At 44.6% G+C, this 140,455-nt stretch overlaps 1 protein-coding gene and 1 pseudogene across 1 annotated transcript; both read right to left on the bottom strand.

Annotated features, from left to right (window-relative positions):
* Window positions 1-19,951: 19,951 nt before the first annotated feature.
* LOC147748304 (coagulation factor XI-like) lies at window positions 19,952-105,115 on the bottom strand. The gene is made up of 11 exons (XM_086960083.1): window positions 105,079-105,115; window positions 83,026-83,088; window positions 60,689-60,836; window positions 53,887-53,996; window positions 47,615-47,777; window positions 45,310-45,419; window positions 42,847-43,015; window positions 40,394-40,497; window positions 36,077-36,236; window positions 24,290-24,402; window positions 19,952-20,146 (listed from the first exon to the last, which is right to left on the bottom strand). Exons 2-10 carry the CDS (start codon window positions 83,078-83,080, stop codon window positions 24,306-24,308), a joined length of 1,116 nt encoding a protein of 371 aa, XP_086816209.1. The 5' UTR covers window positions 83,081-83,088; window positions 105,079-105,115; the 3' UTR covers window positions 19,952-20,146; window positions 24,290-24,305.
* On the bottom strand, window positions 41,260-42,536 carry LOC147748305 (large ribosomal subunit protein eL19 pseudogene; annotated as a pseudogene).
* Window positions 105,116-140,455: the final 35,340 nt, after the last annotated feature.

The following is a 140,455-nucleotide window of genomic DNA, read 5'->3' as shown; positions in this document are numbered from 1 at the left end:
GATACCATTGTCATAGGGGCACCCCAACGGTTGTTGCAACAGGATCAGGTTGTAACAGACTCAACAATCACTGAGGGTGCTGCCCCCTCTAAAACGTCTTTTTCCGCCCAGGACGCGGAAACCACCCAACCACCTGGAAAAGCCAAAGAAAACCAGGAGAGGTAAAGGAAGTAACAAAACCCAACCTGAGGAGTACCCGACTAACTTAGTGATTAACATTTCGACCTATAACCTGACAGCTCAACAAACTAAAGTTCTCAACAAAGGATTGAATTTCGTACCAACTTACCAGACAAACCCACTGGAAATTGAAATAGATTTTTCAATTCATGAGAATTTACGTTTGAGATACTTTTTTTCTAATCTTCCAGATCAAGCCACAGAGTCAGATCCACCAGAATAGTTGGAGTTTAGACCAAATCCACCTTTCAGGCACCCACATCTCACAAGATATTGGATGCATTTGAAAATCTAGTACTAAATGACCTGAAACAGATCAACACTAACAAAAAATGTCACTGGAACTTTTCCAAATATGAGAGACATATATTGAAAGAACTAGCAGAAAATCCCAGTATACATATTCAACAAGCTGACAAGGGTGGTGCCATTGTTGTTATGGACCGGACATTCTATGAGTCCAAAGTAGTTGAACACATATCTGACATCCACACTTATCTAAAATTGGAGCACGATCCCATTAAGGAATTAAAGGAAACACTAGACAAGATACTAGATCTGGCTGAAAACATGAAATGGATAAACACAAAAACTCGACAATTTCTTACAGTTTCATTTCCAAAGCAGCCAGGACTATATATGCTGCCAAAAGTCCACAAAAATCTTTCCAATCCACCATTTCGTCCAATAGTCACCGGGTGCAGCACTATCTTCGAGCCTCTGGGCCAATTCATCGACCAATTTTTGCAACCTTTTGTTCAGTCATGGTATTCTTATACCAAAGATACAACACACTTCCTACAAAAACTCATGAAAGTTGCAGTGAAACCAGGCATGTTGTTGTGCACTTTAGACATCAAAGCCCTATACACCTCTATCCCGCACAACGCAGGAATAGAGGCAGTGGAATGGGCCCTGCTGAAACAAGAGAATTTACCTGTCAACAAAATTTTTGTATTGGAACTTTTACACTTCAGTCTTCACCATAGTTATTTTAAGTGGGAGAATGCTTATTATTTACAGAACAAGGGTACCTCAATGGGCTTTTCTGGGGCCCCAGCCTATGCTAATACCTATATGGCAAGGTTTGAAGACACATATTTGACAACAGATAAAGATTGGATTGATAACACAGTTCTTTACTGCCGCTATATTGATGACATTTTTCTAATATGGCAGAACTCTAGAATGATGTTGGAACAAAAGATATCCCAGTTCAACTCGTATGATGAGAATATCCAATTCACGCACAACATTGATGAGAAAGTTATTCTATTTTTGGATGTACTAGTGAAACTGGGGGATGACACTCTTGACACTGAAGTATATCACAAGGCCACAGATAAAAATTACAGCTCTCTCTTACAACAGTTTCCATTCCAAGAATCTCATTGACAATCTGCCATATTCCCTGATGTTAAGAGCTAAAAGAATTTGTTCACAAGAGGAAACTTTACAAACCAATCTCAACACCATCATCAATAAATATGTGTCAAAAAAGTACCCATCTACAGTATTGGAAACAGCCAAAGAAAAGACTGAAAAACTACCCAGGGAAACTTTGCTGATCAAAAAAACTAAACCGCAACGTCAACGCCAGGTATTTGTCTCAAAATACTCCACTAGTTCTCAAGAGATAAAAAAGAGTATCAATCGCCATTGGGAACTGCTCAGCAATGAGACTGACTTTAAAGATTTGTTTGCCAACAAACCGATTTTTGCTTACAGAAGGTCTCGCAATATCAAAGAGCTATTGAAATCCAATCCAGTGAAAACAACAGGGAACTACAAAGGAATGAAAAAGTGTCAGTATTGTGTACACTGTAACAATGTGATAGTGTCTGATACAGTGAAATATCCACATACAGGAGAAACCATTCCTACTAGGATTAGCGCGGATTGTAACACCATGAACATAATATACGCTATCAAGTGCCCCTGCGGATTGTTGTATGTGGGCAAAACTGAAAGAAAAATTAAGATACGTATATCCGAGCACAAAAGTACCATTCGCAACAAAAACATCAATAGTAGCTTGGCGATACACTGGGATAAAAACAGACACACAATAGCCCAGATGAAATTCCAGATCCTTGAAGTGGTTGCCCCATTACCCGGAAGGAGCCTCACCAAAACTCAGTTGCAGAGAGAGATATTTTGGATAAGAAAATTACAGACACAAGATTCCAAAGGGATCAATGATCGAGTCGATTTAATTTGTTTTCTTTGATTTTTGCACAGATGAGCACGCTGGAGGACTGTACTTATATTCAGGTTGCTCACAACATTATCTGATGGACTTCATCTCATTACGATGTATTGTAATTGTTTATTTTCAAGTCAAGCTTTGCAGTCATATTGCATAATGCACCTCTTTTATGTACCTCTATCGTGTACACTACACCACGCAGGCATGGCGCCTTAGTTTCATTTGAATTCTTGCTACTTTTCCTTGCAAAAGTCTGTTTTCTATTTCCTTACACACTTCCACGTCATTTAAATAAGCCGTCGCACTAAGCCCGGCGTTCGTATCTACACGTGCACCGGACGTTCGTGATCGGGAGTAGAGAGAGAGGGAGAATTTTGGAGCATTTGAGTCACCGCCACGAGTGGCACAAGGTATTAGTGATGTATACATGGTTGAGCAGTCTTTTGTAGGACACCATTCAGATAGAATAACGTCGGTGTTGTTGTTGTTTTTTAGTTAATTTGGACAGTATTCAACGCAAGTTACCATGAGCATACGTCGATCATTACCGCATCTCGCAATGTAAACAAGGTGTGTTTTACGTGTGTTATTTGTGTGCACATAAGCTTAGGAGCATTTTGATATGTGTGAGAGTTATTACTATACAAGTTCTCGTCCTGCACATAATTGTTCACTAAGGTTTGGGTTCTATTTTCTATTTTTAAAGGATCACTACAGGCGAGTTTCTGTAACTTACGGTAGAGGCGAGTGTGTGTCTGAGGTTACCAGCTTTGGATCTGTTACATTTTAACTGCAAGGATCGTACCACGCAGCAGTTCCACTTTCTTCTAGTGAGTTGTGGCCTCCGTCACCGCCTTTTACCCGCCGTATTATTATTATTTTTCCATTATCAATTTTCTACCATATGACTGAGGGTGTATGTTTTTTTCCCCAGAGCGACTGATCAAGTCTTTCACGTCGGCACAGTCCAACCCGGTCTTTTCCTTGCGCCATTTCTCTCTCATTCATACAAGTGAGTGTACAGCACAGAATCAGTCCATTTCAGAGGTTGCAATTGACTCAATAGGAATTCTCTAGCAAATTTATTCTTGTATTCATTACTGTGGCAATCTATGAAATCTAGAAAACAGATCAGATAACGCTGCTGTATCATTTAGGGAGACCATGGAAGTCCTTGGCTTAGTGATCAATGGTAACCAGTCCACTCACGATGCAGGCCACATGCTTGACTGTATCGCGACTAACATAAGTACCTTAAGATGCGAACAACCTAAACCTCCGGTATGGACAGATCACACGCTTATACCGTTCACTCTAACGCTTGAACATAACAAGAAATGTAAAAATCATAATCAGCAATTTCAGTCCACCCATGAAGAATGGAAGGAACTAATAGCACACCCAGACCTCACTAGATGGGCAATGGAATGTAGACCTAATAAGATAGGATCTCTGAATACGGACCCTAATACGTTCAAGGAATGGATGAACGTACTAAAAAGAATGGGGGGGCAGGGACACATGAGGAAGACCAAAGGCAAAAAAAAGAAGCAGTCAGCCCCATGGTTTAATCAAGACCTTAAAACAAGACAAGGAGAACTACGCAGAGCAGAGCGCAGATGGCGTAAGAACTACTGCATGTTAGAACGCACTAAATATAACGCTACCAGGAAAAAGTACCATGAACATATTAAGTTGGCAAAAAAAACCTATTACTGTAAGGCAGTCGAGGCTGCAAATAATAAACAGAAAACCATCTTCAACATCGTTAGGGGTTTTAATAAACCTGACTTCCTAACACAAGAAATCCCGCCCTCAGAGACTCTGTGCGAGGCCATTGCCGACTACTTTGAAGCTAAAGTACAAGGCCTGACCAGGGACTTCGTAATCCCTAGCCAGACTAGTGATGAAGCTAATGGAAAGAAGAGACTGGTAGAGAAACAATTGACGAGCTTCCAACCTGTCAGCTTAGAGGAATCTCGACAGACCATTCTCCGAACCAAATCGGGTTCTCCATTTGATCCCTGCCCTATTAAACTTCTGCACCTTATTGTGGAGGTCGCTAACCCTGTCATTAATGACATTGTAAACAGCTCCCTGGCCACAGCCAATGTCCCCTCAGAGTGGAAAATAGCTGCAGTGAGACCGCTTCAAAAGAAACAGCTCCCTGACCCTTCCACATTATCTAATTTGCGTCCCATTTCTTTACTTCCTGCTCTTTGCAAAATCACTGAATCTATGGTCAATCAACAACTGACCAGATTCTTAGAAGAGAGTGAAGCATGGCATCCTAACCAGGCAGGTTTTAGAGCACAGCATTCAACGGAGTCTGCCCTTTTGTATACTGCAGATACCATCCGCACAGCCCTAGACCAAGGGAAGAAGGCCGTCCTGATTTTACTAGACCTATCGGCGGCCTTCGATACGGTCTCACATATCATTCTGATAGACCGTCTGAAATCCTTTGGCATCACTGGCGTGGCGCTTGAATGGCTCAAGAACTTCCTGAGTGGAAGGAGACAAGTAGTGACGTTAGGAGAATTTCAATCTAGGGAGAGAAGACTCACGACAGGAGTACCTCAGGGCTCTAGTCTTAGCCCGACATTGTTTAATGTCTACACCGCACCCCTAATTAGCCTGATTGCTTCGTTTGGCATAGAAGCCATAGCCTATGCCGACGACACGCAATTGATCCTGACCATGGACAAAGACAACCAAGACTGGGAAGAGAAGCTCAAAGGCTGCCTTACGGCGACCTTTGATTGGATGCGAACTAATCATTTGAAATGTAACACCGGGAAGACGGAGATAATACCGATGGGCTCAAACAACGAATTCATACCCAGACTGTGGTGGCCTGAGAAAGCAGAAATTCCACCTAATACTGCCACCACGGCCCGCAACCTGGGAGTGACTTTTGATAGTAATCTGTCCTTTAAACAGCAAGCACTGAAAGTGGCAGGTACATGCTTTGGCGTTATAAAGAGTCTGAGAAAGTTCTTCGATCTTCTTCCCTTGGAAGCCAGGAAAACAGTGGTGGTCGCACTGGTTACATCTCATCTAGATTACTGTAACGGACTATATGCAGGCACCAATAAGGAGGTCACCCACAGGCTCCAAATGGTCCAGAATTCGGCGGCTAAACTCATATTAAAGTGGCCCAGAAGATCATCAGCGACAGAAGCCCTTAAAACTCTACACTGGCTACCTATCATTAAAAGAATTCTATTCAAAATATTGCTCATCACCTTCAGAGCATTTCACCAACGTGGACCACTGTATCTGAGGAAAAAATTCACCAGATATCATCCAACTCGAATTCTCCGCTCGTCCAATGCCAATCTTCTGGCAGTTCAACCATTCAGGCTTAAGACTCGTGGAGGCAAGTCCTTTGCGATATTAGGTGCAAAAGCATGGAACACCCTCCCTCCCTGCATAAGAGCGCTGGACAAAGAAACTGAATTCAGGAAGCAACTAAAAACCTGGATCTTCACTCTTCCAGACACTATTGCCAGATCCCTAGTGTAAGATTTCTATCTTATCAGCTACACAAGTGGGCGCCAAGATGCTCTTTGGAGCGATAGTTGCGCGGTACAAATAATTCCTTACATTACATTACATTACAGAGTGCAGATTCAGAGTGCAGATTCAGAGTGCAGATTCAGAGTGCAGAGTGCAGAGTGCAGATTCAGAGTGCAGAGTGCAGAGTGCAGATTCAGAGTGCAGAGTGCAGATTGAGTGCAGATTGTGAGTGCAGATTCAGAGTGCAGAGTGCAGATTGTGTGCAGATTGTGAGTGCAGACTGCAGATTATGAGTGCAGAGTGCAGATTGTGAGTGCAGAGTGCAGATTGTGGGTGCAGATTGTGAGTGCAGAGTGCAGATTGTGAGTGCAGATTGTGAGTGCAGAGTGCAGATTCAGAGTGCAGAGTGCAGATTCAGAGTGCAGATTCAGAGTGCAGCGTGCAGAGTGCAGATTCAGAGTGCAGCGTGCAAAGTGCAGATTCAGAGTGCAGCGTGCAGAGTGCAGATTATGAGTGCAGATTGTGAGTGCAAAGTGCAGAGTGCAGAGTGCAGAGTGCAGAGTGCAGAGTGCAAAGTGCAGAGTGCAAAGTGCAGAGTGCAGAGTGCAGATTCAGAGTGCAGATTCAGAGTGCAGATTCAGGGTGCAGAGTGCAGATTCAGAGGGCAGAGTCAGAGGGCAGATTCAGAGGGCAGATTCAGAGGGCATAGGGCAGAGGGCAGAGTGCAGATTCAGAGTGCAGATTCAGAATGCAGAGTGCAGATTCAGAGTGCAGAGTGCAGATTCAGAGTGCTGAGTGCATATTCAGAGTGCTGAGTGCAGATTCAGAGTGCTGAGTGCAGATTCAGAGTGCAGATTGTGAGTCCAGAGTGCAGATTGTGAGTCCAGAGTGCAGATTGGGAGTCCAGAGTGCGAGTGTAGATTCAGAGTGCAGATTCAGAGTGCAGAGTGCAGATTGTGAGTGCAGAGTGCAGATTCAGAGGGCAGAGTGCAGATTCAGAGTGCAGATTCAGAATGCAGAGTGCAGATTCAGAGTGCAGAGTGCAGATTCAGAGTGCTGAGTGCATATTCAGAGTGCTGAGTGCAGATTCAGAGTGCTGAGTGCAGATTCAGAGTGCAGATTGTGAGTCCAGAGTGCAGATTGTGAGTCCAGAGTGCAGATTGGGAGTCCAGAGTGCGAGTGTAGATTCAGAGTGCAGATTCAGAGTGCAGAGTGCAGATTGTGAGTGCAGAGTGCGAGTGCAGATTCAGAGTGCAGAGTGCAGATTCAGAGTGCAGAGTGCGAGTGCAGATTCAGAGTGCAGCGTGCAGATTCAGAGTGCAGCGTGCAGAGTGCAGATTGTGAGTGCAGAGTACAGATTGTGAGTGCAGAGTGCAGATTCAGAGTGCAGAGTGCAGATTCAGAGTGCAGAGTGCAGATTCAGAGTGCAGAGTGCAGATTCAGAGTGCAGAGTGCAGATTCAGAGTGCAGAGTGCAGAGTGCAGATTCAGAGTGCAGATTCAGAGTGCAGAGTGCAGACTGTGAGTGCAGAGTGCAGATTGTAAGTGCAGAGTGCAGATTGTGAGTGCAGAGTGCGAGTGCAGATTCAGAGTGCAGAGTGTGAGTGCAGAGTGCGAGTGCAGAGTGTGAGTGCAGAGTGCGAGTGCAGAGTGCGAGTGCAGAGTGCGAGTGCAGATTCAGAGTGCAGAGTGTGAGTGCGAGTGCAGAGTGCGAGTGCAGAGTGCAGATTGCGAGTGCAGAGTGCAGATTGCGAGTGCAGAGTGCAGATTGTGAGTGCAGAGTGCAGATTGTGAGTGCAGAGTGCAGATTGTGAGTGCAGAGTGCAGATTGTGAGTGCAGAGTGCAGATTGTGAATGCAGAGTGCAGAGTGCGAGTGTAGATTCAGAGTGCAGAGTGCGAGTGCAGATTCAGAGTGCAGAGTGCGAGTGCAGAGTGCGAGTGCAGAGTGCAGATTGCGAGTGCAGAGTGCAGATTGCGAGTGCAGAGTGCAGATTGTGAGTGCAGAGTGCAGATTGTGAGTGCAGAGTGCAGATTGTGAGTGCAGAGTGCAGATTGTGAGTGCAGAGTGCAGATTCAGAGTGCAGATTCAGAGTGCAGATTCAGAGTGCAGATTCAGAGTGCAGATTCAGAGGGCAGATTCAGAGGGCAGATTCAGAGGGCAGATTCAGAATGCAGAATCAGAATGCAGAATCAGAATGCAGAGTGCAGATTCAGAGTGTAGAGTGCAGATTCAGAGGGTAGAGTGCAGATTCAGAGGGCAGAGTGCAGATTCAGAGGGCAGAGTGCAGATTCAGAGAGCAGAGTCAGAGTGCAGAGTGCAGATTCAGAGTGCAGAGTGCAGATTCATAGTGCAGAGTGCAGATTCAGAGTGCAGATTCAGAGTGCAGAGTGCAGATTCAGAGGGTAGAGGGCAGAGTGCAGATTCAGAATGCAGAGTGCATATTCAGAGTGTAGAGTGCAAATTCAGAGTGCTGAGTGCAGAGTCAGAGTGCAGAGTGCAGATTTGGTGGGTGGCTCTGTATGTGTGTGTGGGTGGCTTTGTGTGTGTGGCTCTGTGTGGGTGTAAATGCAATAGGTCATGCTTTTGCGAGCGATTAAGCTATTGGCATTGTAAATGACAATGCTATTTATTTATGATTTAACCCCTTGCATGCTGGTGACGGAAGCCTTCCGTCACGATCCTCGGGTGGGCTATGCTGGTGACGGAACGGCCCTGCACGGCGCGAATTCCATGCCTGCGCTGAAGGTTCTATTAGGCGGGCGGGGCCGTGACGGAACCGTTCCGTCATACACACAGCCCACCCGAGGCTTGTGACGGAGCGGTTCCATCACGAGCACGGGAGCGCCGCGTGGCCCCCCTCCCACTTAGTACGGTGGTGGAATAGCCACCGCAGCTAAGGGGTTAAAAAAAAAACACCAAAAAAATAATGTCATGAGCAATGCCAATAGCTCTACCTTTAATAATGCTGAGACCATTGCATTGTAAATGCTTGTTATACATATGCGGTATAGTACTTGTAGGCGATGAACCATGTCTTTTATAATTTATTTAAACCCGTTTTTTTTGCCTTGGCAACTTTAATCTATGTACTCACGAGCAGTGTAATCGGCCCCTTTAAACACACCACGGTGATCTGACACATGACATCGTCACGTTGCATATCACGCTGAGTGAAGCGTAGACAGGAAGTGTGTTTGAATGTTTCCGAGAGGGCGGATTCCGTTACGGATCCCTAGTCCATTAAATGCATTAATTTACATGTTCTCTCGAGTTTAAACACCGCTGTAGCAGCGGAGGTAGAAATTATGACTAACTCTTGACATAGAGTTCACTCTTTAAACCGCGTTGAATGCGAGCGTAAAAAAGACGTTAATATTTAAACGTGTAATCGGAACAGACTGTTTCGCAGTGGCGGTTTTCTTATTAGGGCGGCAGGGCTCCGCCCTGCTTAAATTTCTGCTTCTTAGTGTTTCCTTTTTATTTCGAAGAATTCTGAGTCCATTACACCTGCGACCCTCGCTCTGCGCAATGATCAGGCAAAACCAGGCACATGTGGTGTTAGAGCGCATGTGCCGGGCGTCGCAGGATTTTAAGAGCTGGCCTTATTTCAGCCCCGTCCCGGTGGCTTCCAACAATCGAAGTCGCTGCCCTCTGATGACGTAATGCAGCCTCGCTGATTGCAAGCAGCCTGGGCGCTTTAAGCAGAAGCCCTGGGTTTCAAAGTCTGCTTGTCAATCAGCGAGGGTGCACTACGTACGTCACTGCACCCTACCCATTTTCTATCATGACGTCAGCATGGGGTGGGAGCAAGACTCCATGGCCCCACCCCCTGGGAAGAGCTGGGAAAGGCCTGTGGTGCTCAGGACACGAGGCTGTCTGAGGCGAACTGATCTGCTGCTGCACTCGTGCTCTTCTTAAAAGCAAGCAGCAAAGTTGCTCGGACCAGAGAGGCTGGCAGTTAGTATCCCAGGCAAGTGCGGGTGGGGGCTTAGAGAGGGTTTTCATGGGATGTATGATTTAGGTTCTAAGAAAAGCGGGCCTTGAAATGTGTCCTTACCAGGCCCATATTTATTTATAATATCCAAAGGGGACCAACCTATTATATCACGCCAGGTTTTGTTGCTCGGCAGGCAGTGTGTGAATCATCAGTTCTTTGACTGAACGTTATTTCTTGAAGTCTGTTATTTGGAAAACGTCACATTGTGCTCATTTGGGTAATAAAAGGTCACGGGCTACTCATCATGGGGAATATGGAAATGTAACGTAAAAGTAAAACTGACAGTATTCAGTAAATAATTGTGCATCTTTCATTAAAAGGCCTAAGCATCTGATGGTTTATTAAACGTTTGCAGTGAGTACCTTGCTCCTAGATGAGCAAAGACAGAAGCCCGTCATAAATCAGCAGCTTGTGATGATGGGGCAGGTTTTAAGGAACTTGATTAGTATTGTGGATGGTTTGTGAGGATTATTTCCTTATCCGGGGGTCTAGATTGAGGGGTGTAGTTAGAAGATAGAAACATTTCATTGTTTAGTGGTGGTGACCTTCATTTCCTGCGATTTCACTTTAGATGATGTTTTTTTCTGTAAAGATAAGACACATCTAGCACGTAAAAAAAGGACTTAATACACCTTTCTGAATTCAACACACTTGGTAACTGCATCACTGTGAAAAATGTATTTAGTGTCATTCAACTACAGCAAATGTATGAGTATACATTTAAGTTGGGGGAAGAATTGCCTTTTTCTTAAGTGAATCCCACCAATTCATTAACATGTAGTGGTTTCGCTGCAGTCTTCAACAGTTCATTAATTTACAAACTGTTGAAGACTGCAGCAAAACCACTACAGATGATGCCATCAAGCTGTCTTTTCAGTTTTCCACTGTTCTCTTCATAGATCACTGAGCTGAATGTCTGAGCTCTAGATTTTAGTAATACAAATAAATCTGCAAGTCCTTTTTCTATGAATAGACCTTTGGTTGCTATCATTTTAAATGATTCACTGTTCACTGGTTTCTTCTCTTTGCTAAACCTCATCTTGACTTGGGGTTCACTGTTTCTCCCAACTTAACTACAATGTACATTTCAAAGAATCAAAACTAAAGGTTTCATCTTCCTAATGTGAGGTAAACGCAAGCCTAATGCCAGCAGGGCTGTACAGAAGGGCCTTGCTACTCACTTTTAGGCATGCTTTGTAGCTTGAGATCACATACTAGTTTGCACACTTTATGGTAAATATTGACAGACCTCATTCACTTACTTATTAATAGTACTTAATTTAAGCCAGTGGTTGTAGGTGGGGCCCGCCATTCAGTAGCACCAGTCGCTAGGTTCTTAGCAAAACGTTGTGCCTGCCACTTATTCTTTTACAAATTAATCACTGCTAGTTAGCCAAAAGTTTAGCACAAGACATTCATAGAGTAGGTGTGTTGATACGAAAAATACTCATTCTGAGGTGCTGTGTGTTTGACCATTTTGTGTTCACACCCTAAACATAGTCTCTTTGCCAGAAACTATTTTTTAAAGGTGCTTAATAAGATTTTTTTAATTGAAGCAAACCCTTGGATGATATTCTAATAGTATATCTGCTAAGCTTTGATGACACAAGAATTACTCTTTGTCACAGTGAACAATGGAGGTTGGTAGATGATGTTGCTTCTGTTTGTGCAGGGCTGATGCTGTAGACCATATGAACCCCAAAGAGGAGGAAGTTGGATCATATTAATTATATGAGCTCCAGTGGCGGTTTCTCCCCACGGGCGTCGGGGCTCCGCCCCGGTTCCAAAATGCATCTCAGTCATATTTATTTCATTTGTGACGAGTTGGGAAACGGGTGTGGTAGGGGGGAAGCCGAGGATGTGAGTCTGCGCAGACTTGACCTCAGGCTCAGACTGTTTCCCGCGTGTCTGTCTGCACTGGTGAAAGTTTCTGGAAGGCGCTGCGTCACACAGGACATGGACTCCATCACTGGCTGCAGAGACGACCCTCTCCAACTCGAGTGCCCCCAGAGGAGACAGTCCATCATCTTTATTGCCAGTTGCTGCTTGCTGGCCTTTGCGCCATGACTGACTCGAGTCGACTGCAGGAGGTTAGTAGGACATGATTCGTAATTCCAATTTTGTATGTTATTATTGGTGGCTTGGCTGCCTTATTTATTATTGGTGTTGGCTGCCTTGGTTATCTTTGTTTTTTTTGGTTATTGGTGTTGTAGTCGACTTGTGTACAATACTGGCTTGGCTGCCTTGTGATTAAGGGCATGTGTCTGTAATTATGCCACCCCGGGTGTGAGACAGTGGACATTGCTCGTCCGCGATGTGGCCTCCCCCACGGACAGGTTTCCCAAATTGTTTTCCTCCATTGGGAATCTGTATATTGCTTCAGACTGGATTGGTAGAAAATCCTTTCATGAGAATAAACGTTTAATAGCTTGCAGATCTTTAGTTCTTTCACATGCTCTCACTCAGCTCCTGGCCAGGCACAGTACCGAAATTAGGCATAATTAAAAACCCACCATCCACCTGCAGTATTATGTTGCGCTTTCTGCTCTGCAAGTCGGCAGGCTCAGGAATCATATTTTATGTGCGCACTCACTCAGCTCCTGGACAGGCACCTGCTCAATGTGGCCTGGGTTTTACCGAAATCGGGCCTAAAATTAAGGCCTAAAACCCCACCATCCACGTGCAGCATTAATTTGCGTTTTTTTCTTGGCAGGCTCACAAATCATATTTTATGTACGCAGGTGAAGCAAGATGACACTGGCAGGCCATTCAAATGTTTATTTTGGATAATGCATTCTCAGAAGGGAGACGGGGTACTCTATCTGCTTGGGTTGTGGGTTGAGAACCAAATCTTGCCTTTAAAATTTACTGGGGCCAACATAATTAGACTTTTCTTAAATTGACCCATAGCAACATCATTCGACTTTGCTTGTAAAGTCTAGCATTTAAATACAGTTTAAGACCAACTCACGCAGTGCTATTTGACAGCCGCCTGCCAGCATAAAGGTGCCTGTGTTTGTGTCTACATTGATTGAATATAAAAGAATAAAGGGGGTTTTCGAATGCCGTGGCAATTGGCAGCATGTTTCCGTTTTGGCGCCTGGTGGAGTGGAGGCCTGCCACAGGGGAAAGTGGGCCTCTGCTCCCCGAAGCTCTCATTGTCCTCAGCCACCCCCTGCCAGGCCTCCATGCTGGGTCGTTGGCTGCCAGGGGCACAGTGATGTGTGCAGCATGAATGTGTGGGAGGGAAGAGAGCCTGCATAGGTTAATGTGTAATTAAACGATTGGCCTCCCACTGAGGCCTGACTCTCTTGCACCAGTTGTTGCACCCCCATCCCTGTCCCCCTGTCTAGAGGGTATTTACTTAGGAGGTAGCTGGGCTGCTCCAGATAAGACTGCCCCCCTATGGCCCCCGCCCCGACCTCATAGGTTTAACCCTTTAATACCTAAAATGGAAGAATACACAAGTCTAGCAATTTAAAAATGGCATGAACCTTTATTTGCTTCTTTTTTATTTTTTACATGTAAATAGCAATTTTTAGCTTGATATCATCACTGCAATTACTTACATTTTCAGCCATGTGCTTGGGTTTGCTCAACTGACATCAAAAGCAAGGCACTAGGTCAGTTTTATCTAATTGTGCAGCACAGTTTTTTCCCCTGTGTACGTTTGTAAATTCATCATTTAAAATATGCCGGAGTGATAGCATGAGAAACAGAGTGAGTCCGATACACTGAGGGATAGATAATTCATATGAGAAATAGGAGATGCGAAAAAGAAGTAGAGATGCAGGAAAGAGAGAAGGAAGAGTTTGAGAAAAGTTATGGCCTCAAAGATTCAGGAGGAAGAGGTTTCTGATAAGGATTAATGAGAGAAAGTTGGATTTATGAGAGGGTGTCTGTAGGCAAAGTTTTGTGAGTTGCTGATGTGAAACAGTCAGTGTGAGTGTGTGTGAGACAGACAGCAAGTTGATAAGAGAAGATGTGGTTACAGTCGAACCTTAGAAGGGGGTGAAAAGCAGTAAAAAAATATGTGGAAAATTAATTTTAAGAAAGTTTTGAGAAAAGTCTGAAGGTGACGATAGTGAGGAAGGGAGTCAGTAAATTTGTATGCCGTAAAGTGGAGGAAGGAAAATAGAGGATGTCAAAGGAAATCGTAAGACTCCCTTTTATGTGCCAACTGGAAGACAATTCATTCTGGGGCTTCTGGGACAGAGGCTGGAAAGCAGGGAAATGAGGGAATTTTCTTACAGGGGCTGAATAGGAGATCTGGAAATCGGGCAACTTCCTCACACTGTCCAATTAAGCTTTAGGGAAATCTGTAGACTCTCCGAGGGATGTGGACTAGGAAACAGGGAAATCAGGAGACTTCTTGACAGATGGCAATAAAGAAATCAGAAATCTTCCCGACAGCTGGGCTGTAGGGAAACCAGGTGACTCCCCAACAAATGCTGAATGTCCAAATTTGTCGGATTTGTAATGCGCTTAGCTGCCCCAGCGACGAGGAGTCCCAGCGCAACCACAGACTCCTCAGTGAGAACCAGAGAAAGCTAAAGATTACACAGGGAGAAGCCAGGTCTGTATTGCCTCTTCGAAAGGCAAGGTGGTTCTGAATGGCTCGGATGGACACAGGGAGCGAATTCCAGAGTTGCGCAGGACCGACGTGGTCACGAATTGCGTATATGTCTGTGGTTTAGTGTTATAGATACATGCCACAGCATTGGTGTTTTCATTTAAGCTGACCCGGTTTGCTTCAGTTATTAACATACGAGACACATGTGCTTAGCTGATGCCTGCTGGGGACATGTGATTTGTGCATTCCTCTGGCTCCTCTTTGGTGTAGTCAGGTGCACTATACTTCTTTGTGATACTTCTTTGTGTCCAAGTATTAAAACAGTTGAATAGGCCTTACATGACCACAAAGAAAGATCTTTGGGCCTCACAAGAGTTAGGTTACAGAGATATCAGTAAAACACAATTCCCACTTGGCATCTCTTATATAGGGTCTCATATTACATGACGCAATGGCATTTAATGCTGTTCTAGCAGAGACATTCAGATCACAAAAACTTTCCCGCGCAAAAGTTGCTCAGTGCTAGCTCTGCAAGATCTTTGATTATAATCCCACTGAGTGTGCGCTGCTGTAAGCAGTTTGCATCATGTTCATGCGAAAACATAACGCTTATAGTGATCATATTTGTGATGATTTTTATTTTATGAAGGGATTAAAAACATTAGCAGCCTCATTGCAGGAGCTATTGCAGGCACATTAAGTGAAAAGATCCGCTTGGGCATGGCCATGGCATAACCTACATTTTTGACGTCATCTACCTGAAAGCCCCACAGCACATGAAAGACGCGTGTTGCTTTTAGTGACTTTATGGCCCTCATTTAGTAAAGTTGGCGCACGTGCTTTACTGAGTGGGCATGAAATGGCTAACCTTCGGCCACCCACCGCTCCTAGGTGTCTGCCGCCGTTTTATGCACGCCGTCGCCGGGTAATGTCTTCACTTGAAGTGTTGTTTATTCATCTACACAACACCTGCTTATTTATCTCCCTGCATTTGGCAGACACATGCATCGATCAATGTTAAACTGTCACACAAGGTTATTTTTCTTTTACATAACAGTGCAGGCCTACGGTAGTCGTGGCATATTAAATATAATAACTAATACCTTATGTGGCAATTTTAAGTGTGTATTTAAAGCATGTTGATTCGAAATGAAAATGCCTGTGAAATCAGAGGATATATTTTCATATGTTGCTACATTTTTCCTTGTAATATTTGAAGGGGCTGGTGAGAATGGAAGTTTGTGAGACTGATTTGTATCGCTTCTGATCCTAGGAATAAGCCTTTTGATGAGTTTATTGCAATATATATTGTCAGATTCATAACGTTTAGATTTTATGTTTGCACATTAAGTGCAACCCTCCTGATCTGTAAATAGTCATCTATTAATGTGCCAGTGGTGAAATGTCTATTTAATTATTACAATAAGTTATTTTCGCAAATTGAATGGCGATATTAATCAGGTTAAGCTGACTCTTTGCATTTTTCAAATTATTAACAGCTCATGGGTTATGTCTGTGCTTTGAGAATGTAATAAAGCAACTGATAAACCGTTCTTCTCGATCCCTTTTGGAAAAAATCCTATTACTCTGTTTTAGAAATGTAAGTGGATGGGTAAGGAGCTAACTAGAGCTGCACCTGTAGACCGACTGCATTTTAGGAATAAAATAATGGCATTGGTTAAATGGCAGGGACAGTTTGAGCTTCTGGAGATATGTTTACTTTCATTCCCCACCATGCCCCAATTTTGAGGATATCACCCTGAGGCTCGTATAATTTTCACTGATGTTATACCCGAGAGCTGACTTTAGGGGGTGTTTGGGCTGGTGCAGTTTACTATACAGGCTCAGCTTTGCACATTAGTTGTATCTCCCTGGTGACAGGTAATGCCATGCTAGTGCCCATATTACTCCTCTATGAAATGCCAACTTATGCCGAGTTTGCACGACGCAAGTACCCTGCAACTTATAATCAGAGCCCTGGTGTCACCTGTTCAAGTAACGAGAAAAAGAGAGCTGCCCCGGACAAATGTAAACACTTGCTGGCTGCATTTGTGTGTTTCATGCTCTGAGACTCTATTATCCCACCATTACCCATTATCCAGCTGTCATTTTACAGTAATCAACCCGAGATGCAGCTTCTCGGAGCCCCATACCGAGCTGTCTCTTCTCAGAGTCTAGTCTACCACCTTTTTGTATAAACCTCCCATTGGCTAGCTGTCAGATAAAATACATCAAGCCCACCTGTTGCTTCTCTGTGCCCCATACCCAGCTGTCTCTTCTCGGCATCTATTCTACTACCTTCTGGTCAAATACTCCCATTGGCTAGCTGTCACTTTAGAGATATCGGGCCCAGCTGTTGCTTGTCTGAGACTGAGCCCCTCACCCAGCTGTCTCTTCTCAGAGTCTATCATCCCACCTAAAAGAGACAGACTTTCCATTCGTCCCTAGTGCAGATATACTGACAAAGAGGCCAAGAACCAGTGGGCACAGAGGCTAATCTCCGACTTTCCCCTAAACCGATCTGTGTACAGAGAAGCCAATTAGTGAATGGTCATGAAAGAAGACTTCCCTCTCAACTTTAGCGGTGATCTGTTGAAAAAGAGGTAACGGGAAAGCCAAAGGACTGTTTTTTTAAACCACAGAGTAGGGCATTTAATAAAGATGATAACTAAACTCAGTTTGATAAGTCTTGAGGCTCCGCAAAAAGTGTTATGGCGCTTTACATGAGCACCAGTTACAAAAGGAAACATTCATTTTTGTTAGGCATGGAGTGATTAAGTGATTTGCCCAGAATCGCAGGATGTTTAGCGTCATTACCGGGGCAAGGGTAGATTGCTGATAGCAGCCTCCTTCTGTGTTTAAATCCACCTCTGTCAAGGCTGACAATTGGTCAAAGGTCAATTTCGTTCTGAGGTTGCCATGCAGTACGCCTATCAAGGGCACTGCCAGTGCCAGGGCATACAGGGGTGCCCTTGTTTTTTTGTCCACGCAGTGTATCCAGCACTGCAAGGTGGTGAATTGTAGCAGGGATTGGTGCGTCCTGTTTATTTGTTTGTTATTAAAGTACATCTGTGAGGTACTCAGCAATGCATTGTTTCAAAGTCTGTTATGAAGCTCTGTGGTTATGATGAAGATGAATAAGCAGATGCCTATGTTATATGACACCACTTTATTAATGTAATAACTGCACTTTCACAATTAGTTTATTAACCTTCCTGCTTTCACAAATTTGCTTGAAAATGCACCATTTGTCCACTCTTTTTTCAAAATTTTCTCGGGGGGAATTCCACCCGAACCCTCCTTAGGGGGTTCGGGCTCGCTCGCTACGCTCGCTCGCTACGGTGCAGTGTGATTAGCTTTTTACGCCTCACCACTTTCAAATGTCACCAGCCCCCACTGCTGTTTCGGCAGGCTGGAGTAGTGTGTTTTTTTCAAAAGCAAGTCAGTCCCGCTTTAACCATCTTAAAACAGACAAACACTGTTCATTGGGGTTAAGAGTAAGCGGATGTGCATGTATACTAGCGTTTTTGAGAAAGGGAAATCTTCGGAATATCAAGAACAGAGATTGTGATATGCATGATTTTCTATACTTATGAGCATGATGATATAGTTAAAGTTTTAATTTCACATCTTTACTTAGTATAGATTGGATATTGATTATGTATGACCATATGCAAGTTAACCTTGAAAGTGACATGACAGCATCACATGTAATATATGTATACTATTTATTTAGAAATTTGGGTTGAGTAGCTTCTTGTTTATCATTTTTAGACCCCTGAGGACGGGTCCTTGGAACGACCCGAAATGCATTGGGTGGTTGAATTTATAGATTGCAATTACAATATGATGTCCACATAACGTTCAGTGGATTGGAGTTTACTGAAGCAATTGAATAATTCTGAAAATAAAGAAGAGATGAATCATTGATAAGATGGTCTATGATCGTTATTGAAGTAAACAGTGTTTAAGTACAGATAAGGAACCGTAGTAGTTCCCTGAAACAAGTGCGCACATTCTCCAGGGAAGGGCCTACCTGACCAGATCATCACTTTATTCATAGCTCTGGTAACAGCCACAAACAACCTGTGTTGTTGCTGGGGCCTCATACCTGCGTTTCTGCCGGTTTTCAGAGAGCCTTCGAGAAATGCACTTCCTGGAGATAAGCAAAAGTTTTATGGGTTCCTTTTGTTCGACCTGAAGAATTCCTTGTGTCCGCTTTTGAAGTGGAGTGTGGGGCGGGGGTTTTGACCCTTCCGTTTGTGCCCAGATATTTACTGTTTGCGATGAACACAAGGTGTCGTGAATCCTAATAATATCTGATCGCTTATTGCATGTTTTCTATGTTGATATGGGAAAACTTTTTGGGGGAGTTAACCCTCCAGTGTAGGCCTGAATATTGTTCAGCATCTCAAATAAAGGAAAACACAGTTTCTTTGTTTTGTTTACCCCCTGTAAGCCTAGTGCACATATTTGAGCCCTAGACAGTTTAGTAACAGAACAGATTTGGGAATAATTTGTTCCTACAATTGTTGTGCGCTGTGCTTTTTGGAAGAGACACTGTTGTGCATTTCAAATTTAGTACAACAACTATGAAAGTAGGTTTAGAATAACTGAAAAAACACACAAGTAGTGTATACATAGTACATGCATACATTGCCAGAGGCACAGCATGGTAGAGGTTTTGTGCGTACTTCACGTAGTACAAAACTTTGAAAATACTTTTAAAATAACTTAAAGAACGTGCACGCAGTATATGAACAGCACATTGATAAATTGCCTTAGGCGCCGCATGGAAAATGTGTTGTATTCTTCCGACCTTGTAATGAAAAAAAGAGGCAACAGTGCTGCTTTATTTCCAGATTTCCTGCTAGCATCTGGAGCAATACATCTGTACTTTGCTCATATATTAAATATAAAGGAGCACATTCTTACTTTGTTTTCTAATGAAGATCAGCTCCTCACATACCCCCCCACCCACCCCCCTCAGCCACCCCCACCCCCTAAATACCTGGAGACTGTATTCTGCATAGGAAAAAAATACTTGCTATGTTGCATGAGGAACCAAGTGAGCAGTGCCAAAAGGCTTTTTTGCTCAAAGATTTCTCCCCTTATGCAACCTTCCTTGGTACCACCTCTCTCTCTGGAGTTTCTGGTGGGTTTTCCTTCTTGCCTCTGTTTGCTACTGTGTTTTCCCAGACGGAAAAAATAATCCGAGAGTTTACACACACAAAGGGGGCTGTTGCCTGACCACGGGGCGGGAGGATTCAGGTTCCAACTCCAACCACCAGATGGCGGAATATGCCCAGTATATGAATCTAAACAACGTCCATGCTGCAAAACATTTGTATCTAGAGCACTCTACTAATACAATAGTACCTAGAAGCAATCAGGTTCTGCAACTCATGCTTTAGACAAACTAAACATACCCAAGAAGCAACGAAAAAATAAAAAATGTCCAGCCAATTCAAAGCTTTGCATTTTACTGGGTTTATTTTTTTTTACGTAAAATATATTGATTTGTACAGAAAAAAGGATTCAACTATCGACATTCAGGAGACCTCAAAATATCAGATGTGGAGTGTGATCACGTTATTGGCTGGAACAATCCGCAGCCTTTCCTCCTGACCCCAGCAGGAGCTCTCAGGGACGGGGTTCATCAACCTGTCAAATGAAGATTAGAACAAGTCAGCTTTGTAAGTTGAAGAAGACGTGTGTAATTCTCGAAAGAACGTCGGCTCAGAAACCTTGTCACCATTTTACTAAGTCAGATAAGATGTAAATGTAAATGTGCTTCGATTTATATAGCGCGCTTTAACCCAGGGGCCTCAAGGCGCTTGCTTAGGGAACCCGTCCTGGTATTCCCCTGTGAGATACCCTGGCCGGGTATCCACAAGGTGAAAGCCAGGCATCCCGCCACGAGGGGCCGTAGTGGAGATTAAGCAAGCTATTGCCCAGAGTCGCAGAGTGTGACCCCGTGAGTCGAGTAGGCACCAGAGCGAGAATTGTCGACTCCGTGGAATTTTTGAGCCCGAGACCCGCCGAGGCGGGGAATCGAACCCTGGTCCACGGCCAATCTCAGCTTCTGGGTCTGCCGCCTCTAACCACTGAGCCACGCTTCTCCACATGGGTTATTCACCTAAAAATGTGGATATTAAAGCTCTGTGCCCGCCAAATATGCACAACGTCTTAAATCACAGTTGCCTAACGAAGGCCAGATCCAAGTCCAGTTTTCAGAAGATCTGCATAGCATGCATCTACATATACAAAATAGTAACTTAACTAAGTTCAGATACACAACCAGTGGAAACTCTGAAAACCTGGCACTAGTTAGGTCTATGGTAGCTAGTATTATCCAGGACTCGGTAGAAAGACCTGACCAGGCTGATGCAGACAACTACTAGACTAGGCTGGTGCTAAGACTGCTGGTCCAACAAACTCAATACTGGCTTTCAGCGAAAATCACACACTGGACAATTGGCCACCATTATTTACCAATTGGCACTGATTGGCTGCTTGGAGATGAATGGGAAGCAGATAAAGAGGGAAAGCGTGCACTGTCCTTTCACTTTAAATATGGAAATGAATTACATTCGACTCAGTATGCAGGACCCTCTTGGAAATCTAGATCATTGAAGAAGTTGTGCGGGGAGGTCTGTGGTTAAAAATGATTTTATTTTATATGTTATAATTGTAATGTTTCAAATTTAGGAAGACTATTGATCTTGATATAAGGCCCTATGCACTCCAAAGTAATTATCTGGTCCCAGATAACATTTTGCATGAAAACAATCTTGATTGACCGGGGCGTTGCCTACAACAATTCCTTTAGGGAAATATTTTTTAAATGATATTAAATTGCATGCATGTGGTAGACATAATATAGAAAAAATGTATTGTTCACATATGTAAACAATTCGACATGTGTTCAAAAAACACTTTCACACTTTTCATTCATAAAGAGAAATTATAGCTCACATTTAATATAAAAACTAAATTTTCAAACCAGAAGCTACAGCCATAAATCATAATAGAAATAATTGTAAGTGTTAAGTGAAACTAAATATGAGTGAAATGAGACCTTTGTTAGGCATGTCCAGTGACACTTGGTTAGGCATCATTGATACCACCACACACAAGGGGTGTGAGTGATGAGCAGGGACAAGAGAAAGGAGATGGAAGTGGTGTCACTCATTCCCCCCATCATGTACCACAAAGACAAACACTGAAAAATGTGTTGAATTTTAAACTGATAGATTTTACAATCCTGGTTTAAGATGCTCGACTCCTTATTTCTTATTATATAGTTAAGTACTGTATCAGTTTTCACATTTCATTGTGGAAAAAAAGCATCAGAGAAGGTAAAGGCCAGGTTGAAGCAGAACTCTTCTTCAAAACGGGCAGTGGAATCAACTGTGATTTTCAAAACTGACACTAAAATTGGGGCAAACCTCTCTGCAATATTTCCCACCCATACCACAAAAGAAACAGCTGTGTCAATGATATTGTTAATGTCTACTGCCACGACCCTAGAAATCCTTCTGGGTCTTATTGTGATAATCTGTGGCCCACCTGTTCTAAACTCACATCCTTACATAGAAGACACCTAGAAACAGATACACATCCTGGTATGGGTAATCTCCTCCTGTCATTCAACTGTGACGTGTTTGCTTTTTCAACCCACTCTTCCACATTTTGAGGAATAGATCTTTGGCCCCTGTGGCTTGCCTTCCTGCTGGAAGTGTGCCAGGCCTCCTCTGACTCCTTACTTCATACACCTGCTATTTAGCCTCAAGAAGTCTCACTTGGACCACTGTGGGGCCTTGAGGAGAGGGACAAGTGGTTCTCGGATGTGTTTGTTGTCAGTCCATGCATGTTTCCCCCAAGTCATCTGTTCTGAGCTTACATTCATCTATGTAAAACACCAAGCAGCTGGTACACATCTCTTAATGGGTTATCTTATCTGGTCACTCAAGGTTGAACTTTTCCCATCACAATCTGCTCTTTCAAATGTTGTGGGATGGCTGGTTGGACTCCTATGGGTGGTGTACATGCTAGCAGTCTAATAGGCCTCCTGGAGTGTCTGTCTTCTTTAGCCTCGTGCAGTCTCACTTTGACTGTTGAGAGTCGCAGTGACTTGGGGAGGGGACAAGTGGCTCACTGTTAGGTTTCCATGGCTGGTAGACTGCTTCAATATTTCACTCACTGGCAAGTATAAGATTAGATAATTGATGCCCACTATCCAACACAACTACACCAGAAAACATTTGTGACGTATTTTCTCTGGAGCCATATTTCTCTTCTCCTCGTGCTCTTGTATTACTCAGCTCCTCGTTGGTCTACCTACGGGGTAGGGGCTTTTATGGAGGCCTCAAGATCTCCATTCTTCAGCCTGCAGCTTCCGATTGTGATGTTTGTATTTTGTCTTCTTGTTGTGTTTTGAAACCTTTTTTTTATTCTAGCCACAGAGTTTCATGTTCTGCTCACATCCAATGACTACTTTATGTTAAAGTACCTGGAAAGGGAGATGCAGTTCATTCTCTAGAGTTAGTATTTTTAATATTTTTCAACTAACCCTGAAGAGGAAAAGCCTTTGGTAAAACGTGCAATAGAAGCTTCTAAAGTGCCAGTTGTTCCCCCAGAGGAGAGTTTGGTGGAAGGACCTTGGATGCAAATGATTTGACTTAAATTAAAGAGAAAACTTTGTAGTATCATGTTAGCCTGAGAGAATTCAGTAATGTGGCGTCTTACTGATTAATGTATATTCCTGACCCATCTCTTGGTGCTTTTGGGTGTATTCCTAGAAGTTTTTATCCAAAGAGAATTACTAAGCGTCCAATAGAGGAGGTCTGCAATTGCACTTGAATGACCCTTAATCAACCATGTCATATCCTCCTTATTGGTCCAAAGTGTTTTCAAATACGTGAAATATATATGTCTTCTGCTGAGTGAAATGTTATTCTCTGCTTCCATTGCTACTATGGTCCGTTTATAAAGTGGGTTTATTTTAGGCTTTTCTTTCATTAATAGACTAAATTAAAAGTATTCCTCTCGAACTGTTGACTGAAATTTACCGTTTATATGCACTTATTTATCTTAATTTGATTACAAAATAGCCTCTAGACCTCAATTCCTCCCTCTGCGTTGCCCTCTTTTGATGTTCAGTTTTTTCCTTCTTCGTCTCTCATTTAAACTAGATTTTTTTTGCTCACAGCCAAGGTCCACATCTGGTTGCCTTGGTCCCAGGTCTGCTCTCAAGGAAAGAGAATCCTTCATCTAGCTGTGCCTTGGGTCTCCGCACATTTCATTAAGATCTTCATTTAAGGAAAACAACGCAAACCCACCTTATCACCAGTTACCCAATTGTCTAACTGTTTGGCTCCCACTGTCCTCACCGGTTGTCTTCCACCCCGTCTCCACTCTCTCATTAATTAATATTTCCTCTTGCCCCTCACTGCCGCCTGTTGCTTTTCCTAATCGGTCTCTCCCTTCCTACTGTACTCAAAATTAATTCCACATGATATACTGACATTTGTTCTATCAACTATTTAATTCACTTTCTTCCCTACAATGTGTTAACTTTTGAGATATTTGTAAATAGATTGCAGTCTCTGTAGGTATTTATTGTGTTGCCCTCTAGTACCCAATCTACAAGTAGAGTGGTATTATTAACAATAAAAAAATAAAGAAATCAATTAAATCTCATGACAGCTAACCCTGCTACCCTTTGGGCCAGAACCATAGCAAGTGAGTTTACATCCTGATGGCCCAGGTGTGTCTTGTCATACCATGTCATGTCTGGTTTACCTGTAATGGAATCCTCCTATGGTATTCTCGAAAATCCAGACACCACGTCTTTTATGATTCTTATCTGAGAAGGCTGCGGGAGCGCGATCACACTCTTTGTGTAACAGTCCTTCCTGCGGTGGAAAAAAAACACGTTGATTAGATTTACAATTTACTCAATAATGTCCATTTTGGAGCAGGGGTATAACGGGCTCCAAGCTTCCTTGATATAATTATGTATTGCACTGGATTGTCACTAGGTTTTAGCAGATAATTTGCCATATTTGTACATACATAGCTTCATTATTTGACTACTATGTTGCTCTATTTGCACACAACGCAAAATAATTACAACTGCTAAAACAAGACCAAACATTTTTCATACTCAATTTATTGAGTGAAATGAGGCCTTGATTGCGTTATTTACGGGTGTTATTGCTAAAACAGGCGCAGAGTATTTGCGTTCATTTTAGGACTTGCACCAATTTAGGACAAAGACGTTTGAGCTTCAAATTAAAGTCATAAAAGACACAACTAATAAGCAAAACACACAAATGACCAAAAATAAATGTTGAGAAACTGATATTGAAAAATGTACTGCTGCAAACTATCAATCAATCAAAGTACTTTATTCGGTTAAAAAATATAACCATAAAAGCATAGAACATAATATTACATTCACATGAAAAAATAGGCCAGGAGTCGTTTTGTTCTGTCTAGTTCACTGGCAATGGGGGAAGTTGCCTTCTTTATGTAGTAGTCCATCGTTCCCTGAAACAAGTCACTCTGGGAGGAAATGTTTTTGGGGACCCCCTTGCAGGTCATGGTGTAACTAGCTTATATGGACTAACACGGGAACAGCATCAACCTCCAGGATTGTTCGAGTGTCACGATATGGTGATACTTAGGAAGGCCCTGTATAACACTGGGGGTTATCGTTGGTTCTCTTTACCCCCTTATTTTTTATTTGTTTGAGTGCCAAGGGGGGTGTCCCATAATTCTCAAATTTGTAATCAGACCTTCAGTGAATTATTTTAAAGAGATATGCCAGTTGAATATAGCTACTTTGATCAGATTTTTCTCTGTGAAGCTTTGTTTTTCTCTTATCCAGCAGGAAGTGCAATTTCTTTCCTTGGAAGTTTTAATGTGTTGCTGGCATAATGGATTACAAGGGGAAGACAATTAGAAATTCTGCCAAATTTTCAATTATGTGGTATGTGGTATTTTCCCTGTGAAAGGCTGCTTGGGTTCAATTTGCATGCGATGTTTCATGACAGGAACTGATTTTTGCCTGATCCTATTTTTAGGCCTGGCGTTAGCCAAGACCTTTTGATGTTTCTTAAATATGTGTACAATACTTACATATTGGGGCTTTTAGCCACCAATCTTCCTTCCATTGGTCAGTTGTTTTTGCTTCTGCCCAATACAGAATTTAGCATAGAGCAGTGGAACAGTCTACTTAAACCACATGTTCACTTTACTTGTAGTGACTGCATTTTGCTCTTACAACGAGCACATACGCACACAAGCTAGTCCCCTTCAGGGCCAGTGCTTTTGTTTTTACCATATAATTTCTTTAGTTTTGCCTTTGTATTTAGAACGTGATTTAATCGCAGGGTGCTTCTGGTGCACTTTCCAGTTTTATCAGATCCCATCTCCTTCCAATGCCGTTGTAAATTTCTTTTGGAGTGCTTTGTGTTTTTGACTACTGCTGTTTCACAGCATACCAGAATGTGTCCATTTGACACTGTTATTGTATATTGGAACCTCTTTTTTCTTTGTTTATTTCCTTCCTTTCCTTCTTTTTCATCCTTCTCTTGACTTATTTCCTTCTTTCTTTTTCTTTCCCCCTCTTGACATTTAATTCTTACTTTCTTTCTTTATTCTTTACTGCTTTCTTTCCTTCTCATTCTTGACTTCTTTCATACTTTCTTTCCCTCTCTCCTCTTTCCTTTGCTCTTTCCTACTTTTTCCCTTACCTTGTTTTGCCTTTCATTCTTGCCTTCTTTTACTCTCACCTTCTTTCCCTTCTCTTTTCTTTGCTGTCTTTCCTTCACTCTTTCCTTTCCTCTTGCTTCTTTTCCTTTTCCCCCTTTCTTTTTTTCTTCTCTTCCATTCCTCCTTTCTTTCCCTCTTGCCTTCCTTCATTCCCTTTTTTCTTACCTATTATTTTTTGCCTTCTTTCTTGCCCTTTCCTTCTTTTACTTTCCTAAACACCCTTACCTTCTTTTTTCTCTTTCTTCTCTATAGCTTTACTTCCTTCTATTTCTTCCTGTCTTTACTTCATGCTTAACTTCTTTATTGCCCTCTTTTCTGTTTTCTTCTCTTGCCTTGCCTTCTTCTCTCTTACTTGCCTTCTCTCTTTCTTGCCTTCTCTCATCTTTCCTTCTTTCCATCTTTTTTTTCTATTCTTTCCTGCTCTTACCTTCCATTTCCTTTTCTCTATCATTCCATATTTCCTTGTTTTTGTTCCCTCTTTATTTCTTGCCTTCCTTCTTGCACATTTGTTATCTTCCTTCTTGCCATCTTTCTTTCCTGCCCTCTTACTCCTTCTTGCCACCTGTGCTGCTTTCTTTTAAGCCATCATAATTTCTCCTTACCCTTTCTCTTCCCCTCTCTCACCCTCTTTCCCTCTTCTTTTTCCTTTTTCCTTTCTTGACCTCTTGCCCTCATTCTCTTGCCTTCTTGCCCTCCCTCTTTCCTTCTTCCCTCTTTCGTTACCTGGGTCTTTCTTGATGTCTTTCTTCAGCCAATACCAGCGATCGATAGTACTATGATAATTTGTGTTTTTGAGATCCAAAACGTTTTTTTGCCTGTCACAAATTAATTTTTTATTTTTTACATTGACAAGAGCTGTGCATATTCCAAAATAAAGTGTTGCGAAACCCATAACAAAACAAGAATTGCTAGAAGACTGATGGCCAATGTCTGACCTATTGGCTTTGCCAATGCTTGTTAGACAATGGTCATTCATCTGAAGTAAATACTAATTGCTTTTGTATAGTTTAGTGGAAGTGCTATTTTTCCCTGCTCTGTAGGTGGCAATAGACACAATATTGTCCACCATCATATTTAGAGAGTCCACTTTTATGCCGTTTCTGGTTTTTACATATAACTAAAGACAGAAAAATATTGTATCTTCCTTTGTGAGTCTCTCCAATCTCTGTCTGGAGGGGCAGGCCACCTCCATTTCCAGAAGCAATAAAAACCTGGCATTTCCCTTCAATATAAACACAAGTTATTAACTATGATGAATTCAAACTAATAAGTATTCCCAGCTGTGACTCCTCTAACACTCTCCAAACATTTCACCCATATGCGGCGTAACGTAACCAACATCTCCCACTCTCTACATCCAAAATCGCACCAACCACACACCTCTAAAAAGGGTGCCCAGAAACCTCCCAGTTTGCTGTGTACATGTGCAGCGCAGATGATTACAAAAATATGGATTCCAAAAGAAGTTCAGTTAGCTGTGCGCATGTGCTATTACAACAATTCTCATATTTTCAGATGAGTGTATTTTTTTGCTGTACATGGCATTAATACCCTACACAACTTTTGAACAGTCATTTATCTGTCAAGTTCATGTGGAAATTTACTAGATGCAACTTCGTTCTCATACCAAACACAAAACAAACATGAAAAATACCTTGATTATGAGAACAATTCAATATAGATAAATATTGCTGGAGACGTCAACCTATTATATATATATGTGTATATATATATATATTCACTGAAAAAACCATAGGTTATAGACCATATATAGTTAGGAATTAGCATTTACAAAACCTTGAAAATTCACTGAAAAAACCATAGGTTATAGACCATATATAGTTAGGAATTCGCATTTACAAAACCTTATTTTACTCACACAAAACCATTGAAATTCCATATATAGTTAGTTGCACTAACTATATATCGCGCACCCGCAATCCACTGCTGATGATGTCACATATTACATCATTCATGACATGGTCAGTGACATCACTGATGACATCACTGATGACATCTCAAATGGCATCACTGATGACATCTCAAATGACATCACTGATGACATCACTGATGACATCTCATTTGACATTACTGATCACATCACTGATGATATCATTCATGTGATAATACGATGAACCTCTTCAGACTCTAATATAACCTTAGATACAATCAGTGTAAACAGACACTCACAGACTGTCACTCATCCATGGAGTTACTCACACACCTAGTCAGTCATGCAAAGAATCAATCACACCTCCATTTCCTCAACTATACAGTTATACAAACTTTACTTATTCAAACATATACTAACACATATTTACTCTCTTATACAATCCCTGATACAAGTTCACAATGATCCATACAGCCACTCACACATTCACTGGCTCTCATGCACAGTTATTTATATATGTCAACTCTCACATGTACTGTGTTTTACATATGTACTTACTTTGACATGTAGCACTGAGATATCCATTCACTCACCAATACACTCATGCACACAGTCAACCACCCATACAGCTGTTTCCACATGCACTTTTGAAACCATACATCTAGTGAATCAACTGCTCACACATCTATGCACAGAGTCATACACCTCCCAGCCACCCACACACACACTCAGTCTCCCATACAAATACTTGGGCAACCAATCAATAACCCATATAGTTACTCATATAGCTACTTATCAACACATGCAACAGTTTACAGAACAACAGACATAATGACGCACAAATTAAGACAGTTTAGTCACTAACCCATGCACTCAGTGAGACACATTTAATCACTCACTCATACAGTCAGTCATGCACCTACTAAATCCTTCATCCAGACACTTATACATCCACTCATTCTTCAATATGTAAGACATATTTTAACTTTACAGAAACATACAGTCACTGGATGTTGTCATCAGTGATGTCATCAGTGATGTCATTTGAGATGTCATCAGTGATGTCATCAGTGATGTCACTGACCATGTCATGAATGATGTAATATGTGACATCATCAGCAGTGGATTGCGGGTGCGCGATATATAGTTAGTGCAACTAACTATATATGGAATTTCAATGGTTTTGTGTGAGTAAAATAAGGTTTTGTAAATGCGAATTCCTAACTATATATGGTCTATAACCTATGGTTTTTTCAGTGAATTTTCAAGGTTTTGTAAATGCTAATTCCTAACTATATATGGTCTATAACCTATGGTTTTTTCAGTGAATTTTCAAGGTTTTGTAAATGCTAATTCCTAACTATATATGGTCTATAGCCTATGGTTTTTCAGTGAATATATATATATACATACATATATAAACATATATCATCTGTATATCTATATAAATACAAACATAAATGCATGCATACATATACTTATATGCATACAGATGCATGTTATTTACATGAAAGTTGAAAAAACACTAATAAAAGCAGAGCTAAAAAGCCACCTCATTACAAACAGAATGGCTTTAACTTAAACGAGGGCGAGATCTATTGCATTTTCAATGCTTGTTTACTTTGGTTCCATCAAGAAGTCATTCAGATGTGTCACACATTTGCCATAAATTCTGAATGTTAGCACTCTAGTTGCACATTAGATCACTGTAGTAAAGCTACTGCTCACCAGGGACGTCTGCTGCTGGTATTCAAAGTGCATGTTTCAGTCTGCATGTCAGAATTTTTTTAATGAAATAGAGGAGGATTTGAGAAGTCACTCAAAATGATCCCTAATTTTTCTTTCTGAAGCACTAATCATACTTTCTATGGCAAAATTAACCCCCTCATGTTGTTCCTTTTTAAATTGAGTGTTTTCAGACTTACCACTTCATTCCAATCAAGATGGCTTCTGGTGTGCCATACTTTTGTCATAAGTAAGACTGTTAGCGCTCTAGTTGTTCTTTAGAACACTCTGGGACATTCTGTCATTGGGCTATACTTGGGGTACATCTGGGTGATATTTGGGCTACATTTAGGCTCTTTTGTCTCTTGTGGCCATCTTGGGAGACTGTATGTCAGAATTTTTTAATGAAATTGAAGAGGGTTTGAGAAGTCACTCAAAATGTGCCCTAATTTTTCTTTCTGCAACACTAATAATACCTTCTATTGCATAATATACCCCCTCATTTTGTTCCTTTTTAAATTAAATGTTTTAAGAGTTACCACTTTATTCCCATCACGATGGCTCCAGGTGTGCTATACCTTTGTAATACGTAGGACTGTTAGCACTCTAGTTGTTCTTTAGAACACTTTAGGAGGCTGCAGTAGAGCACAAAGGAATCAACTGACAGTCTCTGTCCTTGTTGAATGTACATGTTTTACTGAGAATGTCAGACTTCATTTTCACATGACTGAGAAAGATAATGTGAATTTACAGAAAATATGCTTTCAGTTTAGCTTATAGATCCCCTTCCAAACCACTGTGGGAAAATCATGAGATATTAGTTTTCTTTCAAACAATATTCATGATAACACAGCAGAAGGCTTTTTCACATGGTAAAATCACCTTAGAACCCACCACAATTCCTAAAACGAGTATGGTACCATCAACAAATGATTTATAATGTAACTAAAGTCCTAAAACCCTCTATTAACTAAAATGCTTTTTAATGAGGTGCTATCATGTATATTGGTCCCAAGATGGCTGCCAACACTTCTTGGATGAAGTGCTGACAGCCAATCAGATCAGATGTGTGGTTAGGCTCCGCCCAGATATATATATTTTTTTGAACCTAAATTACTCAAAATCCACTGGAGCACATATATTGAGACCTAGCAAAGGCACATCGGGCTAACAGTCCCTACAATTTTGCCAAGTTTCGTGCAAATCCATTCAGCCGTTCGAGCTAAAAGTGAGGCCAACCGCCCTATGGAAATTAACATGGGAAAAACGCGTTTTGGGACCCCCCTTTTTTCTCGGCCCCCCCCCTTGATGAAACCCCCCCAAATTGTCAGGGGCTGCTCAGAAACAAAATGTTCCATTTTCCTGAAAATTTCAGCCAATTCCGTCCACAAACGCCAAAGTTATTAGACATAGAATTTTCAAAAATCCCATAGAGAAAAAAATCCTAACTATATATACCTACTGGCGACCGCCAGTAGGTAATATATATATATATATATATATATATATATATATATATATATATATATATATATATATATACACACTTGAAGATGAAGGATCACAAGAAAACAACAGTCAGCCAGGGCAAAAATCTGGATCCCAAAGGATACGGGTCACAAAGAAATAAAATATCCAAGAAAGTGACACACACACAACAACAAAAAAATCAGGAGCAATCATAACCAGTTATTATTATTTTTTTTTGTGTGGGTTTGTACCACGCTTGAATCGACTCCCAAAAGAGTATCTCTGCGCTCAACGCCCGTGACAGATGGAAATAAAGAGCTAGAACCTAAGTGAGATGCTAATATTGGAACAGAAAAGTTTTCAGCCTTTTCCTGAATGTTAAGTGGTCTGTGAATACAATACAATAGGGAGGTTGTTCCATAGTCCTGGGCCTACGGAGGACAGGGCTCTGCCCCCCTGTCTTACCTTTTTTACCAAGGGGACTTGCAAAAGAACTGGTTGCTGGAGCGGAGGGTGCGCGCTGGGTTATAGGTCACACATTTTTCGGCCAGATACGGTTTGTTTACGTGCTTTACTTTTTCCGAATTTGTTTATTTTGTATTGTTCAATATGAATTATTTATATATGTGCTTGATATCCAGCATTCGATTTTTAATATAAATACATAAAGGTATGTTTTTAAATGTATTATGATCTACTTCCTTATCACACAATTTAACTGGTCATAAAAAATATCGTTCAAATTCCATTTGTTTATGTTTTTTTCAGGTTGTGCTTTGGTTTTAGCTGGGAGGTGGGTTTCCTGCTTTTCCACCAGCTGTAAACCACTGCTTAGTCATGGAAAACTCCAAATAAACATCAGGCTAACTTGAATGGGTGAAGGCGGTGCTGGAGGCACAGCAAGCTCATGCACACACAGCACCCTGCTTTCTTCCTCTCACTCCTATCATCCTCAGTGCATTGAACAGGTTGAAGGAGCAGCTTGCACCAAACTTAGCTTTGAGAACTGTTCGCAGAAGGAAACGTCACTTTACTACTGTGATACTTCACACTGGTAACACATTTATCCTATTATTACACAGCACTCATATCAGTGATTGGCAACGTGCTGGGCTGCTTCAACACTGTAGTGCATGAAATGGCAGAATAGAAACAGTGAAAGAGATTCACTCTAGGCAGGAGTTCCAGTGACATAATCCGTTGCAGCAGGCCCCCGCAGTGATAGATCTACACTGTACACAGGTGCACTGACAGACATATGCCGTGGGCTGTCTGCACCAGTGACAGCGATACTCTGTAGGCTGGTGCGCTGAAAGTGATGCACTGTGCACTGGTGCATCAGTAGTGACAAAAGTGCACTGCGAAGTGAAGCACGAAAGTGAGAGATACATTGGAAACAGGTGCAGTGACCGAGATACACTGTAGGCTGGAGCACATCAACGACAGTAACTGTAGACAGGAGATAAGCAGAGCCAGTGCATCACTGTAGGCACAGGTCAGAGTAGAAAGAGAGATACTCTGTAAATTGTAACCTCAGCAGTGACAGCGATTGGGTATAATCAGGAGCACAGACATAACAGAGAATCACTGTACACAAGTACAGTGACAGTGATGCACTGCAGGGAGGAGCTCACTACTAAGATACATTATAAGCAGGCGCAACCGCAGTGATATCTAGTAGACTGGAGCTCAGCAGTGACAGACACACTGTAGATGCCTCAGTCCCAGCAGTGGAAGAGGTGCACCGTAGACCGGTGCTCAGTGGTAAAACAGATACATTGCATCTATGTGTATAGTGACAGCGATACACTGCAAAAACAACAGTTGATGGACAGAATACAGAACAATGTCATACATTCACCCGAGTACAGAGATCTGGGCCTAAATCCATTGTTTGTTTTCTCACCATGCCATTCCAGTTTGAACCCAGCCATATGCAAATCAGTTTGACCCTGTTCCCCCGATAGGAACAATCCAGCCTGAACTGCCAAGCCAGGTCCTCCCTAGACTGGAAACAAGCATCCTGGGACCGGTTTCGGGCTTTCAGCCCTAATCAGCCATGATAGCTTGATTCCAGGGGCATGAAGAGCAAGGGACTCACGTCTGAGCATACCCGTCCCACTCAGGGTTACAATGCAAAAACAACAGTTGATAGACAGAATGCAGAACAATGTCATACATTCACCCCAGTACAGAGATCTGAGCCTAAATATATTGTTTTTTTGCTCACCATGCCATTCCAGTTTGAACCCAGACATATGCAAATCAGTCTTGACCCTGTGCCTCATTGGAACAGTCCAGCCCGAACTGCCAACTGCCGGTCCCAGGATGCTTGTTTTCGGTCCTGGAAAGACATGGCTTGGCAGTTGGGGCTGGACTGTTCCCATGAGGCACAGGGCCAGACTGATTTGCATATGGCCATGTCTGAACTAGGGTGGTGGAGTGAGCTAAAGAATGATGATGGATTAAACCCAGATCAGTTGACTGGGGGTGAGTGTTTGATTTGCTCAAGCGCTCCGTCCATCATCCCCTTTTGTATCGCTTTGTTTGCCCTAAGTTGGCAGGGTATGCCCAGACGTGGGTCCCTTGCTCACTTTGCCACTGGATTCAAGATAGCCTAGCCGATGAGGGTTATGAACCAGACACCGGTCCCAGGATGCTTGTTTCCGGTCCAGGGAAGACATGGCTTGGCAGTTCGGGCTGGACTGTTCCCATGAGGCACAAGGTCAGACTGATTTTGCATATGGCCATGTCTGAACTGGGGTGGTGGAGTGAGCTAAAGAATGATGATGGATTAAACCCAGATCAGTTGACTGGGGGTGAGTGTTTGATTTGCTCAAGCGCTCCGTCCATCATCCCCTTTGGTATCGCTGTGATACACTGTAGGCAGGAGCTCAGTGGTGACAAACATACATTCTACACACATGCAGTGACAATGATACACTGTAAACAGGAGCTCTATGGTAACAGACATACATTGTACACACATGCAATGACAATGATAGACTGTAGGCAGTAGTTCAGTGGTGACAGGTGCACTGTAGAGAGGATCATAGCGGTGACACAGATTTACTGTAGACACATGTCTGTCCAAGCGGTGACAGCTGTACACTGTACAGAGATGAAGAGATAGGGATACATTATAGACTGGGGCACAACAGTAAGCAAGACACACTGGAGACAAGCAGAGAGATCCTCTTTGGGCAGTAGTGCAGCAGTGGCAGAGATTCAGCATATACACAAGTTCTAGCAGTGACAGAGAACACCCATGCCCAGGTGCGCAGCAGTGACAGAGACCACTCGTGCACAGGTGTTCAGCAGTGACAGAGACAACCCGTGCACAGGTGCTCAGCAGTGAGAGATCACCCGTGCACAGCAGTGACATATCACCCGTTTACAGCAGTGACAGAGATCACCCGTGCACAGGTGCTCAGCAGGGACAGAGATCGCCCATGCACAGGTGCTCAGCCGTGAGATATTTCACGCACAGGTGCTCAGCAGTGACAGAGACCACCCATGCACAGGTGCTCAGCAGTAACAGATATTCCATGCACAGGTGCTCAGCAGTGCGATATTCCATGCACAGGTGCTCAGCACTGACAGAGACCACCCATGCATAGGTGCTCTGCAATGACAGAGACCACCAGTGCACAGATGCTCAGCAGTGAGATATTCCATGCACAAGTACTCTTCCAACTTCTCAGGGAGCGCAGCAGCAGAACAGAGCAAGATCGACTAGTGTGATCCCATCTTGCCCAAAGAGGAGGAAGAACGCTGTATTCACACTCCAATTGACAAAACAAAGACAATTAACATGAGACCCTTAAAATGGAGGAGACCTTGCTCTGAACAAGAAATCAATTTAAGGTGGATGGCATGTCATTTTCTCAATGGCGGCAACAGATTTCTATCCCAAGCACTTCCTGTCCTGAGGGCCATTGGAGGAAGTGGCGTTCAATGTCCTGCACTTTGCTCCCAGTACACCAGGATGTTCAATAGCTCTCACGGGTTTAAGTAGGTAGGCCAACTCACTTGTAAATAAATGTAATCAAGCCATTGGCTGCCATGAATAGCATCATTGAGGAATCCATGGCCCAGCAATGACATCATGTATAGAGACAGAGGCTACAGGGGAAAACAGAAACTTTGAATCTGCTAACATAACTTCCTGGTGAGCCTCCCAGACTTCTGAATGGCACGAGGCCTTTGAAGTTCAGAAGAACCTTCCTGTCACACTTGCTTATAGGTATCTGACTGTTGTATCTCTAACATTAATATGAAGCAAGGAGTTGGTTGAAGCTGTTGTCCGATCGAGTCATCAAGCAGGAATCCCTACGGGACAAAAGCTGCACCATGGAGACAGAACATAACATCGCTAGGCATTCCAATTCCAAGCAATAGTTAAAGGAATACAACACTGACCCACCACATGTACACATCTCCTGGTCCCTGTAACACATTACTGTTTTTAAGTGCACAGAACCAGTTAACTGCGATCTGAGCACTATTTGAAACACTACCAATAGCACAATACATCAGAACCATCTAATGCTGATAATCTGAGTACCAATACATTGCAAATAAAAAAACATTAGCCACCTAGAGCTCCTTGATGCTCATCTCAAGAAGCAATACAAATATTCATGTATCATTTCATTCTAGTTCTTGTTACATAAAAGTGTGATAAGACATTTATTCAAACTTGACTTAAAGAAAGAATTTACCGTTGGGCTACGTTAGAGAAGTCGCCATCCACAAAGGTGAAAAACTGGCATAAAGGATCTTCTTTGCACAACTGTTGACATTGTTGGTCCGAGTCAACCTTGACCACCCCACGGTCATTTCCTAGAAAGTCCAATCCTTTAAAAATGTGGTCACTGCATCCTGCAAGAGAAGAGATGACAGCTGATGAAAGGACTGCACACTTCCACTCCTAGAGAACCAATTAAATAGAGTCTGATGGATTCTTGTTTACTGTGCTGTCAGCTCCTCTAAGAGTTTCCTTTACAAGCTGAATTGAGATGACCCCCTCTGTTTCCCCCAGTGATGCTTGTGGGACCCTTTACAAGAGCAGTGAATTGTACCAATGTACATATACTTTAAAAAAAAGATTCAACATTGGACATTTCGGGTCTGACTAGGTAGGCAAAAATCAATCTCTCTTCTACATTAGTATCCACCGGTCAGCTATACGAATTACAGATCCTGACAGCACTTAGACAAACAGTGTTACATGTTTGTTTTTCTATTCAGTATTTAAGTTTACAGCAAATTAGAAATTTGGATTTTACACGTGGCATGAAGAAGGCAACCTGTACATGTGTTTGCTATTAGAGACATATTCTAGTAGTGCAACTGCCAGGCTGTGATCGTGGGCCATGGGGCAAGCATGGGCTACTAGGGTCTCAACCTTGTGGGTTGTGATTGTATGCCTGTGTGGACCTGCAGTCCTGCCAACTATGGCTCTGCAAGCAGGACCAAGTAAAACCCCTTCAGCAGTGGACTTCCAGTGAGGTCACAGACTTCTCAGGGCGATATTGTGGGCTGCTCGAGCTCTGAACTCAAACACACATTATTATAATAAATGATGGTCCAACCAACTGCTTATGGACGCCAATTCACTAAAATTGCAGGGGTAGCGGAAATGACATCACACACCTTTGACATAAATACCACATCAAAGTAAGCAATCTAATATGACCTATGACCCTTAATCTACTGAGGATGTGAAGTCACTTGACCTTAACATGGATGAGATAACATCAATTGGCATAGCTGAAGTTCCAAAATAAAAGATTTATACACAGCGCAAATATCTATCTTAGATACACCTATATTAGTGTCCTGATCTTTGAAAGTGGTATGGCGTAGTGGCGTAGTACAATACTGAACAAAATTGTAGCATATAAGCCAAAAAAGTGGGTTAGATCTCTTCTAGGGGAACTGGAGGGGGAGGATGGTATCCCCCCCCCAAAAATGATTAAAAAAACCTGAATCAAATTGTGCATTTTTTTTCCACGTTCACATAAATTTGCTGACGCCATGGATTATGAAAGGGCACTGATGGACCAGGGCCCCTCAGTATGGTCACTTGCAAATTTGTTGCCTACTTACCTCCAATTATTGCCTTGTTGACCTCAGGACTGCACTTTACCACTTCAAGCCAGTGCTAAAGTGCTTGCGCTCACTCCCCTAACCATGGTTTGATTGGCAAGTACCAAATTGGCATATTTAATTTACTTACAAATCCCTTGTAGCGTGGATTACCATCCACCCAGGGCCTGTAAATTAAATGCACATGTGGGCCTGCAGCACTTACTGTGCCTCCCACTTAGTTAGCATCTTAACCCTTTCGATGCTGATGACGAGCTCAGCTCGTCATGAGGCACGGTTGAGCTGTGCTGATGACGAGCTGAGCTCGTCATGAATAAAGGGATTTATGGAATGGCAGCACTCTGGGGGAAAACACCTAGCAGCCAAGGTGTTAATACATCTTCCAAGCCTGTCATTGCAGCCTGAATCAGGGTCACATTGCCATGTTGACTTGGTATTTAAACATAATTGACAAGACTTAAAGTCCCCTTTTATGACATGTGTCGCACAGAAAGTAGGGCCTAGGTAGTTCATACGGCAGGGCTTTATATAAATAAAAGTTTTTACATGTATTTTTACGTTATACATGTCCTGGTAGTGAAAAACACCTAACATTTATTTTTCACTACTGTGAGACCTACCCCCTCCCATAGGATAATATTGGGGATTCCTAATTACATTTAATAGGCTGTAATTCCTACCTGAGGAGAGGTAGATATGTCATGTTTGGTACCTATGAAATTGTAATGATAAATCCTCTTAAATTACTCCCTTTATCCGAGCAAAAACATAATATATTAACCCATACTAAATGTATCCACCACCCCCGGAGTGAGGATGAAAGTGGAGGTATCCATTTCAACGATAAAACAATTGTCTGCAGCTCCAAAAACACAGTAGGCCATGACCCCAAAGTATTATCTTAATTTTAAAGTGATAATGTATGTTTTGTTTTTAGTCTTACAAATGATCAGGTTAAACCCTTGGTATTACCATATTTTTGGTACACACCTGAAAGCCAAGTATTCGTATCAGGCAGGAAGAGGGTTAGATCTCCTAAATAGGTCACTCACAAATGACTACCTTTGCTATTTACCTCTATTTATTTCCTTTCAATTCCATACCTGACCAATTTTGCTCCTAATCTCTACTCCCTTTACGGTCCTACTGGCTCCAAATGTTTTCTAGGTAGGTCGCCATAATCACAATCAAGTGTAAAATTGATGATGCGTGTTCTTTTCTTTTTTCGAGAGGGAGCAATACATAATTTTAACAATACCATGTTCAATGTTTTAGGCATACTATTCTACTCTGCACAATCAAATGTGTTCATTATATTTACAGAGGCATGATCTTGCATATTACTCCTAGCTAAAATACAGTCTGCGAATGATTAATGAAGCCAAGAAATGTTTTACCAAAGTTCCAAAACCAGACTTTCTCCTCTCCATTAATTTAGGAAGAGAGAATCTAGAACCTCCAATTTGGCTTTTTAGTCTCTGGAATGGAGAGCAAACAGTCCCTGCTATTAGTGATCATTAGTGTTACACTTTTTCAGAAAAATTCGCTTGCAGCCGATTTTCACCAAATGCCTTTCTCTCTCAGCGGCAGCTCCTCTGCTAAAGTGACGAAGCATTGCCCCCCTGCTCTGTGAGCAGGTCACAAAGTTAAAATAAAATGATAATATCAATGGGTTATCACTTTATTTGTCCGTGGCTAAGCTGGTTAGGGGCGAGCAGGCTGGACTGGGCTGTTAGAGGAGCAGGGGAGGGGAGTGGTGAGCAGTCTCTTAAGTGCACATGAATGTTTTGGCTGGATGTCTTGGGCCGGCCAGACATGCACACTTTGCATGTTCTCCACCGAGAACATGCACAGGCGCCCAGTCTCTCTCTCTGAGTGCCGAACCACAGCTCTCAGACCAATCACAATGCTGCTGTAACAGCATCTGATTAGCAAGGGGAGCCTGGGAGCATGTGTGCTTCCTGCTACTTTAGTCAACTGAAGAGCCGAAGAGGACCGAGAGGTGGTAACTGGCCTACAGGTAAGAGATTTAAAAAAACATATATATATATATATATATGGAAGCATCCCACCCTGCCCAAACTTGCCCCCCACCGCGGTTAAGCAGCAGACGCCACTGCTCTCTTTTCTGGAGGGTATAATTGTAACCAGAAATTGATGGGCTAATTTATAAAGGTAAACTTTCACTTTTGTGTAAGTTTACGATTGTTTGCTATTCACAAAGGGATTTACGAGAAATAACTCTACAAGTGCGCAGTCTCTTCACATGAAAAGACTTATCTATTCATGTGCGGAGACCCTGCACTCGTAAAGAGACTTCTCATAAATCCCCTTTTGGATAGCAAATACTCGTAAACTTACACAAAAGTGTAAGTTTACCATTGTGAATCAGGCCCAAAGAGACCGTTATGTATCAAACTAAGGATCAAAATGTTAACTGTTTTGTCTGGTGTTTTTTTAGGATACCAGATAACAATATTTTTATCCTTTATTTGGCAATACATAAATTATGAGGTGGGTCCATTTGAGAGTCATGGATTGAAGGCAGTCAAAAGTTAGCTAGAATCCATGTACATAAACCATGCAATGCATGGGCTCAACTAAAATAAGTAGTCAGAAATACACAAAAGTGTTGAAAGAAAGAAAGGCAGATTATCAACACTACACATAATGACCATATTTGCCTAAAAACGGTTCTCCTAAAACTGTAGCTCCTGATTTATAGTGTTATCCTTGAGGTACATCTGCAGACAAATAAACATTGCACTGAGAAACCAGGATCTATCATCAATTAACCTGGCAGATTGTCTTGCCATACAATTTGATGTTTCAACCTCAGGGCACTTACTCACAGACACCCCAAATGTGAAGCCTGTTTTAGAATTCACCCTAAACATAAGCCATGCAGGAGAATATATTTAACTTACTTCTTTTAATCCCAAAGCTTCTTAGCGAGAAGCCTGAAACGACGTTGTTTAACCGAATGAATGAAGGAGTCATCGTGGCAGAGCTCTTCAGATAGCAAAAGAACCTATTGGAAAACAGATTAACAACTAATCAGAAATTAAATATTGAAATCTGCCCTATCATGGGCTACAGGCATAATGTGCATTTGTTCACAGTTTAACCATCTTAGCCATCTGAAAAGACTAAGTTGCTGCTCCTTTGATGAATGTAGACAACCCACAGAAGAAACTGCAGGGCATTTAAAAGGGAAGAGGACATTGTCAAAGCCTCCACAGGATGTTCTGGAGTATAAAACATCCACTCTAATCCTACATTAAATTGTGAATGCTCTGACTAGATCCTCATATTGCCTCCTCTTCTCTCAGGTTTCTGTCTCCAATACCAACTCCTCTCTCAGCTCTCAGTTTAACAAATAGTTTCAGCACCTTTTGGAGTCTGGGGACCTAGAAAAGGCTGCCCCGTGGGCAAAAGTCTTCCTTTGCTCCCATTGGACAGATTTCAGTCACGGAGGACACAAAAGTAGCTCCTATGTGCCAGTACTTTTGTGGTTACCAGTAATAAGCATGTTTTTAATATGTCATTTATGACCCATGTTTTGATGGCCCCATAGAAGACCCAGAATAGACAGCAAGCCCATGGACAGTGCACAAGCAAATAGTAGACACTTAAGCTGCTTGCCTTCAAACCAATTATGAATATGGTCTATATGGGCAGTACACACCTGCAGGAATGAAGAGAAATAGGAATTTTAACAATAACGTTTGTTAATGCATATCTGAAGTTGATGCTTCAACAATGAAACTGCAAAGTGAGTGGTATCTTGCCTTGCATAGCTTCAGTGTTTCTAAGTTCACACAGGTTGTCTGTGAGCCATGTCAGGCTGGGTGTGATAACAGATTGTTCCAGTGGGAGGAGTTCTATTGGTGAAAAGTTGAGAATCATTAGTATTGGATGTTTTATGGCACTGATTGATGCTCACTATTTACACACTGGAAGAACTGACTACTTTCTGTTCTCGCCCTCCTCTGAGAGTGTCCTTATGATCTCTTCCTTCTTTTCTTGCAGGTGTTCTTCGCGTCTCTTGCGAACCTCCTTAGTCTTCGACCTGCGAACTTCAGCCTGGCAATACAGGAGCTGCATGCAGGTTTTGTCTGCCTTCAGTTTGTGAATGTGCTACATTAGATGCAATTGTTTTTGAACACATTACCCTTGACTTTCAGGTAAAGGCTGTGGTACTTGTGTCGGTCAGTCTTCTGGGACTCACGGTACCCTCAGGGAAGAAAGCACAGGATTCTTACTCATCATCCATGAGAGTTTCTTCTGGCATACGTACATTGGCAGTACTCTCTCTTACTAATGCCCATGTGCCTTCTCTTACTGCGAATGAGCATGTTCCTTCTGCAGCAGGCACAGGGTGAACAAGTGCAGGCTTGTGGATAATCAGACCATATTTCACCAGCTTTCTGATTTGCTGGTTAGATTGCATTGGCAATCATATTTGTTTCACTAGGATACAGCCATACTTTTTCTTGCCACAGTGCAATATGCTGGAGGCAAGCTTCTTCTGAAGCCCAAGAATACTTAAGGCAGCAGCCCGGCCAAAGACCGAAAATTGAGAATCGGCTGAGGTAGCATCTATGTTTGTGGTGGTATGTCTGTGAACGTGCCTTGTATATCTGGTGAACGTGTAAAGAAACCTACATACAAGTCTACAGAGTCTATGTACAGCTGCAGCCTCTGCTACCTGCAACAGAACTCAGCTTGGATTCCAGACAGCCAGATCGACCATGTATCCCATTCAGCATCCCACTGGGAGCTGGAGGCTTCGGAGGCCGGCTTTTGAAGGCCATAGCCATTGCATGCACTTGTGTGACTTTCTCCAACTCTGATGTGAAATGAAGCAGACTGAGCAAGAAAGATGGAAAGAGTAGATTAAAAGAGGAGGTAATGGGGAGGAAGGCGCAGGCTTTGAACATATTTTCCTGGGCTGCTTTTGATTTTGTATTTCCGCCTTGACTCCAGAGAGGAGTTTTGACTATGACCAAATTAGAACATGTTCTTAAAAGAGTAACAGACTTTTGCATTTGGATTGCTTTGAGACATTTTCTATCACCCAAAAAATATCCCACAAATAAGAAGAGGGAAACATCAAGCTCAGGCAAATCTCAAAAGTATTGGTTTCTAAGGGACAGGATCACCAATACTATGAAAAGATGAAGAATAATGCACAGGGGTAATTAAGGATGAAAATCTTAGAAACGTGCCGTGCTGAAACGTAGCTTACATGATTATTAGATTTGCAGGTTTCATCTAAATCTATACGCAAGATCAATAGTTAAAGCATTACTACATAGTGGTGATCACCACTGTATATTAAACATATAGACAGACAGACAGACAAATAGTGTTTTACTTTCTGTTGTCAGCAGTCCAGTCTTCTGTGAGAAATGTAAAGTACTGGCAGCGAGGAAGGTTGCTGCAGATGAGCTGGCAGTTCTCAGCATCAGGAGCCAGAACCCGATCAAAGTCATTGCCAGGAAAATCAACATTGGGAATGAGAAATTCAGGACATGTGGAATCACCTGAGTAGGGAGAGAAGGAGAAGAGAAGAATTAATTTTAATCAAACACTACCTTCCATTTCACCAAGACAAAACTGTCAACCACCCTCTCTGCTGCTTCTGTAAGAGACAATTCTTTGGAAGTGGAGAGCATGACATGCCCTTAACCCACAGGCCTGTAGTGTAAGGCTTGAGATTTTGACTCACTGAAAAGGACCCTTACCTGACTCCAGTAAGCGCTGGTTGAGGAGGCAGGAAACCACAATCAGAAACAAATCTGCAGTCAGTCCCAAATATATTCTAAACTAAATTCTGGATATACTTTGACAATATACAAACCAACCAAATCCGCGAGATGAACATCCATTCGCACTAATTAAAATTAAATTAAACAGAATTTATTTGGACTAGTTTTGCAGTTGTATTGAACTGAAACGCGAGGTGAATTGGCAGGGTGGTAGAAAGGTTTGCGAGTTCTGGTCCGTCTCCACCTCAGCATCAGGTGACTTAAGGCAAGTAGAAGACATGAAAGCTAGCAGAGGGTGACAGGAGGGAAGGTAGATTGAGACGAGAGGGCAGGTAAGGCGACATGTGGGGAGGTGGAATGCAACATGAGAGAAGACAAAGGAAGGCATCAGAGAAAGAGGAATGAAACATAAGTAGGCAGAGGAAAGCACAACTATGGCAGAGGAAACATGAGGGTAGGCAGAGGGAGATATGGGAGATATGAAGGAAGCTGTGAGGAGAGGTGAGGGCAGGCACAGTAAGACACGGGGGAAGGATATATGAATGAAGGAAGAAGGAGGAAAGAAGCACAGCAGAGGCAGGAATGTGAGATGGCTAATGGCGGCATAGGATGACGACAAGAGGGCAAGCAGTGCAAGACATGATAACGAGATGGCAGAGGAAGACCAGGAGATCAAATCAGCATGATTAGTGCTAGCAAGCAGAGGAACGGAGTGATGGCAGAGACAGTGAGAGCTGTAGAGAGAGGGGAGATAATGTAAGAGCAAGCAGAGGGAAAGACTTTGAGTCAACAGCACAAAACAAAGACTGTGAAAGCAGGCACAGAAACAAAGAGGAGTTTTAGAAAAGGGCCAGTGGGTTAGGCAGAAGTAGAAACAGTAATGGTAGATACAGGGGGGAAGACAGTGGGGGCAGACAGAGGAAGAAGTGTTTAAAAAGCAAGTGGTGGTTGAATGCAGAGAGATCAGGTAGATGAATGAATATGGTACTATTAGTCTATGTTTGAAGTCATTAATGTAATTCTTAAATCTCCTACGGGAGATGCCTCCAAGCCAAGACACATCTCATCCAGGTCATCCTATTGGAGTTTTTTTCCACCACCCATCTATCAGTAGATGGCCTACTCCTACAGGAACAAATCCTGCCTGTTCATGATACCCACAATACATACACCTACCTCATTTCTTACAACACTCTTTCCATCTGCCTTACTGTAGCTGCTTTTTGGTCCTATTTGTCCTTCTCAGACAACAAACTTTAAAACCCAAACAAATGGCCATCCATCCTCCTCCCTCAACCTCTTGTTCCTGCCAGCATCCGCCAAAGACACCACTCTTTTCTATGGTCACCGCACCCTGTTGTCCTGTACTGCGAGACCTCCACTGCTATTCCTCAAGAGGTAGATTTTGCAGCCAGGAACCAGAGAGGCTGTAAAATAGTACTGAAGTGGGTTCTAAAGTGAGGTCAATGAAGTAATTGACGAAGAGTGTTTGTGTGCACATGAAATGAGTCACAATTGCTGTGGTTGTGCGACTGACCTTACTAGGGGGTCAAGTAGGATGGCCATAAATGGAACTACATCCATGGCCAGTGCTCACCTCACTTACAAGTGGGCCTGTCAGTGGAATTACACATTGCTTTCAAAGTTTTTAATGACCCCTTAGCTGGAATTGAAGTCAACATTGTGCTTAGGATCTGTTGGCCAGAAAACAAGAGCACAGGCGTGATTGGTGGACTGTCTGGCCTGAAAAGAGAAGAACCTTTTGAGTTGTGTCTTGTGACTGTGGGGTTGGAGAAGTATGCAATGGAGCCATCAAGAGAGGACTGATTTGTCATTATGAGGACATGAGATATCAGATAGAGCTTTAAATGTCTGAATTTACTGTTTAGTGTATCTTGCAGTTTCAAACATGATGTGGCAGAGGATGAGAAAAAGAAATTCAATTCATACCATGAAGCAAATGTACTGTGTGACCATAAACATCACAATGGCTAACCCAGGAATATTTCTTGCATTGATTTCTACACACTCATTTCACAGAAGCAACCAGACTATTGTCCAATACTTACAAGTGCTGTCATCGCAGTTCCTTGGGCTGAACCCAGACACAACATTGCCAAGGATATTAATGACTGGTGGAGATGGCAGCTTTGTAGCGAATTTCTGGAAGCACAACTTACTGGAATTGAAAGGCAGAGCATTCTCATTAAAGTTACTGCTTTATTGATATCACAGAGCTTTTTCATAAATATACATAATGATATTGATCCCAGAACTCTCATTATATACACAGCCTTGCTGATACCACAGTGGTTTTAAATTAATTATGTGTCCTTCTTAGTACGCTGTACTATACTGCAGTGCATATCGGAAGCATGAAACACTGCTCTCACTTTAATAAAATCAAATGAGCTTTCCCCAGGTAAATCTATATTTGCTAAGCTCAATGACCCAAGCCTCCTTCGCAGCCATTCAATCCATGCGCACTCTTCATCTTTTTGAAACTAACTCCTACAGAGGGAGGGACACAGAGAAGGTATCAGAGTAGCAGTGTTTATCATTAAGGGCCCTTCGTCACCAGAGAAGCAGCTCATATGCTCATAGAGGAGTGGTAGGATCCTGGAGTAGGTGGCATGACCTTGGGCAACTGCCTTGTTCATGCCTTTGCGATTCTGATTTGGTACATCTTTAGAAAAGACTCAAACAAAATCCACTGCTTATGTGATTTAGGGTCGGAGGTGTGTGTGCAAAATCATACAACTTAATAAAATTGCTATATTTTGTGGCAATTACACAAATGGAGCAACATTTCATTTCACTAGTTACATGCATGACATTTTCAAAGGATGACATAGCCCGATGAAAGAAGACATGAAAGACAATGTCAGGACAATGGTGTGAGCAAAGATTTCACTTGGTGAGACATTTTCTAATCAATCCAGTCCGTCATAAAGAAACAATTTCACCACATTGCATAATACCAACTTTTACAAATTTCCCAAGCTTGATTTTTAGCTCAGATAAATTTGGCAGTAGTCTTGTGTAGTTTGTTTCCAAACAAACTAACTGCATAAGACTCAATGACCATTGTCATTACTGCACAAATTAGATGTTGATTTTGCTCAGGGATCATTTTCAACAGGGATCATTTGATTTGAATTCTATCAAGAATGTGTGCCCATTATCATACGCTTTTATATGTTTTGTCTCAACTTGTAATAATAAGAGAACAAATTATAAATACCCGTCCTTTGCCTTTTATCCTGATGAAGGCTTCCTATTGATCTATGCACATGAGCCAAAATGCTATTGACGCCTAATACATGAAAACGTCTGTACATAAATGTATTATGATACAATAAATGCAAAGATTTCCCATCATAGAGTAAGAGTTCACACTAAGTGACTGGAAGATCATTCAAGTGTACGACTTGAATATGCAACAGTCTCTTAGCATATGCTCAATCATATCTAAAATTATGTACTATATAATGATGGTTAAGCATCATTCCATGTTTTAATCCTATCTTTGTTTTAATGGCTCATATTGTATTATACAAGACGTTTATGATGAAATTGAACATTATGAAATAGCCTTCATCTACAAGATTTTAAAATTCTCATGACCAATTGATGATCTATCTTTGTAGATTAAGGGTCTACTTTAGAGTTTGTTCTACAGGGTACTCCATGGTAAAAATGACAAAATACCTTGTCCTGCAAACCCTTGGTTCACCTGCCTCACTTTGCAGTAGCCAAACCTGCGGTTTTCTGTAGACAAAGCATCAGTAGGGCTGTCAGTGGAAGGCATTACATCGCAAATTCTATTTTCGGTGGGTGATGTAATCTTTTTTTTCTGTCTGTTACAACCAGGAAAAACATGTAGCCCAAAAAGTGGGTTTGTTCCCCAACACAGATCCACTGTAATGCTGGGTGGATCGGATATGTACGGAACCCTACCTATCGCTTGGTAGCATAATAGAATTTAGAGTTCAGAATTCTACAACCAGAGACTTCCATGTGCTGGAATGAATAAAAGCAGGTATATTTGTTTGAAAAGAAAACCACGATCTACAACACCAGTGATCTACAGACAACATGTATTAGAATGCCCCGTCAACTAAGAGCTGTTTCCCTCTATAGGTCGATGATTTGTGATGGGTAACTAAAGCTCTCCAAATGTTCATGGGTATACATTTGTGATTGTATATATGGTTTGATATTGTGGAGCCCCTTTCTCTATTTGGTACCACTGTACCTGTGGCAAATCTTCTGAAGTTCACATGTGAACAGGTGTCAGACTGTACTATAGCCTGTCAAATTGTTCTGCAAAACATATTGTTCCACAATAATACCATGCCACTGTGTACCTACCGCAGCTCGGGAGCTGGATTATACTGCTCTGTAACATAGGTGAAGAACTGACAGTCAGGGGAGTTGGTGCATGAATCCTGGCACTCAGTGGGGCTTTCTCGGATGAGAGCCCTAATATCGCTGCCAAAGAAGTCAACGTCTTGGTAGGTTTTCGTGAAACAACCTTAAAGTAAGCAGAACAAAGTATATCATACAAAGAGGTCACCTAATGTTTAATATTACTTAAAGAGTAGATTACAATGGAACTGGCACATAGAATATTTTCAATTTATTATAGATTCTTGTAGTCAGTTCCTTAACCAAGGTATACCCAATAAAATAACCTGACTCTCTTACAGCAAGCAATGCTAGGAGGAGTACCAGACATCATGGTACCATCAATTATATCTCTGCAACATAAAACTTGACTTGTATGAAGCAGACGTCATAAACAATTGAAGCAGCCCTGGTCCTGCATCCTTCAGCAGGCTCTTGTGATCCAAAATGGCTCCCCTGAAGTATGACACTCCACACCCAGATCATCATTGGTCTGAAGAAACAGGACCACGTTACCATTTAAGGAGAATTATGCTTTCTCTACAATACAGAAAGATTTTTAAGATCTACAGAACCAATTCCAACTCAGTAATTGTCAACATGTCATTGGACCTGGTACCAAATTTCCCATTTCCAACTCAAAAATACAATAAACAAAGCTGTGCAAGTGCTTGGTATTCATCAAAAATAGTGACTTTATTTATTCTATGTAGGCACATTGTACGCAGTGCGAATATCATGCATGACATAGGTTAGGACATTTGTGGAATTTCTCTTCCTTCAATAAAGGGTTTCAGATCCATACACAAATTTATTTCAAACGCTACTAGGAATTCTTTTCTGCAATCCCTATGGCATACGTGATTGGATCTACTGGATTTCAAGATACGCGAAGGAAATACATTACACTTGCTGGTGCACACCCACAAACATATGGTTTGGTGAATGTGACTATATTCTGAATGCATCTCTATGGGATCGCTGACAGAATATCAGAAACAGAAATATCATGTGGACTTAATGTGTCAAAAATATCAAGGACCAAAATATAGAGCAGGTACAGGCAAAAAGTTAAGTATAGATTTACTGTTCTTAACCCCAAATCCATGTACCTTGAAGATAAATTTATCATCCAGGGACATATATGTGGAGTTACATATGTTAAAACTTTGTTGAGCTGTAGAGCCTTACCTTCACAATATTGGCATACTCAATATTCTTGACATGATCTTTTGGTCCATGATTTTCTGTTTCTGATATTCTGTCTAAATACCTTTCTTAGTTCACTCCTCTAAACGTCATCGAAGTTCAGAACTAAGTATATATAGAGTAAGAATGAGCTTGTACACTATAAAGTAGTTATTAAACGTACGCAAAAGTGTTCACCATGTTTCATTGCTACAGAATACTGCATAAAGTATGTGTATGCTATTAATGACCTTTCCAGTTGCAAGTCTGTCGGACGAAAAATGGGGATCTAGCCAACAAATAATAATGTTTACATTTACATATAGTTTTTGCAGACTTTATATATGAATGTATTTTTATGGGTTCCTAAGGCACAAATATCGGTACTGCCCGAAGGTCCCTCTGTGAAAGGGTGTTAGACCTGTCAGCTTTAATGTGGTCTTCTCCCAAACTTTTTGCTTGCTTGCCTCCAATTTGCTGGATTTTTGCTTGTGTTGGCCACTGCTATATTAGTGCTTAAGTGCTTGTGCTCACTCCCCTAAACATGGTTTCATTGACATATACCAGTTTGTCATGTTTAATTTACTAGTAAGGCCTTGTGGAGTGATATCCTCTAAATTAGAGCATTGGAATGTTGGGTGCTCCACTGAAGACAATGGAGTGCTCCATGCTTTTACGGGCTGTTAAAGGCCCATGAAGCAACATTTCAATGTTGTTTTTAAAGGCCTCTCGGAGTCCGAGGTAATTTATTTATTTTCCAATTCTGTTTATTAATCATATAACAAACAGCGAAGATCAAAATAAACTGAGGGCCCATGTCCCCTACAAAGAGAATCACCAAGCAAGGCTATTATCCACTTTACATAATAGGACAATGTGACAAGAAGACTATACAATGAGATCAATCCCTTCACATATTTCACTGAAATAGTCCCGTAGAGCTGCAGTAGTGTAGAAAGGGAGAAATTGTATGATTCACTCCCGATCCCCAGTTATCTTAGGAGAATTCACATGTCTGCCAGGGGTTAAAAACATTATAAAGAGGCCCAGGATATTGTAGTGAATCTAAAAGAGTCCACTTATTTTGAGATCGGTGAAAACTTTAGTATCTGGCCATGTAGGACATTTCAATATATAACGTATAGGTCTCTGGACGTGGGGCCTTTTAAACTATCAAGGCAGCAGGGAACTATCAGCAATGTATAAATGAATAAATAAATAACTTAGAGAAGAAAAGAAAAAGAAAGAAAAAAGAGACAGAAAAAAGAAAGGCGTAAGGAGGGGGTGTCAAAGTCATTAGGGGGGGATCCCTCCGGTGAGTCTGGTTTAGGGCCCCTAGCGTATTGTTCAAGGGAATCTTCAAACAACTGTAAAGCACGTAGGCGGGGTGGAAGCAATCTGGAGTGTCTAGTCATAGTAAAATAGTGCCAAATGCGAGTGAATTTGGCATCTGTGTGGTTAATGTGGGCAGTAAGTAATTCAAGGGCTTGAAAGTTCCACAAATAGAAGAACCACGTGACAGTGGGGGGAGAGTGTGGCTTCTTCCAATATAAAGCAACGGACTACCTAGCCGCCCCCAGCAAATGTAAAATCAATCACCAGTCCATATGTGTCAATGCAATCAGTGTTAAAGGCTTAATGCCCAATAGGGTAACTAATGGGGTAGAGGGGATAGGAAGCCTCACTACCTCCTTGATGTGACTGAGGACCTCCATCCAGAACATTGTGAGGTTCTGGCACTACCACCATATTTGGATAGATTCCCCTCTGTCACCCTGACACCTCCAACAGGTCGGTTAAAACTTGGAACCATTTGATGTAAGCGGGTCATGGTTTATTACCATCTCGTCATCAGCTTATACGCTGACTCCCACTGCAGCGGACTTGGATATACCTTTGGGATATCCCACCATAGTCGGTCCCAACCCTCAGGCGGTATGTCCTGTGCCAGATCAGAAGCACACAGTGTCTGATAGCCATGAAGTATGGGGTTCTGGGAACGCTGAAAGACGGAATATGTTTGAGAGATCAAACCCTTTGTGCCCTCAAATTCGTGTACGAGGAATTCGAAAGCAGTGAGCTATTTAGTGGCCCCTTGGAGGAAAGTCTGCGAGGAAAGTCAATGACGTAGCTGATAGTATTGTAGCTGTGCCCTGTCCGTTAGATAAAAAGCCTGTTTGCATTGATCAAATGCAAGGAAATTGCCGCCCTGAAAAAGGTCCTCAATGACTCGACATTCACCATCAGTCCATGCAAGGAATGCCTGTAGCTGTGCCTTCATAGCTGGGCTATACCGGCTCTCAAAGTCCTGCTTCCTTATTAAAGTCTCTCGCCTTCGGCTCGAGCCCTTAACGCTTGAGCGGGCCTTTAATAGCCGGTATAGCCCACTACGGCGGGCTATAAGGCTATATTAAATACTACCATTGGGCATGCAGAACTTATTGTGCCACCCACTTAAATAGCTCTTTAAACAGTTCTCACCTGCAGCCATTGCAGCCTGAATACAGTGCCACACTGCCATCTTGACGTAACATTTTTAAACCCCTTGCCAAGTCTTAAAGTTGCCTTTTATTACATGTGTCAGCCCAAAGGTAAACCCTGGGTAGCAGAGGGTAGCACAGCACCTTTTAGCTACACAGCTAGGGTGCTGTGTAGCTAAAAGGTTAGATATGTTCTTTTAAATTTTAACTTGTCCAGGTAATGTAAAACTTCCACATTCGTTTTTCACTACTGTGACGCTTACCCTTCCCATAAGATAATATAGGGGATTCCTTATTACATTTAGGAAGCTGAAATTCCTAATTGAGAGGTAGATACGTCACGTTTAGTAGATATGGAATTGAAATGATAAACCCTCTTTAATGGTAAAGTCGGATCTCATTACTATTTTGAAAAATGCCACTTTTAGAAAGTTGACATTTTCCTGCACTTAGACCTTTGTTCCTGCAGCCTGTCTCAAATCACATGATTATGTGTAGATGACAGACTTTGTGAATTCCTCACATCCAGTCACAATAGTGGTATTAACTGAGAATCAATGGGCCATCACTGACAGGATTGGAGGGGGGTGCAGAGCCGAGCACAGCCCACTTGCACTTGAATAGCCTGTGTACTGTCTCCTCATATTAAGCTGAACAACCCTGTATTGCCACTGCAACAGCCAGGGTAATGGAGCCAGGAAATTTTATGCCCTTCAAAGAACCTTTCCAGAAGCTTCTCCCGCCTTCAAGAAGCAGGGCACGAGGGCATAAACTACTGGACCTGCGGAGGGGCTCAGAGGACTGCCTGCTTTGGTGACCTGCTGTGCACTCTGCCAAACTGCCGTTGCTCGGAGCCTGCTTTGAACCCTCAGAGGCCAACCCTGCATCTTCACCCAGGATTGCCAGAAGTGCCTCCAAGGGCTAGTTTGCTGACCTCCTGTTCAGAGCCACAGGGACATAACTGGTTCCCACCATCTTACGTGCACCTGGACCTGCCTCAATGAGCCCTGAACTCCCAAGAGGTCTCCCTTCACTCATGGACCCTTGGTTGTGGTGCTAAATGTGCCAAAAGGGCATTTTCCAAAATGGAGGACAGACAAAATGTGGCCAAAATGTTCTATGAGAAACATGAGGAGACCGGGACCAACCTGGTCGCCTATCCGCCCTACATGCATTGCCGGTCAGATAGACTTTGCTGCTTCTCCCGCTACTTTCTTGTCAGCAGCAGCAAATCCTTTTCAGTGGGTCCTTCGCCAAAGGGGGATCGACCTCATGGAACAAACTGTCTTCAGCTACAGCCTCCTGCTTCATCCTGCTGGAGATTTTCAACTTCCATTTTGACAGCTAAATCTGAAGGTAAAATTCTCTGCGACTTCACTCTATGGCCATCTGACAAAGACCCCCCCTTTTTTGGCACTCCTGCAGCCTTGCTGAAATTGTACCTTCTCAGACACTTTACTCTCCAAAGTCCGAAGGTGGGCGCTGGCTGTGCACAACCTACTTCTTGTATTCAAACTGCACTCCATCGCAGTTGGCCTGACCTTTAGATTTAGACCAGGTCTCGCATGACTAGATATCTGTGTTTGGCTGTTTGATGTTTTAGGCGTTAGATTGCATAAAAAATTAGGTAAAGTTGGTCCTACTGATTGGATTTGTCATTTTGGACTCGAATACTTAATTAAAATTGTTTTGGGATTTTTCATGTGTTGGGTTTTCACTTTATTACTGTTTGTGTGAGCTGCATAAATACTTTACACATTTCCTCTAAAATAAGCTGGACTGCTTTTGTGCAAAGCTACCCAGGATTAGGAACATGTCAATGTAGGGATTTTTTGTGGATCACCCTGCAAGGGATTGTGGCTGTTGCTTGACCAGGACTCTCAACCTAGCCAATCAACAACCCAATTTTTCACAAAGGGTTGTAAGGCAAACAAGAATAAAATCCAAGCTTCTGTGTTGAGATGGTTGGACAACAGCTGCGCCTTTGGTGGTGTAAAAACAATAAAGAAGTTGGGGATCTCTCTGATGTATCGAGGTGTAATTTATAATTTTGAAAGTTAACCAAATGTAAAAAATTGCTGACCCCACTTACTCCTAGAATTAAGGCCAATTATAGTGCTTAAGACTGATCGACAAATTTGTGTTGCTTTACAGGGTATTTTCGAATCATCAAGGATGAAGAATAAAATAAAGAACCAAGAATTAAGGAATATAACTCAGTCTAGAAGTTTCAGTTTTTTAACATATTGATGCAAATAGTAATATGTATACTGAAACACAAAAAAGAAAAAGAATGAAACAACTGAATATAAAGTATTGTTAAACATCTATCTAAGATCACGTGTTTAGAAAATATGTTTGCTATGCACAAAAAAACAACAAAGTTATCAAATATATAAAAATTGTACAAACAGTTTTCAGACTATAACCTCATAAGAATGAGCAGTGATTGCACTGAAGTTGTTACAATGCACAAGCTTCTCAGATGTGCATTGTTCATCTAATATTCAAATAAAACAGATTGGACCGATGATTCCAAGTGGAAGCGTTCATTTATACAATACGTACTATGGTTGTTTGGGTCAACTGTGGATAAACGAAACCCAGACACAGCATTTGCCAAAGTGGCTGTCCTTAATGGAAGACCATTGTCCGTGAATTTCAGAAAACAGGTAAAGCTGCAAAGAAAGAAATGAAAAATGAAATATTGATGGAAGTGTAGCCCTAAAATCAAGCACTTTGTTAATATGTGCACTTAACAGGCTATTTATGTTTACTACACTACAACCCCTGACATTCTTAAACTCAATCATATTGGCAGTACAAACATTAAAAAACAATTAAAATTTCATGGTATATAGTTTTCAACCGTCCAATTATAGTGTGAAGATAAATTCAATCCAACAGTGTTTGTCTATGTGAGCTTTGTAAGTATCTCCATGAACGAGTGCAGGAAGTGAATTTGGGTGTAGTTTGTATTTCGTCACGGAGTACTCTGTGCATAAGTGGTCATTCATGTGTCTGGGTGAGGTGTTAAGGCGTACATGTGACAGTTGTTTAAATGGTGTGTTAGGGTTTTCATGTGACAAAGTGGGTCTCTGTGTAATTGTTTTATGTTTAGAACACCTCAGTCAGAAAGAAATCCCCCTTGGGTAACTTAATTCACTTCAACATATACATTCATACATAAAACCACATCACCAGAACATAACACCACCACCATCAAAGGCCAAGTGTAGGAAAAATACAAATATTTTATTAAAATCTAATTGAACATATGATCATACATAAAGCATTAATTTCCAAAGGACAATTTAAAAAGATAAAAAACCACTATTTAGCAATTAAAAATCACACAAAGTAATAACACACTGGGAGAACCTGCAAAAAAAATTGTTTCTAATCATCTGTACAGGCAAATACATCTGACCAAATTCATTCTTATGACATTTGATTTGATGAGGAGCATTTATGCCAAGAACTGTGCAATAGATATATATTTGGACTTCATATCATCAAATGTGTGGAGCCCGTGTGATTCAAACACTTCACCCACAGTGGTAGTCCCAGCTCCAAGACACATTGATATTCTTGCATGCCTCTATGAATCTGGGCCACCACCAAAGAGGATCAGGAGCACGCCCATCCTTTTCAGATACCTAGCACAACAGTCATGTGCCGTAGCCTGTGGAACTGAAGCTTCGGGCACCTGCAGGCTCCAACAGAGACTTGGACCACAATTCAGCTGAGGTACACAGTCACCGGTGATTTATCTCCTACTGCTCATCTAGCTACATATTAGAGCTGTAAAACTATGTAATACTCATTTCTATTAAGCCCTGGTGCCCGTCAGTCAGAAGGAGTCTTAGTTTGTTCAAGTAACCCCCTCTACAGCCATGTTTACAGTGATAAGTTCAGATCCTGGGAATGGGGGGTGGTGGGTGCAGAGCTACCCGTCATGCGGTAAACCCCACTTTTGAAGCTCTCTTTGTTCGACCCGGTGTCTCAAAGACCAAGAGGGAGGCGGCAGACTGCTTGGGGGTGGAGGCACCACTTAAGATTGCCGCCCTGGGACCATGGCATGCAACTGACCATGTTCTTTCAAGATTGCACCATAAGGAAGCTGCTGCTGTGCCGCAAAGCAGGTCCACAGCTGTTACCCAATGGGAATCACTAGACTGCAGCCTTGAATGCGGTCTGACCCTCTTGACATGAGGATGCAGGGGCCGCTTGCTCTCTACCTTTCCTATGACTGGCCGATTATCCCAAGAAGCAGAGGATGCCCCACCCACCCACAGGACTGAATGTCATCCAGTGTGTGGTGACCGCACCTGGTGTCAGTGTTGTGTGCCCTGTGTCCTGTGTCCTGTGGGGGGATGTCGCATTCCCCATACTGAAAGTATCACGGGCTGCCTGGACAACGGAAAGATGGTGTGAATGGCATGGAGCTGAATTAAAAGGACAGATAGTGGGCCCCTGAGCAGCAAAGTGGAGCTTCCCTGTGTACAATATGGAGAATGCATCCAGGCGATCACAAGCAAAATAACCAATATGGCTATCCTCCGACAAATTCTCAGGAAGGCCCGAGTGCTTTCTTTACTCAGACCTCACTGAGTGCCTTGAACGCCACCATGACATCATCAAACCTGGCCAGCAGGGGGACTGCAGGGGGTAATAGCACATCACTGTCATGGCCTGGGTTGCAGGACCTGAACTCGGAGCCTCACTCTGTGCACCTTCCACCCCAGAGGGCTTCACAGCATAGAGGCCACCAAGGGCATAGCCCGAGCGGGACCTACAGCCCAAGTAACCCGGGGTAATGAGCGGCAAGACACCATGTTACTCCATTTGTGAGAGGAAACAGACAGGGCATTACTGACTACTAGACGGAGGGGGCTCCATCCGTGTTCAGTACCCGAGACTTATGCAACATTAGTAACCACACGGAGACCTCAAAAGCAGTGGCTCTTCATGAGTACAGCCCCATTCACCTCCGTCTCCTTGCTTTCCCCCTTTTGGCCTTCATCAGGAATGTTCCTTCCGCAAGACAGGAGTAGCGCACAGACGCTGAGCCCGATACGTAGGGGCTATATACTGCCTCTCTGTGCCTTGCCCCCCCTCTAGCCAGACCCCACACATATATACACATCATAGTCCTTACACAATGATCTAGTACAATTGCATCATCACTCTTAGGCTCATGGGGTGCACTAATAAGACCAAGGAAGAACACCCCCTCCACAGGGACTCCCCCCCGACATGGAACACCAGTTTGCCCCCTCCCTATACATGCAGCAGATGTGGATGTAACTTCGCCACAGGGATCAAACTGGATGCTACTCAAAGCCAATAACTCTATCAGAGAGGCGTTGGAGGCCAAGATTGATTCAGTGGCGATAGATCTCGGTTTACTCAGAGATCACAGAAAATTAGCAGACCAAATGCACACAGTGGAGACTCCTGTTGCCAACCTAGCCCTGGTCATTCATCTACATTACATGATATGTCTGATCAGATCTGAACATTGGCGGCCAGAATTGAAGACCAAGAGGGCAGGGCCCAGTGTAATAATATAACAGTAGGTCTTCCTAAATGTATAAAAGGTGACTCAATGATTTCCTTTCTTGAGTATTCGCTAAAAGAGGTGGTAGCCCAGGAAGGCCTGTTCAAAATGTATGCCCTGTAGTGAACCTACAGAGCAGCGTACCAATTTCCCCAGTGCCAGGCGTGCACCCTTGGTCCATGGTGGCCTGGCTTCTTCTTTACTGTCACAGGCTATCTACTACAACAGGCTTGCATTGCGGCCCCCTTCCAAGTGGAAAATACAAAAGTCTAATTTTTCTGAACATCACAGTAGCTGCCAGGACTTCCTATGATATCCTTTATACCAATCAAAGAGAGGCTGCAAGATCTAGATATCCCACATGCTTTGTTCCTGCAAAGCTCAGAATGAAAAGTCTTTTTTTTTAAACCCACACTGCAGCCAAGGAATGGCTTCACAACCAGGTGCCCCAATGCAGTCCAGACCATAGGAAAGGAATCCCCATACTGTGGAGATTCAAATGGTCTCCCTCCAGGGGTAAGAAAGCCGAGGGCCCAGTGTAACAGGCTTGGACAGAAAGAGGCCTGGCTCTTGCAACGTCTGCACTGATGGGGCACAGCGAGAGAGACCAGGGAAGTGCAGCCTCTTCGGACGAGGACTCTGTGTCTGGTGTGGACAGTATCACTAGCTCCTGCGCCCAGCTCCCTGAGATCACACCTAATTCGGTGGATGACATTTGACAGTACAATATCCCCGGCTGGTCTGCTGGGGAGGAGTAAGCTGCGCTCAGGAGATCTGCTGGAAAGACCCCATCCGAAATCTGCGACACACCAACTGAATTGCCTCCTGCATGGCTTGTTTAGGTGTGGGCCCTGGGAACGGGTTTGGAAGGACTCAAACTCTAGATCCCAGCACTAAGAGGGTTTACTGCCCCTCCCTAATCTCAAATGACAGTCCCATCAGACCTCACTAGAGAAGCGTTAATGTTATGGTTTATTATTGTTTGGATGGAGTGTCATGACACAACTGCCTGGTGAGGTGTAGTGTGGGGGGGGGGGAGTGGAAGAGGGGACTGTTGAAGAAGTTTCCATTCATCATATAAGTGGGTGTTTGCTTTATTCCTACACATGCATGTCCTACTGGAGGGAGGCCGCATGTTGGGATACAACTCGCTTAGACTCTGACTCTAGCCCGATGGCTAGCACTACTACCACTGTAGGGGTGCTTCCCAGGAGTCCCCCTTCCAAGAGACACAAGGACCAGACATATCTTAAAGGACGGAGGGTCCAAATTGCCTTCCTCCAGGAGACTTGCTTAACAAAAGAGGATAGCCTGGCGCTGCAGAAGTGCTGGAGGGGGAAAATCTTTGCTCCTATGTAGTCATTACTCACTAGAGGGATGCTGGCTTGGATGCTTTCTGGGACCCTGTTCTTCTCACAGATAGAGATAATTGACCCAGAAGACAATACTTAACTTGAGATGGTGCTTTCCGGTGCTCAGCACCGGCACTTCTTTCACAGGCCTACGAATCCCAACCCTGCAGGTGGTGGGCTCAATATTACTTGCATTTTGTTTTTACACTCATCTTTCGGTGTAGGTAAAGAAGTATATCGCATAACTTGTGGAACAGACAGCAGAGGATAGTTACAGGATAGAGACTGAGGCAGTGCAGGAGTTGAAAGTTGGGTACACCGGAGGTAGATGTGGGCTGTGGCTTCCTTGGCAACATTTTCAGCCCCAGCACTCTTTTTATTTTTTTTACAAATTAAGCACTGCCAGAAGGTAGATGTGATATTTGCAGTCAAGTTTAATGAAATTGAACATTTATGCTCCTAATGTGGGCCAGCCGTCTTTCTCCAATGCCCCTCCTCACCCGAATACACCACTACCAAATATTACCCAGGAGATCTCAACTGTGTGGTTGATGTAATTTTAGACCACATCCCACACTACCTACATCCCCTCCTCGATCCATAAGACTACCAATTGTTTTGAGAGTGGATCAACAACTGGGGAGTTGATGAAACCTGGTGAATCTTGTAGCCGGAGGGCGGAGTTTATTCTTTTTACTTGAGTATGCATGAAGTATTGGTACACCTAGATGTTTTCTTACGTTCTACTGACATAGACGAGAACCAAAAGAGCAGAATATCTGGCAAAAGCTCACTCCAACCATAACCCGCTATTGTGGATTCTTGAATGCAAGATGTCCAGACCTAGCATTCCGAACTTGAAACTCAACACTACAACATTTGACGACCTAGTCTTCAGGTTTGCACTTAGGGACAAGAACTGTAATTACTTTAGGGAGAAGATGGGGGTGGCTTATTCTTTACTAACAGAATTGAAGGCATTTAAATTAATAGCATGCGATCACTGCCTATCAGCGGTGGTGGGGACTTGGGCCCAGCTTCATGCTGGGATTGCATACCAGGAGCACATCTTAACATAGTTAGAGCTACTAAATGAGGGAACACAGGCATCTCAAGAATGACTGAGCAGAAAGGGAGAAATTCTCCATGTTAGAGGATTGACAGCAGGCATGTGAGTAGCGAGCAAACACAACAAGAGCGAATGCGGAACGTGACAAGACTGGTAGAATGATGACGTGGCTAACTAACTTAGATGAAAGGGTTCTCATGTACTGCAAATATGCAGCACAGAGGGCAAACTTCTGTATAATCAGGTTAGAAATCAACGAGGCCTTTACTGTCTATTACTCTAATATCTATGGGTAGTTGTAGGTGGCCCTCATACAACCCCTACATGAGCAAAACTTTCAGGGCTCACCTAGTTAATGGACAGAAGGCAAGGTCACATCCCCTACAAGCTATGCACCATGAGGCCACAGACCCGGTTGGCAAAGTCACAGCAACAAGGCCATTGGCTCGTAGGCAAGTTACATTTCGGTGGCTTGTCTCCTCAAACCTTTTCCTTAATTTTGTGCTGTTGATTCCACACTATTTACAGGTCACTCTGGTCAGAACTGGCCACTATGCAAGGAGAAAGAGGCACACCCTCACTAGCCAGGTGCCTCCTCTTTGTGTCAGACTGCCCATTGCCAGGACGCACACCCCTTCCACAGTGCCATGGGCACCAGAACCCTGATCAGACTGGCTGTGTGTGATGCTGTCTCTCTACCAGTGCCTTCAGGAGTTCGAATCCCAAATTTCTCTGCTGCTGCTTGAAACCAAAATGGCAGCTGCGAGTATTCATGCAGTCACTTCACTACTCCTGCCTGCTTTTGCCATATCTTTGGGTGTCTAAAGTTAGCCACGGGTATCAGTGATCGATAGGGGTCAACTCTTCTCTGAGGAATGGGGGGGGGAGGGAGCTGCAGTGGCCTTGAAATCATTTAGTTTCACATGGGAAGAAATAGAACTCATAAATACACCTTCTCCATTCCCTCGTTGGCTACCTGCCTCTTACAAAGCCCACTTAAAACGACCCATTAACAACTAAAGGTCTGTGGTGTACAACAACTGCAGGTATCATTGAGTATTATTCGGTGTACTGGTCCACACAGACATCCAACTTGTAGATGACATCAACTAACGTCTCCCTGTACAGGATAAGTGAAATGCACAGTCAGGAGGTGCCAATATACGTTATACCCGTAATTTCCCATTTTTCTGCACCTTGCTGAAAATTGGGGGCAAATAGCTGCACCCTGGAATTAGTTTGGTTTTGAGACTTCCATACTTACCTGCACTTAGGGGCCTGCTTATATAAGATTGCAGTTCTGCTCTCATGTTAGAGGCCAGTAATATGTCTTTCTTGTACAACAGCCAATATACCCATAAATATACATTATAAAACATCAGATACCTTGGAATGTCGCGATGCTTTACAATAAAGGTGAAAAATGTGCATCGAAAATGGGCAGTGCAGTAAATCTGGCAGCATTCCGCGTCTGGAGCCAAGATCCTCTCAATGTCACTTCCAGGAAAGTCCACATTCTCAAAGAGAGTACGATCTAAAACAGAGACCAAAATGTATGTTATGAAAGAACAAAGGACCCTATATGAAAATGTGTCGATAGATGTTTAGGACAAATAACAGGAAAAACAGACAATAGCACATATTCCTTTGTAGTTTAAAGAACCTCAGTCAACATATTAACTCATCCTCTGAAAGCACAGAAGACTTAAAAGCAGACGATATGGAACATACTGAAAGAAAGTATGACAAAGCAGTGCAGAAGGGTCCAATCTAGGTACAAGGGGTGTAACAAACACCCCAGCAGCCCCGTGGTGCGGGGGACCAGTCTTCAGTACGTGAAGGGGGGGCCCTCAGCTCATATGTAGACAGTGGTGTGTCTAGCTCTGAAGCAGCTGCAGTGTGCAGCCTGCTCTGAGCTCCCCGCAGGGACTCAGGGCTGAGGAGAAACAAAGTAACAACTCTTCAGTCAGAGCCCTCTAGGACCCTGACAAGGGTGGGGTTCCTCAGAGAGATCTTTCTCTACACAGCTCCGCTCCTCTGAGAAGGGACGAGGCAGGAGAAGATTTGCAGCTCCAGGAGCAGGACTCTGCTGGGCCGCATTGGAAGGTACAAACTCAGGGAAAAGCTATCAGTGGTGCAGCCAGCCAGTACAGTGATACTGGGGTTCAGGAGCAACGGGGGCATCTTGCCTGTGTAGACTGCATTTATTTTAACTTGTAGGCTCCTCGGATATGTGTTTTTCCTCCTATCTGCCCTGCACCAACCTCTGTTTCCACTTGCTGGAGAGAAACTGGAAGGATGGGTAGAAAAAAACAGACCAGCCACAGATTGGCATCAGAGATGATCAGTGGTTTAATTTGTAGATTATTTCTGAGAGGCTGTATTGCGATCGTGCTCTGGCTGCTTGTCAGGAGTTGTGATTCTTTAAAAACGAGTGGCGCAGCATCAGCCATCCAATGACAGAGCAGTTCATACTCAAGACATTTTAAAGGAGGTGCTGAGAAGGCAGGTTAAGCACTATCATCACATGCAATGCTTTCAGTTTGCCACTCATCACCTGGGCCAGCTTTAGCTCTGGTGGTGCCCAGTGCTACAGTCTTTGTTGGCACCCCTCCTTCAATTACCTTCTCCTAGGATTACCTCACTACCATCTGGCAAAAGTGCCCCTCATCTCTCCATAGCCCCCCATCTCATTTCATGTGTTTTTAAAGCACTGTTAAAGGGTAGTTTTACTAATCCACTCACCTAGTCTAATAAAATACAGATCTGTTCTTTGCAGCAGGCATATTAACACTCTGTGCTACTTTATGACCAGTAGAAACTGCCACTACAAAACAACCCTGATCTATTTATCTAGCAGGACCATTACAAGAGTTATTTTGACATTTTTAATGCTACCCGAAAGCTAGATGCACAAGGAACTCTGCAGCAGGCGTTTCTAACGTCGTAAGAAGCTGCTAAGCGCAGCCCTCTCCTGAGTACAGTGCCCTCTCCAGGTCAGCGCCTAGTGCGGCTGCACCACTCGCACTACCCTAAAGCCATTCCTGCTCACCGCTCCCAAGCCAGATGCATATTTTCCCCTAAAAGCTAGAAGAACTTATAAAAAGGAACCAGTAGTGGAAAGTTGAAATAAACAAAGTGATTTTCCAGAGTGAATAAGGTGAGTGCTTCGGTTCTTGTTCTCGAAACTTAGACACTTACTTGGCATTAAACTAATGTTTGTTGTCTATATATAGTGCCTCCTGGGGTGCAAAGTCTCTTCCATGTTTTGGGGATGCCAGAGCTGATTAATACAATGTAATACATGTGCTTAGATTCACAGCAGTCCATTGGGGACAGCACTTGTGCCGGAGAAAGGTTCCTTGACCTCAACTCCATGGTAAACACTGCAGAGGACCCAAAAACACAAAGGCAAGTGCATATTTCAACGTAGGGGCAATAATGCTACAATTTGTATTTTTCAGATGGCATTATGTTGTTAAAACCTATATGCAGTGTTCTATTAGAAGGCTGCCTATCCATGAGGTGATGCAGTCCTTGGAGTTATTTAACATTTCACTCCAGTATGGGATTGTAATCCTAATTTATAGTTCCTTTTCAAGTGCAAAGCGAGACTTCTACACATAAAGTCTGAACTCTGGAGTGAAATATAAGGGATAGAGTGGACGATGAAATTAGAGCTGAGAGCGCGTCCATCAGAGCAAGAAAATGATAGAAGGGAGAGAACTAAGAAGAGAAGAAGACTTGAGATGGAGAAAGTGAGAGAAGATACAGTGAGATCAAAAGAGAAGACATGTTTTGTGATCTGTTGTTCATTAATCTGAATCTGAACTAGGCCAAGTCACAGTTCTATCATTTTGTGGTTGGTAAATGTGTACAGTAATGCCTTTGAGACTATAGATATACAGAACAAAAACACTTTATTATAGGAGGGGCCTTGAGGTGAAGACAGTTATTGGAGAATTCCGCAGACCAAAGAAGAGTGAAATAAGTTTACAGAGTTTGAGTGTAACAACAAAATATAAGACCACAAATCTGAGAAACCTTAAAGCTACCGGAGACATAAACATAGAGGAAAAAAGTAATCTTTAAAGAGCACAAAGGTGTACATGTGAGAAAGAAAACAGGATTAGAGCTATGGGAAATGTATTAGTTTGCACTTAGGAAAAACTCTGGTGTATGAAAGAATACAAGATCAAAAGGTGAAAGAAATCCCCAAAGAGAGAGTATAAAAGGAGCCTGACAAACCCAGAGAGCAACATAAAGAGTGAAAGAGACCCACAAGAGCAAACGAGGCACCCTTGAGAAAGAGGGAGAAAAGCAGCTACACCACTAGAAAGAGAGAGAGCATATGAATTGGGTTTTGTACGGATCACTGAAAAACAATACGTTCATTCTGTTGATCAAAATACGTTGTGCAGAGAAAATTAAAGAAGCCAGAGATGGTAGATTGTGTTGCGTGGACCGGTGTCAGGGGATAAATACAGAGAGGATGAGCAAAGAGAGAAAGGTAATGTTAGACAACCTAGGAGAGAGTGAAAGAATTCCTTAAAATAGGACCTGGCAGAACCCAGAGGATCAGACTCCTGCCCTTCCTCTCCGAACCCACAGATATCAACTGCTGAGTACCCCTGGCATCATCGCTCAGCCCCACGCTCTTCAACATTTACATGGGCTCCCCTCGCCACCATCATCAGACAGCATGGGCTCAGCATAGTCTGGAAGAAAAATAGCTGCCTGAAGCTTAACTCCGAGAATACTGAGGTCCTCGTCCATGGACCATCTACCTCTGCTTGGGACAACACCTGGTGGCCCTCCGCCCTCTGGAGTCCTCCCGTGCCAACGGACCACGCACGGAACCTCAGCATCATCCTTGACTCCTCCCTCACCATGACCCACCAGCCAGATCAACTCAGTTGCCTCTGCATCCCCTCCCACTGCGTCATGGGTGAGTAGTGCGCTTTATAAAACCCCTGTGATTGATAGATCGAGAGATGGGGCGAAGGTGGATGAAGTAAGGCCTCAGGGAGCAATAGTATGGGACCCTGGAAGGCAGAACGGGTGAAGGAAACAAGCCCAGAGGTGATAACAAATGTTGAAAGAGAAAGAAAGAAAGAAAGATCTATAAATGTCGGGTAACAAAATCCCAAATAGCAAAATGGGTGGAAGAGACCAGGAATCCACAAAGATTGAAAAAGTAAAGGAGCGCCAGTGAAAGGCAAAGTTAGAAGGCTTCTGAAAAGTATTAATACTTTGCAAAAGAGAAATAATGCAGAAGGAGAAATCCACTATGATAGGGCAGAGGTGACACAGCTAAAAAAAATTAGATAAAGGAAACACATGAGGGAGAGGAGAACTGTATTCCCTTACATGAGTTGTTGGTCTGTGTTCAGTGCATGTGTGATGTGCTGGATTGTGTGCAGAGTTGAAGATCTAGTTAAGTGTAAATAGCTCACACTGGTCTGATCAGCCTCTGCCATATCCCCCAACAGTGCTACTTTCTCAGACTGCTCATCAGGATCGAGGTTCATTCATTAAAGCTCATGGACCACTACTGCATATTCCATGATTAAAATCCAACTCAGGAATTAAACTTCCAAGCTGATACCTCTTAATACATTGATGATTTTACATTAAAGGATCACATTTACCATCACACTAATCAACGTGAATGTACTGTTCTCCAATCATGGTGCACTTAGAATATCTTTGATTATAAAATATCCAAGTATTTGGAGGCATATTCTATTCTGCTTGATAATGAGGTCTTGGCTTTTTCCCTAAAAACGTATTAATTTGCTTCATTCTCCTTGTAAATAGTGCTTATTGAAGGACACCACTTTGTTAATATAATATTCAAGCAACACAAGTAAAATTCAATTTTAAAATGTAACTATTTTGCAGACCCATTGATCTTTTATGGTTCAGATCTTTTTATTAATTTATCCAAGAACAAATACTCTTACCTAAATGCAAAGGCCAATGAGGTAGAACAGTGGGAGAACAGAAGGAGATAGAAGGAGAGGAAGGGAGGATGCCAGGGGGGACTGGGTAAGGTGGGAGGGGAGGGATAAATTATCCGGGGATGTCACCCAGGGAGCAAGCCTCTCACCAGAATTGGCTCTTTCGCATCATATTCAGTGTCAGCAGGCTGGGTCTTTTGGTGTGTCGTACCCATTGCGGTCAGACTTTGTCTTGATCAGGCCTGCCCACTCGTCCTGTGTGCTGTTGTACTCATAAGTAAAGAGGACTGGCAATGGGAATGCCAAAAAGAGTTCCAGCATGGCATGGACTGAAAAGTTCATGCCATGCAGGTAACGTTTGTGCAGGCATACAGGGGGGGGGCACATGTTGCACCCACATGTGTGCATCCAGAGTGCGCAGAGGCACCAGGGGCTTTGTTTCGCATGCCAGGGTTTACATGGAAGAGGAACCACCATGTAAATCTGGCAGAGAAAAAAGTCCTAATATGCTTGGTGGGACCACAGTGGTCCCGCCAAGCAAATGGATAACTCAACACAGCCAGGGAATGGTGGTTCTCTGGCTGCTGCACCGGAGTTGTGGCAGTTCCACTGCCTATCTCGTTAAAGGGAGGTGGAGAGACTGCCAGCAGGCAAGCCTGCCCCAAGTTTGGCCGCCCGTAGACCGCCAGACTCATATTCAGCCCCTTAATGCAGTCCCTTGGAATCTGTTTTCAGACATAGCCTCACAACCCTACTTTGTACACTTGCCTGAAATATGTTTAGACTGGCAGCTTCTCTTCAGAGCTCTCCACTAGTACAAGGAAACCTCGGAGATAGCAGTGCCCTCTACAAATTCATGCATTGAATTAAGAGCTAAATGATCAGTTCACCACTCTGTTCAGTATTTCACCTTGTATATTTCAGCCTTTTAGGAATTTAAACATCCCCCCCCCAAATGCTTCACATTTTTCTTTTCTAATGTTGACCACTTAATTCTTAGATGCAGAAGTGTTCTTCCTGTATTCTTTTGCTACTCTTTCCTAGGACATTGTAAAATATGGTGTTAATGCTGAAAGAGTTGCACCCACAGATCATGCACGGGCAACTATTTATGCTCAGCAAGTGCTGGCTGACGAGGTATTTAAAGAACCGAGCTAAACTTAAGGCTGCAGAAACACCCTCCTCTCAAACAAATGCACAAGGGAGTAATTTTGTGTGTGAGCAGTTTGTGTTGGTGTATAGACCTGTGTGGGAGATTATCTCTTAATTATTTTCTCATATCAGAAAATTTCAAGGTTGAGACAATGGTGGGAACAAGACTGCAGAACAACTGCAATCTATTTTGAGGGCAATAAACAGAAAACCTGTGACTTCAAGTGACAGCAAAAGGGGTTTCAGCGCAATGAACTTGGTATTGCATGTCTTTCTTTCTAATGTTGTTAGATCTCATGGGCCCTTCTCTGCCTCTTTGGAACCCATAGACATATGTTAACAGGTGGCTGACTGCTCATTCTCATGAGGATGATACTCAGTCTAGGAAGGTAGATCCTACTGCCTGTCACAACAGAAGATACCTGAAACACAAGATTAAGTGATTTGTTACCTACATGATAGTGAGACATTTTACATCACGGAATGCCTAATTACTCAGTTCTTATGGGTAAACATTCTGTGGTAATATAGCATGGACCCTAATGCCTCAATTAATATATGCCTGGGAAGGCGGGGGGGGCAAGGAGCTGGACGTAGGTCCAGTGGCTTGTGCTCCAGAATTGTTGATCAGTTACTAAACAGTCACTGTTCGTGAGATAGGAATTAGACGAATGGGCCAGTCATTTTTGAAAGGTAGAGAAGAGTCAGAGGGACTCTTACTTGATGTCCTCACACCCCCAAAGGATTTTTTATGCTTCATCATCAGGCGATGCTCCTCGTTGGGCCGGCGCTGCAATTCCCCATGGGTCCCCCGAAGAGTCACTATTGGAGATTGTTTATAGAGCTAGCCCTGAGGTGCGCGGGTCTGTGTGCAGTGTTAAGTGAAGCGTTAAACTTAAAAACGACTAGAGTGTATCTTTGGTAGACTAATTTAATCAGGGTGATCCCTCTGTCATAGTTAAAAGGTTATGTGTTGTGAGAGTAGTTATGACCTTCATTAGCTAGACAAGTGCAGTGTTTTATTAAGAAGGGGGTAAGGTCGACAAGTTCCACGCTATTGAATTGTATCAGGAGGAGATCCTACGTGCTTCTTCAGGACTGTAGGGTAGTGACAAGTAAGAGGCATTGTGCAATGACCTTATTGAAAGAAAAGGTCCACTGCAACTGACCCAAACAGTGGTCCTTATGTAAGAAAAAATGGGAAAGAAGGAAAAACAGATAATTCAAAAATTCAACAAAGTAGTGCCATTGCAGCGCAAACTAGAGGTCCCTAATTGGTGGACCACAGGTTCATAATAGGAGAGTGAGCCACAAGTTAAGGTGGTCACATGTGGATTGGTTGGGTGAATAGCTAAAACATATTAATGAGTGTACAAGTTGACAGACTGTCTCAATAAATATCATGGTAGTAGTGATCTATCAGCAAGTTCCCATTGATGGCAAGCCTTTTATTACACACCGTGATAGTAGAGGTAGCAGGGATGGGAAGTGGAGGGAAAATGGCTTAGGGCAGCTTACCTACTCAAAGTGGGGCAGGATGCTCCATAAGTCATAGCGAGAGTGAGTTTGCCATCACCATCTACTTAACAGAAGGGTATTATTGGCCGCATTTACCAGTGGATGTTTAGCGTGTGTATGTGCGAGGAGAAAGTGTCGGAGATCACAGATTCTTCCACCTACCCGACCTCTCGCCAGCTTGGGAATTGTTTGGCATGACCCCCGATGAAGCATGACATCCTTTGGGGTGTGTGAAGGCATCAATTAAGAGTCTATCCGAGTCTTCTCCACCTTTCAAAAATGACTGACCCGTTCTCCTAATTCCCATCTCAGGAACAGTGACTCAATTAATATATGTACATTGTTAAACCTGACATCCTTGCTGTGATTTCCCTGACTGTCTTCAGACCTCTTGTTTTTGCTGACGGTCAGCTCTATACCACTACTAACCATTGCTAAAGCTAATGTGCTTTCTGCTTCAAACATGGTGTCATTGGCTTATCCACAATTTGCATATTTCGTTTACTTAAAATTTCCTGGTAAACTATAATAAGTGTGCCCAGGACCTGTAACTCAAATGCTACTAGTGGGCCTGCAGCCCTGATTGTGCCACCCACTTAACATGTCTCAGGCCTGCCTTTGCAGAGCCTGTGTGTGCAGCTTTGAACTGCAATGTCGACCTAGCAAGTTAACCTTTTTGTCAGGCACAAACCTTTTTTAATACATGCAGGTCACCCATAAGGAAGGCCCTGGACAGACCAAGGGCAGGGTGCAGTGTATTTAAAAAGTAGGACATGTACTTTTAGGTTTTACATGTCCTGGTAGTAAAAAAAACTTGGACCTTTGTTTTTTACTAATGCAAGGCCTATTTCTTCCAAAGGATAACATTAGGACTAACCTAATACATTTTAGAAGTGTAATTTTCAATTGGTAAAATACAGAACTCCCAGGTTTGGTGCCTCTAGAATCACAATTTAAAAATCACAACTTATGGTAAAGTCAGATTTTTCAATTGTAATTCAGAAAAATACCACTTTTAGAAAGTTGCCATTTTCTTACTTTAATCAATTGTTGCCTTCTGTCTTTCTCTGACTAGATGTCTGGGGTTAGTGCCCGATGGGCATTGTGCATTCCTTCTAGCCAGCCACACACAAAGGGAGCTTAGGTGTGACTATGGGCTATTCTGGGCAGAATGGGAGGTAGGAGTGGATACTTTCACCTGACTAGGCTTTGTTCTGTCCCAACACAAAGGGCTGCATACCCCTCTGTGGTGGCCCTGGAGCCAGGTTAGGCACAATGTGCTCTTCAAAGGCATCTTTTTGACATCTCTCCCACTTCAAATGGCACAACTAATTATAAGTACTTGACGTCTGACACCACTACTTGAGCACACTTCAGGACCTGTGGATACTTTGCCAGGAAGGACGGCTGTGCTGTTCAAAGGACTGCCACTCTGCTGGACCCTTGCTCTGATGTACGGATCTGCTGCATGCTGCCCTCCTTGCCTGGGAGTGAGAAAGACTGGACCTGCATCTCTCCAACTCAGAACCATAGTAACTCCAAGGGCTGGTCTCCTGTTTTGCAGTCTCAGGGGCATGAAAGACTTCCAACTCACCTGCTACAGCACTTGAACTCTGCCATCTGAGAGTCTTGCCCTGTCAAGAAGTGTCAATCTAGTCCTTGACCCTTGGACGTGGGTGTAAAGTGCTGCAACAAAAATCCAAGCAGAGACTGTTGTGGTGCTTGGAACCGGTACATCTCCATCGATGCAGTGACACTGCGAGGACTGAGGACATTGCATCACCGACTGCTCGGGCATCATTTCCTGTTCTGATGCATCTTTGACTTTGCTTGGCACAACACCAATATATTGCCTCTTTGCTTCTTGCCTTCTTCAACGACGGAACTAAGGTTCTTTGTAGTGGGCCAAAGCTGGTCCCTGTATCCGACCCACGCTCCATCGTGGTCAGCTTGAATGTTTGGAAATTATCTGGTGTGGTACGACCAGACAGCTTCGGCCTTCACGTTATGCCTTTAAGGACTACTTTTCAGTTTATTCTGTTGCGTGCTTATCTAGGTTCCTGATCGATACTGTGACCTTATGCCCCTATTCGGCTATAAATCCATTTATTCCCTATATTGGCATAACCGTTCAAGTGCGATTTTCTGAAAAGTCATCTCTGGCCTCACACGAACAGAGCCACATTCCAGCATGACTCTCTGCTACTTCCTTTGCGACCAATTAGTGCAATGACAGAGCAGCAGTCACTATCTGATATTCCTAGATAACACTCCGAGTTCTTCAACAAGATAAAAACTTAGCAAACCTGGAAATCCCCGCTTGCTATGTTTTGATTAGTAATGGAACTCTAATGAGCAACTGATAACTGTCACTTCCTAGTGACATCTTTAATTGACGTCTTATGTCCAGCAAACTTGCGTCAAACCCGGCACCTGTCAGGTATAAATAGTACCAACGTTGCCTTAAGCAATGTTCGTTGCCTGTTGCTGATGCCAGCTGCCTGCATGACCCCGTGTTGGTAAAAACTAGCACTCTGTCGCTGCAGCCTGCTATCCTGTGGTGGTGAAGCTGCTGATTACCATTATCGCCGCTACAGCGCGACCTATGGTGCAGTACGCTTGAGGAGCCGTGCAGCCGTCCTCTGCGAAAACATCCAGCCCAGCTGCCCGCGGACGCTGTCACCCCTCCTTCCTCGACGCGCTGAGAGAAGCCGCTGCCTTTCTCGTGCAGAGAAATCCAGTCCCGGCGCTTCCAGTTTACCCTCGCGGGTGACTGGGATATCGAGAGAGACCCCTGAAGGAGATACCAATCCTCCATCATTCTATTCAGAGGTATGGTGTTGACTAAACCCTTAGAAGAGAATTCTTGAAACAAACCTTGGCAAAACCAACTTAACTTAAGCTACTTACTTACTCCCCTTCTCACGTGTTAGGCCTAGGTCAGGCACACTGGGGTAGGCTTAGTTAGAAGCACCAGTTGAGTATGTTAGCCTAATGTATATATGACTGTATAAATGTTTTATTACTTTTAAACCATTGTATGGCTAAGAAACCATATCAATGCTTTTACAGTTCTATTTCACTATTCTTATCTTACTGTACGTACTTTTTATAATAACAGTTATTGCAATTGTGGCAATACATTTCTCTTGTATGAGAAGAAAGACTGTTCAATAAATGTTAACCTTTATTGATACACGCCCGTCTCTCTATTCTCTACATACCGTGAAAGTAAACTGCACTAGACTGACTGAGTGAAATCTATGTCTATTGTTTCACACGACCCTAGAGATCGACTCTTGATCTGAGGAGCAAAGTTGTCATGTTGCACGGTTGTTGGAAAACTGAATCCCTTCTTGTCTGTGCCAAGGAAGCTGATCACTTCCTATGCAGAGAAGAAAGTTTCCAGTGACCTCTGAGCTAGTTGGTAACACAACCCAATTAAGTTTAGCATAGTCAGTGGAGGCCTGGAATATAAGCAGTTCCACGTCGATACTACTGTTTATGTTATTCCAATGCGCAGGGCCTAGTGGGAAACTAGGAACTACACTACATGGCGCCCTAACGTTTGGTAAGGCGATAAACTAACGTAAGACTTGTAGAGTAACTCAGTCGTGCATATTTCACACCCTTTTCTCCCGTAAATACTCCAATAGACGTCTGGAGTGGGTGAAAGGTTAAAATCCGCCCGACCTTAGTAGGAAGAGATTCCTATGTAAAGCTCTGGTTTATTCAACGTTGAAGGATACAGTGTTCCAAAATATTGTGCATCTAATCTTTGTCTCCTTGGAGACCTACTCTGCAAACCTCGCATTTTTACAATGCCAGGAGAAAATAATGGAACCAATGGGGCCGCAGTAGATGCGACTCAGCAAGGTCCCGAATACACAGACCCGGATGCTATTATCATCCCGGTCCACTTAAGAAGATCTATAACTTTAAAACTTATAGAACATGGACTGACACCTCAAGGTGGTACAGTAATTTTCGTGATAGAGGCTCACGAGTATCGGCAGACAGAGGTATTCTATTCATGGATAAACTTTCCAGCGGTAAACGCTATAACACAAGAGTTTCACTATTACAAAATAGAGGAACCTCCGGGAGAGTACGCTCCTTTTGAGGAGGTTGAAATCCCACTTAAATTTCAAGAGCACCTGCTCTGGTTTAATGGCGCCCTAAAACACAATGATCACATAACTAGGCTCGGTCCACTAGGTAGACCAGGAGCCACGTGGCCGGTTCTAGCCAGCTACACACCACATCCTGACATTACAAGAATGTCTAGAGAAGAGCTGTTAGAACAGCTAAACACATTAATAAAAATACATAGGCAATTAGTCCAATATGTAATGCGGACTGCAACAGTCCAGCCAGCTGTTAATACACCACAGCTGACCCCTCATCAGGGGAACACAAATAAAATTACACCACAGAACATACAGTCATGTCTTGGTAAAACACCCGTAAAACGGGAACAAATTCCTTTCTGGTTAGCCCAGAAAATAACTCAAATAGAGGCAGTATTTCCTGATACTACCCCTATTGAGAAACACAGAATCTTGACCATCTGCCTTCCTATGGGAATCGCACCACACGTGGAGGACTGCGACACTTGGGGTACAGTCTTTGCTTCCATTTACACAAAAACACACGGTGTTCCGTCTATGGCGGTAATACCAGACGTGCTAAAACAGATTCAAAATGAATTCGGTCCAGAACCAGCTTTAAATCTAGGTATGAAATTACTGAAAGATTTCAAGCAGGTCACGGCTATATTATTAGCCAACGTAAAGGGAGAAGCAGCATCTGTGGCGATCCGCCAGAAGTTGAAGGAAACAGATATAAAAGATCCTGTTGAGCTTGCAAAAATCATAGAAAAATGCTATGAAGAATTAGGTAGAGACAGCTTGGGTGGAAAACCAGTTAAGCCCCAACTGCTCGAAAATCCTGAAAAATTATTTATTAAAAATAATTTAAACACTCCTAAAAAGAGCTGGGATGGAAATAAACAATCCACTCCCAAGGAAAAAGTTTTCCAGTCCAGAGGAAGGTCTCCTCGACGGAGGGAAAGAACTCCGACTCGAGAACGCCAGTCTCCCCAACGGGAGCCCTCTGAGAAAAGATATAACCTTAGAAATAGGGATAATATAAAAAGACCTGATAGATATCAAAGTATTGATACACGTCCCTCTCGATCTCTTCCACAGAATTCGGAAAGAAGAGGACGGTCAGACCCAGGAGAGCACACCAAGTCCAAAGACAAGGAACCTGCTCAAAATAAGAAATCTCAATTTCAGAAAAAGAAGGTAGCCAGTATTAGAGTAATCAACCATGCCGAGAATACTGAGGACACAGTTGAAAAACGGGGAGTGGGCATTGACAATGTTGGACAGTGCAGCAGAAATCAGTATAGCGCGCAAGATCTTGATGAGTCATCTGGAGACAGTGGACACGAATGAATACATTCAGGTTGAAACTGCCGACGCCAGGCTTAGCGAGCCCCATAAAATATACGAAATAACATCGCGTATAGAGGGTGATAAGACTAGGAAAATTAAGGGTCTGTTTTGGGATAAGCTCTCGAAAGGCTATGATATTCTGTTAGCTGAAAAAGATTGGCCCCCAGAGTTTGTCAGGGAGTGCCCTCGTGGCGAAGAGGTAATTATGCCTGCCTTCTCGAATCACATACCGATTCACAAAAAATACACATATGCAAGGAAATGGGCAGTAGCCCAGGCACCTGCATTGTATAAAAATCATGTAGGATGGGATGAGGATTCACCTCCTCACAAAATCCAACTAAAAAGTGAACCAACTGCCCAACGGCAGTATCCCATAAAGCAAGAAGCTAAAAAACAGGTCAGGGAGATCTTAGATCAACTTGAGTACCAGGGGGTGATTGAAACATGCACCTCTCAAATGAACAATCCTTTGTTTCCTGTCTCCAAGCCAGACAATTCATATCGTCTAGTTTTGGACTACAGACACCTTAATACATGTTGCAAAACCTTTGCAGTACAAAACTCGCATAGTGCAGCCCTAATGAATAACATAGTTAGGAAAAAATATAAAACGACATTAGACATTTCTAATGGTTTCTTTTGTCAAAACATTGCAACGGAAAGCAGATACTTGACCGCTTTCTCCGCATTTGGGTCACAGAAAAAATTCTGTCGACTCCCACAGGGGTTCAAGAACAGCCCAGGACTATTCTCAGCTAGGGTAACAGAGTTACTACAAATCTATGATGATGAAGCATTATCTTACGTAGATGATATTTATCTCACAGACGACGACTTGGATACTCACTTGAAAAGAGTGAACACCATTATACTTGGGTTCGCAGCAGAGGGTTACAAATTCAACTTTAAAAAGTCCCGAATTGCCCATCTAACAGTACTATTCTTAGGGTACGAATTATCAAGTGAAGGGAAAAGCCTAGCGGACAACTTCTTAGAGAAGTGCGCTGTACTCCAAGCTCCAAAAACGCTGAAGAATTTACAATCCATACTAGGTTTTCTGAATTTCGGAAGAACTTACATCCTAAATTACGCAGAGAGGGTTAAACCTCTCTACGAACTAATAAAACCTGATTTAAAACAAATCAATTGGACTCAAAAACACACAGAAATTTTGAGATCACTGCAAACAGACATGTTAGCAAAAACAAAATTAGATACACGTGACAACACGATCGATCTTGTAATCCGAGTCATCCCAGGAAGATGCGGATTCACGTACCTGACCTCTAATGAGGGAGAAAAGGTACCAATTTCAATTAAGTCTCACTTGTACACACAAGCAGAAAAAACATTCAGTCGCACAGAAAGAACTGTGAACGCAGTACAAATCGCATTAGCAAATGAACGAGAACTAGCACACGGCAAACGGATTAATATCCTTACAGCGGAATCCGCCTTCGAGGCGCTATTCAGCCCAGTAAACCTGCCTACAGTGTCACTGGATCCAAAATGGATACAGTGCATAGATTCTCTAGCAGCGGAAGATGTGAAATACTATTTCGCCCCGCAATACGAAGAACTGAATGATTTAGAATATGAAGAAGAATATCCTCTGCCAATCGAAATCCTGCCTCTCCCACAATACGCATGTATAATCTATACAGATAGCTTTGTACAGCATTTCAACGTAGAGAGAAAATCCTACGATGCAGCATGTGCGATTATTAAAGGTCGTTGGCTGTGCGGTAAATTCAGACCGAAAGTAACAAAAACTGAATCTGTAAGAAACTGTTCGGTTCAGAGAACTGAAATCAGATCTTTAAAGATGGCGCTCGAAAATGCAGAACGCGAATTCCCCACACTTATAGTGTGCGATTCTCATTTTTGCGTCAACTCTTACAACAATAAACTGCAGAGTTGGATCGAAAACGACTACAAAGATGACACAGGTGCCACAATAAAGCATAAATTGCTCTGGAACGAGGTAGCTCTTTTACACAAAGAACTACAAAAGACTCACGTGATTCACGCACAGAGTCTTCAGCGTGATGGCGTTCACGTTGCAGGGAATTCATTGGCTAATACAGCCACCGCGGAAGCAACTAACCCGGCTTCCGTAGCCACAAAAAAGCGTACAGATAAGTATATAGACGGGGAAACTATGCTAGCAGTAAAAACGACCGTAAAAGGCGACTGTGCAGCACTACCCGTAAACTATCCACTCAATTATGCATACATAATCGATGCAAACTCCGTTCCTTTTGCTCGAATCCCTGGAGTGGGGGATAGAGTAATTCCAAACATGAACAGGAGAATATTTTTAATAGCAGACGCACACATGGGTTTGGGTCTTAGGCACAGAAAGATCAAGGAATCACTGACTGAATTACAATCAGTATTCTGGTGGCCGGGAATGAGTGTAGAACACCAAATATATGCAAACAACTGTGAAAACTGCAATAGGGATCGCAGTAGCGAACCTTGCTACCGGCTACCAATCAGAAAGAGCGTAACGCTGCCTACACCCCGTCCTGCGTCCTATTAATAGTTAAGACGAAATGCACTTAAAATAATGAGGCCACCAGCGCTCGGCTGACGCTAGAACGGTTATAAAAGATTAGCGAGTCCATATCGGCACATACGCAATTACCACGTTCCATTCTGACCAGGGTCCTGCTTTCAGCTCTCGAGCTTATAGGGAGGCCATGGCCAGCATGGGAATTGGGTTGCGGTATTCTTGTCCGTCGCATCCCGAAGGGAATAGTGTGGTAGAAAGAAAAAACCGGGACATAAAGCAATCTATAACAGCGAAGGTATTAGGTTCAGGCGCTGGGTGGGTCAAACATTTAATAAGTGTCCAGACTAGTCTTAACAACATGCCAAGAAATTCTCTAAAAGGTTTCAGCCCATACGAACTATTGTTCGGAATAAGAATGAACGTTCAGGACCTCGATAGTCAGATGTCAGTGGTACAAGCAGAAACAAAGCAGTTTGAAGTAAAAGACCGTTTGGCTGTTTTACAGGAACTGAATGAAACAAGAAAATCATTAAGCAACATAAAGTTAAAGCAACAGCCAAGTACCACTGACGAGGCACCACCCGCAACAGCCCCAGCAAGGCCTGTCTGGATTCCAAAGATTGGGGATCTAGTCAGAGAAAAGATCGCGGTGAAGAAGGAATTTGGGCCTTCTTACAGAAAAGCAGTACCTGTCTTAGCAGTCACCGGAACAAGATCAGTTGTGCTACCGCCCCTTGCTGGTAAAAAGGAGAACAGAGTCGTGTCCATCGATCTGGTAAAACCACAAGCATGTGGCCTATAATCAACAGTAGGCCCAGTGGACTCCCAAGAAACAACAGAATACCCAAACTTGCAACAATACAAGAGGTTCAAACTGAAAGACTAATCACATTCGATCAGCCTGCAGTGCACAATGAAGGACTATGCAATAATGCCATGGAACTCGTGCCTCTTGAAACACAGATTGAAACAGTTTGTCAAGAAACAACACCAGTCTACAATGATGTGGCATCAGAAAGTGCTACCGAGAGACAGATTGAAAGAACAATCCCATCAATTGACAGAACTGCCTCTGGTTATTTCATCAACTTCGACAACTTCTCTGAAGATCAAAACGATCCCGAAGTGATGCCAGAAACAAAAAAGTCTTTTAAAGAAAAAGCAACGGAACTCTTTCATCAACTGAAGGAAATCTACCTTATTTCCCCTTGGCTAGAGTTCTGGTTCGGTCTAGGTGTATTTTTCCTCCTGCTTTGGCTCATCATGGTACTGTGTTTGGGAAAATTCATTGAAGGAAAATATATTACAATGGACACAGCAAGTCAGAACATCAACCTAGTCCTGAAACCACACAGATCATCCCACGTGAAGAAAAGAGAACTGTCAACAGTAAATGTCACAGCAATTCCAATACCTGGTGGGGTAGTATGGGAGAAAACAGACTATGAGATCTATGGTCCGGTCGAAATCCTGAAGTATCCTCATCAACTAAAGGTTTCCTTAAGTGACTTTGTTACACCAAGTACATTCTCTGATAATTGGGACTTTAACAGTATTAATGACATGATGTCTGATTTAGTAATGTCAGCTAGATTCACAGATCATGATTATTTACAAGGTTCATCTAGTTATGAGCAGTTATTCTGTTATACCCACTATGGGGATCATTACTTGCATAAATCTGCACAGCCTAGAAATGTTTTTATGTATAACCAATGGGAACATTGTTCTACACCACCTAAAAGCAGTTCTAAAGCATTTTTTGAGAAATTCAAATATTTTTCAGGGTTTAACACCAGTGATGCAGAAACGTTTTATTATAAACTGTTAGATAAAACAGGAATGAAGACAATGCTGACAAATTCTAAATTGATATATTCAGAAGCATTTTATGACAAAATGATGACATTTGGTTTTGATTATTGGAAAAATAATATTGAAACAAAATCAATTTGGGGTACAAAAGATTGGCAGGTGCAAGGCATAGAAGCACTATTTAGAACCTGCATGATACCAGAACAAATGTTATTTTTAAATGACACTGTACACAAAACATCTTGTCTTGGCCTAGCTAAGAACAAAGACCTTAAAACACCGTCTATACCAAAGCCAATAGCTGAGAATACAACTGCAGATAATGAGTTAGACGTGTCACACATTTTACATTTCAACAGAACACATCCTGATTGGAAAAAGTGGTTAATCTGGCCTACAGACACAAATAGCTGTCAAGATAGATTCCTGAACAAAACACAGGGTTTAAAAATGACCAGATTAGACCCTAGATACTCCCAGAGACAACATCCAGGAATTATAACCACATACAGTGTAGGCAAACTCTGCCTAGAATGGCTAACTACATCCACACTGGCTGAAATTAAGCAACACTTGTCTTTATTAAAAGATGGTGCTGATTTGCGCGATTTCATTCTTGGACCACGCAAACAGCGTCAAAAGCGTTTCATAGCGACCAGCATCTATGCTGCTTACAACGAGGCTTGGAAAGTAAAGCAAATTGAAACTGCTGAAAAGATACGAGAAATTGATCGTATTAATTTGGAAAAATCACTTTCTGTAGTAGACAATGGGTTAATGACTCTGTCTTCCAGAATATATTCTTTGGACAATATTGTATCCTCTGCCTTTGATGTGATAGACAGAGATTTGCTAATGTTACAACATGGCCAATCTCAATTACGTTCTATTATAGAACTAGGCTGGACGCTGCAAAATCTTCGTTCAGGCTATGTGCCTTGGCGTTTAATCAACACAACGTCATTATTTTCCATTTTTAACCTTACTGATAAACAGATCAGTTTGGCACAGAAAGGAGCAGACTATACAATCTTGAGCATCGAGAAACTCGAGAAATTATCATTGACAATGTCAGAGAGTCCTGTCATTGAATGGATAATACACGGAATTATCACAATTCCGATAACAACTTTCCGCTTTAAAAAGTGCCTTGAATACATACCTGCTGGCCAGTATGAACAATTGGGTAAGGGATATGTTAAATCCGAATGGAAATTACCATACACTCATTCTTGCTATAGTGACAGCGACAAAAATGTATTTCTTAGTGGTGACAACTGTAAACACTCACTAAGCGGTATACTTTTGTGTCAGGGTATTAATTTACACGGAGCATGTGATGGAAATTCAAACAACCTTTCATGCCACCAGCTAGTCACACCTGCAACTCAGATAGAGCCCTTCTTTATGCAACTTTCAAACGGGAGTTACATTCTTAGAACGGATCACAGGTGCTGTGGCCTCGCGCCCGGACTAAGTTATCTAGTAGAAGTAACGTCCATGGTCAAATGTTGCATGCAAGCATTGTTCCCGAGCGGGCCTCCAGACACAGTGACTCCCCTCTGGCCTCGTCTGAATCTCTATTCTATACGAATTGATACATTAAGCAAAATGAAATCTGTGCTTTTACAGACAACAGTGCCTATAACGTCATCTAAAGAGACGTATGATCTTCTAGTCGCAAGGACGGCTACAGAAGTCCATGACCTTTTATCAACAAATTGCCCTGTGCATTTCGTACAAATGCTCGACCAACTCCTTAACATGTCTAGTGCTACAAGCATCCCAGGCATATTTAAGACAGTCTTTACGGGACTGCTAACACCCTTCCAGGCAATTTTGGGAATCTTTCCTAATTTTGTGCACTCCATCTTTGGTGGTATTCCACTATTTTTTGGACTCATCGCAGGGATTCTATTTTTGACCCTCCTGCTACGTTATGGCAAGCCTCGGCTTAGACATAGCTCCCATGGGAATGGAAGAAACAATCCTAGCAATGCGCTACAGGGACAGGATAACTAACGTCCTCGGATTGGCCAGGCTGAGAGATCTAAACATGACCTGGTTCCTTTCAAACAGACCAATATGGCAAAATTGCATTTTACCTGTGCTACGGTGTATGCTTTGCGGCGAGGAATGCGTGTTGGACATCTGTCTTTCACTTCCATCAGCAGTACCAATGGACGTCGATACTTTGCTAAGTCCAATAACGGCTCACGCATTGTGTTGTCCCCAGCGGCTACCAATCCTGATGACGGCATTCGTGGAGACTCCTGTACTACAGCCAAGTGGTAACAGTGGAGCGAGTGACAAAAGCAACATCATCCAGGTACAACGTTCTGTGAGCATTGCTGGTCCTGCCTTCGATGACAGCAATCATTCTCACACCTGCCAAGTTACAGCGCTATCTAATTTGGTTGAACTATCACCTGATTTTGTAGACCAATTCTTTGCGAGCCTGTCTGATACGATGTTCTCACCCACAGAGAAACAATAACTTTTAGAAGCTTTCCGACACACAGCGTTCCCATGAACTCTGAATTCGGCCTTCAGTTTTGATCAACAAAAACTGCCAGGAGCTTTGGAAATCTATTTTCTTTGAATTGGACAATTTTTTTTAATATTGACCCTTTTTGGCACGAACAATTCTTTGCTTAACGTAAAAACTATTCTTAGAGAACAGAAGCTTCACACTTCTATTTCTAAAAACACATCTAGAGACATAACAACATAACACCAGCCTCTAGCACACATATTATTACAATGCATTTTTATGTGATGATTTATCTCGCATTTCTTCTGTCAGAGATACTTCATGTGTAATTCCTTTTTGCATAATCGTTCATTGATTTCATATGCAATACTTTTTGAATGATTACTATGCTTTTAAAAAACGTACACTACCTAAATTCCATGTATTACAAGTACGCCTATTTCGAATGCATTTATGTATTTTGGGGTGGGCAATGTTACACATGCATCTTATTGCTTAGTTTTAGTAATTTTGATGGACATGAAAACGTGGAGTGGGTGTTGCGTGCTTATCTAGGTTCCTGATCGATACTGTGACCTTATGCCCCTATTCGGCTATAAATCCATTTATTCCCTATATTGGCATAACCGTTCAAGTGCGATTTTCTGAAAAGTCATCTCTGGCCTCACACGAACAGAGCCACATTCCAGCATGACTCTCTGCTACTTCCTTTGCGACCAATTAGTGCAATGACAGAGCAGCAGTCACTATCTGATATTCCTAGATAACACTCCGAGTTCTTCAACAAGATAAAAACTTAGCAAACCTGGAAATCCCCGCTTGCTATGTTTTGATTAGTAATGGAACTCTAATGAGCAACTGATAACTGTCACTTCCTAGTGACATCTTTAATTGACGTCTTATGTCCAGCAAACTTGCGTCAAACCCGGCACCTGTCAGGTATAAATAGTACCAACGTTGCCTTAAGCAATGTTCGTTGCCTGTTGCTGATGCCAGCTGCCTGCATGACCCCGTGTTGGTAAAAACTAGCACTCTGTCGCTGCAGCCTGCTATCCTGTGGTGGTGAAGCTGCTGATTACCATTATCGCCGCTACAGCGCGACCTATGGTGCAGTACGCTTGAGGAGCCGTGCAGCCGTCCTCTGCGAAGACATCCAGCCCAGCTGCCCGCGGACGCTGTCACCCCTCCTTCCTCGACGCGCTGAGAGAAGCCGCTGCCTTTCTCGTGCAGAGAAATCCAGTCCCGGCGCTTCCAGTTTACCCTCGCGGGTGACTGGGATATCGAGAGAGACCCCTGAAGGAGATACCAATCCTCCATCATTCTATTCAGAGGTATGGTGTTGACTAAACCCTTAGAAGAGAATTCTTGAAACAAACCTTGGCAAAACCAACTTAACTTAAGCTACTTACTTACTCCCCTTCTCACGTGTTAGGCCTAGGTCAGGCACACTGGGGTAGGCTTAGTTAGAAGCACCAGTTGAGTATGTTAGCCTAATGTATATATGACTGTATAAATGTTTTATTACTTTTAAACCATTGTATGGCTAAGAAACCATATCAATGCTTTTACAGTTCTATTTCACTATTCTTATCTTACTGTACGTACTTTTTATAATAACAGTTATTGCAATTGTGGCAATACATTTCTCTTGTATGAGAAGAAAGACTGTTCAATAAATGTTAACCTTTATTGATACACGCCCGTCTCTCTATTCTCTACATACCGTGAAAGTAAACTGCACTAGACTGACTGAGTGAAATCTATGTCTATTGTTTCACACGACCCTAGAGATCGACTCTTGATCTGAGGAGCAAAGTTGTCATGTTGCACGGTTGTTGGAAAACTGAATCCCTTCTTGTCTGTGCCAAGGAAGCTGATCACTTCCTATGCAGAGAAGAAAGTTTCCAGTGACCTCTGAGCTAGTTGGTAACACAACCCAATTAAGTTTAGCATAGTCAGTGGAGGCCTGGAATATAAGCAGTTCCACGTCGATACTACTGTTTATGTTATTCCAATGCGCAGGGCCTAGTGGGAAACTAGGAACTACACTACAATTCTTTAAAAATTTATAACTCACTGTCTTACTGTTAGAAGCTTTTTACAAATACTCATAAGGCAAGCATGACTGCTCTGTGCCAAGCTACCAGAGGGTGAGTGCAGGCTAATTTATGGTGTGTATCTGACTTATGGCTCCTGCTTGGTCAGGGTGCTTACCTATGTCAAACAGAAACCCAATTTCTAACATACAGAATATTCAAGTCTATCTGACTTTCATAGTGCCATGCTCAAAATACCAAATACAGTGTGGGACTTGCAATTGTTTGATAATGGTCAAAGTGTGCTAAAAGTATCGGTGTATATAATGGTGGTACATTTGGTAGGTTAATAAATGTTATAGTTTTGATATTCACAATTGCAGTTTTTACAATTTGTATGGAATGCATGAACGCTGCTTCGTTCATGGTGCACCAATAAGTATGCCTGTCTTGTAGCACTTAGTGGCTTGTCATCTGTAGATAGTCAGACATTAAACTTCATTCCCATTTGGGCTGTTAATTGCTTTAGACAGGGAACTCAAGTCAAAGACTTAAGTTCTAATCAAATTTCATTTGTTAAATCTCATAATGTGCTCACATGTACTCCTGATAAATCTGCTAAACACGATGTCACGTCCTGTGAGGTCAAGATGCCACTTGCTGTGATGTCATGCACAGTGATGTCACTTACAATCTGCCTAGCCTGGTTAGTCCACCCACTTAATTTTTAGGACTTTCACCCTGTCTGTAAATGTCTCTTACCTTGACCTGATGTTGCACACACAAGAAAGGCTTGAAGAAGGATGAAATATTTCATGATTTTATCTGTAAAAAATAATTATAGACTTGATTAGCAACAAAATGAAGAGGATGGAAGGAAAAGCATCATGTTAATGAGTTTTACATCTGTCCACTGGTTCATCACTCCACACAATTTATTCTTTGTTTAAATCACCCAAATGACACTTCTATCAGGCAAAAGAAATGAAGTAATAAGGGGTAATGTTGAAATTAGAGTCCAAAGCCACAAATTGGGAAAGTGTGTTTTTCTGTCCCTTTTGGACCTGAAATGACCTTATTGTCATTGTTTTACAGTTGCCTTTTCCAAAACCCTACAGAAAACTCACTGATGATTGGAAATACAAACATGTTGGAATGTGCTGAACTCACTGTGTGTGTATAAATCAACTTCTAATTATTTTTTCCATGTTGAGCAACCACCAAGTAATGGCCCCAAGATACCTCCTGGCATAGACATCTGAAGGCCAAACACTCAGCCCTTGGATTCAATGATAAGAGGCCGATGACACATGGATGCTCCACCACCCACCTAACTTTTCACTGAATGTCTTTGAGGCTTAAGATCTGGTTTTGGTATTTTCCATTATTCTGGGCAGAAGGGAATAACAAACCTACCATCTATTTCTGTCAGTTGTTTGCATGGAACTAGCAGTGCAAATTCACTCTGCAAGCAGGTCAATCCTCGACAACGAGCGAGCCCTATTTGAGAAGTGGTATTATTCAGAAGTTACATCGGTGGACAGAAGATACATTTGTGTTACTAGTTTATGGGCTCTTAGGGAATACTTAATGGCAGCACCAAATGTAAAAGGATTGCTTCTGCCCAGGGCCAGCTTTAGCACTGATGCAACAATTATTTTTGGCCCCCCCTACCTCCATGACCTCCTCCTCAGATTCTTTCACTACCACCGGGCAAAAGTGCCCCTCATGACTCCAGTCATAAGTCAGTGCTAAACACAGCACACTTCCCGAGGTCAACGCCCCCCTCCACAGGTCAGCACCCAGTGTGTGGCTGCACCAGTCGCACTGCACTAAAGCCAGTCCTGCCTCTACCCAGTATCTGGTGAGCCACTGTTGGGTATGTCACAGCAAGAATTTTTCTCCCTCGTTACCATGCATCATGTGTCATCAGGGATAGAATTGTTGACAAACTCAAAGAGTCTGTACTGCTGAATATTCCACCTGTTGACATGAGCACATCACTGACCTGACATATGTATCGCTGCGTCCTACAGGCACTTAGGTAGAAATGCTCCAAATGTTTTGTAGAGCGGGAGCAGTCAAAAACACATCTATACAGGTTTGGCGATATTTACTCAAAGGATCAGGCTGTTATGAATGGGACTGAGCCAGTCCTCAGACACATACATGTACGAATATTAAAGGAAAACACAGCAGATACGTCTGGTCTCTGGGATGTTGATAGTGCTGGGGCTAGCCGCCTGAGCCGTAGAAGTCAAAGTGTTGCAGGCTATGGCACTATCAGGCAGAGCAAGTTCCCCGTGGGCTCCCTAGCCTTGCGCTTAGTCTTACCCACTCCCTCTGGTATTGTGATGCAGAAGACCCGGGGAGTGTTCAGTACTCTGGTGGGTTGTCAGATGGTAATCCAGGGCACTCCTTCAGATGATGCATAAAGTTCCTCTGATCCTGCTGGCAGGTCTGGCACAGTTACTCACCTTTCAGTGTCTCAGTGGGGACACTGGGCACAAGGGCCAGAGTCCACTGCTTCATCATGGTTACATGTTACACCCGGTGAAGCCATCCATCTTGGCACACAGGGCAAAGGCCCTTGCTCTACATGGCGGTCCGCTCTGGCGTACGGAGTCACAGACTTTAGTCTGCATATGAGCAGCTGCAGCTTTATTCATGGGGTCCGCTCTGGCATATGGGGTCATTGACATTAGTCTACACGCGGGCAATGGCCCAATCAACAAAGCAACATCTTTCTTTACAGTGGCCACCTCTGGAATATGGGGTAATTGACCTTGGCCTGCACATGGGCAACATCAGTTTTATTCATGGGGTCCGGTCTGGCATTTGGGTTGCTGACTTCAGTCTACACACAGACAATGGCCCGATCAGTGCAACAGCTGCTATCTCACACCTCAATAATAGGATAAACTCACCAGGATCCCCCAGTGACCTTGCTCCACCAGGCTCTCCTTCTCATAAGGTCCTCTGGTCTCTGCAGCGAGGCACTGATGCCTCTTGTTCTAGGGCTGTTGGTCTTGATTTCCCGTGGAGTTGACCCTTCACCCAGCTGGGAGACTGACAGACCTTAATTCCCAGTTCTGGTCACACAGGAGGAACTCTTACTGAGCTTCTCCCCATTGTGTTACAGCCACTGGCTGCTTAGTGATTGACAATCAGGGGCTTTCAGCTCCCCATTTTAAAATTAATTTTGAGACACAGATGCGATTTAGTGTCTCATGCTGTGGAGTTCATGTGGTGGGTGCCTTCTTTGAAGTGCCCACTCCTCCGTCCTGTCCTTTTCCCAGGAAGCAGCTTGTCACAGCACAAGCTACTCCAACCCAGATAGCCCCAAAACACAAGCCATAGGAGTTCCTCTTTGATGACACCCGAATGCAAGCCTCACGGACAAATGCCTACCAAAGGTCCCAGCCCCCCTCTGCATGATTCCCTTATCAGCCCCATCTCCTGCCCCAGTTTTACCCAGACTCATTGTACTTTGGAAACTACAAGTCCTTTGTGAAGTGCGAAGGAGAGCCTTTCTCCCTCTAGTGTGTCCCAGCCTGCTCATAGAAATCCACAAATCTGTCTGAGAGGTCTCCTTCTGCACTTGCCCTCCTCAAGACCCTGGGCTTCCAATATGGAACCCATAGGCCACCATGTATTGTAGCACTCCCAAGCACTATAACAGTGAAAATTAGAACAAGCACTGGCGTTGCCAATAGGTCTCGCAGTAGGAAAGTTTGAGCTATTGGTTGTGTAAATGACAAAGCCCTTTATGTATTCTAAATGATAACAACAGTGAAAGGCATTGTTATTTGCCATTGTAATAGTTCCACCTGTCGTACTGCACGATCAATTGGCAACGTGAGTGTTGTTCGTGTGTGAGTGGCGTTGCGTGTGTGAGTGGCGTTGCGTGTGTGAGTGGCGTTGCGTGTGTGGCGTTGCGTGTGTGAGTGGCGTTGCGTGTGTGAGTGGCATTGCGTGTGTGAGTGGCGTTGCGTGTGTGAGTGGCGTTGCGTGTGTGAGTGGCGTTGCGTGTGTGAGTGGCGTTGCGTGTGTGAGAGGTGTTGCCTGTGTGTGAGGCGTTGGCTGTGTGATTTGTGTTGCCTGTGTGAGTGGCGTTGCCTGTGTGAGTGGCATTGCCTGTGTGAGTGGCGTTGCATGTGTGAGTGGCGTTGCATGTGTGAGTGGCGTTGCATGTGGCAGTGGCGTTGCATGTGTGCGTAGTTGAGTGGTGTTGCGTTGTTTAGTGGCGTTGCATGTGTGAGTGGTGTTGCATGTGTGAGTGGCGTTGCATGTGTGAGTGTTGTTGCGTAGTTGAGTGTCGTTGCGTAGTTGAGTGTCGTTGCGTAGTTGAGTGGTGTTGCGTTGTTTAGTGGCGTTGCATGTGTGAGTGGTGTTGCATGTGTGAGTGTCGTTGCGTAGTTGAGTGGCGTTGCATAGTTGAGTGGCGTTGCATAGTTGAGTGGCATTGCGTAGTTGAGTGGCGTTGCGTAGTTGAGTGTCTTTTAGTAGATGAGTGGCGTTGCGTAGATGAGGGTGAGGTGTTGAGGGTGAGTAAGGATGAGTGAGAGTGAGGGTGAGTGAGGTGTTGAGGGTGAGTGAGGAGTTGAGGGTGAGTGAGGTGTTGAGGGTGAGTGATGGTGAGGTGTTGAGGGTGAGGTGTTGAGGGTGATTGAGGTGTTGAGGGTGAGTGCGGGTGAGGAGTTGAGGTGGAGGCGTTGAGGGTGAGTGAGGGTGAGTGTGAGGTATTGTCATTGAGTGTGAGTGTGAGTGAGGGGGTGTGAGGGTGATGGGGTGTGATGGTGAGGGTGTGTGAGCGTGAGGGTGTGTGAGTCTGAGTGTGAGTTATTGTCATTGAGTGTGTGTGAGTGTGAGTGAGGGGGTGTGAGTGTGTGAGTGTGAGGGTGAGGAGTTGAGGGTGAGTGCGTGTGAGGGTGACTGTGGAGTTGAGGGTGAGTGAGGTGTTTGAGGGTGAGTGAGGTGTTGAGGGTGAGTGAGGTGTTGAGGGTGAGTGAGGTGTTGAGGGTGATTGAGGGGTTGAGGGTGAGTGAGAGTGAGTGAGCGTGAGGGTGAGTGAGTGTGAGTTTGGGTGAGGTGTTGAGGGTGGGTGAGGGTGAGGCGTTGAGGGTGAGTGAGGATGAGTGAGGAGTGAGTGTGAGTTAGGGTGAGGGGTTGAGGGTGGGTGAGGGTGAGGGGTTGAGGGTGAGTGAGGATGAGTGAGGATGAGTGAGGGTGAGTGAGGGTGAGTGAGGATGAGTGAGGATGAGTGAGGGTGAGTGAGGGTGAGTGAGGGGTTGAGGGTGCATGCTATTTAGAAAACAAAAATATGCTATTCCCTCAAAGTTATTACTAGCAAAATACTGGTAGTACGTGTGAGTGAAAACCGCAAGTGTAGTTTGCACAAAGCTCTAAAATAGCACTGGAAACAAAGAAAACAAGTGAAAGCAAGTTACGGTACCATAAAGTGGGTTTGAACTTTCATTTAATGTTCTTCCCGAAATGTGCTCCAGGCAACACGTTAATCTCTTTGTACGCCGTGTTTGTGCTGCACATTTGGAGGCTTAACAAAAACATGCTAGTTGGGGCAGAGCAACTCCATCGCTGCCGTACCAAAATGGTTAAAGGGACTGTAAGAAGGGGCGGTGCAAGGAAAACAAACTGCGACGTGCTGAAGGAAGGAGACTGTAAATAAAAAAAATTCTAATGAAAAGAAGCGGGACAGGTATAAATTACAACAAACTGTTGTCCAGCACCACAGCATTTATATTGGAAATACTGTGCTTCTGTCAGACGGTGGTCAGAGGGCGGAAACAGCAGGGGTCCCGGACAAAAAAACAAGCGTTAAGAGCGGCCGGGAAACTGAAAGCACGGCCGGCCAGCCATGATTAATTAGGGGAGGAGAAGCCGCTGAGCGCACGCTGGGCGAAGCCCTTTGATGTGCTGGTGGCAAGAAAGTGCATCATTTTCGAAGAACTGCCGCTTTAAATATGTGACTACATAAAGGATGAAGGCGGAAAAGAAAGTTCTCTCTTTCTGACTTCGGCTCCAGGTGGCGTTAGAGTCTTACACTTGTATATGCAACTGTTAAAGTAAATGGCAGAAATAAAACAATTACCTCGCAAGCGTTTTACGCTCTGTGAACTCCAGGTTATATAAAAGTTACCAGCATACACTGCGGTTTCTCAGGATAAACAAACACCAAAACTGTTGTCTGAACATCCAGACACTGTAGAACTCATGAATAAACCTCCCCTCGAAAGCCGCATATCTCAGACATACAACTATTCCAGACCTTTCCGTTAAAATGGAGGGGATTTGTTGAGACAAATATATCAGTAAACAACCTGGGAAGCCAAAACGAGCACTCGGACAGGAGAAACGCGACGTGCACCAGAAACAAACAAAAAAAAAATGAAACGCCGGATGGGGGCGGGAAAGCCTGGTGGGAGGCGTGAATGCGCGAGGGGAGCCAGGCGGATTGGGAGAGAAGCCTGATGGGGCGGGAGAGCCTGGTGGGTGGGCGTGAATGAGGGGAAGACTGGGCTGGGCTTGCATGCGGATTGGGAGAGAAGCCTGATGGGGGCGGGAGAGCCTGGTGGGTGGGCGTGAATGAGGGGAGGACTGGGCTGGGCTTGCATGCGGATTGGGAGAGAAGCCTGATGGGGGCGGGAGAGCCTGGTGGGTGGGCGTGAATGAGGGGAGGACTGGGCTGGGCTTGCATGCGATGCGCGTGCATGTTGACGGGCACTGCATGAAAACCGCGGGCTGAAAGCCCTTTGGTTTGACGAGAAAATAGCCGACTTGAATTCTCCCCATTTCCCATTCCTGCGGAATGGTAAAGGCTCGACCTAAAAATCCCAATGGGTAAGGTACTCATCAATCATCTACATATACTCAATAAATCTCAAGATTTCATTCATTCCATTCACTCGCCAAGAATGTACTATAACATACTGCTCAATGTACCTCAAAAGACCAATAAATTCACTTATTAAGCAATTATCAATCAATACGTTCGCACTGTTTTTATTAATTTGTCCAGCTGATTTTCAGCTTTTTAATGTGAAATTTTTATGAACTTGTAAACTAAATAAATTGTTTAATAAGTGAATTTATTGGTCTTTTGAGGTACATTGAGCAATATGTTATAGTACATTCTTGGCAAGTGAATGGAATGAATGAAATCTTGAGATTTATTGAGTGTATGTAGATGACTGATGAGTACCTTACCCATTGGGATTTTTCTAATTTTCACGGTTATAGTGCCCCAGTCCCACTGGGTGTTTGAAGGGGCCCCTCTCTTTCATATACGCACTCCCAAGCACACATACATCATGCACACACTTGCACTGCACAGCGCTACATGCCAGCACCATCTAGGCCAAGGGTGAGTTCAGTGCACAGCAGCAGATTTTTACATGAGCGGGCCAGTAGGCAGGTAAAAAGGTCTGCCCACACTACTGATCATCATTATTGATGCCACCACCGTGCCGGCACTACTTAACTTTTTGACAAGACCAGTAGCTCTTTACAACTTATGAGGGTAGTGCATTGGCCACTCCTCCCAGTCTAAGCAAGACCACAATCCACGAGACAGGCCTAGGTTATGCCCTACATGAGTGATATGAGTTCGCCCAAGATTTAAAATGATCAGACTTAACTCGTTGTGCACATTTTAATTTCTTTCAGGCCAGCAGCAAGTTGTGTTAATCTGTCTGCCTGGATTTAAAAAAAATTCAGGAGAGTGCTGTTGCAGTTACTTGATTAAATCACTTGAATCTTTTTGAGTGGTAGTGCAGAGTTAACTGAGCTGTCAAGTGCTTGCTTTTAATTGTTGTTGTATTTACGTAGTGCTTACTCTCCCTGACGTGTGATCAACCTCATGGTCAGTTTTTTTTGTTGCTCTAACTCCGCCCCCTCCCCCACTGACCCCGCCCCTACTGGTGCAGCCCTCGGAGGGAACGAGCGAGAGGGAGACCGCAGAGTGAGGGAGAGGGAAGGAGAGAGAGGGAGACCTCAGAGAGAGGGAGAGCTCAAAGTGAGGGGAAGGGGGAGGGAAGGAGAGGGAGGGAAGGAGAGTGAGGGAGACCTCAGAGTGAGGCAGAGGGAAGGAGAGAGAGGGAGGCAGAGGGAATGAGGGTGAGGGAAGGAGAGAGAGGGAGACAGAGGGAAGGAGGGAGAGGGAAATAGAGAGAGGAAAATAGAGAGTGGGAAATAGAGAGAGGGAGCGGGAACTAGAGTGATGGAGAGGGAACTAGAGTGAGGGAGAAGGAAACAGAGAGAGGGAGACAGAGGGAATGAGGGCGAGGGAAGGGGAGAGAGGGAGACAGAGGGAAGGAGGGAGAGGGAATGAAAGAGAGGGGAATAGAGTGAGGGAGAGGGAAACAGAGAGAGAGGGAGACAGAGAGGGAGAGAGAGTGAGACAGTCAGAGTGAGTGAGACAGAGGGAGACAGAGAGAGGGAGAGAGAGAGAGAGATCTGGTGGCTCAGTGGACGAAGGCGTCCGCTGCAAGGACCTGTAATCAAGCTCATGGTCACAGGTTTTTTTTGCTCTAGCCCCGCCCCTTTCCCCCACTGACCCCGCCCCCACCGGTGCGGCCCTCTGACACAAACCTTACTGTAAATTTGGCCCCCGAGAGAAAGTTTGTGAGTACCCATGGCTTAGAGTGTATACAGGTAAGGGCTCTACTCTAAACCAGATAAGCTGCTCTTTGAAAATGGCCCTCTCTGAAAGGTTATCCTAAATGTTTTTCCTTCCTCTGTTTCGGACCTGTTTGTTGGCCATAAGACCGCTGCTGACCAATGCTAAAGTGCATGTGCTTCTCCCCTAAACATGGTGGAATTTGTGTATACACAATTGGCGTATTTAGTTTACTTTTAACTCCCTTTTAAAGGGGTATACCATATACCCAGGACCTGTATATTAAGTGTTGCTAGTGGGCCTGAAGCTCTGATTGTGCCACCCACACAAGTAGCTTTTGAAACCTGTCTCAAGCTTACCATTGAGAGTCACGTGAGTGCAGTTTGCTGCCACTTCCACTTGGCATTTAAAACTACCTGTCAAGCCTTAAACTCCTTATGCCCTAGGTAGCCATAAGGGCAGTGTGCTGTGTAAGTAAAAGATAGGAAATGTTTTGTTCCATTTTATAAATAGTAGTAGCTCTAGTACCGTTTGGCTGTCTTGTTGGTTGCTGGTAGTTTGTGAAGAGGATCTATAGCGCCGGGACGCTCTTTGAGCAGCTGAGCGCTCTACAAAACACCCAGTAACATAACATAACATAACATATGGGCCTCATTACTAGTTTGGCGGAGCAGGAGTGGGACAGCCTTGCTGCTGCACACCCAAACCCATGTACGAACCGCCAGCCAGGTCAGGAGTTTCCTCCTGTTTTGGCGGGCTGTTCTTTAGCGTTCTCAGCAGGGTGCCTATACTAGGCACTGCAATGGGAACATCAAAGGCAGCACCTGCATGGACTGATGCAGGTACTCGGGTGCATGTACACAGAGGGGCACATTGCATGTAGGGCCCCCTTTGTTTCCTTTCCGCCACGGTTTTCATGGTGGGCTCACTGCCATGAAATCTGTGGTAAACAGTAAACTCATAATATGCTTGGCGGGCCGTGGTGGCTGTCCCGTCAAGCATATTGTGGCCTCAGGACTGCTGCACAACCGCCAGGGAACTGTGGTTCCCTGACAGTTGCGGTGGTCCCAGGGCGGCCTGACCACCCTAGCCGTAATAGGGTGGTCGGGAGACCGACATTGTAAGTCTGCCGCCCTGTGGACCGCCAGTCACATAAATAGGCCAAACATTTTATTAATTCATATTTCTGCTACTTTAATATAATATATAATATTTATGTTTATATAAAAAAAATACAAAAATATTAGTGACATCGATATTAATGGTGGTGATAAGTATGTTGATGTGAGTACACTGTTCTGTTGCATAGGGCCACGTGGCTGGAAGTATGAAAATCTTGTGTGTGGTGCATGAATAGTCTGTGAATGGATCGGGTTAAAGCCATTGGTGCCTTGAAATTGCTTTATATCTCAGTAGGCTTAGTTTCAATATTATGATACAGTGATTAGTATCTGCTCTTTGAAGCTAGCACTATCTTGAAAGTGGTGGACTAACTTTTAAACTTTAGTGCCGGATTTACATCTGTGGTGGTATGGACACTGTTGTAATGGCACCAAAGTGCCCTTATTGGCAAGTTAATGGTCTGCCTGCCCGATTTATATATGGACGATCATTGGTGTAACCTTGATGATGAGTACTCCATATCTGGCATGGTTATGAACTGATTGAGAAGGGGCCATCTGAGGCTGACCTCTAAGTCTGCCCACCAGGGGCGTAGCTAGAGCTTGTGGCGCCCGGGGCTATCCCTCAGATTGCCGCCCCTTGGGGGGGGGGCGGGGGGGGGGTGCAGGGGAAAAAGGACGATGAGCACTTGAAATAGGTCCGAGAGACACATAGTATAGTCGCTAATACTTCTTCATCATACGCGCTGTCGGGCTCTCATATCACCATTGATCAGTGAAATCTCAGGCTGTGCAACTCCTTTAAACCTATCAGCCACTCATGGCTTTAAGCAGAGCAGCTCCTAAAACCGACTTTGCAATGGATCACTAATGGGCACTACAATCAACTACTTAAATTTAAAGGCAAAAGCATGGATCCATATCTCAATAATGCTTAAAGTGTGAACGAAAATATATATACCTTTCTCAATAATGGCCATAAAAAACCCTATAGATAATCCATGTCAGCAATGCAGTTCCTGTTTACAGCACAGAACACTGTGTCAACTACGCAGATGTTTACAGTTCATCTTCATTACATCTTTCATTACATGAGAGTATTTTCTATTTTTCGATTTATGAGCTATATCGTTCCTAGACAACAAATTAACTTCTATTCAAATAAGTACGCGCCCTGTACTTTTCTTCTGACTAATAGCATTGAGTCTACACACATTTGTTTTAAAATAAGATTGAAGTAGAACATAAATAAGTCCCACAGGACTATTGATGGAATATAATACAATTACCCTGCATCTCGTTCAATCAAGGCTTAGTTATGCTGCGCAATGCACTTTGGCTGCCAATGATGATTTAGTGTCAGTGTCGTGTTGATTCCGATACTACTGAGGCATAGCTGCCAAGGTTTCAGATTGCTAAGTGTGACATTTTTAGAATTTCAGTGAAATTATGAGTGACATTTCAACAACTATGAGTGACATATCTCCGTCACCACTGACTAGAGTCACCCCACCGTCACCAGCGAGTTAAGTGCAACTTCAACTATGCTGCATGGCTGAGGGCTCCTGAAAAGTACTGTGCACTAGTAATGTGCAATAAAGTAAGTTCTAATAAAATATGCATCTGTCTACTGATGTGAACTCATCAGCTGAGCCTAAACCCTTTTGCCAGAGCTAAGGTGGGCCCCACTCTCCACGGCTTTTATTTATAACCCAGCACAATTTGAAGGGGGCCTAGCCTTATCGAAAGATTACTTGAATACACTGACACATAGAAAGGGTGGGGTGGGGTGGGGTGTGATCTCTGATAACCAAAGTTCAGTAAAATGTTGAGCAGTGGTCTAGGGAGTCAGGGTTTTGTTTCAGTGCAGTTTTTACTTGTACACTGGATGTGTCATTCTTTTGTACCACAAACACACTATATTACCATAAGAATTTTCGGGGCCATTGCTCTCAACCTGTCAAAGTTGTGAAAGTCCCCTGAAGAGGAAATCACAGGCCAACTCAAAATTAAGACTAATATGTTACTGCCAGCGCAATTAGCTTTTAGGAACTTGAAATTGTTTTAATGGAGCCAGCCAGGCCCTTAAATGAAGTGGTCGTGTGATTTAAGACCTACACAGACAAACGGGCGCAGGTGCAGGGTATCGCCGTTCACTCAGGTGAAATACAGCTTCAATCAGTCCACAAAAGCACCTCCATTCCCACACAGTAGAGTTCTCTCTGGCGCCGTTAAACACACTGTGTCGTCCTCCTGCAGTAATTACGGTGGTGAAAGGGACACGCTCAGTGAGAACTAGTCCCAATGCTCTATGCAAAATAGATGCTGTAAACAGTAAGAACCCGGCACTGGATTTGGGCAAGATAGCTTGAAAGGCAGCTGAGGTACACAAAAGTCACAGCTGCCCGCCAACACTAGCATCAGTGACTAGGGCAAAAATACACTGACCAGCAGGCTGCTGATCGCGCACTAACACTCATCTAAAAGTAAATTAGGTTAACAATAAAACGCTGAGTCTGGCCCTCTCTGTGACTACTTACAAATGTGTGCCAGCCGCCTGGCCGTGACGTCAGACTCTCTCTCACTCAGACTGAGTCAGCAGCAGGGACAGCTAAGTTGCACAGAATTGTTCTTCATGCGCTCGCTGGGTCAGTGGATTGGGTCCCGATGTCGTGGGGTCATTTATTACAATTACCGGCCGAGTAACGCCAGCACTGCTAACATTTACCGGCCACCAGCCACAAGCTTAACTGCAGCCAGCGACAGCGTGTCAGTAGGAGATGACGTGACGTCCTGTGGCGCGCAGCGCACTTATTGGCCACAGTACTGCCTCGTGACCTGACGTCAGTCATAATAAATGCAGCACAGGGAAATCTGAGTGAGTTAGCAGCTACTAACTCGGCTCGGTCACTGTCAGCCCCCAAGCCTGCCAGGAGCAGCCTCATGACACAGCGCGCTGCCACTCTTTTAGATTAATCGGCACTATCAGCGAGGATGCGTGACAATGCATGTTATACTTGACAGGGCTGCTGAGGTGCCGCCCGGCCACCCCCAAAATAGTGCCGCCTGGGGCGGACCGCCCCCCTCGCCCCCCCATAGCTACGCGGCTGCTGCCCACCTAATTTAGATGGCCAAGCATAAAGGTCAGTTTTCACTGCCCGTCACCAACTGGAATTCCTTTGTGGTAAGTGGCATTGAAAGGACCCATCCTTGCCATGAGAGGTAACTTCTATGGGGAGTGGGGCAATTTTTAATTTCCAAAATGAAAAATCCAGATTTGGGATTTTGTTTTGGGAAATAAAAATAAAAAATGTTGATGCACAGCTCTGTCATATTGATGGAGTTGTGAGTCAAGTATAAAAAAAAACCATCCACAGGAACCGCTGTGGTGGTGGCTCCTGCAAATGTTTTTCAAGTCTTCTCTCCTCACCAAAATGTAAATCAGGCAGTTTGTAAGAGAGTCTTTTTGTTTTTCAAACTAAACAACTGAGGTGTCCAGCGTGGTGTAACTTGCTATGATTCTGCTCACTTTCCTATAAAGTCCCCCAAAACTTAAAAGTCCAATCATGGCTAAGATACCCATTTATTTATATTTTGTGTTCGAAATTCCTGCTATCTATTGAGATCCACAAATTGACAGCAAACCAGCATTTCCACGTGTCTCCATATACAAATGAAACCCAATTTTTGTGGTTGGCCCATGGTTGGGAAATGCTAAAACTGCGACATGGACATAGCAAATTTTTTTGACTGAAACCACTTTTTGCAACGTGGGTAGCGGTGGATTTTGAGGCTTACCCGGGTCGCCACCCAGATAAACCTACCAAACTCACAAATGTATGAAAACTAGACAACCAAATGAGTCCAGGTGCCAGTGACCTGTGTGAGTCTCACTAGATAATTTTACCCAGAGTGTCTTGCAACCTCAGTTTATCTAAAAACACAGGGTTTTTCTCACATTTCTGTGACAGAAAGTTGTGGATTATGTGGGAAGCCACAGATTTCCTACCACTCAGCAGTCCCACATGCCCCTCGATAAAAACCTACCTCACTTGTGTGAGTAGGCCTAGTGCCTGTGACAGGAAAGCGCCCAAAACGCAACATAGACACATCACATTTTTTGCACGGAAAATGCACACATTTTTTACACTGTGGGTAGTTGTGAATTTGAGCCCTAGTTCAGTTGGCACCTAGGTAAACCTAGAAAACTTGCACAATTTTAAAAGTAGACACCCAGGTGAGTCCAGGGGTAAAATACCTGCATGGCTCACACTAGGTAATTTAACCAAGAAGCCCAGGTAAACATCCAACTTCGGTAAGAAATACACATTTTCTTCACATTTCTTTGATGGAAAGTTCCGGAATCTGCAGAGAGCCACAAATGTCTTACCACCCTGAGTTCCCACATGTCTCCTGATAAGAACGGTACCCCACTTCATGGGTCAATTAAGAGACCAAGGTAAAAAAGGCCTTAAAAATATATGTGTGAGATAAGCAATAAAAGTATTGCTGAGGTGCCACCCATGCAAACCTGTAAAGCACAGACTTTTTTAAACTAGACAACCAGGGGATTCCAGGATTGTGTGCCTTGCGTGGATCTCACACTGTCTTCTCACCCACAATGCCATGTAAACCTCAAACTATGCCGGAAGAAACCTGTTTTACCTACATTTCTGTGATAAAAACATCTGGAATTCACAAGAATCAACAAACTTCCTACCACGAAGCATTACCCCACTTGTGCTGAAAAAAAAACGCTGCCCCACTTGTGTGGCTAGGCCTATTGCCCATGACAGAAATGGATCAAACCGAGGCCAGTGGGAATTTGTGTTTCTCCTCAGATTGCAGAACTTTACTTCACAGAAATAAGAGGAAATTGTGTTTCTTACCAAAGTTGGACGTTTGCAATGGCTTCTGGATAAAACCTAGTGAGAGCCAAAAAAAGACACAAACAGCTGGAATCTTCAGAGTGTCTAGTTTGTACAATGTGCAGGTTTACATGGTTTGCCTAGGTATTGGCTAAGCTAGGGCCCAAAATACACAGCGACCCACATTGTAAAAAACAGGAAGCAGGGTTCTGTGTCCATGTTGTGTAGGGGGCACTTTCGTGTTGTGTGGCAGGTGGAAAGGGCATTTGGAGAGGGGTGTGGTATGATGCATGCAGCACCAACTGTAATTAGTAGATTTATATAGCACAGCTTAACACCTGTGAGGGTATTCAAGGTAAGTCCATGGAGATGGGGAGATTATCGGCCTGATTCATGAAGCCGAAATCGGCTCGCAAAGGGCCAGATTCTGAGAATCTGGCCCTTTGCGAGCTCTATTTTTGCATTTGGGATTCATCATCCCAAATGCAAAAATCGGTAATAGCGATGTCGCAATTTTGCGAAGAATTACATTTAAAGAATCTCTATTTGAGATTCCTTAAATGCAATTCATCATCCATGAAAAAATTGCGAATTCGCAATTTCGGCCCGCTATTTACCGCAAGGTCAAACCTCGTGGTAAATAGCGAAAACTTAGAAAAATGCTTTTAAAAGCATTTTTCTAAGTTGCATGTTGCACACACACATGTCCTTTGGACATGTGTGTGCGCAACACCTGTTTCAATTTTCATTTAAGGGGTGCTACAGGGTGTCCTTTGGACACCCCTGGCACCCTTTAAATCGCTATTTTATTTGCGATTAGCTAATTGCTAATCGCAAATAAGGAATACTCCCCATTCATTCCTATGGGCCTTTTGGCCCATAGGAATGAATGGGGAGTTTTTCCTTATTTGCGATTAGCAATTTGCTAATCGCAAATAAGGAATTTGTAGGAATCGCATTTTATTTTGCGATTCCTACATGAATACTGTTTTGCGAGTCTCTAATAGCGATTCCTTATGATTCTCTATTAGAGACTCGCAAAACGGTACCTTGATGAATCAGGCTGTAAGTCATTTGTCCAGAATCACTGGATGTTGAGCTGATGCTGAGACTCTAACCTTGATCCCCAGCTCCAGAGTCAGCAGCTCTGGCTGCTTCGCCACATCCGCACTTTAAAAAAAGTGCTTTAACCCTGGCTGCATCATAGCACTTTTTTAAATTTAGCTTTAGCCGCACTGTAAATCCTCTCTGCGGCTGTGCAGCATGGCTCCAAAACCTTGCCAAAGCCAATAGCGCTCATAAGAGCGACCTTTTGGCTTTGCCAATGCTGAATCTGCCACTGGGGCTGCACTAGAACTTGTTTCAGTCATGAACGAACTGAATACTGTGAATTAAAATTATTAAATCAGACACAGTACATCTGTTACAGTAACAATCACGGACAACGGACATTCGCACTAACTGACGGACAGTTCATGTAAATAACCTAAATAGCAGAGGTCATGTGTCCATTGTCACCAAAGTTGTGAAATGCCACAAGACTCACATTTGACATTGCTTAAGTGAGGGTTGGCTTTGCACACTGGCAACTGCGTGCACCTTAAAGCGGCACCACAGGCATGAGGCATTACTTGGCGCTATTCCACAGAGGACAGCATGTTTAAAGTGTTGTAGAATGCACCAGATATCTGAAGGATCCATCATCCGACCCCCAGCATTGCGACACTCTTTCAGCCAGGGGTTCCTGTTCAAGACCAGAGCTCACAGCGAGATGTTTATAAAAATCGTGTTAACACTGCAGTGAGTCGCAAATTCTCTAATACAGCTGGTTCTTTGTACTTTTGAACTACAGTCTCTTTTCCAGAAACTGTTTAATGGGATGAGAGTTGATACCCGGATCGTTCCAGTCATTCACACTGACAGTCAACTTGCTTTAAAAAAGCACTGGCATAGCCAATCGTCTCGCCTTTGGCACCTTGTTTTTATCCATGCAGCACATTAGCCATTAAAGACATCAAAGTTTGTGGTGAACCATCTATGATATACTGGCCCTGTTACTACCAGGCATTAATTAAAATCCTTTGACTGTTGGGATTCTGAGGCATATGCACATTTGAGCAGGGTTGGAATTATGAGATGTGGCAATGAACTCTCTCCGACTGTAATTAATAGACGTTGGTCACTACATTCACAACTAAAGAAACGAGGCAAACTATATCTGATAAAAACGCAAACCGGAAATGGCCACACAAACAAACACAAGTCCTGAAATAAATTCAAAGTAAGTTCTAAAAAGGCAATATTTTATCTGCACCATTGCCAATAAAGGGATTTGCATGTTTTAGCTGTGCGCAGATGTACATTACAACAAAGGCGTCGCTCTGTGACGTAAAGAAAGCATGAAAGGAGATTCCTGGTAGATAATATCACAATACATCTTAAAAGCCGAGCTGACATCATCAAGTCAAACACACTAGGATGGAACTGATGAGGTCAAGAGGTGTTTTAAATCCGGGTCTTTCTCGCCCCTTTCTGTGAATACTGCAAGTAAACTGGCATGGCCCCAGGGCTGGCAGTGACAACGGGTGAAGAGGGCAATGAGCCATGATGCTCCTGGCAGACTGAGTGAGTAAAGCTTATTATGCCAACAGGAAATGATACCGTTCTGCCTATTGCACGACACTAGCCTATAAAAAGAAAGGAAGGTGTGGTAATGTGTTTTGTTGTGTTTGCCGATGACCAGAGCACATTACTGGAAATGCCTTTAGGTAAGGAGAAACTACCTGGTGAAAGGATTGAACACATTTTCGAAACATTTAAGTAGTAGAGACAAATAGCTGGTTCATTGGGTCTGTCAACAACACAGAAATAAGTTGATTTGCTGCACAGCAAACACTGAACCTCTCCATGACACGTTAAACCTCTCCATAGACGCAGAGCTTTGAAATGGGTCAGCCTTTTTAGGGCTCGGGCCTCCCCTACACGGAGTGTAGGAGGAGCTTGCGAGCTCTTTAGTATTTAGAATTTTCAGAAAGGACTCCGGCTGGGACATTCCTTAGATTTTTCTGGCATCTGCCTAGTGATTCGTCTTCGCTGTGCTGTGTATTCAGTAGCGTTGACGTGATAGGCTGTATGCAATGTACGCGTGGCCGAGTTGGCATTTTCTGTTCGCGAACGAGCACGGGAGAGTGATTCATCTTAATTAGGAGCTGTCAGAGTGCCCGTGTAATGCAATCCAGATGATGCGTGCGCTTTCACAGCGGTGAGCGCGTTCAATGTTAAATGACGAGAGAGGCAGCAGGCGAGGCTCACAGAAGATGACTCATACATGCTGTTCCCAAGAAGAGCTCCTGAGTGGAGCCGGATTGATGCGATTTCTTGGCGTGCAAAATCAAACAACGTCTGAAGTTGTGCGCACACGCATAACGCAGTTTATCCGCTGTCAGAAACTGCTTAGAAGCACATTTTTACCTCCAGATATTATTTACATCCAGGATGTACAAACACCAAACGCTCCCTACAGTTGCAAAGGCCTCGGGCCCGAGCGGCACCCGCCACGGCGGCTTCCAAAAATATTCCTAAATCACGACATATGTGCCTCACGGCACCCGGCTGTTTGATCTGCAGGCCGACACAATGCAAGCCGCACTTATTAAATTTCCATGAAGTTTACCGAATTTGCAAGATCAGTAGGGTGGGCCCGGCGGGGAGGCAGCACCTCTGAGGCAGCCGGTGCCTTGCGGACACTTTGCATTCTGCCGCTCTCTGCCGCTGTAGCCATCCAGTTAATCTCCACAGCAAAGATTAGTTTATTCGATTAAGCGTGTTCCCTCCGGACCGTCCCCGCAGCTCCCTGGAAAACATCAAGAGCGCCTCTCACCAGCCGCGCGAGCTGCTAAAAGGATTCAATAAAGTAAACGCGCCCCCCTCCCCTTCTTCCTTTTATATGATTGGAAAATAAATTGAAAATGAATTTCGGCTATTGCTTGTGTTTTAAATACGAGATAAAGGTCGGCTGCCTCCAGCTATCTCGATGGCGGGAGTTTAACAGGAGCATGTTTCGCAGTTATAAAATCGTGTTGTCGGTTTGCGGATGTGTCAGACCGTCCACGTGTGTATGATTAGCCAGTTTGATATTTAAATCGATGAACGCTGGTTTGCGTCTTGTAGTGCTGTCTAGCACCCCAAGTAGTTTTGTGAGTTTCATGTAATAAGGAAGCTAATTTGTGCATATTCGTCTTCCTGTAACCAAAGTCCGGAGCAGAGTGTGACATCATCGTGATGTCAGAACTGACGCACTCATTTAGAAGTGGCGGCTAAATTATGAGCTAGGGGTCTGAGGCAACAATAACTTTACTGTGCTAATGACCAATACATTAACGATAGTAAGGTTTCCGTACTTTATTCCGCTCGTATTTGGCTCAACATGTTCATAAAGGGCCTACCCAGGAGTGGTTAATGAAGGGGACTAACAAGTGAAGCAGTATTCATGCCCGATTTGCACACACCTTTAGCTCATTTCACATATTATCCACTCGCTATTATCAGTAATGAAAATCTGGTTCAAAAAGTGAACAAGGACAATTTGAGGCCACCTGGTCACCAGGGCAAAAAAGGTTCCAAAATGTGAGTCCGTTTTCTCACCAAGATATGTGCCAAAATGAACGTGAGGTACCCAAGGAAGCGTTAGATGTTTGACCCGGGAACTGCAATGCAATTTAGTTTAACATCCAGAAGGCGGCGCTGTTTTTGCTATTCACTATCATGTAGAAATGAATCTGCATTTTTTTCCGACTACCTTATATTTAAAAAAAAAAGACCAGGCATGACTGGGTCAGTGTAGGAAATTCCTCCAAACTGCTCAGTTTAATAGGTCATGCTTAGGGAGACGTGCTATGCATTATGATAAAAATGAAGTGCACGAAAAAAAATACTTTCATGTATTATTAAAAGAATTGCACAAGTCATGTACAGCACACGCATGCATGTAGAGTAGTGAGTAGTGAGTAGTGAGTAGTGAGTAGTGAGTAGTGAGTAGTGAGTAGTGAGTAGTGAGTAGAGTAGTGAGTAGAGTAGTGAGTAGTGAGTAGAGTAGTGAGTGCAGAGTAGTGAGTAGAGTAGTGAGTAGTGAGTAGAGTAGTGAGTAGAGTAGTGAGTAGTGAGTAGTGAGTAGAGTAGTGAGTAGTGAGTAGTGAGTAGAGTAGTGAGTAGTGAGTAGTGAGTAGGGTAGTGAGTAGTGAGTAGAGTAGTGAGTAGTGAGTAGAGTAGTGAGTGCAGAGTAGTGAGTAGTGAGTGCAGAGTAGTGAGTAGTGAGTAGAGTAGTGAGTAGAGTAGTGAGTGCAGAGTAGTGAGTAGTGAGTAGAGTAGTGAGTAGTGAGTAGAGTAGTGAGTAGAGTAGTGAGGTGAGTAGAGTAGTGAGTAAAGTAGTGAGTGCAGAGTAGTGAGTAGAGAAGTGAGTAGTGAGTAGAGTAGAGTAGTGAGTAGAGTAGTGAGTAGAGTAGTGAGTAGAGTAGTGAGTAGAATAGTGAGTAGTGAGTAGAGTAGTGAGTAGTGAGTGCAGAGTAGTGAGTAGAGTAGTGAGTAGTGAGTGTAGAGTAGTGAGTAGAGTAGTGAGTGCAGATTAGTGAGTAGTGAGTGCAGAGTAGTGAGTAGTGAGTAGTGAGTGCAGAATAGTGAGTAGAGTAGTGAGTAGAGTAGTGAGTAGTGAGTAGAGTAGTGAGTAGTGAGTAGAGTAGTGAGTAGAAAGTAGTGAGGTGAGTAGAGTAGTGAGTGGAGGGTAGTGAGTAGTGAGTAGAGTAGTGAGTAAAGTAGTGAGTGCAGATTAGTGAGTAGAGAAGTGAGTAGTGAGTAGTGAGTAGAGTAGTGAGTAGTGAGTGCAGAGTAGTGAGTAGGGAGTACAGTAGTTAGTAGTGAGTAGAGTAGTGAGGGGTGAGTAGAGTAGTGAGTAGAGTAGTGAGTAGTGAGTGCAGAGTAGTGAGTAGTGAGTAGAGTAGTGAGTAGAGTAGTGAGTAGTGAGTAGAGTAGTGAGTAGAGTAGTGAGTAGTGAGTAGAGTAGTGAGGTGAGTAGTTTGTAGTGAGTAGTGAGTAGAGTAGTGAGTAGAGTAGTGAGGTGAGTAGAGTAGTGAGTAAAGTAGTGAGTGCAGAGTAGTGAGTAGAGAAGTGAGTAGTGAGTAGTGAGTAGAGTAGTGAGTAGTGAGTAGAGTAGTGAGTAGAGTAGTGAGCACAAAGTAGTGAGTAGAGTAGTGAGTAGTGAGTAGAGTAGTGAGTAGTGAGTAGTGAGTAGTGAGCAGAGTAGTGAGTAGTGAGTGCAGAGTAGTGAGTAGTGAGTGCAGAGTAGTGAGTAGTGAGTAGAGTAGTGAGTAGTGAGTAGAGTAGTGAGTAGAGTAGTGAGTAGTGAGTGCAGAGTAGTGAGTAGTGAGTAGAGTAGTGAGTAGTGAGTGCAGAGTAGTGAGTAGAGTAGTGAGTAGAGTAGTGAGTAGAGTAGTGAGTAGTGAGTGCAGAGCGGTGAGTAGAGTAGTAAGTAGAGTAGAGTAGTGAGTAGAGTAGTGAGTAGAGTAGTGAGTAGTGAGTAGAGTAGTGAGTAGTGAGTAGTGAGTAGTGAGTAGAGTAGTGAGTAGTGAGTAGAGTAGTGAGTAGAGTAGTGAGTAGAGTAGTGAGTAGAGTAGTGAGTAGTGAGTGCAGAGTAGTGAGTAGTGAGTATGGTAGTGAGTAGAGTAGTGAGTAGTGAGTGCAGAGTAGTGAGTAGAGTAGTGAGTAGAGTAGTGAGTAGAGTAGTGAGTAGAGTAGTGAGTGCAGAGCAGTGAGTAGAGTAGTGAGTAGAGTAGAGTAGTGAGTAGGACATCACAGGCAGCAGCTGTGCAAGCTTCTTACACTCAGAAGGAGACCACAGGCAGCTGAGGTGCAATCTTCTCCCACTCACAAGAACGACATCACATGCAGCAGCAGTGCAAGCTTCTTACATTCACAAGGAGACCACAGGCAGCAGAGGTGCAAGCTTCTCACACTCACAAGAAGGACATCACAGGCAGTAACGGTGCAACATTCTCACACTCACAAGGAGATCACTGGCAGTACACACCACATGAACACACTCCATAACACATAGCAACAATACATTGGCATTTACAATGCCATTAGCTCAAACTCAAATAAATCCGAGCCCGATTGCATTTCTAATGCTTGTTATTTACAGCCTTAGTCAGAGATGCGTGGGAGGGGAAAGTGTCAAGGAAAAAAAGACACCACAACTCATCCTCCAATCCCGGGCTTTCAAATAACACATTGGGACTTTCTAGATAAGGCAAGGGATATCTTCTACATAATCTTGTTTCATTGTTCGTGCTCTGATATTGTAAGTTTGCAAAACTCCTAACAAATAAATACATTTAACTGACTCTGGTGCAAACATTCCTACAAGCAGAATCAGGCAAGACCCCACACCTCTGCCCCATCCTCCTAATCCCTTTCAGGGTAGGCCCTGCCCCATCACCTCATCCGCGGTAAGCATTCACCGTAGGCTCTCGCTGACAGGAGCAGCCTGTCCTCCAAGGGAAGGGGTGAAGCAGGGGAGTGGACCCGACCACGAACGGCGGACAATAGAGGGGGAATTGTCGGGGCCGGCCGCCGGCCTTCAACATGGGCGAGCTGGGCCAGCCATGGGAGGGGCGCTCGGAGCTGTGGGCACGAAGGCATGTGCTCATGGGCCCGGTCCCTGCTCAGCCAGGTGCTGACCCGTGAACACAAACGGGAACCCCAAGTGCCTGGTTTAACTCACTACCATTAGCACAGGGCCACATTTCTTTCCGCCCAGGGCGCTATCTTGGCAAAGGCCGGCTCTGCCTGCAGGTTACAGTGGCCTGGCGGGGGCCACGGATGGCTGTAAAGCTCTGTGGCCGGTTGACCGATGTCCAGTCCTAAAAAAACCCGGACCACAGGTGACCCTTGGGCACCGCCACATCGCCCACCCTTGGGCACCGCCACATCGCCCAAATGCCCACCCTTGGGCATCGCCCGCCTTCCCAACCCCATCTCTGTACCTAGGTAACACAATAACAGGTACACCAATTACCACAAGTTACAATGAAACCTTCAATTACTTGCACAATTAGACCTCACGTTACCCTGAAACCCTCCCCTGAACCAGCCCCTCTCATTGGAGATGCCGCTCTTAGATGGTTTTTCGTCTCACCTTGTGCAGCCTCTGCCGGGAGCTGCTGTCTCTCTTCAGGTGGTTGCGAGAGTCCTCTCATGGACCAAGAGCGAGTTATTTAAGGTGCCGGGGAGGGGCGGGGCCAGCTAAGGTGGAGGAGTGACTGACAGGAGGTGAATGTCATCAGAGACAGAGGGGGTAGTGAAGGGGGCGGGTGATTGCGTAAAATCAGGGAGGAACAGGGCTTTAAATGGGATGAAAAAACTGTGGGTCTCTCAAAGGGGCGCGATTGATGTAATTAAGGATGTGGCTTAAAAGCCCAGAAACTGAAAATCTGTGCTTAACATAGTGTGCCGCCAAACTGGTATTTTGCAACTTTTGTCATTCCATCCAGATACATTACACTTCCAACACCAAGCCAGTACTAAAGGCTTTGTCAATGGTTGTTGCTTGCATAAAATAAAAAAAAGTCATAACTACGGCTTCGTAGTATAGCTTATTGAAAATGCTGAATTCTACAATGTTGAGACTGTGAAAGGACTATACAGAGTCTCTTTGGAGTTGCACCGAGGCAGCGAAGGGTGGAATTGCTGCAGAGTTAAGGTTTTTTTTTTGCATCTGGATGCTGAGGTCAAAAATGTAAAGCCCGACAGGGGCCCTCTCAGCACCCAGGGCTGGTTCTATGATTTGCGAGACTCTGGGCCAAAAAGGAATGCACGAGCCCCCGGCAAGGAAAGCATTCAGAGACACAGCGGGAGGCCATTGTACAGGATTTTACCGCCTCACAGTTTTAACTTTCAGCCCACAAGCAATTCTCACACCTCCAGCCTGATAGGGGTAAGAATTGCTTGTGGGTTGAGAGTTAACACTGTGGGGGCGCTAAAATCCTGTACAATGGGCCTCCCGCAGTGTCTCTGAATGGGTCTCCTTGCAATTGGGACAAGGGGAAGAGTCTCCCTCCCCATGGCCTCCAGACACGATCCCCGAGAGGCCCAGCGAGGGGACCCCTCCCGGACCCCTCCCTTACACCCTCATTGCAAGGAGACAGGGAAACAACAGGGCCCACCATAGGTTAGGGGCCCCATGCTGGTGGGCTGCACTGCCCATGTCTAGCACAGGCCCTGTCAGCACCTACTTTTTAGAACGGCTGGTGCTTGGGGACCGGCAAGGCCTGGCCCACTTACAACCCTGGGGAGGAAGATAAGTAAACGGCGGGGCGTAAATCGAAGATAATTTAAATTGGACACACAATGGATTGCAGATAAAACTGCTGGGGCAGCCCACAAAGGGCAGTTGTAAGGAGCGGTGTTCGGATTTATACATGCACGTTTGCCTAGAAGGTTTAAAGCTGACTATAAATATATCTCTATACCTGAGTATATAAATACATTTTCACTCATGAATTTAAATTCGTACATAAAAGAGCGCTGCCTGCAGTGAAGGGGAGTTGAACCATGTAATGCGTGTGGCCAGGTGAAGCACCGTGTGGCCTCCCGCCGGTACATTCAACAACAGTGGTGGTGGGCCCAAGGGGGGCAAGGACAAACAGAACTGTGGCACGGGGGGGGGGGGGAGTAGCCTAGGTAGTGCATTGAAATGATAGACTATTGTGAAACACGAAGATGAGTGAGAAAGCGGAGTGAAGAGTGAACATGTCCCATGTTCCCCGGGCGCGATGCGAAGGGAAAGGAGAAGCATCCAACTTGAGACAAGGAGAGACCATGGGCAAGGGAAGGGAGAGCAGCAGGGGAGGGAAGACCACGCACAACCTGATTGGAGGAAGCGAGTCCTGGGAGCCAATCAGCACGCCACATCTACATGCACAGCCCAGATCTGGCCAAAATACATATTTCATTGCATTGCAAACAGTCTGAATGGATAATAAACAGCCACAAGGGCAGCCAACACTCACTCCTCCACCGAGCAGGGGGTCTACTCTGGACTGTGGGGAGGGCAGGGGCACATAGGAGCCCAGGGCTCTCTCTGCCACCAGAGACGTCTTGGATAGTAAGGACGTGACTCCTGGGCCAGCCTTAAATTCCCATGACCCCCAAAGCATCGCAATGGCTGCTAACGGCAGACATTTATTGCAGAAGAAGTGTGGCCACACACATGCACACCCTGTGTATGGTCCGTCATCCTTGGGAGGTGGATGGTTGGTCACCGTCTCCCCAAGCAGAGTCTCAGCTCAGCAGAGTTAGACAACTGGTGTTTTTACCAGGTGTGTAAAATTACAACAGTACAGTTGTGCGAAGATGACTACTTTTGAAATTTGTTAATTACTCCTCTGGGCGACCTTGAAAAACAATCATTGGCATAGCCAATCGGTCTTGCATTTGGGACCTTATAAGTGTTTAGCAAGAGCTATTGCTTCGCCAATGTCTTTAAACTGTGGCACAGAACAGTGTGGCTGCTGTGCAGCATGTTGAAAGGTTATAATGATAAAACCATGTTATAAGCATTTTTATTACCTTATATATAACCAAGAAGACATTATACATAACTGAACGACCCTGTTAAAAGAATTACCATACTAAATGTCTTCTAGTTTTGTTTGTCCTTGCAATGCAAGCAACTTCTTCCTGCGTGTTCTGATGCTTGTTTGTTATAGGTTTTTTGTTTATTATGGGGCGGACATAACCAACGGCAGGTTGGAGGTTGGGAAATAGCACCTGAATTACAACACGAGCAGTGGACGGACACTAGGGGAGATTCAGATGCCAGATTGAGAGGGCAGAGTTGGTGCTTTGCTGATGCTGAAGTGGTGCTGAGCTGATGCTGAAGTGGCGCTGCTTTGGTGCTGAATTACTGCTGAGGTGGAACTGCATGGTGCTAAGGTGGGGTGCACTGGTGGCAGAGCACTAATGCAGAGCTGGTGCTCTGCTGATGCCGAGATGATGCTGTGCTGATGTTGAGGTGGTGCTGCACCTGTGCTGAGGTGCTGCTCCGCTGGTGGTGGTGCACTGATGAGGTGGTGGACAGGGTGGATTAGGGCACTCGGGCAATGCCCGAGGGGCCGGTGTCTGGTTCCAGCGGTGGGCTGCTTTTTTGACCAGTCTGGGGGCCGATATGGGTGTTTTCTGTGTTGCTCAGATACCGTCAGCGGCCCAGTGGGTGCATGAGCGGCCTTTCTGGAGGCAGATGGGTGCCCATTACCTCACTTTTATCAAGGGGCCTAGGTGTCACTCCCTTTCTCTTGCTGGGCCTGCCCATTAATAAATGCTGATTGAGCGGGGGAGGGGGCCTGAGCAGAAGTGGCCTCACTTGTTTTCAGGTGTGTTTCACCAGTGTAAACTAATCAGTGCATTTTTTTTGCTCCCCCCTCTATTTAATAAAATGTTGCTGAAGCAGTGTTTTGCGGAAAGACAAAAGGCAAATGTGGGCCACTTATTTTTAGCGTGCCCGGGCTAATCTTTTGTACCAATCCAACCCTGGAGGTGGTGCTGATGCTGAGATGGTGCTGAGTGATACTTAGGTGGTGCTTAGTGATGCTGAAGTGGTGCTGAGTGATGATGCGGTGGTGTTGAGTCATGCTGAGGTGGTGGTGCTGCATTGGTGCTCAGGTGGGGCTGAGCTGGTGGGACAGCAGGCAGCAGAGAGGCTCGCCTCGCCAGTCCGTGGCTCTCGAGTGTGAATAGCCACATTGACAGAACTGTCTAACTGGGCAGCAGCAAGAACTCATTTGCTTTGCCTATGGGCTTAATAAAGGCAGCAGCTGCTGCACATAACAACTGAAGCATATTAGCAGATTAATCACCCGTGTTGTCTGAAGCAATTATCATTTAACTTTGCCCATTTGGAGAAACCTAAACGGATCTAGTACCCAATAAAACTAGGCAATCCCAGGAAGAAATATTGTCGGATGACATGTTGCATTCAACTGTCCATTGATTTGACATTGGCCAATGAGTTACATCATTAGCGACTGAAGTGACGGCTCTCTGATGAAGGCATTCCCGCCGAAATGCGCATAGTGTCTACATACCGCCCGCTCTTGTGCCTACATATTGGACACCATTGTATTAAAATTTGAAGAACTAATGTAATGTGAACAAAATTAGATGTCTATTAGATAGGCAGACTAACTCGGATGTAATAATTGATAATTATGTCACAATAAATGAAGTATTTTTGTATTTGACTACTGTACAGGACAACATAATTGAAAGTTATGTTTTTAATAAAGTGAAGCTTTTTAATAATTCTTACACAAAAAAGATTAAAAACAATTTTGAATCAATAATACAAGTATTTATCCAAATCATTTAACAAATTACAATCTAATTGTTTGATGTTTATTTGTATATTGTATGCCTACAGATATATTTGTGTTGATTGTTTCTTGCTCAAGTCTGTTTCTAAATTAAAGGGATGTGCTGGTGTGCAGGTGATGCTGAGTGAGGCTGAGGTGGTGCTGCACTGATACTGAGGTGGTGCTGCAATGGTGCTGAGTTGCTGCTGAGCTGGTATTGTGCTGGTGCAAAGGTAGGGCTGCAATGATGCTAAGGTGTGGCTGGGCTGGTGGTGGTGCACTGATGCAGAAAGGTGCTGTGCTGACGCTGAGATGGTGCTATGCTGTTGTTGAGGTGGTGCTGCACTAAGGTGGTGTTGCGCTGGTGCTGTGCTGGTGCTGAGCTGGTGCTGCACTGGTAGTGGTGCACTGATGATGAGGTGGTGCTTTGCTACTGCTGAGATGGTGCTGTCATGATGCTGAGGTGGTGTTACACTGATGCTGAGGTGGTGCTGAGGTAGTGTTGCACTGGCGCTTAGTGATACTGAGGTGGTGCTGAAGTGATGCTGAGGTTGTGCTGAACAATGCTTTGGTGGTGCTCAGGTGGTGCTGGGTGATGCAAAGTTGGTGCTGCACTGGTGCTGGGGTGGTACTGAAAGATGCTGAGATGCACTCCGCGCAAGCTACAGCAGCAGCAGGACATGTTTGCCTTTCATCCCCAGGTTCCCATTAAATACCCTGGATTCTCCTAAAATAAATACTCGTCACTGAATGATTCCTCACAGAGGCCAGCTGCTCCTCTTGAATTGATTCTGCACAACTGTCTCCCACGCTCAATTATAGAGGAGTGCAGCATTTCTCAGTCGCTTGCCACCCCGGATGCTACATTAACAGCATTCAATTCAGCTTGCTCACCTATGTATGTCCTAAAGATGACCTTAAATAATTGAGTTTGAAATGCCGTCGACCCCCCTACAACATGAACTCCTTTTACTCTGTAAAAATCTTCTAAAGGAGTTCATACTATTGTTGTCAGTGCGATGTCTTTATTTTAATATCACCCTAACGTTTCATGTCACGGTTATTATCACTTATTGTATGAGTACCTGAATACTTTTGTTTTGGAATAAATATCTGTCATATACTGACCTACAGGTCCCTCTTTATATTACTTACCGCTCCTTTTAAGAATTAATTTTCTACTCTCAATCATAGTGCCCCCTGCAGGGTAACTTCTGAATGGACCTTTAGGTCACACCAGAACCATTGTTTCCCAAAACAGCTTACCACCCCAGGTTCACATATTGGGGTACCCTTGTTCTCCTTATTACATGGAGCTGAGTCATGCTGAGGTGGTGGTGCTGCACTGGTGCTCAGGTGATGCTGTGCTGAGGTGATGCTGTGCTGAGGTGATGCTGCGCTAATGTTGAAGTGGGACTGCATTGGTGCTGAATTGCTGCTGAGGTGGTGCTGTGCTGATGCTGCAACGGTAATGTGCTGATGTTGAGGTGGTGGTGCGCTGGTGCTGAGGTGGTTCTGTGCTGATTCTGCACTCATGGTGGTGCACTGATAAGGAGATGGTGCGATGCTGAGATGGTGCTGTGTTAAGGTGGTGCTGTGGTGGTGCTCAGGTGGTGCTGTGCTGATGGGAGGTGGTGCTGAGTGATGCTAAATTGGTGCTGCACTGGTGGTGGTGCACTGATGCAGAGGTGGTACTGAGCTGATGCTCAGATGGTGCTGATGCTGAGATGGTGCTGCGCTGATGTTGAGGTGGTGCTGAGCAGATGCTGAGGTAGTGATGCACTGGTGATGGTGCTCTGATGAGGAGCTGTAGCAATGCTCTGATGGTCCTTTACTGAGGTGGTGCTGTGGTGGTGCTCAGGTAGTGCTGTGCTGATGGTGGGGTGGTTCTCTGTGATGCTGAGGAGGATTGTTTGTTGTAGTGCTACCACTGTGCTGAGGTGATGCTATGCTGATGTGGTGCTGATTTGTTACTGAAGTGGTGCGGTATTGGTACTGAGTTGCTGCTGAGGTGGGGCTGAACTGGTGGTGGTTCACTGGTGTGGAGGTGGTGCTGTGCTGATGTTGAGGTGGTGCTTAGGTGGTGCTGTACTGATGCTGTGGTGGTGCTTGTGAGAAAGTGGCTCTATATGTACAGGACCAAAGTAAGGTACAGTGTGCATAGAGCCCACAATCCCCAGAGGTATAACAGAGGTTAAAGTCAGGTCTGACCTTACTCTCTAAAGTGGTAGCTTGGTCGAGCAGTAAGGCAGTACCAGAGGACAGTGTAAAGCATTTGTTGTACACACTCTAGGTCAATTGTTTTTATATCCAAAGATATAGTTGTTTTATTTTTAGAACCAACAGGTATCAAAATATACTTTTCTCAATATGAGTACTCTCATGTAATTACTTTGCAAAGAGGCATTAAACTTTGTAAACACAATAGGTACAATGGTTGCAGTAGGCAACACAATTCTAAACACAATTTAACATTGAAGTCAATGGGTTTTTCTACATAAATGTAGCTGATTACTTTATAGATTACTTTTGTGACTTACGAACTGGATCCTAGATTCAGTCCTGGGGTCTAAGCTGAAAACAGTTTAGTAAAAATATTTTAGTTATTGCAATGATTTTTAAAGAATATAAAGGTATTTTAAAAGTTGACAGAAACGTTTCAGTGAAAAACTAGCAATGTTATCCAGTGGAAGGAAATTCAAAGCACAGGTAAAGTAGTTTCTCCTTACTTTTGTAATCCAGTACTGGACTCCTAGGTTCAGCACCTGGGTCTCTACCTAAGCCCGGTAAGTAATTACGTTTTAGTAGTTGGTACGATTTTTAAGGACTATTTGTAATTTTCAGAAGTAGACAGAAGAAATTTCACAGAAAAACAGTCAATGGTTTCCTATGGAAGAAATTTAGATTACTAGCAAACACAGTTGTGATTACTTTTGTGGTTCAGTACTGGGCTACAATGTACAGTACTGGCTTCTCTCCCGATCACAGGTGAGTAATTCAAAATTCGTTATTCGGCTGATTTTAGATAAATATTTAAACGTTTCAAAACTTCACACTTAAAAGATTTTTCGAGTCAAACCAGTCAATGTTATCCTATGGCAGGAAAGTGAGTCATCCGTTTTCAGGTGAGTATTCCACTGGTGAAGTTAAGGTTCTGGGCATAGACTCAGGGGTCCCCCAGGGTCAGGTAGGTACAGTTGGTACACCCTCAGCGGCACGGGGGCAGCCAAGTGCACAGGTAGTTAGGCTCAATGTTGTCCAATGAGCGGCAGGGGGCCTCCGGTTGGTGGCTGCTGCCTAGCAGACCACGTGGCTGTGGGAGCTGGGCTCCTGGTCACTTGCTCAGGGCAAATGGGAAAGTAGAATAGGGTACAGGATGCACTGCCAGGGGATCTTGGGCGGCTGGGTGCAGGGTGCTTCTGAGCCGTTGTGCACTCAATGTTATTCAAAAGAGATCTTGAAAAGGGAACAAAGGCAGCAGGTTCCGGGACAGAGGATCTTCTGGAGCGACCAACACTTCGAGGGGTAAGTTGGGATCTTGGGGGATAGGTAGTCACCCAGGAGTTGGGCACAGGGGGCCATGGGTCGCCGGGTGCAGGGGTGTCTTTTGAGGCCGGGAAATCTTACCCCCTGCTGGTTGCGGTCGGAGGGGTCCTTTGTCCTGAGGTAGCAGGCGTCGTCACGGTCATCGTTCTGTTCCATTTGATGCTGTTCTAACTATGATGTACTTATTCACATACTATATTTCTTATTGGATTACATAATTGTTGTAGCGTCCTTTTGACGCCTTTCGTAGTGCATTGGGTTACCCCAGATAACTGTCTGGGAACTTTTACACAGGGATGTGTGCCATGTTGACTCTTTGTTTAGTTCTGCACCAGGACACTCAGCCTGCAAACCCAGTGGGTGGGTGTCAGGGTACAGGGCCCCTAAGGGTGGCACAATAAGTGCTGCAGCCCTTAGGGGTCTTCTCTGGTCACAATGCCCTGGGTACCTAGGATACCATTTACTAGGGGCTAACATGTTGCCAGAAATGCAAATTGGGTTTAGGTTTTAGTACAGTTTTTGAGGAAGGAACACAGGCCCTGGGTACCTGATTGGCCGGGACCCAGGGTACACCAAGGAAAAAGTGCATCAGGTATCAGGCAAAAAGTGTGGGGGGGGGTACTGCAACAGAAACTCACTTTCTTACAGTGCTGCTCAGATGCTGAAGTGGTGCAGTGTTGGTGCTGAGTTGCTGCTGAGGTGGGGCTGCACTGGCGGTGATTCACTGGCGTGAAGGTGGTGCTGTGCTGATGGTGAGATGATGCTCAGGTGCTGCTGTGCCGATGCTGAGGTGGTGCTGCACTGATGCAGAGGTTTTCCTGAGTGACACTAAGGTGGTGCTAAGGTGGTGGTGTGCTTGTGCAGAGGGGATGCGGAGGGATGCTGGGGTGGTGTTGAGGTAGTGCTAAGTGATACTGAGGTGGTGCTGAGTGATGCTGCGCTGCTGCTGAAGTGAGGCTGCACTGGTGCTGCACTAATGTTAAAGTGGTGATCAGCGAGTATTTTGAGTTCCGTGAAGTAGAATAGTCGTGTACACCTAAGAAACTGAAAGCGGGTGATGGGGACAGCATCTTTTTGGAATGCCAGAATTACTGCGGAGCAGGATTATTTGATTGGGTGACAAGTGTAAGTGAAAGTGTGGTGATTAAAAATGTCTAGATTGTGTCCAAAGAGAAATGTATTAGATGGCCAATCAGACACACAAAAACAGGGTGTGGGATGGAAAGGCTGGATAGATTGTTCAGCAATATCCCATCAGGGGCGTCACTAGGGTTGGTGTCACCCAGTGCGGGTAACTCATGGTGTCACCCCCTCATGACTTACCCCATGGACTTCCTCTGTGACAGAGCCAAGGCTGCCTCGTCTACTGTCACCTGTTACCACTCACCTGCTACTGTCCTCTCATCCACAGCTGATTCTCGCCTGTCATGTGTGCACTCTCACCCATTGTCTCTGTACCCTCACCCATGTTTCCTGTCTGTCCTTACTCATGTCAACTTTTTACTTTCACCACTAGCACCTAAATGTGCAGTCCTTACTGTGGCCTACCTCTCCTGTCAGTGTAATCCAGCTCGGCACTCGATACTTCACACATCTCCTAACTCACAATGTTTGTCAACCTCAAGCTACTTCCGGACCTAGTACTTCCCTAATGGCTCATGCCATCTTGCCTTCCGCTTCTCAGCCCCGAGCCATATGTTTGCCTTGAAATGATGATGCATTATTCTCTCAAACTCTGCGTGAGAGTCACCGAGACCTGCTCAGTGACAATGAGATAATCCGAGCAGGCAAGAGGCTCGGCCCACTTAAACCCCCCGGGATGGGGGGCGGGTGGCTCCTGTTTGTTTTTGTTGACAGTTGAGTGTCGCCATTATATCCCATTTTGTGGGGTCTACATGTTTCTGCCTAGAAGGTGCTATTTACCAGGCATTCTTCAGGACCAAAGATATGTACCTCGGCGGTAAGGACAGTCTAAGGCCCATCCTAACCAGAGGACGTGAAATGTGAAAAAATGCAATCAAAAAATTGTCAGAGGTTGCTCTCCTTAGAGAAACCAGATTACACCTGTAATTGGGAAAAGGACAATAACAAACACACAAAGAAAAAACAAATAATTATTAGTTATGTTGCACGTTTGTTATCACAGAATTCTCATGCTCTGGTACACTACATAGTGCACTTACTGTGTAACTCAGAGTGCTAAAGTATCCTGAAGTGAATAGTAACATGTACTTAAATTCATGGTTGTCACTGTATAGCTAGCTTGAGTTGTCTCAGTACCTCAAATATAGCACTATAACACCTGCATGCCTACTGGGGCATTTAACTATATCAGTCATATTATGGGCAACGCTATTCACATTTTAACTAGTGAGCCGGTGTGGCTTGGCACATCCTGTAGGTAGAGAAATGACAGGGAAATGAATACTGTACTCATAGGGCCCGGACCCCCCAGCATAACCCCCGCCTCAACCTCATGCAAGCCCAAAAACACTATCCAGTCAAGAGTGTTGGTAAAAACGGCCATGTTTAATCTTCCAAAACATTCATAAACTTGACAACATCACAATTAAAATTGCACATTTGAGAATTCAAATATTCAAATTTTTATTATGTACCAGTATGCTAACTTGTTCAAAAGACCAATGGTTATATAATAACTACTTCCTCCAGCACCAAGGGGCCCTCTGGCTTGCATCTCCAAACTGAGAACCACGCAAGGTGCATCCCACCTGCATCCTTGAGCGGTGAGCCCCCAGCCCACGATCCTTGTCCGTCATATCCAGGGGCCCACCCCTCTACCACCAGGCTGCCAAGGAGGCTCATGTGACATGGCATCCTTGCCTTCCCAGCCGGTGTCCCCATTCTCCCTGCGGAGAGCTTACTGTCACACCCCTCAGTACTGGCCTCTGGAGTATGTAAGCGGGCCTCTCGTTATCCCCCTGCAAATCAATGTTCTGTGGCCTCTTTTCTGCCAATAGGGTAACCAGGGCCCACAGGTCCTTCACCCTCCCCACCGGCAAACAAGTTCTGCACAAATGACCAAATCCCTTTGATCCACACATCTGTGCCAATGTCTGACAAATGAACACCATCATAATGAAACATCAAGCCCCCTGAGATCAGTCTGTGTGGGATGTGACACATCCCACACAGACAGTCCGAAAAGACCGCACCAATCAAACAGGAGGTGGCATCGCCATCATCCACAGGAACACCATCAAAATCACAACCAGCTCCGACGACAATCTTGCAACCGCCGAACATCTCCACACCGACCCCAGGACCACATTCAGAGGCACCCTCATCTACAGGCCTTCAGGTACCCGCACTCAATTCAGCGATGACATCGCGGACTTCGTCTGCCCACACACCCTCGCCTCCGAGAACTACATTCTTCTAGGAGACCTCAACTACCACCTTGAAAACAAACACGACAGCAACACCACCACCCTTCTGGACAACTTGGCCAATCTCGGACTCAAACAACTTGTTGACACCCCCACCCACACAGCCGGACACACGCTCGACCCTATCTTCACCTCCAGCAAGCACATCTCCTTCGACCGCACTACAGCTCTCCACTGGACGGATCACAGCTGTGTTCACTTCAGCTACACAACCACCCTGTCCCACAACCGCCCACAACCTATTCCTCGGAGAAACTGGAACAAAATCACCTCCGACCAACTCCTCACATCACTCAACCAAAATCCCCCCCACCCTCTCAATGGACCCAAACCAAGCGGCCACCAACCTCAAGCAATGGATTACCCACAGTGCTGACGAATTAGCACCCCTGAAAAAGCACCAGATGAAATCAACCAGCAAAAAAGCTCCCTGGTTCAATGACGAACTAAAAAAATCCAAGAAGCTATGCCGCACCCTGGAGAAGATATGGAGAAAAAACCCAACCTCCGACAACATGGCCTCCCTCAAGACAGCCACCCGCAAACACCACCAACTGATTCGATCCGCCAAGAAATCAGCATTCAAGGATCGTCTCGACAACAACACCCATAACAGCAAGGAACTCTTCAACATCGTCAAAGAATTCACCAACCCCACCGCAGCATCTAACGACATCACTCCCTCCCAAGACCTCTGCGACGCGTTATCCTCCTTCTTCTACGACAAAATTGCCAACATCCACAACAGTTTCGAGAATTCTCCCAGCGATCAACCCTCCCCACCCCCCTCAGATCCTACTCCGCCAACTAACAACCTCAGCGCCTGGAACCCAATCACCACTGAAGACACCATTCGCCTCATGAACTCAATCCACTCTGGCTCGCCTACCGACCCCTGCCCCACCACATCTTCAACAAAGCTGACTCCATCATCGCACCCCATCTCCGTGATGTCATCAACTGCTCGTTAAACTCTGCCACCTTTCCAGAAAGCTGGAAACACGCCAAACTCAGCGCCCTTCTGAAGAAACCCACAGCAGACCCCTCTGAACTTAAAAACTACCGACCCATATCCCTCCTCCCATTCCCGGCCAAAGTCATCGAGAAAGCCGTCAACAGCCAGCTCGCCTCCTTCCTTGAATCCAACAACTCCCTTGATCCATCTCAATCCGGGTTTCGAGCCAAACACAGCACTGAAACCATCCTCATTGCAGCGACCGACGACATCCGAACTCTCTTGGACAACGGAAAACAGTGGCCCTCATCCTACTCGACCTATCCGCCGCTTTCAACACAGTCTGCCACAGCACCCTTATACATCGCCTCAACAACATCGGCATACAAGGAAAAGCCTTGGACTGGATCATCTCATTCCTTGCTAGGAGAACTCAAAGAGTCCGACTTCCCTCATTCTACTCAGAGGCCACCGAAGTCATCTGAGGCGTACCTCAAGGATCCTCACTCAGTCCCACCCTCTTCAACGTCTACATGAGTCCTCTCGCCTCCATCGCGCGTCAACACAACCTCAACATCATCTCTTACGCCGACGACACCCAGTTAATCCTTTCCCTTACCAAAGACCCCAACACCGCCAAAACCAATCTTCACGAAGGCATGAAAGAAGTAGCAGAATGGATGAAACATAGCCGCCTAAAACTCAACTCAGACAAAACGGAGGTGCTCATCCTAGGATCTTCCCCCTCAGCTTGGGACGACTCTTGGTGGCCTTCCGCGCTGGGCACAGCACCCACACCAACAGACCACGCACGTAACCTCGGCTTCATCCTAGACTCCTCTCTCTCGATGTCCAGACAAGTCAACGCAGTAACGTCCTCCTGCTTCAACGTACTTCGCATTCTCAAAAAAATCTTCCGCTGGATCCCCCTCGAAACAAGAAAGACTGTCACCCACGCACTGGTCACGAGTCGACTGGATTATGGTAACACATTATACGCCGGAATCGCAGCAAAATTACAGAAAAAACTCCAGCGCATCCAAAACGCGTCAGCGAGACTCATATTAGACATCCCTTGCCAAGATCACATCACCGAACATCTAAAAGACCTCCACTGGCTTCCCGTCAACAAAAGAATTACTTTCCGCCTTCTCACCCATGCACACAAAGCCCTCTACAATCTAGGACCCGAATGCCTCAACACTCGACTGTCCTTCTACAAACCCACCCGCCAACTAAGATCGTCCAATCAAGCCCTCGCCGCAGTCCCGCGCATCCGAAAATCCACCATGGGTGGCAGATCCTTCTCCTTCCTGACTGCCAAGACCTGGAACTCACTCCCCATCCACCTCCGCCTTACTCAGAACCACATCTCCTTCAGAAAAGAACTTAAAACCTGGCTATTCGACAAATAATGAACCCCTTTCCCCTAGCGCCTTGAGACCCTCTGGGTGAGTAGTGCGCTATACAAATGCCCAAACTTGAACTTGAACTTGAAGCGGCCCGGGCCTGAGCACAAGTTTGCCAATTCCCCGTTGAGGCGCCTCACTGAAACGTTCAAAGCCCAGGATGGGACTCCAGTGGTCCATGACCGGCGTGGTATCATACATGACCAAGCAATGTGAGAGTTAGGAAAAACTCTCCCTATCCAGGCAAACTCCATCAGTAAGGCTTCTCTGACCGCCATGCGTCCTAAATCCACCATGTCGTTACCGCCCATATGCAGGACCACCAAATCCGGGGACTGATGTCCTTCGCGTTCTCTCATCTCCTCGATTAGCCGCCGCAACTGCCGAATTCGCAGGCCACCCACGCCACGCCATAGGAACAACGTCCCTTTTAAACCTGGTAGATCCGACACCCGCTTCTGCAGTAGCCGCACCGTAGCCCACCGCACGAACGAGTGTCCCAACACCCACACCACCTTCGAAGACATACTATTAGTAGGAAGAGAAATGGAAACGTCAGCATTGTTATGTAAAAAACATTGTTCCGTTGTCTCAAAGTAATTCCGGTCGCACATAGCGCTTAAAACAGGCTGATGACCAGCGCCCTACGCCTTTGACCGCTTCTGCCGGTAAGCCAGTGCCTGCCGCCAATGTTGCTGCCCCAATTCTGAATGAGTGTGAGGAATACCCGCTAGGATCCAGACCCAGATGTAACAGCGCGCGCTTAAAGATTGCCCTTATTTGGAACTGCGACAAGCATTCACCATGTTCATGTATGAACAGTGCCTGACTGCGCCCAGGCGGCTGTATCGCCATGTATGACTCCATCCTGGCCACTGGGCAAATCCCTCCCCCTGGTGCGGGGGCCAAGTGAATCGTGGTCCCCTTCCCCAGAGGGTCTGTTTTGGATCTCATTAGCACCACCACCAAGCCCCCTGCGACCAGGTTTGTATCCAGTCTCTGGAACCCCCCAGTGTGGTCTGATTTAGAGGTCCCCACCAGTTCCCCCAGCCGAAATGCACAATAAAATGCTATGGTGAATGCAGCGTCAAACAGGATGCTCTCAAAATCAGATGAACACACTGACTGTAGCACTCCCAGAATGTCCCCTATGGTTTTTAGGTCGAAGGGCCTTCTCCAATCCTTCTTAACACCTTCCAGCCTAGCCCATCCTGACAGAGCTCTCCTTACCACGAAAACCGCACCAGGGTCGCACTGACCGGCCAGCTTGGCAAAGAAACCTATTGCCGTCACATGCGCCCCAGCATAAGAAGCTGGCCTCCCCTGTTCTCTCAGGGCTAGCAAAAAGTCGCAGAGCACCCCTGTTGAAGAAAGCACCGCCTGGCTCTTGTGTTTAGAAAATGTCCTGTATGTTTGACAGTGTTGATGGTAAGTCCTCCTAGTGTGCTCGCTCAAAGAGGCTCCCACTAGCCCCGCTAGACCGGGGCTCCAATCCTTCACAGAGATGTTGGGAAAACAGTCATCAGTTCCTCTGCCTGCGGGTGATACCTTTGGAAATCCTGTAACTTGGAGCAAGACAAATCATCAGCAACCAGATTCTCCACACCTGGAATATGTGCTGCTCTGAAGAGTAGATTGAGTTTTAAACAAGCCAAGACTAAATGCTTCAACAACCTCAAAACATGTTTGCAAGTAGCTCCCTGCCTATTGATAGCTTCTACCACAGCCATGTTGTCTGACCAAAAAATGAATGCCTTGTTCTTGAAGACCTTGGCCCAGACGTCTACAGCCGCTACAATTGGGAATAATTCTAAAAAGGCTATGGTTTTTGTCAGGCCCCTTTCGTGCCACGATGATGGGCAGTTGCCCCTGCACCATTGAGAACCCAAAATTGCTCCAAAACCAATGCTTTCTGCTGAATCTGTGACAAGGCCAAGTCTGTGCTAGATATAGTTGGTTCAGGCGAAATCACCTTACCATCAAATTCCTCCAGGAAGCTACGCCAAATCCTCAGGTCCCCCCTCACCTCAGCTTTTAATCGGACGTGATGGTGTTTCTGTGTCAAGCCTACCATAGCGCGCGCGATTGACCTTGAAAATGGGCGCCCCATTGGAATAATTCTCAGGGCAAAATTCAACTGGCCGTCCAAAACCTGTAGCTGATGCAGCGTGACTTTGTGACCTGCCAGAGCAGAATCTATTGCTTGTGAAAAGGCCTGCACTTTGTCTGCTGGCAATCTGCATTCCCCCTCTACTGTGTCTATTTCAATGCCCAGGAAAGACATGCTAGTGGCTGGCCCCACCGTCTTACCGGGGGCTAACGGTACTCCCAGTTCCTCAAACATCTCAACTAGCTAGCCCAAGGCCTCACCACACTTACTTGATGCTGGGGGATCCATGATCATGAATCATCTAGGTAATGTACCATGTCATTGTGCCCTGTTCTGAAAACAAAAACCCACTGTAGCATTGAGCTGAACATCTCAAAGTACTTACATGAGACCGCACAGCCCATTGGCATACACCTGTCATAGTAAAATTGGGAGTCTAGCTGAAAACCTAGTAAGTGGTAATCCTCTGGATGTACTGGCAAGAGCCTGAAAGCGGACTCAATGTCAGTTTTAGCCATAACGGCCTGGGGCCCTAGATCGCGCAGCCTCTGGAGTGCTGAGTCAAAGGAAGAATACGTAACCGAGCACAGGGACAGGTCAATAGCATCATTTACTGATGCCTCCCTTGGTGGTGACAAGTTGTGAATCATTCTGAACTGACCAGGCTCCTTCTTAGGCACCATGTCCAGAGGTGAACAGACAAATCCTGGAAAAGGGGGAGCGGAGAATAGGCCAGCCACCCACCCCAGAGCCCTCTCTTTTTCTACCCTTTGTGACACTACTGAGAGGTGACTACGTGCAGACAAAATATTATTACATTAGTCCGCTGGGGGTACCTCATGAGCTGGAATGCAGAAACCTTTAGAAAACCCCTCAAATAAAGTCCTGGCTGCCTTCCTGTCAGGGTACTTATTTAGCCAGAAAATCAGTCTCCCCAAATCCACTGGTGTTGGTAACTTACTGAGGGGGAGGGGGCTTAGGCTCTCTCCCTTTCTCTTTGGATTTCTTAATGCATTTAAACTCGGGATGGGAAGGGTGGCAACAGTACGCACATGCGTGTTTGAACTTGCATGCTCCTGGGGGCCAGGTGCATGTCTTCCGGGTAAGACGTCCCCCTTTTGTCCCCAGCGCCCCCTTGGAAAGTCCAAAAGGGCTGCTTCATGGGTGCTTTATTATTGACACTCTCCAACCAAACATTTACTTCTGCCTGGTCCCAACCCATGTCAGGATCATCGACTTTGGCCCATCTAAAATCTCTATCATAATCCAAACAGCCCCCCCCCCCACCATACATTGTTTGTGCTTTCAAAATCTTATTGGCATAACATATCAAGGGTACAGCCAAGTCCGGCTTCTTCTCTAACATTACAATGGAAAATACATTAAAACCAAACAACCAATTAGTAATGGATTCCTCTACCCTTGGTTTCCTATATCTAAAGGAGCCTTCCTTACCTTTCTTCTCTTTAGACTCTACCTCTCTTCTCTTAGGTCTAATCATGGAAAATATATCCACAAATTCCCCCTTCCAAATGTTTTCCTTTGTTTCTGGCATAACATGCGCCGTCAACTTACCACGCTTGGATGAAACGGACTCATGGCCACGAGATGGTGCACACCCGTTATCTATCTCTTTGCCTCTGGACTCCACTGCCTTACCTGCAGGAGACCCTGCTGTCGTTGGTTGCGCGGGGGCCGCTTGACCCGCCGCCAGGGAAGGCGCATTCAAATCATTCTTGTGTGCTTTGCCCAAGAGGGCAACCTGCTTACTCAATTCACCTAGCACCCCGGTGCCTGTAGATGAGGCCCAAGGTGCTACCGTCGCGCTAACTCCTGGCGCGCCTAATTGTGCCAAAAGTGTTGCCACCGTGGACAGTATGGTAGCTGTGGCAACGTACCCACCCTCCACGGTTGTCCCAGCCTGCCTAGTGGAGGCAGGGACTACTCCCCCTTGTGCCGCACCCTGCGAGATTGGGGCCACCACTGGGACCACCTCTGGTACTATGGGGGTAGGGGGATTAGGATCAATAGGCGCTAACACTGGGACCAACCCTGGTATTATGGTGGTAGGGGATTAGGAGCAGGCGCCAAGGCCTTTAAAGCACCTCGAATCTCTGCCAAAATTGCGCCCAAGTCATCCCGCCTTCTGCTGGTGGCACGCTGACTGACTGTGGGGGACTCAAATTAGGTTGGGGGGGTGTTGGGCACCGGCACAGCCAGAACAGGTGTGGGCACGACGGGGACTATACTGGGCACTGGTGCTGCTGGTACCACAGGTATGGGAACTATATTTGGGAGCACCAGTGGCACTGGAAGCCCTGAATCAGGCAAGCTAGGAACTGGCGCCGCAAGGGCACTAGGCCCATGCATTACTGGGGAAACAGGTGCGGGGGGAGGGCCCTCTGGAATCTTGCTCACCCTCCCCTTCTTATTCACCCTGGGCTTCTTAACTAGGGGAGGAAAAGCTGCTTTAGGCGGGACTATGGTTTGCCGCGTTCGTGCTCCGGGGATTGGCTCAGATACCTCCTCGCTATCTGACACTGGCGCCTCACCCTCTTGTTCCTCCTCACTACTATCCTCCTCCCTGCCCAATTTTGCGAGCACCAGCTTCAACAGCTGTGCAAGTTCTGACTCCCCGTCTTTCCACTTCTGGTAGCGCTTGGGTGGCATGCTGAACCCTTTTATGACAAAATTACTGGTGCCTTTGCTCGGTTGTTTCCCCCAATTTAATGCAACCTACCCCAGTTAATGTAGCCCCTTATTCATTCAGCCCTTAGCACTAAATTAAGCTTCATACAACTGACACTCAGAGACCCAGCCAGCTGGCAAAAAACCCTGTGCAGAAGCAGAAAACCCCAAATCTGGATTAATAACAGAGGCGCTCTCCCAACTATGGCACTGCACCCCAGCCGCCAACGTGTTCGCGCCAAAATGACCGATATTTCTCAACCAGGCAAGTCGGAACGCCCGATGCGCGTCCAATCCCGCAGAGAAGCTCGCGAGTACCCCGTGAGCCAGTAAAACAACAGACGTGATTTAATCAAGGAAGTGCACCTCCCCCAAGCAAAGCTGCGCTGCTACTACAAACAATACGCCACCAGGCAGCCCTGCAAGCGCCGCTCTATTCCGCCCCAGCTTACGTGCACACAGCTCCCGCGCTTGCCCATCCCTAACGCCGGTCTCCTGCTCGACAAACCAGGAATCAAGGAATCAAGGAAGTGCACCTCCCCAAAGCGGGGCTGCGCCGCTACTACCAATAATACGCCACAAAGCAGCCCAGCAAGCGCCGCTCTATTCCGCCCCCAATCTACGCGCACGCAGCTCCCACACTTGCTGGTCCCTAACGCCGGTCTTCTTCTCAACAGACCAGGAATCCAACCCCCTCAGAAAAAGCTTCGGGCCACTCAGGGCGGTCAAATACCCAGACGCAATCACCTGGATATGGACAGCACACAAAGCCTTCCCCTCGCCCCCGGCGCCCCAACACCTAACCTCGAAAATAGCTACGCCCGAGCCGCGACGCTACCGACGCCCGACGACCAAGGTGCAATATTCCGCAGCTGACCGCAAAGTGCTACACTTCCACGAGGTCGAAGACGGCAATCCCGCAGCAGATTTAAAGAAAGCCCCGTTCAGGTATCCATCGCAGGGAAATGAGGGCGAGCAGAGGAGTACCTTGGGCTAAATAGCCCCCTTGGCTCCACCCACCCCACCTGGGCTCCCCCCTAAGCCCGTCATCCGCTGACCCAGAAGGACGTCATGTCCAGTAGCCAACCGACTACTGGACAAACCATATTGGTGTGGTGGGGATCCGGGAGGCCGGACCCTAAGGTCACGCTTGACTAGGTCTTGCGCTTTGCACATGACACACAAATTACTTATCTCATGTTGGCGTGTGATGTTAACTCATGCCATCGCTGCCAGGCACCCGCTCGGTACCTGGTTCGATCATAGTACACTGGACCCCGTGGATAGCTGATCCAGTTCACTGGCAGCCTAATAAGTGTGAGAGCAGACCCGTAGGACGCAATCCCAGTGAGGCCATGAGCGTGTCTGAGTGCGTCATTGCGTCTGAGTGCAAGACGCTGCAACAGACGCGACCACTACTCCTTGTCTCCTATGTTACAAAACACCCAAAACACTGGGGAATAGCATTATGACAGATCTGTTTCAAAACCTAAGATCAGAACTATGAGTAACTTCACAAGACACAATGTGTCACCTTGAACCCTTACCAATTTGCACTGACAGTTTTGTACCCCTGAGGCATTTACAATTGATATATGCCGATTTTCCTTATTGCCTTTTCAGGTCTTTCTGCTAGTAGATACCAACTGATACTTTTCTCAAGTGGATTCAATACAATAACCACAGATGTCTGTCTGACATTATGTACCAATAAAGTTTGTTTCTCAATTTAGACCTACTGGGTTAACGGTCTAGCCTTACGGGATGCTGGCCGAGCTCAGGTCCATGCCAGATACACTGATTGGTGTAGCTTTCCCGTTCTCTTAATATGTGTCCCGTGATAGGCTGCGTCTGTTGCAGCGTCTTGCACTCAGGCGCAATGATGCACTCAGACACGCCCACGGCCTCATCGGATTGCGTCGTACGAGTCTGCTCACACACTTATTAGACCGCCAGTGAACCGGATCAGCTATCCATGGGGTCCGGTGTACTAGGGTTAACATTGCGTGCCAACACGAGATAAGTAATCTATGTGTCACGTGGGTACAGTAGTAATTTCCCTGTCATTTCTCCACCTACAGGGTGTGCCATATTTGCCACCACCCCCCTCCTGAGACCCTTGTTGTGATAAATTATTACACCTCATGTAAGATATTTTGTGCATGCAGTTTTTGTGTTATGTGCAGGACACTTGCCAAGCCACACCGGCTCACTCGTTAAATTTTGAATAGCGTTGCACACAATATGACTTATACCGTTAAACACCCAAGTATGCGTGCAGGTGTTATAGCGCTATATTTGAGGTACTGAGACAACGCAAGCTGGCAATACTGATAACCGTAAATTTAAGTGCATGTTACTATTCACCTCAGGATACTTTAGCACACTGAGTTACACAGTAAGTGCACTATGTAGAGCACCAAAGCATGAGAATTATGTGATAACAAACGTGCAACATAAATAATAATTGTTTGTCTACTCTTTGTGTGATTGTTATTGTCCTTTTCCCAATTACAGGTGCAATCTGTTTTCTCTAAATAGAGCAAACCCTGACAATTTTTTTATTACAGTTTTGCATTTTTTTTCACATTTCACGTCCTCTTGTTAGGGTGGGCCTTAGCGCGCACATACCGCAGAGGTACAGATTTTTGGACCTGAAGAATGCCTGGTAAATAGCACCATCTAGGCAGAAACATGTCGGCCCCAGACAATGGGATATAGCTGAACAATTATCCAGCCTTTCCATCCCCACCCTGTTTTTAGTGTCTGATTGGCCATCTAATACATTTTACTTTGGACAAAATCTAGACATTTTTAATCACCACACTTCCACTTACACTTGTCACCCAATCAAATAATCCTGCTCCATAGTAATTCTGGCATTGTAGCACACCGGGGAGGCACTCGGCCTCTCCTGGTTAGGCCTGATGATGAAGCATGTCAGCAACTAGGTTGGTGAGTGAGGGCTTTTTAAAAAATCTATTAAGATTCTTCATGCTTACTCTTCTTGTAAGAAGGCACACTCTTTTGATGAAGGGTAACACCCAGAAACCGGTCCCAGGATGCTTGCTTCAGTTCAGTAAGAATGATGGATTTAACTCAGATCTCTTGACTGGGGGTGAATGTATGATTTATTCAGCATTCCATACATCAATTGATTGCGTAACTATTTTTGCCCCAAGTGGAATGGGTATTCCCAGATGTGGGTCCCTTGCTGACTGTGCCACTGAATTCAAGCTAGCCTCACTAATGATGGGTGATACCCTGAAACCGTCCCAGGATGCTTGTTTCCGGTCCAGGGAAAACCTAGCTTGGAAGTTCAGTCTTGACTGTTCCCATAAGGCACAGGTTCAAGACTGATTTGCATATGTCTGGGTCTAAACTGGGGTGGCATGGTGAGCAAAAGAACAATGGATTTAACCCAGATCTCTTGATTTGGGGTGAATGTATGATTTTTTCAGCATTCCGTTCATCATTTGCAAAAGTATCATAGCACCTGAGCAGTCAGAAACACATCTATAGAGGTGTCTATACAAGTTTGGCGACATTTACTCAAAGGACTGGTTCAAATGTCAATCTGTTAGGAATGGGACTGAGTCAGTTATCTCAGACACATACTTGTACAACTATTAAAGGAAAACACAGCAGATAAGTCCGGCATATTGGTGATGCTGGGCAGAGTCGGTCATACGCCGGCTTTTGGACAGTGCACAACCTACTATTGGACAGATCTGAGCCTAGATTTACAGGGCTCTGTGGCCACTTTGCTGCTGGGAAATAATATTTCTATGTATGCAGGTACAGCTTTTTATGGAAAAGAAACTAGGTGTGATTACAGAATCATCACTTTTTACTAGATGAAATGAACTCATGGGCAGACTGATCTTCTAGGTGTCCGCTCTGCTGCCTGAGCTTTTAAAGCAAACACAAGGAGATGATGGACGGAGCACTGAAACTTTTCAGACACTCACCCCCAGTCACAGATCTGGGTTGAATACATCACCGTTCTTTACTTTGCCACCCCAGTTCAGACCCAGCCATATGCAAATCAGTGTTGACCCTGTGTTAAAGGACCCATTTCTTGTTTCATCTGCACGGGCCAGTGGCCATGGAAGTTGGGAGCTCTGCCCAAGGCTGGTGTGTGCTGCCAAGAGTGGCGGGAAAGTGCAGCAGGTAAAGCGTCTTCTCTCTAATCGTGGGGGAGGGATACTGATGTGGGGAGAGGGGAGTCGTATCTTAACTCTTTTAACAACTGCGCATTGAGAATGGGAGCGCTGCTAACCCTGTCCCTGTTAGGTGGGAGCAGATCAAGTAGTCCTTACGTTGCATGCTGGTACTTGTTCTGCATTTATGATAGAACACATACAAGTAGCAGAATGCAGAGAAAAAAGACAAAATAAGCTTCCCATGTATGGCTTGTAGTGACTGCAGGGTCTATCAGACTTCAGAGCTGCTCGGCCGACCGTGTAATCAACACTGTTTACTTCTTATACTTTAATGAATGGTTGGTTTACTCTTTCTACATATTTGGCAAACAACCTCACATTTCTTTCCTTTCATGACTCTACTTCATTTTAGGTCTGACAGTGCTTGAAATGGAAAAATAGAAGTGCTGGTACTCCCAAATTAGAAGTATTACATTTCTCTTTTTTTTTTTTTTTTTTTTCAAGAAACACTGCTCATATTCGGCAGAGGAATGTAATAGGAGTAAGCATTCAATTCTGGCATTTAACCAAACATCACATAGGTCGTATAAAAGTGATTCCAGTGAATCAATGTATCTCTCTGTGCAGCAATTTAAGAATGTGTACAATGCGCAATGTACGCCTGATATTGTAAAACCACAGTACATTGTGCTGTGTCAATTACATATGCATGCTCCTGCCCCTCTTAAGAGCGTTTTTTTTATGTTGTTTCAAATGGATCCACCAAAGCAAAAAATAAATCCCTGCACAGCACCTCATGTTTGTGTTGCTCCTACAGTATATTATTCATGGTAACGAGCTAGGTCTGCATTAGATCAAATTAGAAACAAATTACATTAATGTGTTAAGTTGTATCTCTGAATTTCATTAGCGAAATTTATGCCTGTTAGAAATATCGTATCCTAGATATTGGTAACAAAAAAGCATCCTTTGTGTGTAGCTTTACTATTGGAAGCTCAAAAGGAGCAATCATTTTGGAAAGGTATTTAGGTCACAATATTTTGGTCACACAATATTTTGGTTACAGTATTGTAATATGATACCGACCATCATTGAAATAAAATTGCAGGTTTTACTTCTTGGCATGGCTGCTCTGCTTAAGATGATTTCTCTTCCCCAGCTTGTAAATATCACCCAGAATACCCTACTGGGTGCCTGAAAAAATATTTCAACTGGTAATTGAGGCATCCAGGAAAGTGTTAAGGCCTGGATCTACTTTGAGTATAAATTCAGGTACTCTCCCTCTCAAAATAAGAAGTGCCGGTACTCCCCAATTAGAAGTATTACATTTCTCTTGAGTAATGCAGGTACTCTCCCTCTCAAAATAGGAAGCGCCAGTACTAAGTACCGGATAGTACCGACCCAATTAAAGCACTGGCTAAATGCAGTTTCAGGTTTTGCTAGAGGGGGTTATCAACGCCAAACATCGTGACTTGGTGAAAGACCGATTCAGCTACTGTCTTGTTTGGTCAGCCATTACTTGTTTAAGGTTATGTTTAAATGTTACAGTTTGCCATACATAGGCTATCCAATCCGTTTATTTAAAAGCTTCAGAGGGATATGATGTTTACGGCTGATCAATCGCCAGGAGATGAGGCGTCCACTGGACACTGAATCTCATCTCACTGCTAATATTAAGCGACAAGACCAGGCTGGTCTCCCATTGACCCCTTGAGCACATAGGCCTCGATTAGGAGTCTCCGGACCCGGACATGGTGCGGGACACTCTTTAGTGTTGCTATGTTCGATGTTTAGTCAGAAACGATCGCAGTGCGGAATCTGAGGCCTCTCGAACTGCTCAAATGCTTGTTCTAAGCTGTTTCTTGTTTTTTAGTCGAACGTGGCTATTTTGCGTCTTCCTTTTCTTGCACAAAAGGGCAATTACACCATTGTGTATATCGGTGTTACGCCACAGGTGAGTGGGTGTCGTCGTGAAGCGCCTTTGACATTCACGTGCTGTCCTGTGGTGATTTGATCTTCGCGCGCCCCACGCCGACTGATGATTGCTTAAAAGACATCTGGTGTGATTGTGTTAAATGGTGTCTTGTGCTAAATAGCTCCACGAACATAGAGGGGGACAATCACTCGAGCTGCATGTACCAGGATACAACGCAGAGCAGAGCCAGCAGGAACCGAGGAAGACAGAGGGCGACCGGAAACACGTGGACGAGGAAGGGCGGGGGAGCTGACCAGGGAGAAGACACTATTGACACATCAACCGTGCACTAATCCATAGACCCTACCCAGCACCATTTATAATGACATCACCATATGGGGCAGGGTTATCAATTATGTAACAGGTTCGGGGGCACCAGGACCAAGGGTTTGAAGCCCAATCTTGGCGCCATTTTACAACCCACTCAGGGGATAGGTTGCCCATTTCCCTTCTTTGTAGTAGGACCCATTGCAATCTAGGAACGCCACAGATCGCACTTAATTCAGTTTTACTGCCCTGCATTGCGGCATTACATTTACGTGCGGCGTGCTTTGCTCAAGGCCTCGAGCAGAAGAGAAACACAACGCGAAAATCCATGGCTATCGGGGCTGCTCAGTTTGTCTGTTAACAATCATAATAATAGTTTTCATCGGATGTCTTTTCCGTCCTTGTAACACCTATGGGGCACCGGATGTTTTTCATGTCTGACCATCATTTCAAATCTTTAGTTCACACGTTTTCTCTTTGGCTGCAAGGTGGCCAAGACTGACTAACCAAAGGTGATCAGTGTTATACAAAGAGGATCCTTCAGCCAGCTTTTCACCAATGTGGGAGACGGCGACGTCACTACAGCCCAATGCTCAGTTTTCTTTCCTTAAGTTGGCGCTGAGTAACTCCCTCATACTTGAGCGAATTAAGAAGCGCAACAATGAAATAACTCATTCTGACAAATATTTATATATTGCTTCTTGAGGTGAGCATGAAGCATCAAATGGCCGAAAGTAGCCAATGCTATTTTTGTTCCAACTTACATTCACTCAGGTTATCAGCATAAATGGCTTCAATGTGTTATGTTATTAGTAGTGTTTCAGATAGTGCTTAGTTCTACCGTTAGCTGTTTCAGTGCGCTTACAAGGTGGCACAGGTTACAGGGTTCAGGAGATGTGGGCATTTTGTGAGCAGAGGCCTGTGATCCACTGGAACAGGAAGGTAGTTTGTGTTCTTCTGAACTTCAAGAGGCTGGGTTCATACAGAAGTATGGGGGTTGTCATACTTGCTGCTCAGCCAGTGTGAGTGTGGTGTGGAATGTTGAATGAGTGATGATGCAATGGAATGCTGGATGAGTGAGGTTGGCAGTTGGTGTATGGGCTGAGCAGCAAGAAGGCTGCTCCTGGTGGAGCTCACTGTAGTTCTACTTCTGAACGTACCGACATTATAAATACCTCTTAAAGATATGTTGGAGTTGGACGTTCATTCACAACAGGGGCCTGTAGGGTATAAACACTTTAATCTGCAGAGACCCCCGTCGCACGGCATTGGCTCACAAATGCAGAATGGAGCCAAAGAGATCCAAGCATGTGACATAGCACGTGGACACATATCTCGTCGCCAGGACGTTATCTTAGCATATACAAAGGTTTTTGCTTTCCACAGCAGCCTCAGTTTGCGTAACATACTGTCATTGCTGGGGCATGGATTTCTCAATGATGCTAGTCATGGCAACCAATGATTTTATTACCTTAATCAGAAGTGAGTTGGTCTGCCTGCTTCATCCCCAGGGTGGTATTGAACACCCTGGTGGACAGGGAGCAGAGTTCAGGACACTGAGCACCACTCCTTCCAATAAGACCCATTATCTGAAGTGCTTACAGGGAGGGGGGGGGCTGGACTTCTAAGAACACGCTCTTTGGTTTGAGAAAATCGCATCATATTAAGCTTAGACAGAAGGAGGACATGCTCTGAGCAGGGAATCAGTTTAAGTGCCCCAGTTGTTTTGCTATTTGGAGTGTGAATACGCTGACCTTCCTCTTTGGAGAAGATCAAGTCAGAGGAGTCCATCGTGCTCTGCTGGGCTTCTGTACTCACTGAGGAGTTGGAAGAGCTCTTGTATAGTGCACCTCTAGCACTTCTGAGCTCCTCTGTCACTGCAGCTGCATCCTGGTATCTACAGCTGTTGAGCTCCTTTAGCGGTATATTTCTGCCATTGCCTGGACATTTGTGCACTAGGGGTGGCCAGACTCGTGGAGTTTTACTCTGTGGAATTCTACCGCGTTACCTAAAAACTCTGAGAGAATCCGCAGCATTTCACAAGCAGTGGAATTCCGTTGCGCTGCTCACTGTGACATTTTGCGGAAGCAGTTCTTCCTGCACTGTAAAATCTGCCTGCTGGCACCAAGCGGTACACCAGAGAACACTGTTTTTTTCCGCCAGTTGATTAGACTTTCCACTCAACAACAGCTTTCGCCACGCAAACTGCAACTTTCTCAATGCGAGCATTGCGACCTGCTGCAACTGCCTGCGTTGAGAAATCTCACCAGGAGGCGGTCTAGCACTTCTTTTTTTAGGGCTCGCCTGCTGTGCACATGTGCACAGCTGGAAGCTCTATAGGGGCTTATCCAGTCTTTAACCACCACTGGCGATTCCACTGGCGATTTCTTTGAGTGCATGTGCTTTTTAGGTCATTGCGCAAGCGCAAGCCCTAAAAAGCGCGTGCACAATGCCACCAGCCGCCTGCCTGCCTGCCTCGCATTCCCACATCAAAGGCAGCTTCTCAGCCCCTAATTATTCACGGCCGGCCGGCCGTACTTTCACTTTCACGGCCGCCGGTGCACACTCAGCTCAGGCGCCTGGATTCCTTGCTTGCTTTTTAGGTCATTGCGCAAGCGCAAGCCCTAAAAAGCACGTGCACAATGCCACCAGCCGCCTGCCTGCCTGCCTCGCATTCCCACATCAAAGGCAGCTTCTCAGCCCCTAATTATTCACGGCCGGCCGGCCGTACTTTCACTTTCACGGCCGCCGGTGCACACTCAGCTCAGGCGCCTGGATTCCTTGCTTGCTTTTTAGGTCATTGCGCAAGCGCAAGCCCTAAAAAGCGCGTGCACAATGCCACCAGCCGCCTGCCTGCCTGCCTCGCATTACCACATCAAAGGCAGCTTCTCAGCCCCTAATTATTCACGGCCGGCCGGCCGTACTTTCACTTTCACGGCCGCCGGTGCACACTCAGCTCAGGCGCCTGGATTCCTTGCTGCTTGTGGCCTGGACGAATATATTAATCTAACTCTCTCTCTCTTTCCATTTCTCTCCTCTCTCTCTGCTCTGTCTCTGATCTTTCTCTCCAACTCCATACATCTCCCTCTTTCTTTCCCTCTTGTTAAGCTGCCGGCTCTTAACGCTCTGTCTGCAGCAAGGCTGTCAACGATATGCTTCGCTCATTACATTTGCGGTGTAGGAGTGTGCTTGTTTCCGCCCCCTGCCAGCACGAAAAGAGAATCATGACCACAATGGTTTACATAAATATCAACGCGCCAGGTCAATCTTTTGAGAAAATCGCTACCATTATGATTTGTAATGGTGGCTGCAGGGCATTCGCAAAAATATAATTAAAGTCGCAAGACCGTCATGATACTGGCCAATCCTATTCCTGTATATTTACATTCCTACATTCAAACACATTGGGCTTTACTGAGTGACGCACTAAGGGCCGGTCTCACCAGCCACTTTTCCTCCTGCCCCCCTCTCATTCCTCCTGCAGTGCCCACGCCGCTCTCTCTGCTGTCGCCATGTTGGAGTTCATAGGTCAGTGTTGGCCGTCCTAAATGCCCCAGTCACTTTTTGAATTATATTATTGTAGTTTTCATTGTGTTTTTCTTCTAGCCACTACAGTTAGCCTAGCGCCGCACCATCACCCACCTCTGCAACTCCTCCCACAACACTGCCTGCTAAGTACACAGACTGTTCGCCGGTATGTGATGCGACTGCATTTCCTCTGACAGCGCCGCAGGGAGTTGTCAGCTGCTTCAGGTTACTTTTGACAAATCAGGAGAGGATAAAAGAAACCACCAGTTTAAGCACATGCACAAGTAACTCTACGTTACGTCTGCCCCACCATCCGTTCTTGATGCAGACAGAATAGTTGCTAAACATTATGTATGTGCTACGTACATAACTCTGCCTTATTAAAAAGAATTCCATTTTAAATAGCGCTTGTTACAGTTGTACTAATGTACCATTAGTCTAGACGTTAATTCCATTGGCACAGCTTCTGGGAGCTCGCATTCCATCATCAAAGGCATCAGCCTCGCTCTGGCCTCACTTCTCCTCCCCCCTAATTGCTCTCACTCTCCATCTGTTGCCACACGCACTAACCAGGCATCCCACCCCCTCCCTCTCTAGCACGCGCACCATTCTCTCTCTGTTGCCACACGCATCAGTAGGCAGCCCACCCCCTCCCTCTCCATTTGTTTCTATGCCTACTGGTTTTGCAGCACTTGTGAAATCCTTCTGGTGGGTGATGCAAGCGAGGAACATACGTGGTGCACACTCAGCTCAGGCGCCTGGATTCCTTGCTGCTTGTGGCCTGGACGAATATATTAATTCTCCCATCTGGTAGTTATTGTTTGCTGTTCATTTTTTGGGGGGTGATGGGCTACGACACAGTGGACTTCTCTCTCTTTTTTTTAAGGTATTAAATGAGAAGAAAATGTGTAGAGCAAGAATCGATCATCTAAAGGAATTTTTGCCCCAGCCGTGAACAGGAAATGCTAATTACCATACATCCCTCCAGAATCCTTTGCGCACAAAACATCGTGTTTAGGAGGCTGACAGGTAATAGAGTACAGTTCGGAGTTTTGCTCCTGCTTTCTTATTGCCCATTGACACTGTGGTTTGCACACTCTGTCAATTTGTTTTTTATTCTACCACTGGGCAAAGTACCATTAGATGTGTGCTTAAAAATATCAGCAGTACTTATTCACTCGTGCACGGCTCGCTCTTGGATTTATTTTTATTGGCCATTAACTCTGTGGTTTGCGCACTCTGTCAATTTTTTATATTCTCCCATTAGGCAAAGTAACATGTGATGTGGGCTTAAAAATATCAGCATTCGTTAATCACTCGTGCATGGCTTACTTTTTTTATCACTTGTGTTTTTTGTTTTCTCTCTCTCTCTCTCTCTCTCTCTCTCTCTCTCTCTCTCTCTCTCTCTCTCTCTCTCTCTCTCTCTCTCTCTCTCTCTCTCTCTCTCTCTCCCTCCCCCCTCTCTCTCTCTCGCTCTCTCTCTCTCTCTCTCTCTCTCTCTCTCTCTCTCCTTCCCTGCCCTTCCCTTCCCTTCCCTTCATTTACTCTCTCTCTCTCTCTCTCTCTCTCTCTCCTTCCCTTCCCTTCCCTTCCCTTCCATTCCCTTCATTTACTCTATCTCCCCTTATTCCCTCTCTCTCTTTGACTCCCCTTCATTCACTCTCTATCACCTTTATTCTTTTTCCTCTTGCTCTCTTTTCTCTCACTCATTCCCACACTTGACAGGACCAACAGTGGGCGCTTCTTACATACAGGTACAACAGAGCGCGCATCTCACACAGACAGGAACAGGGGCCACATCTCACACAGACAGGAACAGAGGATGCTTCTCACACAGACAGGAGCAACAGAGGGAGCATCTCACAGACAGGAACAACAGGGGGCGCATCTCACAAAGACAGGTACAGGGGCGCATCTCACACAGGCAGGAACAGGGGGCACAACTCACACACACAGGACCAACAGGGGGCGCATCTCACAGACAGGAACAACAGACATCTATCTATCGCCCTCACTCTATCGCCCTCACTCTATCTATTTATCTATCGCCCTCACTCTATCTATCTATCTATCGCCCTCACTCTATCTGTCTATCTATCTATCTATCTCCCTCACTCTATCTATCTATCGCCCTCACTCTATCTATCTATCTATCTATCTATCTATCTAGCGCCCTCACTCTATCTATCTATCGCCCTCACTCTATCTATCTATCTATCTATCTATCTATCTATCTATCTATCTATCTATCTATCTATCTATCTATCTATCTATCTATCTATCTATCTATCTATCTATCTATCTATCTATCTATCTATCTATCTATCTATCAGACTCTATCTATCAGACTCTATCTATCGACATCACTCTATCTATCTATCTATCTATCTATCTATCTATCTATCTATCTATCTATCTAGCGCCCTCACTCTATCTATCTATCGCCCTCACTCTATCTATCTATCTATCTATCTATCTATCTATCTATCTATCTATCTATCTATCTATCTATCTATCTATCTATCTATCTATCTATCTATCTATCTATCTATCTATCTATCTATCTATCAGACTCTATCTATCAGACTCTATCTATCGACATCACTCTATCTATCTATCTATCTATCTATCTATCTATCTATCTATCTATCTATCTATCTATCTATCTATCTATCTATCTATCTATCTATCTATCTATCTATCTATCTATCTATCTATCTATCTATCTATCTATCTGTCTGTCTGTCTGTCTATCTATCTATCTATCTATCTATCTATCTATCTATCTATCTATCTATCTATCTATCTATCTATCTATCTATCGGACTCTATCTATCGGACTCTATCTATCGGACTCTATCTATCTATCTATCTATCTATCTATCGCCACTCACTCTATCTATCTATCGCCACTCACTCCATCTATCGCCACTCACTCTATCTATCTATCGCCACTCACTATCTATGTATCTATCTATCTATCGCCACTCACTCTATCTATCACCCTCACAGCATCACTCTGTGCAACTATTCAACAACAACTGGTTCAAATATGTTCTCTCAATGTTTCAAGCTTTATTACAATTGTCACAAAAATGTTAATATTTCACCTCTGTTCTTGGATTTTCGACACAATAAAATACACTGAACATAAGTCTAAGTCACGGACATACAAAACATGTTGCATTACAAATGCTATAGGTGTCACATTTGCAAAAGTTAAAAGTATTGGCATTGTTAATGACAAAGCTATTCATTTTGCTATTTTCAAGACCAACACATAAAAATAAAATTGTCATTTACAAAACCAATAGATCCAACTTTTCTAATGCGAGACCTATTGCATTTCCAATGCTTGTTCTTGTTTGTGCTCAATACCTTAACGTTGGCCAGCCGCGTGCGAGAAAACCTCTGCCTCTGCCTCTGTCACTGCTGGTGCACCAGTGTTCAGTGCATCACTTTCAGAGCACCAGTCTGCAGCTGCACACTGCCAGCATATGTCTGTCACTGCACCAGTGCATAGTGCATCACTTTCAGAGCACCAGTCTACAGCTGCACACTACCAGCATATGTCTGTCACTGCACCAGTGCATAGTGCATCACTTTCAGAGCACCAGTCTACAGAGGCACACCACCAGCATATGTCTGTCACTGCACCTGTGTACAGTGCATCTCTTTCAGAGCACCAGTCTGCAGCTGCACAGTGCCAGCATATGTCTGTCACTGCACCAGTGCATAGTGCATCACTTTCAGAGCACCAGTCTACAGAGGCACACCGCCAGTATATGACTGTCACTGCACCTGTGTACAGTGCATCTCTTTCAGAGCACCAGTCTGCAGCTGCACACTGCCAGCATCTGTCTGTCACTGCACCAGTGCATAGTGCATCACTTTCAGAGCAGCAGTCTACAGTGGCACACCGCCAACTTATGTCTGTCACTGCACCAGTGTACAGTGCATCTCTTTCAGAGCACCAGTCCGCAGCTGCACACTGCCAGCATATGTCTGTCACTGCACCAGTTCATAGTGCATCACTTTCAGAGCACCAGTCTACAGTGGCACACCCCCAGCATATGTCTGTCACTGCACCTGTGTACCGTGCATCTCTTTCAGAGCACAAGTCTGCAGCTGCACATTGCCAGCATCTGTCTGTCACTGCATCAGTGCACAGCGCATCACTTTCAGAGCAGCAGTCTACAGCTGCACACCTCCAACATATGTCTGTCACTGCACCTGTGTACTTTTTAAAACATTTTTATTATGATCCCATTATGTGTCAAGAAGTGATCGAAATGTCGTCGACTTTTTTAACCGTGAATACAAACTTATTCTTATTTGATTTGTAATGGTTTTTGGTTGTCCATTATGCTTGTTTAACTTTGATTATTTACCAACAAGATTCTCTGTTTTGCCTGATTGTTTGTCCTTTTATGTCTAAGGTTCTATGTAGGATACAGGACTGTGTCCCACTTCATTCATGTGACGCAGAGATTTTTTTGAACGTATTTACTTATTAAATCTCACTGTCCGGCTGGATAGTGACTATATAGAGGAGATTGCATTCTATATTTATTTCCATTAATATTGAGCCTTATCAAGAACCAATGTTTTTGTAAAAAATCACTACCCAAGGTCCTTGTTTACCTAATGGGTTCCGTAGTCTTTGTATAAATACTGCACCTGTGTACAGCGCATCACTTTCAGAGCACCAGTCTACAGCTGCACACCGCCCGCATTTGTCTGTCACTGCACCAGTGTTCAGCGCATCACATTCAGAGCACCAGTCTACATCCACACACCGCCCGCATATGTCTGTCACTGCACAAATGTACAGCGCATCACATTCAGAGCACCAGTCTACAGCTGCACACTGCCAGCCTATGTCTGTCACTGCACCAGTGTTCAGTGCATCACTTTCAGAGAACCGGTCTACAGCTGCACACCGCCAGCATATGTCTGTCACTGCACCTGTGTAAAGTGCATCACTTTCAAAGCACCAGTCTACAGCCGCACACCGCCTGCATATGTCTGTCATTGCACCAGTGTACAGCGCATCACTTTCAGAGCACCAGTCTACCGCCGCACACCGCCCGCAAAGAGCTTACCGTCACACCCCTCAGTGCTGGCCTCGGGAGTATGTAAGCGGGCCTCTCATTATCCCCCTGGAAATCAATGTTCTGTGGCCTCTTTTCTGCCAATAGGGTAACCAGGGCCCACAGGTCCTTCACCCACCCCACCGGCAAACAAGTTCTGCACAAATGACCAAATCCCTTTGATCCACACATCTGTGCCAATGTCTGACAGATGAACACCATCATAATGAAACATCAAGCCCCCTGAGATCAGTCTGTGTGGGATGTGACACAAGCAGCCCAGGCCTGAGCACAAGTTTGCCAATTCCCCGTTGAGGCGCCTCACTGAAACGTTCAAAGCCCGGGATCGGACTCCAGTGGCCCATGACCGGCGTGGTATCATACATGACCAAGCAATGTGAGAGTTAGGAAAAACTCTCCCTATTCAGGCAAACTCCATCAGTAAGGCTTCTCTGACCGCCATGCGTCCTAAATCCACCATGTCGTTACCGCCCAAATGCAGGACCACCAAATCCGGGGACTGATGTCCTTCTCGTTCTCTCGTCTCCTCGATTAGCCGCCGCAACTGCCGAATTCGCAGGCCACCCACGCCACGCCATAGGAACAACGTCCCTTTTAAACCAGGTGGTTTCGACATCCGCTTCTGCAGTAGCCGCACCGTAGCCCGCCGCACGAACGAGTGTCCGAACACCCACACCACCTTCGAAGACATACTATTAGTAGGAAGAGAAATGGAAACGTCAGCATTGTTATGTAAAAAACATTGTTCCGTTGTCTCAAAGCAATTCTGCGCATAGCGCTTAAAACAGGCCGATGACCAGCGCCCTATGCCTTTGACCGCTTCTGCCGGTAAGCCAGTGCCTGCCGCCAATGTTGCGGCCCCAATTCTGAATGAGTGTGAGGAATACCCGCTAGGATCCTGACCCAGATGTAACAGCGCGCGCTCAAAGATTGCCCTGAATTGGAACTGCGACAAGCATTCCCCATGTTCAAGTATGAACAGTGCCTGACTGCGCCCAGGTGGCTGTATCGCCATGTATGACTCCATCCTGGCCACTGGGCAAATCCCTCCCCCTGGTGCGGGGGCCAAGTGAATCGTGGTCCCCTTCCCCAGAGGGTCTGTCTTGGATCTCATTAGCACCACCACCAAGCCCCCTGCGACCAGGTTTGTATCCAGTCTATGGAACCCCCCAGTGTGGTCTGATTTAGAGGTCCCCACAGTTCCCCCAGCCGAAATGCACAATAAAATGCTATGGTGAATGCAGCTTCAAACAGAATGCTCTCAAAATCAGACAAACACACTGACCGTAGCACTCCCAGAATGTCCCCTAAGGTTTTTAGGTCTAAGGGCCTTCTCCAACCCTTCTTAACACCTTCCAGCCTAGCCCATCCTGACAGAGCTCTCCTTACCACGAAAACCGCACCAGGGTCACGCTGACCGGCCAGCTTGGCAAAGAAACCTATTGCCGTCACATGCGCCCCAGCATAAGAAGCTGGACTCCCCTGTTCTCTCAGGGCTAGCAAAAAGTCGCAGAGCGCCCATGTTTAAAAAAGCGCTGCCTGGCTCTTGTGTTTAGAAAATGTCCTGTATGTTTGAAAGTGTTGATGGTAAGTCCTCCTAGTGTGCTCGCTCAAAGAGGCTCCCACTAGCCCAGCTAGACCGGGGCTCCAATCCTTCACAGAGATGTTGGGAAAACAGTCATCAGTTCCTCTGCCTGCGGGTGATACCTTTGGAAATCCTGTAACTTGGAGCAAGACAAAGCATCAGCAACCAGATTCTCCACACCTGGAATATGTGCTGCTCTGAAGAGTAGATTGAGTTTTAAAAGACCCAAGACTAAATGCTTCAACAACCTCAAAACATGTTTGCAAGTAGCTCCCTGCCTATTGATAGCTTCCACCACAGCCATGTTGTCTGACCAAAAAATTACTGACTTGTTCTTGAAGACCTTGGCCCAGACTTCTACAGCCACTACAATTGGGAATAATTCTAAAAAGGCTATGGTTTTTGTCAGGC

This window comes from Lissotriton vulgaris, chromosome 1_1 (assembly GCF_964263255.1).
Source record: "Lissotriton vulgaris chromosome 1_1, aLisVul1.2, whole genome shotgun sequence".
NCBI classification, from domain to species: Eukaryota; Metazoa; Chordata; class Amphibia; order Caudata; family Salamandridae; genus Lissotriton; species Lissotriton vulgaris.
The sequence above is the reverse complement of the archived record's forward strand: the minus strand, read 5'-3'. Positions and strand labels throughout refer to the sequence as shown.

What these genes read in the sequence shown, in the direction of transcription:
- LOC147748304 (XM_086960083.1), bottom strand. Translation starts at nt 83,080, where the DNA reads ATGAAATATTTCATCCTTCTTCAAGCCTTTCTTGTGTGTGCAACATCA. An exon ending in GTGTGCAACATCAGGTCAAG is followed by an intron (nt 60,837 to 83,025) that starts GTAAGAGACATT and finishes TCTCTGTTTTAG; the next exon opens with ATCGTACTCTCTTTGAGAAT. An exon ending in TTCTCTAACGTAGCCCAACG is followed by an intron (nt 24,403 to 36,076) that starts GTAAATTCTTTC and finishes TTTCCACCGCAG; the next exon opens with GAAGGACTGTTACACAAAGA.